Source organism: Tinamus guttatus, unplaced genomic scaffold (genome assembly GCF_059628265.1).
Source record: "Tinamus guttatus ecotype Peru unplaced genomic scaffold, ASM5962826v1 Tinamus_guttatus_pri_ptg000286l, whole genome shotgun sequence".
NCBI classification, from domain to species: domain Eukaryota; kingdom Metazoa; phylum Chordata; class Aves; order Tinamiformes; family Tinamidae; genus Tinamus; species Tinamus guttatus.
The window spans coordinates 1836420-1980598 of record NW_028288820.1 but is presented as its reverse complement, the minus strand read 5'-3'; the positions used below and the strand labels follow the sequence as shown (position 1 = coordinate 1980598).

The following is a 144179-nucleotide window of genomic DNA, read 5'->3' as shown; positions in this document are numbered from 1 at the left end:
ACCGGAGGGACATAACGAAATCTGTCTCAGCACCCCTGGGGGAAGAGCCAAATACCTTTCACATCTGTCAGAGACTATCCGGACATAACATCCAGACTCTGGGGTCTTCAGCATCTTTCCTACCTTCTTTGAGCGTGTGCATAGCACCTAGCTCTGGTAAGCTCTGATCGGTGCTCCTGTGCCTGGGAAGTGATACAGGTCCATTCTTTGTGTTACTTCTTTCTTGGAATGCCTTTACCACACTTTTGAGCATCTCAAAATCCATCAGAAAAATCCACATAGTTATTTTTAATTTAGGTGTTTTCCATCTTCATTCTTTCAGAATTTAGTGTTAAATGTTTGGGTTAGATCTCATTCAAGGAGGGAGTAGGATTATATTTTTCTAAACAGATGTTAGACATGAATATTTGGTTTCCTGAAGTTCCACAGGGTTAATGATTTCTGTACCTCCAAAACCTAAATGTAACTTTTTAAACTGATGTTTTGCAGAGATGACAAAATCCCATTGGTGGCTGTTTAGAGATGCTTTTTGAAAGAGTTAAGTGTTTATATGCTTTTGCTTAAGAACATAGCAGTAATATGTTTGATAACCGAGGGATTCTTTTAATACAGATTTAATCATGATTCAGTAAGTGGAAAAGGGACAACAGTCTCTTCCTTATGCTAACAAGCAATTTGTATTTAGCTTTAGAAAAATAAAGAAACACAACATTGTGCTGGCTTGAAGTCAAGTGGCCCCAAATGGCTTGCTGTTATAGGGCTCAAGAAACTCCACAAAACACTGTGCTTATCATGAGTTTATAGGCAGGTGTCTGATCAGAGACTCTCGGTGTGCATCTCTTGGCACAGTTCAGGAGAGAGCAAAGATGACTTGGAACTGCCAAAAGCAACAGAAGGGGAGACAGGTGTCCCTGCTGTCTGCTCCTAAACTGTGCTAATCTGATGCAAATCTTCAGCTCTGAGAAGTGAAACATGCCAAGGCAGGGAAGAGAGCAAAATCTTTTTTTTTTTTTTTTAATGTCTCTTTAATAATTCATTAAAATGTCATTTTCATCCCTCATTCTGAGACTGGTCCTGGGGAAAGCAATTCCTTTGCAAACCAGGGAATTATATTCTGTCAGCATCTCTAGTAGTTGTGAAATTCAGAATTCAGATTCTCCATCCCTTTCTCCTTAAAAAGTCTTACTCTTGGAGTTCTCTATTGCCCTGTCAAGGGTGTTACTCCAAAGGATCGCAAACAGCCTTACAGACTGTTCACCCTTTACTTCCCCGGTCACAGTGAAGAGTCATAACAATATAACAGTTTCTCAGAAAGATCAGGAAAAGTTTGGTGTAGATTTCTAGTGAGGAGAAAAATATAGCTGATAGGAGCTGATAACAGTAGTAACCCTTATTTCTAACCTCATTAAAGAGGCTGACATAGTAAGTGACAGCTGCTCTCTCCCATCTAAAGACGATGCCTCGACAAGGGGGAGACGCTGATAGCGCCACTTTCAGTGCAGCTACCCACAGTGGTTCTGTGGATGGTCACCACATTGCAGCCACGAAAATCAACAGTGTGGCGTCTCTCCAAGGCGTAAGTAACATAACATAATATTGAGGAAAGGGCAGGGTTTGTTTTGTTTTGCTTTTTTATTAGTGAACATGAGAGGCTAAAAATATCTGAGCAGGTTTCAGAATTGTTGGTTTTCTTGAAACAATTCCTATCCAACAACAACTTCTTCTCAGTGTCTCTTATTTTGCTCTGATAAGTCAACTGTATTGAAAATTTATGTTCTAAGGAGTTCCAGATAAGCCATATAATTTTCATTTCTGAAAGCTTTCAAAATATGTTTTTAGAACAACATAAAGTCTCTGTACTTGTAGTTACAGTGCTGGATGTCGAAAAATATATAGCATTAATGTCACAATTTCTCTTAACAAAAATATTACTGTATTGTAATACTAGATAGAATTTCTTGATTTCAGTGAGGAACTCTGCTTAATAAAGAAAAGGCATAATTTGGCTTCAAACTGTTGAGCAGTAACTCGTAGCCAAATTTTAAAAGCATTCCCACTTAAGATAGGTGATTTTGTCAAAGTGCTCAATTACAGACATTGCTGTGTGCTTCCTATGACCTGATTTTCAAATAAACCTAAGCAATTTTAAATAAATGCATGCAAAATCAAAGGAAATATAATCAAATAGAGAGATGAAGTCAAATGAGAACTGGACATTAGGTCAAATCCTATGGCAAGCTAGTGGTTGTAACTTTACTGTATCACTCAACAGTAACTGTGCCTTCTTTTTTCTAGATACAATGGGTTTTTTAGTCACGTTACATAAAGAAAGGAGTTGCTCCTATAAGCGAACAAGGTCACCTCAGAAGGTGACAAGATGTGGACAGGAAGGAACACATTTGGTTTTGCTATCAAAGTGTTCACCGATAAATCACTATCAACTCACATGCAGTAATAGCACATGGCTCGTCACCATTCTGTCTTATTGTTTGCATCAAAGGAACTTCTGCAAGAACAGGGTGACAGCTGTTGAACTTCAACTTTTACAGTAAGTTACTGCTCTTTTTTTGTTGTTGTTGTAATTCCATAGTACAGTCCACAGTCAGCACTGAGGAAACTCAGCCATCTCTGATAGAAGTCCCTAGGGTTATTTCTGAAAGCGGTATTCACTGCCCTGTGAAGTGTTCAGCCACCCTATGTTGTACAGAATATTTAGGACGTTAACCTTCAAGTGCTTGGTATATAATATGCAGTTACACAGAGGCATAAAACTGTGTGTGTGTCTGTGTATTTACACACGCATTCCTGTAAACAAAGGCACTGTGAAAGGAAAATGGTCTAACATATATCTGCAAGTTAAATTCTTTCACTAAGTGAAAAGTTAACTTCCACAATACAAAGATGTAAACAAAGATACAAAGTCACGAATGGTCCTGTTGTTTATGTTTTCGCATATCTATCAGCAGCATCTAAGAAATTTGCTGTCTTAAAAATCACCGGAAGCATCCAATCTTTGAAGTAACTGCAGTATGAGAGCAGCTGTGCAAGGCTGAAATATGACTTTTTAATTGGAAGAACCCCAAAAAAGCAACTTTTGACATATCTGAATCTAATCAGGAGTCAACTGCTTAACAATCTGTATCTGCCCTTTTTTTGTTGTTGTTGTTCATACAGTAAATTCTTTGGCTCAGCTACAGTCAGAATTACAGGTGCAGTTTTCCATTAAGTTAATGGAAACTATGAAAATACTTTCCAAGGAATTAATTTGGCTACTAAGGTATAATATATCACATTCCAATTAACTCTAAGGTAAAAGATGGACATTTCATAATGACAGGATCGCTTCACTGTAGGGTCCCCTTAGCAGAGCAGAAGCTGGAAACTTTTTGTTGTATATTGTACTTCCTTAAAAGAAGGGAGAAGGGAGAAGCTAGAAGCTTTTGCTAGAAGAAACATCTACTTTCTTTTATATGTCTTATTTGTGAGGGAAATCCCACTTATGTGATCTCGATTTTGTTCTCTAGAGAATAGAAAATAGAGAGTAATGACACTGGAGTCAGTGGAGCCAATGTACCTTTAAACAAATCACAAGAAAGATGGAAAAGGGTTTGCTCATACTAATAAGACTTGAGATTGAGCTTTATAGCCTCACAGCCTAGGTTTCTGCAGGAGGTTTTCCACATCATTTAATGTTCTTAGACTTTTTTTGTCTAAAGCAAATGTAAACATCTGTTGCGTTTATATATTGGGGCACAATATATTTCATTTGCAAGAGCTTAACCCTCAATTTGATCATCTCCTGCGTGCCCACATGGAGAATCTGAGGACCAGGAGAAAGGCTGCTGCCATATGAGAGGTTTTACAAGATCGCAACTGTAACATGCACCGGATCTGCTCCAAGAGCAGGGTTGCATGCACACACGGTAGAGCACATATTGCACTGTGATTTTCCCAAAGTAAGGGCGGGGGGCATTGCCTTTTTTTTTTTTTTTTTTTTTTGGGGGGGGGGGGGTGCTGTTATTCTGCCTTTTCTCACAATTACAAGACCTAACTGTCACTAACATCCCTTTTAAAGGAGCTGCCCTGCCTGCCGCTGAGCGCGGAGCCAGCGGCCGGGCAACCTCCTCCTCCTGCTGCTGCCGCCGCCGTGAGCGCAGCTAAGCGGGGAGGACCCGGCTCCGGGGCAGCCCTGTCCCCGCGCCCCGGCTCCTCGGCGAGGGGCGCGAGCTTGAAGGGCTCCCAGCCCCTTTCGGGCGGCCACGGCTACTGAGCATGACGACGAGCGGCGGGACACACCGGACGGGACACACGGGGAGCGCACAGCGGGAAAAAAAAGGATCCTCCTACCCTGAGGGCTCCCTCACTGACTCTGCTGTGTACCTGCTCTGCTCCTCCACGCTGCGGTTCTCCGGCGCGCGCCACTCGGGCAGCGTGCTGGCGCACAGCACCACCATGGACACGATCACGAAGAGGATGGAGACGGTGGCCAGCACCTGCGCGGCCACGGAGGACGTGGGCTCCTCGAAAGTCCTCCTCATCCTCTCGAGCCACCGGCCGCGCTCGGGCGCGCGGCGGCCCCTGCCCTCGGCGGCCGCCTCGCCGGGCGGCTCCGCGGCCGCGTAGTAGCCGCGCGTCTCGGACATGCGCTCGTCCAGGCGCCGCTGGCAGCAGTAGTCGAGGTGCGAGCCCTCGAGCCCCCAGTAGACGAGCTCGTTGTAGAAGGAGAGCTCGCACATGTGCGGCACGAAGCGCAGGTGGCCGTGGCGCACGTAGAGCATGATGAAGCCGAAGGCCTCGGCGTGCCGGTCGAAGAAGAACTCGTTGCGCTCGCGGTCGTAGTCGTCGCACACCTCCAGCACGTCCTGCTCGGAGCGGCAGCCGTGCAGGCGGCTCACCCGCCGCAGCGGGAAATCCTTGAGCACCTCCCGCGAGAAGGAGTAGCGGGTGCCCCCGACGTTCAACACCACCGAGGGGCCCCTGCCAAAGTTCATGGCGCGGGCGTCGCGGAGGAGGGGACGGGACGGGCTGCCCCGGCTCGGCTCGGCTCGGCTCCGCTTCGCCCCCGGCCGCCCGCCCGCCCTCCCGCGGCTGCGGGGCGCGCTCTCAGCGGCGGCGGGCGGGCATGGCGGGGCCGGGGGCTCCGCTCCGCTCGGTGCCGGCTCCGGCTCCGGCTCCGGCTCCGGCTCCGGCTCGCGGGCGGGCGGGAGGCGGACACGGGACGCGGGACACGCCTCCTCCCCCGCCCGCGCACGTGGCGGAGGGGGCTGCGCCGCTGCCTCCTTCCTCCTCCTCCGCGTCCTCCTCCTGCTCCTCCGCACCCCCCGGGACTCCCCCGGGCGCTGCCGGCAAAACACTTCGCTGCGCCGAAGCGAGCGCTGCCCCCCGGCAGAAGCCCCCGGCGCACGCACGCAGACTTGGGCCAAGTTGTCCACCAAGATAATAATAAAAAGTTCTGTTCGCGCCCCGTCCCCAGCCGAAACTTGGGCGCCTGGGGCAGCGCGCGGGCGGGCGGAGCGGCGGGGACACAGCGCGTCCCCCGCCGCGCTGGCCGCGGGGGTGACACCGCCTTTCCCGGGCGCGGGGATGGCTGGAAGCGCCGGCGGCGCCTTCCGTGCTGCCAGGCACCGGGGTCGCCAGCCCGCACCCCGGGCACTCCCCTCGCGCTCGTCCCCAGCGGGAGCGCGCGGCAGCTGGAGCCCCGGTCCGCTCCCAAGGCTTTGATCCGGGGGGCTGCCCAGGGAGTTCTCCATTTCCACTGCGGCCTCTTCCCTCTTACCCTGCGCGCGACAGTTGTGTTTTCTAGGCTGAGGGGCGTCTGGAGCAGCGTGGGGTAAAATGGCCCGTGACGAGTCCTGCCGTTCCGCGAGGTGCTCCCGCTTGCAAAGCCAGCAGCCACTTTCTCCAGCCGCCCACGAGGAAGGGCAGGTGAGTCCTCCTCTTCAAAACCAGTGCATTGTGTCTCCCAAGGGACGTCCAGGCTAAAACAGCGTTCTACCACCCCCATTCCTCGCTGCTGTAGATATATGTATTTGTTTGTACAGTTTATCTCTCTTGGTGCTGCCATGTTACTTTCTCAGCTGAGGTTTGCAAGGCAGTTAGGTGTATTAAAAAAAAAAACATGGATAATGGTCATATTGTCAAATAGCAGCGGTTGTTCTAAAGGAGAATCTGAATAAGCACTATCATTTTAACCATATGTTTAACCATCCTTCTCAAAAATACCTAGAGAGGTGTAAGAATCGCGTCCACATTATCGCTGAGCAGCGCTCTGCAACATCTCTTGTGCTTACACTATGCATAGTATGTCCACTAGAGGTCACCGTTAGTCATTGTTCTCTGACGATTTGCTAAGAAAAAGCAGAAACCCGAACTCCAATTATAAAATGTAGTAAAGTATGCACATCAATCTGTTGTTGCACAGCGAGGTCACTTCTGATCTCTATCTAGTCATTTTGGTGTCTGTTTTCACATAACCAGAATGATTTTTGCTACCAGCAGCTGCGTGTAGTTAATGTTTCTAGGCAGCCAGTTAATTTTATAATCATCAATCATTACTCTAAACCTTTTCACCTTTCTTTGATGTGTGTGCTTCTGGATTTTATTCTTGCGGGAACAATTATTGAACTGCTTAAAAAAAACCTTTTTTTAAAAAAAAATAACAAAATATAGCTAGAACTCTCACAGTGATAATGAGTAATCCAGGTGCTTCTAGTTTTGTAATTTGTCGTGCTTCCAGTTCCATGCATTTTAACCCCCTTCATAAGTCGTTGTGGGTTTGCAGAGGAAGAAAGGGGAATAATGTGGTCTTAAGACCTGAATTTTCTAACTGAACCACAGAAACACAGAATACTGTTCATTCTAGAAATAGTTTTAGGAGAAAAAGGCTGCATGGTGAAGCAGTATGGAAGAACAGGTAAAGTGTTGGGCATTCAAGGGACAGACTTCAATATGTACCAATTTATGAAGCATTAATATGTAATTCTGCTGCTGCTGCTCTCGTTTCTTTTTAAAATAAAGCAGTGATTCCCATCTTTAGAGTAACATTGTCACACATTGGTAAGCAAAGCTAACCTGACAACATCAATGTTGTTTTCTCTGGGGTCTGGCATGTTCCAGTTTAGTTATTTTGGTTATAATTACCGACCCTCAATAGAGGGGATTTGTTCCAGCTAGCTGGTGTCAATAGCTGTAAACAATGCATTCTCTCACCAGGAACAGTCATTTAGCAGGAACAAAAACTCAGATTTTTAGATGAGGCTTGTAATTTTCCAGTAAATGTTCTGATTTGGGGTATTTTGAGATCAGTCACACCATTGTAGTGATGAAATAGATGTTTTATTGTAAATCTGTGGTAATTAAGATGGTTTCATGGGAATTGCATAGAATTTACAACTGTCAGATCAGTGGTTGTCTTAAATCTGTCCTATTTTCCTGGAGATTTCAGTAAGTGCTAGCTTTTTTTTTAAAATTTTTTTTTCCTCTCTCTCTCTCTGTTAAATTTCAGGAGTGATGATCTTAGGAAATTCGAAGATCAGGGCTGAGTTCCTGAAGGAGCCAGGGCTTTTTAAAAAAGACTTTTTTGAGTGTGTTTTGAAGTTCCAGCTGTGGTGTTTTGAAGGATGGTACCAAGTCAGTAAAACAATTGAGCCAATAAATACCATGTAAATAGATCAATATAAAAATTACTAAATAGTATTCAACCTTTATGCTGGTGGTAGATTTTTGTGGTTTAAAATGAATCTTTAGCAGAACTAAGCTGGCTGGCAATCTAAAACATAATTAAAAAATCTCAAGTAGTCAGCTGAGTTTCTTGTCTCTTGTGGGGATTTTTGGCTCTGGCGATACCTGTTGGGATGTTGATTCAATGGAATTCCTTTCTTTTCCTGGTGTTAAATAGTCTTATATATTCCAGGCAATAGAACTTATTGCCCGGAAGGAGCCTCATGTTTAATAGGCATAATGTAAAAAAGATGTCCTGTATATCAACATCTGTTCTTGTTTGTGTTATACTGTTACATCCTAAGAGTATTTAATGAACTTGAAGTATTTTCTATAGTTTCTAAATCGTCTGGCCCTATGCTGAGGACCCTGCTCTAAGTGCAGCACTATGTTAGCTTAAGAAAAGAGATTGCTTGGATGTTTTATGCAATCAGACTAGTTTATTTTTAATGTTGGGCATTTTTCATAGCCCAGGATCACAGTCTGTTTCTTCTGAAGTCACTACTTGCATGTGTCACTACTGAGTCACCAGAGAGTGTTCAGTGCCTGCTAAATGCAGGAAAATGGCTTTTGGTGGGGTGTCTCCGGTCAGGATTCTTGTTTTCTTGTATGACAGTGATACCTGTGAACCCCAGGCGTGGAGCAGGACACCATAATGCGAGACTTGTACACGCAGATCAAAAAGATTTTCCTGATAAAGGAGAGTGCAGTCTGTTACATGTCAAAATGAGAAGGTTTGGTGGGGTTTTTTCCTTTGTTTTGGGGGGAAGGGTGCTAAACGGTTTGTGTTTGCCAATATCTATCTTTATTATTCAAAGAGGTGATAAAGAATAGAACAAATGCTCCAAAAGGTTTGGCATGCATGAATGGGCTATGGTTTACAGTCATCTTTATTTTAAATCTCAGGAAAAAAAATGGTTCCCACTAGATGTGTTTCCTTTTGTGAGTCTTCTCTGTGCACCAGAGAACTAACTTCAATGTGATTTGTGGGCTGCCTAGAAAACTTTTGAGGAAATGGGCCCATTCCTGCATGTGATTACAAAACAGAGAGTCTAATGATGGATGTAGTTCGGATTGTCAGTGGCACCTGACATAAGAGCACAAGATCCCTTGTCACTGAGGCACTTCTAAAGATCTGAATAATTTTGAATATGAATGTTTCTAAAAGTAGATGAATGACATTTAGTAGGGAGTTGGGTATTCGCATGAGCACAGAGTACAATCTGTAGTTGACATTTATAATTAGACTAGCTTATTTCATGAAACATTAGCGATTTGGGGGATTTGGCTATGTACAAAACTGAATCTGGTTTGATGTCAGGGTTGATGTATCTGTGGGTCAGAATAATAGCTTTTTTTAATGTGGGGTGCAGTTGCCTTCCCTGTCTTCCACTTCTACCGAGACAAAGCCTCATAAGGATTCAGGGACGTGATGCTGGTTTAATTAATACTGTTAATTTTCACTTGTACAGAGAGGGCTCCTAGCTGGGATAAAACAGTTCTGTTTAGCCTGAGCTCTAGGCAGGGAGATACACAGCACAGAGAGAAGGACATTGCTTGCCTGAGGAATGAGTTTAGAAGGAGACTTGCTAATTGGGAAATTCAAAGGCACGAACAGTATCTCACAACAGTGAGGAATACAGGAAAATACCTTCCACCAGCGTGATCCCTTTCTAAATGCCAACCAAAGGAAGGGAAGCCATCTGCAGAGGAGAAGGAAAACGATGCTGTGAGTTGGGAAAGCCACGTGTGGGGGTGAAGCCAAAGGATGCAACTAGATGGGAAGAAACTGAGCCAGATGAATGCATATAAATATTATTTTGTCACAATCTTACTTTTTTTTTTTTTTTGGTAGTGAACATAAAGGATTTTTTGTTGTTGTTTTCCTTGAATGCTTATCAAGGCCATAAGTTCAGTTGCCTAAATGTTCATGTGTTAGTGCCATTGAGGATGCCCCCGGTCTCCAGCTGCTGCTCCAGCTGCACATGAGCCATCTGTCGTATCTGTCCTGGCTGACCTGTAGGTGACTGTAGATGCCTGCCCTTGGCTCACTGATTTGAGCCCTCTGCACCTGCTGGGTATTACTGAAGAACAGGACTGGAGGTTTAGATCACAGGGTGGCCCTTGGGAAGAAGTGACTGGTGAGTCACCAGCGGTGGTTGGGAAGGGACGGTGGGCATCTGGGAGTCTGCAGTCCTGGTGGGTCGGGGTACAGAGAGCTTATGCTAAAGGCAGCAGAGCAAATACGGGCACCTCTGCTGCTCATGCAGACGAAGGGCTACCCCGGGGGCCCTAACTGTGCAGGACTCAACCACAGGCAGCGAGGGTCCAGCTGGTGGAGTTTTACTGGACTTACAGGAAAAAAAATGTTCCAAGGAGAAATTTCTGGAAATACAGGTTAACCTCTCTCTCTCTTTTCCTTTTTTTCTTCTCTCCTTTTCTTAGCAAGAAATAGTAGATTTTTCCATTGTATGTATCTAGGCTCTCAGGGGAAGGAAACTCTCTCTTGCTATTACTGTGCTCCTAGATTTATACCTCAGTGGAAATCAAGTTAGATAAGACCTTTTTTCTTTTTTTTCTTTTAAACCCTGTCACTAGTCCCTTATTTGAGAGATACTAAGCTCTTAAATATTGTTTTTCTCAAATACCGAGTTGATAACAACGGACTACTTATATTAAACAGCAAAAAATGCAAGACTGTGCTTTATATAATAGTTGAATATACAAAATTTAATTACTTTGTTTACATGATGCATATTTTCATTTATAGAAAGAAGCATTTTTTTTTCCTAATTGCATACTTCTTGTCTTCCAGAGGTCCCAGAAAGTCTTCTCAAACACAGGTTTATTAAAATGATCAAGCTGGCTTACATGGATAAATGTTAGCGTAACTATTTAAAATTAAAGATGATGCTCAAATTTATTAAATACTAAAAGCATTTTATAGTCATTCAACTGTATAATACTATACACTGGGGCATTTTGTGTGTTCCTCCCCTTCCTCAGGACCTAGACCTGATGCTGTGGTGCAGCGAGGTATCAAAACCTTTGCATTGTAGGTGCTTCAGGACCATGTGGAGTATAGATCCATTATAGCTACTGTGAGGCCTGTAAAGCCACCTGAGCCTGAGTGAACAGCGTAGGGTGTTAAGTGGCAGTTTTCATTTCTGTGCAGATAAAGATTCACTTTCTGTAAAGTGACTTATTGGACAGTGTTCCTGCTCTTTGTAGAAGAGTTATATTATCCTGGGTTGGATGTATAAAATTGTATAAAGCTTCCCTGTGTGCCTGCATAACCACTGTCCATGTCTGAGCAGAGTAAGTGTTCCCCATATCCTCTGCTCTGCTGCTGGCATTAGCCACTATTTGCTTCCAGGAATGGAAGTTTTTCACCTATACAAGAAAAATTTCCCTCCTAAATCATGCAAGAGACCCGATTATGTTCTGAAAGTGTAAGTGATCATATCATTAGCTCAATTGAACAGCTGGAAATGGCTCTCAACGGTCAGAATTAGTCAGCCTTTCCCTGAAGGTGTAGAAGTTTTTTGCCATGACAGTGTTTTCAACTCTATTTCTCTTCAAGGTGATGGTGTAACAACTGATATCCTGGATAAGATACAAGTACCAAATGTGCCAGCACAGTACAGTAGATTGCAAACGCTCTTCTAAGAGGTGATCAGAGTATCTGAGGATCTGGTTCTTGAGATTAAAACAACTTCAGCAGTAAATATATATATTTTTCCTTAGCACTGTAGAAATATTTCCTTGTGAGAAGTTTTTATGTCGTGTTCCCCTCTGGTATAAATCACCATAGCTTCATTTTACGCAATTACTGATTTCATATTTATATATGTACTCAAATTTTGAACACGTTTGCATATTTCAGCACACCTACAACATCTCCAGCAACTTGGGCTTCCCTTAGCTTCCCCGCTGCCCACTGCAATCAACTGTGGAGTCAAGTTGCTGGGGCTGGAGTGACTTTGCAGCACCTTTGCCCTCAGGTTAGGGCTGGCTCCAGCCTGCGTACAGCGGAATACCAAAGTGTCACAATCTTGATGAGAATACAGATGTTTCCTGGAAATTACCACAGAATGGTTGAGGCTGGAAAGGACCTTTAGAGATCATCTAGTCCAAACCCCCTGCCCAGGCAGGGTCATGGAAAGCAAATTGCCAAAGCCTGTGTCCAGGTGGCTTTTGAGTATCTCCAAGGATGGAGACTGCACAACCTCTCTGGGCAACCTGCTCCAATGCACTGTCACTATCACAGTAAAAAAAATGTGTTTTATCTACTTATTTTTTTTTTACGTTCAGAAGGACCTTCCAGTTTGTGCCCACTGCCTCTCATTCTGTCACTGAGCACTGCTGAAACCTGCTCTTTACATCCTCCCTTCAGATATTTATACACGTTGCTAAGATCCACCCTCCTCAGTCTTCTCTTTTTCCAGGCTAGACTGCTCCAGCTCTCTAATGGCTATTTAACAAATTATTAATATAGTCTATGCAAATTTATACTGATAAAAGTCTTTGTTAAATTTTCAATATACGTATTTCAATTACAAGGGTAAAAACAAAGGGGATCACTCAGATTCTAAATTGGGTTTTCTCTCAATCCACAGTAACTTGTTATTTTGTTGTTGCTTTTGTTGAGCGATTGCAGAAACAAGGCAGGCAACATCAGTAATCTTGAGACTTCAGTCAGAGGAAATTTGTACGTGTCTTCCTGGAGAAGCTTAACATTATTTAATGACACATACTCCACTCGTGTTGCACTTCAGGGAATACAATAATACTGCTCTCTTTCTAAAAAGTGGGAAAATATAGCAATACCATAGGAGCTTGTTTCAGAAGCTTCTCTCCTTAGCAGAAAGTCTTTGCCCATCTACTGCAGCTTTCTTCTCATGTGCCACAGAGGCTGCGTCTTTCTGTTTTGGGGCTTTTTATATAGATAGTGATATTTAGTGGTCTCCTCCTCAAGTCCACAGCATGTGACCTTCTTTAATTTTTCTGAAGAGTATTGATATCTGATAATAAATGCATTTGTTTTTTTCCCTCAGCAGACTTAAATGTACTTTTTTAAACAGTCTGTTTAAACATTTGTGTTGTTGAACAGAGTTCAAACTGGAAACGGACATCCCGGTTTGCAGTGCCTTGTTAGTTTGAGTTCCTTCCTCCTTTCCTCCTACTTCTGAGTGTCCTACTCAAAAAACATTCAAAAAAGGTTCATCTCCCTCTCCAACCCCATGTTTCTTATGCTTCTTTTTAAAAGAGGGCTGTGAGGACTTCCCCACTCAACCTGGGGAGTGTTTGGAAGAGCTGTGGCTACCCAGGCTCTCTGCCTCTCCAGACATTTGAGGTCCTGGGACCCGGACTGGGATTTGAGGTCCTGCTGGGAGGGAGCGGTGCCTTGCGGAGGTGCCCGTCCTTCCTGGCCTGCCCCTGTGCTGAGCTTCCTCCAGCTACGGGTGCGCAAAGTCACTGCGGCCCCGTTCCCAGCAGAGGCCAGGGAGGGGCCAGAACATGGTGCTTTTCCTCTTACTGTTCCACACAATATTTGCAAAATACTCTTTACGGTCTCCTTGTGCCTTAAATTCAATATCTCATCAGCTCAACAGAATGTGCAAAACATTCAGCCACTGCCAAATAAGTAATCAAATTTCTTATTCATACATCTGATCTTAGTTTCTTACATTTCTGGTGTTCCTGGATAAGCAGCTCTTGAAAGCAGAGAGGGAGATAAGCTTGTGGAGCTGTAATTCCAATCCCAGACTTCTCAACAACTTGGTGGGAGGGAACGTGCTCAGGTGGAACAGGATTCTTTCTCTTCGAGCACTGGGGACTTGGGGCTGGCGTTTTGCCAAGCTGAAGTTCCCTCTTTTCAGTCACATATTTGGGGTGGAGAGATAGATGTGCAGTCTTGCTTTCATGGGGTTGTGCCTTCAAAATTCAGCGGTAGACTGAACTTTTTAATGATATAACCAAGTTTCCTCACTTCCCCCTGGAATGGGATTAATCAGGATTAACTCGCACTTATCGATGGAATGGATCTGCAGCAGCAGGGCTGAGAATGAACTATGAGCTAGTATTTCTGAGCCTTTATAGGTTACAATAATACATTTTCACAGCAAGTAATGATAGTCTGTCCAGCAGTCCAATGCCCACTGTATTTAAGTAGTGTTTTAGCATACATATAGTAAATTCGACTGAAAGAAATCTGCAATGCAGAAATTGTGAATGTCTAGGTCAACTGGCTCAGGAGACTGGTATTGCAAGTAACGAATGAATTATTTCTCATTAATAAATTGCTTGGTGCAATTATTTGCAGACATTAGATTCTTTGAGCATTTTGTTGGCATAAAAATTCTTCTCTTAGCCTTGCATGACCGGAGAAATAACTTTGTAGCAAAGAAAAAAAAAAAAGTAAGAATATAGCTCTTGAGTTCCTTCAATCTCCCAGGACAGATTTTATCCTAGCATGAATTTTTATTGCCAGATTGTAAAACTTTGGAATAGAGGCTGGTAATAGAAGTAGTGATGAAGAAAATTTTGGAGTTACGAATGGTGACATGATAGATTCTCTGTGCCCAGAAGTTTTACGCACAAAGGGGATTGCAAGATTGAAATAGTAACATTCTCTTTGCTGTTCAGAACAGCAGGCTTCAACAGAAAGTGACAACCTGGATTTAATACCCTATTCCAGGAAGATCGTGAAGAACTATTGTTCCTTCTGTCCTCTCTCTGTAGGGAAATAATTTTGGTGAGAATATAAGGGAGCTCCTTAGTTAGCCAGGATTTGTAGGAGGCGGCTCATCCCTGAAGAAAACAGTTGCCAGAACGATGCGCTACGTTCAGAAGTGGAGGTTTTGTTTATGGATGAATACAGCAGCAAATACTGCTTTCAGTGCTATACTACCTCAGTTTCTATACTACTTCCATCATGGAAATGTGGAAGTTGGTAGGAAGCAGTTTAGGGGCCTTTTGCCACGCAAGAAGAGGCTGAAACTGTAAGTTGACATTTTTGCTTGCTGCTTTTTTACATTTTGATGCAGATGTAAAAGGCTTTTAGAAATGACTGGTCACCTTTACATCACAATTGTTGTTAAGCAATATATTTCTTTAAGATTTACATGTAGAACTAACACAAACTTCCTATTTTCTTGCTCTATAGATTTTTTTTAATAAGCTTGCTAAAGAGCATTAGTAAAATTTCAGTTAGCTGTAGTAAACTGTAGCATCTCTGACTGTATCCTGTGGAAAGCAACACTAGGCACACACACAAACATATTCTCTTCCCACTTCCTTCCCATCACAAGAGATCACTATAATTCAGTCACTTGTTATTTTCTTTTCCAAACAGAAGAGGTTAGTAACCAAACACAAGATGACTCATGTTCAGAATAAAATATTCATCAAACTACAGTAAATAACCTTCTTCATGCCAAAATGGAGGGCAACTACTAAAGAGGAACCTGCTTAAAATATTCACTAAAAAATGTCATATTCCAAAATGCTTGACTGCCACTGTAGCTAGGGTATTTCTGTTGTGATTCCCCCCTCCTCATCACAGTGTGCTATTTTTGCCTGTTTTCCTGGAGAGGTCTGTGGGAAACCAATGTTAGGAATAATAATTTCAAGATTCGATCTGAACTTATGCAGCACCCTCTGGCACTCCAAGCCCGGCAGGCCTTCTAACAATATTTTATATTATGTATCTTGCAGCTGAATCTCATGAAAGCAGATGGCATTAAGCACCTGCTAGAACTGAGGGCTCCAGTGATGGTTGTGGAAGTTGCCCATTGCTTATTTGCAAACCCAGCCAGTCCTCAGAGGGATATGAGCCTTCCTTTGGGAAGGGGAGCAGGACTTCTGGAAGTGGATCTGAGGAACGTGCAAGAACAGGCTTTTCTGTCTCAGAATGCATGTGATTTACCAGTGTGAGCTCTGTTCATCTCCTCTCTCACGTCTTGTGGGCACTTTACATGCACGGATGTTTGTACTTTGTCCTGATTGTTCCTTGTTATTCTGCTGAATTCAGGAACTAGTTAAGGTGGATATTGGCCTGAAAAAAAATGTATTGCCTAGGTTTCCTAAGGGTAGTCTGTTATTTATTTACCCGTTCATTGTCGGTATTTATTTGTCTAAGAACTGACTTACAAATACCTCAAGGGAAAATAGCTGTGTTCGTATAAATAAGGGCGGTGGTGTAGTAAATAGGGGTTGGTATAATTATATCCACTATATCTTATTTTAGTACTTACAAGAATAAGAAAACTAACATGTTAAACATCCTTTCTTCTTCTATTTTGTGTCTCTCTTTCAGGAGCTTTGGAGTTCTGCCATAAAGCAGAACTTCCATGAAGTGTTTTCAGGGTTGCATTGCAAATCAGCTGGATCAAAGAATCTAGATTATTTCAGAGATTGTACTGTTAAAGACACTTTTTTGGTCATATTCTTTCTGAGCAGCAAAAAAAAATGTGTTTTTCAGTAGCAGTTTTCCTCCCTTCCAATTCCCTCTTTCAGGGTAGTCAGTTGGATAGTCTTGAGGAAGATGGGAGAAGGGAAATGTCTGATTTTGGGCTCTGACTGTTGGTGTAAGCTATATGCCGTACCCTGACATCCCAGTGTAGCTTCGCAAGAAGAAAAGGGGTATTGTGCCTTGCTTTCTTGTTGTTTCAATTGAAATAGAAATGATAAGAACAACTTGTTTGTATGCCCATACAAGGCCCATACCTGAGATCTTTGGTATTCTAGATGACATCGTAGAATATTAGAACTCAAACATTTAGGGCTGTTAATTTCAGGTATCCTGATGTTATGGATTTCTATCTCAAAACAACAACAACAAAAACAAACAAACAGACAAAAAACCCCTGTGACACAAGCTGCAAATGGGTCTAATTGTAGAGGTTAAAAAGTAGTAGAAGTTCATGTGATAAACGGATCTGAAGATTATAGAGCCAAAAACCCCTTCTAGGAAAGCAGGGGCATTTTTTTTAAAAAAAAAAAAGGGCAGTAAGCCTTGCTGAAGAGTTTTACTGAGTATCAGCCTTTTGAAGTGAGGTTGAGTCATTCTGTTGCTTTCTACATGGCACAAACAGCTATTATTTGAGACCTTGCAACCGTGCAGGCTACATGCTGTGATGTATGACCTTGCAAGATGTATGACATAAAATACGTTCCTTGATATATTCCTATTTAAAAAGTATATAAAATCTCCTGTTTCCTTACATACAGTAGAATGTAGAATGGCAGACAATTTTCCTTCTGTCCATTATAGGCTATAAGGAACTGAGTTTTTGAACTGTTTCATTCTTTTTGCCATGCATGACAGCTAGCTATCAAAAAAAAAATCCAGAAAAAACACCAAACAACAGTAATCAGCCCTGCAACTATAGTCTTATGTTCTACAGCCTGTAAAGTTTTGTGTGTCACCACGTAATGCCTGGTGTGATAACCTCCACTATGTCCAATAATTTAGATCTATAAAGGTGCATTTTTGGTTCTTTCCGTTCATCCTGAGAAAATACTTCATGTTCCTCACTGGTTTTAGCTGGGTTATGTGATTATCTATAGATCAAAGACCTGCTTAATGGTGACCATTTACACTTTACAAAATAACAGGGTCAAAATAATTTCTTGTAGTTCTGCTGTTATTCCTCATCAGTGTTCATATTGATTCTGGCAGCCAGTCATCTGGTCAGAAGCCTGTTAACCAGACAGGCAAAATGACCCCCTCTGTGATATTGCCTATTTTTGGAAGTAAAGGTGTGTGTTTATTATGCCACTGCTAAATGTGACCCCGATTCACCCATTTCTGAAGTTCTTATAAGAGAAGAATGAGCTATTCTCATGTCATTTCACTGATTTGCTACCTGAATAAAAGATTTTTTTAAATTAAAAATAAATAATAATAAAAATAGACAACCCTTGAGAATTTTAGGGCAACTGTTTCTATAATGGAAACACAGAACAGTGTTTATAGGCATTGTAAGATACTACGGGATTGAGTGTATATGGGATCAGTCCTGCAATGACTGAATCCCCAGAAAAGCTGAAGGGAACAGATGCTGAGTCCTTGAGTTACATTAATTCTGCTCAGATGAATGTACTGTACTTCACTTAAATATGTGTCATTAGGCACCTTTGACAGCTTTTTAGCAGGTGTTTAGCACAAAAAATAGATCAATTGAGGGGAAATGGGGGGGGGGGGAGATAAAAAGTAAATCCAGTGTGGTGTGCTTAATCTCTATCTGGTATAATTACGTTTAAGCCCAAAATGGCTTCACTGAGGGGTGCTGCAGGTGTGTGCTCCCAAGTGCTGGGATTCTCAGCCTCACTTACATGGAAGAGAGCACAGGGTTGTAACAGTCTCATCTTAGTCCTAATGAAGTCAGCCACGCAGCTCACATTCAGTTGAACAGAAGCAAGACATGAACCTAATTCATCTCTAAATGCAGCAAACAAAACAGGCCGTGAGACTGAGTCCTAAAGCTGCAGGCTTTTTCTCTGTTATGATGTGAGCTACAAAATAAATTGGCAGGTATAACAAAAGCTCTAGATGGCCAAATTTCCTTAAAAAATTACAAAATGCTGTCATTGAGACCATAGGAGGAGGATTAAAAAAAAAAAAAAGCTATGTAAGAGCTCTTGGAGCAGAAGAAATGCATTTCTTTCACTTCTCATCTTCAAAGCAGATTATTAATGGACTAGCTTCTTTCCCTACCTTTCCCAAACTTATGCTATAGTTTCCATTTGTGATTGAGCAGTTTTAATAAAAGCAAATGCAGACAGAACAAGAAGTGAGGTACGTGCAGGTCCAGGTCTGTCTGGCTTTGTACAAAAAGGGAAAAAAAAAAAAAAAAAAGGACGCCTTAACTGAATTATATGATCCCTGGTGAATTATGTGTTAGGTCAAAGCAGTGCCATGTGGTAGGTTATAGCATCTGTATGCGTGGTTGTTCGATATTTATTGAAAAACCATTACCAAATCTTTCTTTCCACCACACAATCAAATAATAACTTGTTGCCAGCATAAGCATTATTTTTCTATACAAAATGATTTAATGGCATTTTTACAACTTTAAGATTGAACATCTAAATCTGTAGACTACTTATAATTCAACAAATAACTTTAAGCTCTTGTTTAAAGCATATTTAATGAAAATAGTTGCATATTTAGTGATGAGTCTCTTGAGATCCAATTCACACAGTCAATAAAAAGTACTTTATTACTGAGTGCCAAGAAAAGATTCTTCTATTTCTTCTATGAGGGGTTTGTTGATTTTTAAACAGATTGATACTGAAAGTTCCATTACAGATTGTACCTAACAAATGTTTCAGTAGATCCAGCTAACATTTCCTATTGCTTACTAAAATAATCATTGAGCTTTGTATTCCTGTAAATAGTCTCATACGGTGTTTTTCATAAAATGAAAATTAGCGAAGGTTTTTGTAAATGTAATCATATCAGTATTGACATACAAATGCTTTTCTTCGCTGCGTTAATAAGTAATAGCACAGAGAATTCTGTTCCTGTTACTAATTATTTAATACGGTTTTGCAATCTATGGTGTGTCTTTGCATTAGTAAAATGTGTATGTACTTATGGCTGCCTGTAAACCAATCTAATCAACGTACAGCCGTAGTAAGTGTACAAGCCAAAAATGAGGCTATAAAGTCTACGCACTATTTTTGAGCCACAGGACAAGTTTGTGAGCTCCTTAAATCCTCTTGCAGTGGTGAACTGCTCTCTTTTAAGTAGGAGTTTAGGCTGGTAAGAAACGATCCCACACAAAGGCCTTTGTATTTATTAACCCTTCGCATGGGTCATGTGCACACACAGCCCTTGTATTCTTTGCAGCAAAACTTTGCTGACAAGGGAGCCCCATTCACTTGGCATGAGCTCGTAGCCCCTCTGCTTAATGTTTCCTTATGCTTTCAGATTGCTCATGCCAAAATGAAACTCCAGGCTTAAGTACTTGGATTGAATTAGGCCTCGAGAATGGGGCCAAAGGATGGGAGAATCTAAATGTCTTTTCCGTTCTGCTGCATCAGCACAGACATGAGTCTTCATAAAAGCACTGTAAGGAGCTTGTATATTGGGTTTTATATTACAGGCACCATAAGGAGCATGTTCTCTATTGTACAAGTAACTTTTCGTCAATGCTTTTGTTGATTTCAATCAAAATGTTCATACCCAATAGGTGAAAAATTATTCCAGCTCCTTATGATTAGCATGTCTATGCATAGCTGATATGCTGGAGGATGAATGTTTATGCAGCTCAACTGGTTTGACAGAATATGAGGTACAGTGCCAAAAATCATTATTTTAAAAATCTGCAATATTTCCCTGTGAAATGGGTCATTCTTAAAACACACATCTCAATGCGTTTTACTGTATATCTCTGACTTGCAAGTTTGATCTTCAAGGCAGTAATTTAGTGGGAAGGTTTGTCTGGCGCTAGTTTCTTCTGTAAGTCTGTGTTTGTTGGGTGTTTTTGTTTGCTTGTGTTTGTTGGGTGTTTTTGTTTGCTTGTCTTCTGAAATTTCTGGACCGGACCCCTTTGAATTTAAGTTTAAAATGCTTAACTTCTCTACGATAAGGTTTTTAGAGCTTTTTGAGTCCTTTATCTTAGTTTCTGCAGTAGCAGAAGAGTGTTGGTGGGGAGGAGTTTTTGTGTCTGATAAAAGAATCTTTCAGAATTTGTCCAAAAATCTCGGAACTCACATGAACAGCTATAGTTCTGCCAGTGGCTGACAAGAGTTTTCAGTCTCTGAAAGGCTAGATGGAATTAAAAATAAAAACTTGGGGCTAAAATTCTCTGACACGTTATCATCCCCTTAGTCCAACCACTTTCCCATGGAAGCAGGAAGCCTTGAGAGCTGCCGTTAACGAGAAGTGAATCATTCTGTATTAGCCCTTATGAAAAATCTGTACATCATCACTGCATTTCTAAATGAATAGGAACCCAGTATTGCACCAGACAGCTTAATGGATATTTACTATGTATGATTTAAAATCATGAGATTGAAGGTGCTCCAGGTGTCCCTGCTGGAGCAGGGGGGTTGGACTAGATGGTCTCTAGAGGTCCCTTCCAACCTCAACCATCCTGGGACTCTGAGAGATAAGTTCCCCACTGCCCTCTCCCCGCCGCTTTCCTCCTCATCCCCCCAAAAAACAAAGGGAGGTCTGGACCTATTTTAGCCTAGGTCACTTTCCTGATCCGTTTCCCTTTGACTCTATAAATGAGCAAGAAGTCTTTTCTCAACTCAAGGGAAGCACAGACATCAGAAGGAACCTAGAAGCTGCTTGGGCTGGCACAACCACAAAAAAAGATGTTACCAAATGTGATTCTTTGGTAATCTGCTTCTCTAGCAGGAATAATCTGTTTTGCAGCATTGATTTCAGTTGCCAGAAAAATGTGGTTTCTTTCAAACAACACAGGTAATTTTATTGTATATAGCTAAAAAGACCATTTATCAGATGAAGGCAAAGGTCTTATCTGAATCTTGCTCAATAACGGCATGGGTGGAAGAAGAGGTATTTTATATTTTGCATTATAGTTAGTTTAGCAATATGAAGATGTTTGCTTCATCTCTTAGCATTCCCTGTACTGAGCCAGCACACAAAACAAGCTCCCTCCAAGCCTTTGCGCCCACCGCAGCAGAGCGGCTCTGCAGCTCGGCTCACGGGCAGCGCCGGCTGCGCCCGCTGCCCTCCGCGCTTTGCGGTGCCGTCGCGGCGTGCACAGTCCGCAGCTGCAGCAGCGGGAATAACCAGGCGCCGGGATTCGTATGGAGGGCTATAAACTACGTTATTAGGCCTCCCAAGCACGCCTTCATCAGGCGACTGTAAATAAAGCTCCGTGGGCTTTGCCTTAGTCTGTAGGGTGTGAACCTGCAGAGGCAGCCAGGAACCACGAGGTTTCCTGGGCTGCTGCCGCTCGTGTTCTTTATCTTCAGCAGCAATCTGCCTTCGACACAGACTGCGCGAGGACCGTTTCCACTGACACCCACTGCTTGCTAGGCGAAGGTACGTGGTTGGACTGGGCACGTGGGGAATTCCTCCAGTGGCGGAGTGCAGGTGGGAGCTAAGAAGAGGAGCCTGGAGGCGTTCGGCTTGCTTGATGATGACTGCAACAAGCCGACTGTTTGAATTGCCTGCTTTCTGGCCTTCAAAGTATAATTTCTGTTTTATTTACCAAACAATAAACCACGAGAATGAAAAAAACACACTCTTCAACGTCTAGCTGTTTTTATTTGGTCCTGCCAAAGTAGTGCTGTTGTGCTTCTGGCAATAACCAATACCCTGGGACAGAGCTGTGCCATTTCTCGGGTAGCTTCTGCAAACCTTTTCAGATGCCACAGGTTTACTTGTCAGGAGACAAGGCAGAGGAAGATCTCACATTCTTCTTTCGATTCATGAAGTGGCTGCTGTTTATCAAAGAAGTCTAAGTCACTGAGGACTTCACGTATAAACTTCACACATTTTTTAACCTGCTTGTTTGACACAAAAGAGTAACCCAGAGCCCTGAAAGGTATATTGCTTATATTGATCTAATAGTCACAGATTCCCTTAAAGAGGGAAGGGAGAATATGATCATCTGAAACATGAGTGAAGCTCATTCTCCTGAAAATCATCATGTTTCTGCCTTAGTGACACTACGTTTTCCTTCAGCTCAGGGCTAAGTGAAACATCAACTTGAAGATACTCAAGATACACACACAAAAGCCCTAAGCATGAAGCAAATGATACATCAACATCATCCGCGCAAGAAACGTGACGTATAAAAAAGGCATTTCTCTTCAAAGGAAGCATCACCAAGCGGGATCGAGCCGTCGATACAGCACACATCTGTGTTGCTTGTGTGCCATGTAACAAACTTCAGGGGAAAACGGCTCCGCGCTGCATTAATGGCGATGCACCTGGAGCACCCCTCGGCTCTGAGGATCTGCGCTTCCCTCAGCACCGGCCCATGCTGCTGGCGCTGCGTTTCTCCTCGCAGACCCTTTCCCCGGCCTGACCTCGGGCGCGAAGCCCAGGGCACCTTGGTGACGCCGGGGTGACTGGTGTCCCCGGAGCCTCGCGCTCCTCAGCTCATCCCCGCGTTTAACGGGCAATAGTAGTAACAATAACGGGGGTAGCCCAGGCGCCAGCAGGTGCTGGGGCGCCCGTGTGCCACAGACTCGGCCGGCGGGGACCGGCCGCCCATAGCGGCGCCGGGCCGGGCTCGCGGCGGCGGCGAGGCCGCGGCGGCGCCAAGGTGAGTGCGCGGGGCGGCCCCGCGGCGCCGGCCCGGCCCTGCGCGCTGAGCCCTCCCCCGGCCGCGGCCGGTGAGCGCGGGGGAGGGGGGGCCCGTTTAACCCCCTCGCCGCCGGGCGCCTCCGCGAATGGCCGGAGCGGCGGCGGCCCCGTGAGGCGCCGCGGGCTGCGCCGGGCGGGCGGGGAGCGGCGCGGGGCCCAGGGGAGGCGCGGGGCGGCGGGCGCGGCGCGGGGGGGCAGCGGCAGCCGCTCCCGTCCGGCCCGGCCCGGCCCGGCCCAGGCGGCGGCAGGAGGAGGAGGAGGAGGAGGGCGCGGAGCGCAGACATGGCGGCCAACATGTACCGAGTGGGAGGTATGTGCGGCCGGCGGGGCCCGCGCGGCCGGGGCGCGGGGCCGTCCCCTGCCCTCTCCCCGGGCTCTCGGCTTCCCTGTCCCCCCCGCGGGGCGGCCGGGCTGCCTGGGGCCGCGGGCGAGCGCGCCGGTTCCCCCGCCGGCCGCGGCGAGGCCGCCGCGCAGGGGGAGGAGGAGGAGGAGAGGAGGAAGGGGGCAGCGACGCCGCTGCCTCCCCCCTGGGCCGGGCCAGCGGGGCCCGTGGCGGCGCCCGGCCCGGCCGCGGCCCGGCGGGGAGCGGGGACGCCCGCCGCGGAGCCCCGTCCCGCCGCCCCCGGGGCCGTGAACATGGCTGCGCCGCGGCCCCAGGTGCGGGAGCGCCCGGCGGCCCCTCGCGGCCTGGTCCCCGCGCGGCCGGGCTCGCGCGCGGAGGGAGGCGCGCGCGGGTCCGGGCGTCCCGCGGGAGCCCCGGCCCGGAGACACAACTCGCGAGGAAAGCTCGCGGCGGTGATTCGTGTCCGGCACCGAGTGAGGTGCCGCCGGCGCCTGTCAGCTTCGAGGCGTACAAAGAAACCCCACGCTGACAAAAGCATCTTCTTCTAAATGAACCATATTTAAACTAATTCAGGACCTTTCCTCCTTTCTTTTTTCTTTTTGTTTTATTGCAGATTATGTATATTTTGAAAATTCCTCCAGCAATCCATATCTCATCAGGCGAATTGAAGAGCTTAACAAGGTACATAAGTGTCTGTTTAACCTTTGTTAATAGTCAGTGCACTTTTCACAAACTTGAGAACTCTCTCCATCCCGCGAGGTTTCCATCAGTAGAGTCCTTTGGAAGTTTGGTGCTTTCTGAAGGTCTGTTATGTGGCTTCTCTGCACCCAGTTACTGAGTTGCTGTGTGCATTCAGTTATTGAATTCCCGCTTTGTGAAACACTATAATCCTGCCCTGTTATCTAAGGGAAACACCCAGCTGATCATTCCAGGTGGTCAGGAGTAAAAAATCCCTAGGCCAAATAAACAATGCTGGGAATGCTCGGGAGAGTAATGACTTTAATTCTGTATATGGCAATGATGATGGTGTGAATCCATCTGGAATGATAGTGATCCTGTAACGTGCCTGCTTTTGTTCAAGGCTATAAGTGTATATGTGTGTGTTTTATATATATATATATGTATGTGTGTGTGTACATGTATACACACAGAGTAGGTATCAATGAGAATTTGCAATGGTCAAGTAATAGGATCCCAAGCTTCTGTTGTGGTTTATTGCACTTATTGGCAGCTTTGAATGAAGGCCAGGGACTTAAATTAAATAGTCTGTATTCTCTGTCTTAATCCTGAGTGTATTTTTACTGAGCTGTTGCTTTTCAAAGTGTCATTTTGAGGAAAACGTGGTTATTTCTTACTTCTTGTGCTCCTAAGCATGTTTTTGAAAAAATAAATCAGCATTTTTTTTAACTGTTCCAGATAGTGGCCCATTTATCAGCAAACTATGTCAAAAGCAAACAGTCAAAATCGCTGTTGTCATGTGAAGGATCGTGATTTTTTGTGTTTAGAAAATAAATTAGGAATTGATGCACTGTGAAAATTTTCTTCTTAGTAATGGAGCATAAAACTACCCTAGCAATGATCCATGTTCTTTGTTAGCCCTATCCAATACTGCCTTCATTCCTCTACTGTTTGTACAGGGCAAATCAGTTTGGACTTTTATTGGCAAAGAATATTTTTTATTTACAGCAATTAAAGTGATTCCAATGATGTTCTAAATGTTTATTATCTTCAAGCTGTATTGCCGTAATTTAATCTTGCTTGTGGATGGTGGAGCAGAGTCATATATTGATTTTTGAGAGAGGTTTCCAGGATATAGTCCAGATACCCTAATTGTGAATTATGTGCTATTCATTTGTTAAAGGCATTGAGCAAACATGGAGATGTTATGCAAATACTTGAAATGCTTTGGTTTTCAAATAATGAAATGCTTTGGTTGTCCATCTACTGGACATAAAAGTTTTTTTTTTTTCTTTTTTTAATTAAGAAACTCATTTTAAACAATGCTTTATGATACCACATTTTGAGTTGTAAATATAATAAATAATTTGAGGTATATAAATAACTTTATAATATTTAGCACAAGAAAGAGGAATCACTTTAAAATATTAGTAGGTTTCTAACATTTTGTCGTTTTCAAAAGGTAGATCTCTAATAAGACTCATACAAAGAGTTGTGAAGTAAGTAACTTCTATCTTGTGGGCTGATATGAATTTTCAAATAAATGTTACATTAAATATGGTTTCAAAAGTTGGCATGGTAGTTTGATGTGCATTTCTGTCTAAAACTGAGTTACAAGAAAATGTATGCAAGAGTAATGTTTCTTAAGGATTCTTATATTGATGCTACATTTGCAAGTAAGAATGATATATAAAATTCTTAGAAATAAATCTTTTTAATAAATGTAGTTCTGTGAACTGAGATTGATACTGGCATCCAACAGGAAGCTCCTCCTTTTTGGGTAACTACAGATTTCAACATTACCACTCTCATGAGAATACTAATAGGAAAAAATGGTCTAGAACGTGTAATTGTTACTGCTCAGCTGGGCAAGGCTGGATTCTGACTTAATTTGCCTTTCTTTTCCAGACTGCAAATGGAAACGTGGAAGCAAAAGTGGTGTGTTTTTACCGGCGAAGAGATATTTCCAACAGTCTTATAATGCTTGCAGATAAACATGCTAGTAAGTAGATTGTGTAGAACTTTCTTGGTCTTTCTATCGCGGCCTGCTCAGATTCTGCAGTTACTTGAAACTGTTTTCCTTTGGCATGAAGCAATATGTTTTATATCGGGTATTAATTAATGCCCAGTTAGATGGCTAGCATTATCTGATGCTGGCCATTTTCCTAGTATTTGCTTTGGAAACTTAAGTTAAACTGTATGAAAGTGATTGAAAGTCTCAATTCAAATATAGTTGTGTTTTTTTTTGGTCTGGAAGATACAGTTATTTTCTCTTTTTTATATTAAAAATAAATCCTTCATGTAAGTAAACTTAAACTTTGGAGCATTCACGAGGATTGGATTTTACTTTTTTGGCTTAGACATAAGTATGTGTGTAAAAGTAGTATTGAAAAGGCTGAAGTGTGTTGCAGGAGAGTGAAAAACATTTGGAGATTTGTTGGTAAAGATCATGTGCGTTAATGGGACATGTAGATATTCTTGAGTAATTGACTCAAGAAAAGACCAGCATCGTCTTTCAGAAAAGCAGCAAAATGGTGGTAACGGGAGAAAAAAAAAAAAAAACACTCCTGTTTTTTACCACACGCTGTTTCTAGTAGCAGCCATTCAGTCAACAACTGAAATAGCCCGCTTTTCCATACCTCTACAATTACAAATTCTGAAGATGAAAGCCAGAATCAAAAAGAATTTGAGTTATTTACAAATACTGCACCTAACATTTGTAAATAACTGAAGAGTTACAATGTTAACATCTTCTAAGTCTCTTAAAACATACTGTTAAAGAATGCAGTTCGGTTATAAATGATACCTTAGTTTTCAACATTAATATGTGAATATGTGTTAGAAGTCTCCAAATATTTTTGTAATATATCAGTATGGATATCTTTAAAAATACTACCCACTGCCACATTTTGTGTGCAGATACATGATGGAGTAATTATACTCTTAGGAAAGCATGTTAGAGTTTGTTTAAGGTCAAATTCTGCTTATTGTCCCTTTTCTGCTAAAAGTATCTCTAGAGAAGAGAAATGGCCAGGTTTGGGTTTTTGTTATATTTTTTCATTGACATAGAGAAGCTGAAGTGATTTGAGTAGGTGGTGTATAGACTGATAGTTCTGTAAAGAAGCACTAGATCTGCATTTAAAGCAGGTAGAAATACCATACAGACAATGTCATCGTTTCTAATTCTCTTCATTATGCTGTTCTCTAAGCTTAACTGTGCAAGAAGTAGTTCAGTGCTAGCGTTATCTTGGTTTACCTTTTCAAAGGGATCATTTATTTAAAGTGTTTTTTGTAATGCAGTTGGATATGCTTGAAGTTTTTTCTGTCTACCTGTTTGATAGTATTCAGTCCCCACAGTCATTATATTCTTTGAGTGCTTCAGTGTGAAATACACAGAAACATGAATGTTCTAGTGAGTTTCACTAGCTTGTTTATTTGTTTTCTAGCATGGCAAGGGCAAGGGAGGAATGGAAAGGATAATAATTTTGTGGGAAATGTATTTTTTTATTATTTGTTTTTTAAAAGATGGGAATATTAGTCCTGCAGGCATAGTTTTTCAGAAAAAGCAAGGAAGATTTTTCCATTTCCCATGTGAGCTTGCTTAGGTTGTCAGCACTTTGATGCAAAGGACTTGTTGACGCTCCAGTTCTCTCTCAACATGGCACGCTCACTGTTTGGTGTCAGTAGAATCACCATAGAATTTTCCATCAGTACTGAAATGTTCTTTTTTTTTGTTTTTGCTTTTTCTTCTCCCTTTTCCTGTTAAGATGGTAAAGACATAATTTCTGGTTGGTTCAACAAGCATCCTTAGAGTGCTCCTGTGCTGAGGAGGCCATAGGCTTGTAACTCATCAGTCTCATGGATTAGGTGTCTCTGTGGGCAGCATCTTCTCTGTAGGTAGTGTTTTCCCTCTGGCTAATCTGTGAGAAATCTATACAGTGGAAGTGACTTTGTGGGTACCCGTCCAGTTCCAAGGGGCAGCACGCAGGGAGAGGTTGCCGTGCTGAATCTTCTGTGCAGCTCATGCAGCGGATGTATTTAAATGACAAATCAATTTAAATGTTTTGATTCTGGAATACCAGAGAGTTCTGTTTAAAAATACAATGTATGTAAACAAAACATTTGGATGTTTACAAGTTGAAGGGTTAGGGAATATTTTGTGTAGCTAAACGTGTTGAAACTGCAGCATTTCTACCTGTTCTACCATTATAAAGGGAATACCAGAAGACAAGAACTTCTTAGAGAATGTAAATTCTAGCTCAGTGAGTGATTGTTCCAGTGTATGTGTTCAGTTTCTAAGTGTTCAGCTTGAACATTTTGAAAAGGAAAAATTAATATTCCTAACAATGTTCTCCTCTTCCTTGTAGAGAAAACTATCCTGGCTAATGTACTTCTCAAAAATTTGGCGGGGAGGGACAGGGAGGAATTTGTTTTTTGTGACATTTACATTTCTAAAATTTTAATTTTATGATGTAGATATTGGTCCCTTTTAATAAAAAAAAATCATCTAATGCAAAAATATTCTGGAACTTTATTTCAGAACAAATTTTCAATAACTCTTGAAAATAGTTTCAAAAACAATTTTAAAGTACATTTGGGACAAAAGGAATAAGCCAAATCTGTGATAGTCTTACAGATAGCATGTGTAAGTATCCTGCTGCTTTGAAGAAGTTTTCAAAAAAGGTTCAAGATACATATTATTTAAAAATAATCAAGTTTTTCTTGAGGCAGACAAAAAATCCCTTAATTTGAGTATCTGATGCTAATCTACAAGGAATTGGTCCTTCCTCTGATTTTTATCTGGCGTTCCTGGTAATTTTGGTTATGTCTGGATAGTTAACACAACATTTTTATTTGTCTACCAGTATCGTGTCAGTGTAGGTCTGGAAAGAGTTATTTTAGCTAACTGCAGCTGCTGAAATCCAGGGGATCTTTGAACGACCCCCAAAGATAGAACTTTCCCCCACTTCCATTTCTGCTACTCTACAGCAGTGTGCGATAAGACCAAATAAAGGATCAAAACAGAATACTGGCCAAAACCAGCTCCCTGTGAGCACCCTGGGCGCAGGGTGCGGGTCGAGGAGTTGACTCCTTCCTGCACGTCGCAGGGTGAGGCTCGTTTTATGGAGACAAGGAGGGAGCGGTGGCAAGGAGGGAACAGGCAGTAGGGAGTTCCTGCAGCAGAGGACTGAAATACCTAGGGAATGAACGGGAGGTGCGGGACAAACGCAGCGTGTTAAGACGGGACGAGCAAGCACGTGGGTGGCGACGGGTATTTCCTAGTGAAATACCCTGATGTGGCAAGTGGGGAGAGAAGTCATCAGGTGTACCCGGGTCTGTAAAATCTGTCAGTTCTTTAAGATCTGACTGAGTTGATGTAAATGGTTAATGATTAAAATCTGCCAATTTTAATAGCTGGGAAGGGGGCTACGCTAGCTTCATACCCCCGTTAATTTTGTGTTCCAGTGGTGGACTGAATTCCTGTATTTCTTGCTTTTGTAGTGGATCCGGGCATTGTTACTGTCCTGAAGCTGCCCAGGGTGGCCTGAGCGCACGAGGACGTTTTTCTACAGTTCCTTATCCTTCAAATTCTTTTGTCTAGTGACGTGCCGTTGTGTAATACATCGCTTGAAGTTATTCTTCCATTGCTATTCCTCAAACAGTTTTTTTCTAGGCAGCCTCCTGAGGTGGGTATAAAGAAAAAACCTTTGTGCCATCAGGCACCTTGTCCTTGGATTTGCTGAGCGCCCACCTTGACTCAGGTGTGCAGCACTCCTGGCTGCGCTGCCCAGGATTTTTCTGGGAACATGTGATGTGTGGCAAAGTCCTCGCACGAGGATTTTTTTTTTTTTTTTTTGATGAACATAATGGTGCTTTTGTGAATGACCAAAGAGTGTAAAAATGATCTGACACATCTTCATATCAGTAAGTGTGAGAACAACTGTAAAGCTGAGATATTCTAGAAGACAAAAGTGTTAGTCAAAAATGTGTGCTGTTTTTTTTCCCCCTTTATGCTCTTTGTGGAGATGACTTGCTGTCTTTACTTTTTGTAGCTATATTTTTACTTTAGTGACATTTTTCTACCCTTTGGCACCTGAACAGTCATGTTGCATGTCTCTGCTATGCAAGGTGGTTTGTCTCTTACAGAACAAAACTTCGCACGAAGTACAGGAGGGCCCTAAGAGCAAAGGAAAACTCCTGCTAGTGATTTCTGTCAAACATTCGGAGTCCATACTCAGTTCTGACCTTGAGTCTGATGCTGATGTGTCATTTTCATTAAAAAAAAAAATCTTTGTACACTTCAGATTTGCTAACTGTAAAATAATGCTCTTATGAAACCTTCTCTCCAAGGTTGATGAAAAATAATTTAATAGAGCTATATATTTTTATAACTCCCGTTATAACCCATTAAAAGATCCAAGCGCTTCGTAATTAGCTTCAAAAATAATTTTATTTATTTTTGTAGTAGACAGTTATTTCTGTAACATGCAAAGATGCTTCACATTTGTGGAAAAAATGGCAAAATTATTTTGCTGTTGTATTGGCATTGTGCATCAGCCTTATGACGAGTGCCAACCATTCCAGGTGCATCCAAGAGACTGCAGTCATTAATATTTCACCTGATATTTATTTGGAAGCATTTTGTTTAAGCTGAACAGCAGTGCAGCATGTAGCGTAGGAGATAGCAAGAAAATGAACTTAATTTGAGAGATACTGTTTGCCTTATCATGCAAATGGCTTATAATGCTCCCCGAAATATACAAAACAGAAATGCAAATTGCTTTCACATTTGTCACCAGATTTCTGAATATAAGGTTGCTGTGGTGTTGTAGTCGTCTTAATATTCAGTTCCAGGTAAGGCACAGGAGGAAGTTTGTTTCTGCTTTCTTCAACAAGTCAAGAAATATAATTGGAAAATTTTTCAAGCTGTTTTTTCTCAAAGGATGCAAAACTAAAACAAGAATAAGGAAACTTGTATATTCAAACTATAAGAAAAAAAGTGTGTGCGCACATACCCTTGGTCTGGAGGCTGAGTCAAGGTCTCCAAAGTAAAATGCCTAGAATGCCTCTTGTTTTTCAGGGTTGTTCTTACTTCTCAGTCACGTACTTAATTTGATGTAATTCTAAACACTAGTAATCCAGGGTTAGAATCATAGAATGCTTAAGGTTGGAAGGGACCTCTAGAGATCATCTAGTCCAACCCACCTGCACACGCAGGGTCACCTAGAGCACGTGGCACAGGACTGCATCCAAGCGGGTTTTGAAGATCTCCACAGAAGGAGACTCCACAACCTCTCTGGGCAGCCTGTTCCAGGGCTCTGTCACCCTCACTGTTAAGAAATTTTTCCTTAAGTTCCTGTGGAACTTTTGGTGCTTCAGTTTGTGACATTACCTCTAGTTCTGTCGGTGGCCACCAGTGAAAAGAGGCCAGCACCATCCTCCTCACTGCCTCCCTTGAGGTACTCATAGACACTGATTAGATCCCCTCTCAGCCTTCCCTTCTCCAGGCTGAACAGGCCCAGCTCCCTCAGCCTCTCCTCATAGGGCAGATGTTCCAGGCCCCTGATCATCCTTGTGGCCCTGCGCTGGACTCTCTCCAGCAGTTCCACATTCCTCTTGTACTGTGGAGCCCAGAACTGGACACAATACTCCAGATGTGGAGTGTTATTGTGTTCTTTTGGCTAGTCGGAGGATAATGGTCTCTCTTTTTTCTTCCCCCCGTCCCCCCCCCACTTTTTCAGTGTAAAATTTCATGCATGTCAAATTAAAAAGCTGTTATTCAGAAAGGAAATATGTTTCCTTTCTAAGTATACGTATTTCATATATATATACATACGTATATGTCTTTTCGTATCTTAAATCCTTCTTCCAAAAATATTTTTAAATGAAGGACTTTTCCTGTTAATTCATTATCTTCGAGTGGAGGTTTTATTGGGAACCTTAAGATTGTCTTCTTTGACCCATTAGTTCCCTTAAGACTTTTAATTAGATGCCATTCGTCTAATGAAAGTCAGAAGCAAACATTTATTCTTGCATCAAATATCCATTTTATCTGTCTTAAATATTAAAATAGTTTGTAGTTTTATTTTGAGAAATGCTTATTTGGGAAACTGTTGTATCCTCAGCACAACTAAGTTGCTTTCTAGGGGAAATGGACATTGCCACCTGCTCCAGGTGCGCAGAGAGCCCGAGAGTCCTTAGTTCAGTTTCTCTCTCAGCAGGTGCTCTTGCCAATGAAAAAAGAATCATTGTATCTCTGCTCTTGATACAAATAAAACAGAAATAAACCATTCGAGTCTTAATTATGTTCCCATCTGTGCAAGAAACTAAATCCTTAGAGCTCAAGAGGTGGAGCATGTCAGCTCTTCTAGGGAAGCATGGATTTATTTTTATTTTTATTTTTTTCTCCGTTTAGTGCTCTGCTGAAACCTCTTCATTAGGGCCGCGTTCATGTTTCAGCTGCACTGGCCAGGAAGGCTTCCGTTGTTCCTGGCATCAAGAAAAGAGTCTGTTGCTGTTGCCTTGTGATGATGCATAGAGCTTTTCTGGATGTTAGGTAGCAGGGGAGGGAGCTACCAAGTGGGATGACAGAGCTGGGAACCAAGGATAGGAAAATCTCTTGGAGGGTTTATAAGGAAGAGGAAGGTTTGGCTGCTAGGTGTGCCCCAGGAGTGGGCGAGCAGACTTGTGTAACTGGTTCAGTGAGATGCTACTTTCTTAATTTCAAGTCTTCTGTAAATATAAGATGATGTTTGTAGCTTAGCAGTTTTTTTTTGTTGTTGTTTTTCTTGTGAGTACCAAAGAATTAAGAGAGAATTATTTTTGACCTCACATTTCTGCCTTGCTGTCTTTGAAGAAAAGCCCAGGCTTTCAGAAGTTTGTTTGTGAGCAAACCATCAGAAGACTTTTACGTTGGCTTTGAAGATGGGGCGAAGATCGAAGACAAAAGCAAACTTGGCAAACCAGGAGCACTTTGGAGCATGAGCTCCAATGGCTGTCTTGCTTGAGAACGAACTTTTACATATTTTACTTGGTTTACATTTCTCTATAATACCTATTTTTTTTTTTTTTAATAGCAAATTCGGCTGTGCTACAGTATTCGCTTCTGTGTATGCTGAAGTCAGTGATAGGGGTAGGATGCACCTTAACACAGATAAAGGCTGATAGAGAGAACGTTCGTTAATCAGAAGCAGCAGAGCTTTTATGCTAAGGCATTTTTTATGTTAGTTTGCTTAGCACTTTCACTGACAAATAAGCTAGAGCAATGAATGATTTTTTTTTTTTTTTTTTTTTTTGTGGGAAGAGATGCCCTTTTTGGTCTCCTCAACCAGAAGAACATGAATTTGTCCTTCCTTTACCCCAGAGAATGACTTCAGTTATAATTTGTTTGGGGGCGGGGGGAAATCAGAACTTGCTGAAATAGAACAAGCCGTGTCTAAAACCGTGTCCTTGTCGCCAAGGAGAGGCTTGTCCCAAGGCTCCCAATTATCTTTTTTTGAGGGCGCTTTGGGTAGTCTCGTAAATTATGAGTTTTGTTCATTTACTTTTATGCAGCAACTGCATATTGCCGTTTCTCTCTCTCTCTCTCTCTCTCTCTCTTTTTTTTTTTTTTTTTTTTTAAACTTCTCCGAATGGTGAAAGCAGTAGAGGCAGTAATGAGAAGCCTTTCCTGACAGTATCAGAGTCTTCGTTTTGTGAGTGACACTTTATAATGAGTGGTTAACTGTAGCGCACGTTGTCTCATTAACCAGTTTCCTGTCAGCACTAAGTGTCTCGTGGAAGTATTAACTGCTGCGGCCAGAGCCGCTTCCTGCGGGGCAGGACCCCTCGCCAGAGTGGGAATGTTACTGACACCTTCTCCTCACCGTCGGAATGGCTTCCCGTCTAAGGTCATGATCATAGCAAGTCTTTGCTCTGGTGGCAGACTTACATAAATGCGTTTTTCTATTCACCTGAGGATTTGTGGTTTGTGCTTGGGTATGTAGGAATTTGCACATAGGGAAATGTTTTGTCCATTTTGTGCAATTGCATCTGAATTTGAACAGAACTAGTAGCCTCATCTATTGATTTGGTAATTGCTAGTGTCTTGCCGAAATGAATAGGATATTTCATGCCTCTGAGATACCATGATTTTGTACTTTATTTATTTATTTATTTATTCTTAGCTCATAAACTGAAGTGAATTTTCCCATCCTTTCCTCAGTACACCCACACCATACGAAATCACCTGAGGCGTAAATTTTAGTCCACAAAAGCATTGCTCAGTTTTGCCTATCTGTAAAACGCTCCTTAGAGATGCACTTTATACCTTCAAAGAGTTCTCTGCTACGCTCGAATCAATAGCTTATATTACTTAGGCGGCTGAATGACACACACTCTCTAGTTAAATAGGCCTTCCTGCTGTTACATGTACACAGGGTAGGTAAATGCAGAGAGCGTGGGCCAGGCCTCAGAGTTTAAAGGCTTCCAAGCAGTAATTCCTGTAGATGTCCATATAGCAGACGGTGGGATGAAGCAGGCAGTAGTTGCCCCCGTGTGTCTGTAGCTTCAGAGTGTGAGAGAGGCAGAGCTTATTTGCTCGGCGAAAATGGATGTAGGGCTTCCTACCCACGCTGACCCATGTGGTGCTGCAGAAAAGTAGGAACAGCAGATTGGAGTCATACGTAAAGTGCTGCTGTGGTTTGTTCGTACAAATATATATATATATACATACACGTGTGTGTGTGTGGAATATGACATGCCCAGGTGCAAAGGGAGCAGTAGAGTGGCTGGCTGAAATGGCTGTGCTCTTTGGAGACATAATTTGCCTGTTTGTTCAATACGTTGTTTTTTCCCCTCTCAGCTGATGCACATAACTATCTATGTGGGAGGAATCTTTGTAGGGTAAAGAGCCTTCTGATCCTGCAACGTGCTATCCAAGTGCTTCTGCAAGGATGCTGGCAGATGTGTTTTGTACTGATGCAGCACATCACACCCCTAGGCAAACAGGTTTAACTAGAAAAAAAATATCAGTTTTGCCAGTTAAACCCTGCATAATTACATTCCTAAAAGATTTTGGAGAGCTATGTAACTCATTGTGACTGTCACTGAATCCTAAACTTGCTTGCAGATTTAGGATGATATTTTTCTCTGCAGATTGCATAGGGCATAATGTATGCATGTGTTCAGAGGTTATGTAAACACGTATATTTTCTGCTCCTGTGATCTGTTAAGCATCTATCAAGAAACAGCACAGCTGAATTAAGCATCTTCCCATTTCCATATGACAAGTGATGGACTTGTTTTCATTTGTTTGTGCTTGCATGAAAGATTATGGCAGCGATAGACAGTGCTGAATCTCATGTCTTGGTTTGGTTCCCTGTAATAAAACTGCAGGCAGGTAACCTGTGTAGAAATTGTTAGTGTTGGCAGGGTGTGTGACCTGTAGCCCTGTCCTTCATGGCATCCTTTTAGGCTGGATGCTTTGACCAGGGCTTCTGTCGTGAGTGAAATCCTGAGTGTTGCTCTCAGTGGGGCTTCAAGAGGGCAAGATCTCTACCAAGCATCAGAAAAGAAAAAGTCTGATAGAAGGACAGATTTTATATTTATTTAGACCTTCAAAGGGTGTCTAGCTTCATATGTTCTCATACTGCTGTTTCCTTTTATTTTTATTTCTTTTTATCATAAAAGGAAAAAGTGTCAGCATCAAGTACTGAATATTTAATATATAAGAAGGGAATAATGGTGTTTTTGATATTTTTCTTGGGACTCTAACAAAAATGTTATATTTAAATATATCATATACAAAACAAAATACTAAAAGTAGAAGAACTTTATTACGCTTACCTTAATTAAGTCAAAAATAGTATATATTTTAAAGGTTTGACTGGTTAATATGATGTAATGTTTATTCCTACACCGATTTTTCTCTGCCGTCTCAATTAGTGCTTTAAATTATCTTGATGATTTAGGTGATCTATATTCGTACCACTTTATAATTTTCTCAGTGCATGTGTCTACCTCCCATTAATTGGAATCTGGAGATCAATGCACACACAATGCAGAAAGAGCATTATCCGGGAAGTAAATCCCTCGTAAGCACCCCTGAAGATGGAAAATTCCCTAACTTTAGAGTCTTACACAGACATTCAGACTAGCTGAACTCCTTTTGTCGTTGTTTGTGAACCCCTCAGGGTCTATAATCCAAAAAGCTTTCTTACCGTGCTGGAACTGAGTAGATGTTATCTTGGATTTTTCACTCCAAAATCCTGGGCAGAGTGCTCTAATGTGTCTTACAAATCCTTTACCTGTGCTGAACAAAATCACCTTGTCTTTCATTTTTTGCCATTCTTCTTCTCCTTCCTCCTCACAAAATTAAGCAAAATTCAGCTGGTGAAGATAAATCCCGTGTGCTTTCTAAGCAGAATCATGTGCCACCCTGAGTGGAAAGTGTTTGCACAATCTGTACCTTTTCTTATCTGCCAGTAAATTTTCCAGAGTTGTTTACCTTCTACTGAGGATGTGAACTATGTATTAGAAAAGCAGTTTAGGTCTCTCAAATTCTGATTTTCGTTATTATACAGCAGAAGAAAATGCCAGGGTAGATATTAAGTGTGAACTCTGGGTTCTTGCTGAGGACATGAGATTTTTGAGGTTCTTAATTCTGTAGTTGATTCGTACAATGCCTTTTTATTAAGGAATGGCAACCGTACTACTTTTCAGCTTCCTAGCTCAAAAAGAAGCTTAAAAAGCTTAAGGGAAAGATTGTTTAAAACAAGATGTGAGTAGGAAATCTGTAAAGAAATAGTGAAAATCCAGGTGATGGGAAAGTTGTTAGTAGAACTGGTCTCATGAAAATGGAAACCAGGTCTGGTAATTCCGAAAAGCTGGCGCGTGTCCCTCGGGAACAAGTGGCCCCTGCAGGGTGTTTTCTGCTCTGCAGGAGGGAGTTTTCTCCGGGCTGCTCGGGCTCCCATCTGCCTGGCATGATGGCAGGTGACCTTCGTGTTTCTGGCACGAGACACCAGGTGCCCCAACTCCTGCTTTGGCAGCAAAGGGCCCCCGTGTCTGTGAGTGTGTTTGGAGGTGGGGGGAAAGCTTTTCACTTTCCTTCCTAACCCTAAATAGATATACCCTTACAAAAAGTACTGATCAGCTTCTGATTGAGCTTGATACCAGTGATTAAATGTTGAATCTCTGTTTCGGCATACCCTGCATGTCGCTGTTCTTGTGCTTCTACAGGATCCTCTTGTTTTGTAGTAGTGTCATAAACTAGTTTGCAGTGATAACTAATAAGAATAGAAACCTAGTGTGCTTGCTGCTGTATTGATTCGTAAACCATTTTATTTGTTAGGTTTCATTTATTACTGTAGCATAGTAATTCTTCCCTGCTTTTTATTCACAAGCTTCTTGCTCTCAAAAGCCTCCAAGACTAATTATCCCCCCCAAAACCCTCTATCATAGTGGGGAGGGGAGAGTTTCCTGGTAATGAAAAGTAAGGTAGCTTTCGTTGACTATTTTTGCCACAGGCTTGTGATAAACGCAATAGTTACCATGTTGGTTATAACTTACTGTTGTTTTGGAATCATGTTGCCATTATATTGTAACACACTACTTAGATGTACACACACACACACAAATCTCTTTGGCATGACTTTCAAAATGATGCTCCATTACTGGGGGGTTGGTTTGACAGCCCCCAGTGGCTGTTGAGTGCAGTTATTCCTGTGGTTCGTCACCTCTCTTAAAACAGTGGCGATGATGACCTGGGTAACTGCGTAAGAAAAACGTGGCCAAGCTCTGAGAGGCCGTGTGTCTATCACCACTGCGTGGAAGGAGTTAAATGTACAAGTGTTTGCTGTCAGCACAGCCTGTCAGTCTTTTTATTCTACCTGCAGAATTGCTCAGATTCACATATTAGATAGTTATGTACTATCTGAATGACCCGTAATACTGTGGAAGTTATGCTTCAGATTTCTAATCCTACCTGACAGGAACAGCAAATATAAAATTGATTTAACGTGTTCTGACAGCAGTCTGAATATCGCACTGACAGACACGGTGTAAGTAAAGCTAATTAATTCAGCTTTGGTAAACACTTTCTCAGTAAAAGTGACAGCATAACTATGTGCAGTCTAGCTCATAAAGTTGATTAAACTGCTTTACTACAGCACCAGGAGGTTAAATATCAGAACTAAGTTAGTATAACACACCATGTGGTCCAGAAACCTCATGCAGGCTAAGCAAATTGGCCAACTGTTCACCTAAGAGAGCTCTTTATTTTCAGCCTGAATAGAATGGTTCATACAGGCTCCACGTTTCTCTTCAGTCCTCATTTTGGCAATAAATAGATTTTCTCCCTCTTCCTGCAGTCTGTACTTACCATACTTACTGCTGTAGCATCCAACTGACAAATGCTTATTTGATGCTTCTGCCACGACGAGCCAAGCTGAAGAGACGGCTGCGCGTCAGTTTATTCTTTGATCTCTGTGGCCGTCCTGCTGCTGTTCGGTGTGCTCAGCCTGGCACAACCTGCTGGTAAAAGTAGCTTGCAGAGCCGGCACGTACCGGCTGCGAGCTGTGCACGGGAGGAAAAGGTGAGCGGGAAAGAAAGAAGTTGCGAAGCGGTGCTGAAAGTAGCCATGTCCTGAACTGAGGCTTCCCTGATCTAGTTTAAAGTTATTTTAACAACTTTGTAAAACTGTTGTGGCTCTGCAGATTGTGATCGAGGTTTAAGTATCTCTCTCCTAGCTTGTGCAGTCTAGATGCAGCTGGATTGAGATGCAAGTTTCAAAAATGGGAGCAGTTAAATTTAAGAGGTAGGGAATTAATGCACCCTCATCAGCTTTCCTGCTGATATAATTCAGCATCAGTCCTTGCTGCTGCTGAAAGGAGTGGTCCCGTTTATTTTTTTCCCCTGTTGTCTTTCCAGTTGTCTCTTATTTTTGTTCCCTCCTTTGTGTCTTTGCGTCCCTTCTGTGCGAAAACGCACCCAGGAGTTAGGCCAAGGAATTGAGCTGGATGGGTGGGCAACTAGGCAGAGAAAACTGCTCCTGTGGCCTGGCTAGAAAGGTAGTGGTTAGTAGTGGGTCGTACCCAGCCTGGAGGAGGGATCCATGCTGTGATCTGTTGTAATCAATGCCCTGGAGCACAGAGCGCAGCAAGAAGCACAAAGAAGAGAGTAAAGATGGAGCCAAGCTCTGCGCAGCGGCGGGTAGCAGGAGGACGAGAGGCCACGGGCGTGAGTTGAAGCAGAGGGTGTTTAACGTAGATGCAGGGAGGAAGGTTCCATTGTGCATGCAGTGACTGGAGAGGCTGTGCAGTCCCTGCCCCTGAAGATCTTTCAGGAGCCAACTGGATAAAGCCCTGAGCGAGCAACCTGTTCTGAGCAGGCAGCAGAGCTGCCCTGGGGAGTCGTTTGTAGTGGAGACCTCCGGAGGTCGTCACCCGTCTGAATTGCTCTCCGTTTCTGTGATCCTGGGGAAACAACAGGCAGTGGTTGGTTCAGCCAGCCACTAGTTGCAATTATCACTGTGAACAACGCGGTGGCAATACAGGGGGGAACCTTCTCCCTTCTGTTTAAGATTCCCTTTGGTGCTTAAACTAAGTCTTGCCCTCTGTTGCAGTGGGTGAGGCGTGCACCTGGTTGGTTCCTAGGCCTTGGATATAGTTGAGTAATATACGTGGGGACATTAACATAGCTACTGGCTGATGTTTAACCATAGAGTGGCTAAAGGCACATTTAGGCTGTTGTAATTGTCCTTCACTTTTGTTTTTTAGTTATTTTTCAAGCCGTAAAGTGGATTCATTAGGGTTCTAGTGACTCGTGTTCAGTTGATTTTGACTTTTGTTTTTAGAAACAAGCAGTTCTTTGCAGTAGCAAGCTTAACTCGCCACAGAACTATAAATAACCCCATGTACAAAGACGAGGTGGTGCGGACGGTTGTTCTCCTTTCTCCTCAAGGTCCTCATGGCTCTCTGACAAGAGTTTTGCAGAGGAGAGGAGGAGGAAGAGGGTAGGTCTGTAGCACCAGCAGTGAAAGCATGGGGAGAGTGCCCTGGTTCTCAGGGAGAAAGTAAACGTTTGCAATTGCTGATTAGAAAACTGATGCATATTAGATAAATCTTGGAGCTTTAGGAGCTCATAGGAGTTCTCTGCTTTTACTCTCCAGGATTTTTCTTTTAAATAATGAAATATTTCTTACAGAAGAAGAAAAGCGCTACAAAACAGAATATTCTTAAACTTCAGCCAAGTAGCCTGAGGGATTATGTCAGTTTTGGAATCCGATGCTTTTCATTTTTGTGCTTGTATGGCAAACTTGAGCATATTTTAAGTTGTACAGCTTTGAAATGAATTTTATTCTCTCTCTGATCTTGAATAATGAGGCCTATGAATGTCATCACTGTATTCCTCTATTGAAAATATTTGTTCACACTGAGCCATTGCTTTCTTTCACTAAGTACAGAAAATGTACTTAGCCTAGCCTTTCCAAGCTTTGTAATTTCCTATGGTTTGCTTCTGTTTCACTCCTTTGGCACAAATAATGACAATTAAGATTTCATACATGTTTCAAATATGACGCAAAAAACGTACTTCTAAAAGTATGGACGTCCTTCTTGTGTTTTTTCTTAATAGACTTTTAGGGCCTGATCTAGGCCAAAACTTGGATCAAAGTCACCTATTTACAGGTTTCTTCTGATGGAGTCTTTTTTTTGTTTGTTTTGCTTTGTTTTTTAGTTTTTGGGGTTTTTTGTTTTAATCACTGTGAAGCAGGCTTGATCTTTAGTTTTCTAGCTTTATGCCCTACAGTACTTACTTCCAAAACTGGGTTTTGTATTCCTAAGGCAAACTCTTTCTAGTACTGCCGCATACTAATGCTGTTGTTAGTTTTGCTTTATAGTGGTAAAGGAGCAAATTTAAGTTATCCTGTGATAAGAGTGGAACCAAGCTGTGTCTGACCGTGTTGTCCTTCCTCCTACCTATGTTGGATAGCAGTGCTATGTCAGGCAGTTATACCAAAAACGTGTATGTGTTGCATTCCTAGAAACTTAAAATAAAGTTATGTTGTTGCATTTTGTGTTTAGGCTTGGGATGTTGTAAGAGATGCTTGTTTGTTTGTTTGTTTCTAATTTCAGCTTCAGACTTTTAAATCGTGATTTTTTTTTTTTTGGATACAAGTACAATAAGTACAGTAAATATAAAAGAAAAATTTATTTTCTTTTTAGTTCTTGCTCTGAGGAGGCTCTTTGACACTTGAGCTGTTTTAGCCTCAGCAGTAAGATTCTTGATGCTGCTTTAGGAGGGCACAGACTCGACAAATGTCTCATGCCTAGTATCTGCAGTCAGAGGTCTTGGATACTTCAGGCTGTCTAAAATGGCCCTGGACACCTGTGTTTTGGTGCCTAGATTGCTTTCCAAATGCCTGTTTCTTGTCAGCTGTTTTCAGATGGTTATACAAGCTTATAGTACAAGATTATTTTGTGTTTTGATATTTTAAAGTCCTGTTTTATCTGCACATGTTGTTAGGATCTAGTAAGGTGTAGTACTTGAAGGCTGTAGGGTTTGCAGTTTCCTTGGGCAGTGCTTTGGCAGCGCGTTGTTGTTGATCAGTTCCAGTTTCATGGGAAGTACAGGGCCACCAGCAGAGAGCAAGGGTGTCTGTTCTGGGCAGAGGTCTGCTTTAGACCAAGCAGTAGGTCTACCCAGAGAAAAGAGGTGAAAAAAGATGGGAAAAAAGGAGAAAAAAAAATAGTAGTTTTTGCCAGGGTTCATGTTACAGTTGTTTGAAAGACATCAAGTATAACTCAATAGGCAAGGATCATACCTTGGTAAAGCGTGTAAGTAGAATGCACAGAACTTTGAAATGCTTTATATTCTATTAAGTTATATAAACTAAACTCATCCTTTCTTTAAAATGCTAAGGGAGGTTGCTAAGGGGAGGGGGGAATGTCAACTGAAATGGCTGCAGCGGTGTTATGTAACAGAGCTAATTTCAACCTACACTCTGCTTCTTTGCAGAAGAAGTTGAAGAAGAGTCTGAAACCACAATTGAGGTTGACTTGACTGATAAACAGAAGCATCAGTTGAAGCACAGGGAGCTGTTCCTTTCTCGCCAGTATGAGTCTCTTCCTGCAACACACATCAGGTAAGAAGTAAATACCGTTCATGTGTGCGTTCTGCTGAGGCGTGCTGCCTGTCAGAAGCTCACCCGTTAGCACACACTGCCTTTATCTTGTGGAAGGATGTGGCAGACCCCAGCTGAGAAGTGCCAGTTGTTCCCCTGAATTGCTTCCACTGCCTTCTGGTACTCGATGCTTGCACGCTGCAACGGGCAGGGTTCTCCAGCAGAGCTCTGACTTGCTGTTAGAGCCTCAGCTGATCACAGGGTATCAAGTCACTGCCACTTCGGAAGAGCTGTTTCTTTTGTTTTGCTTTTGTCGATGCTGTTTTTACAATTTTGTCTACCCTGGGAAATTGCAGACAGGTTCAGAAAGGAGGCAGTGACTCTGTGTTTGAGTTTGAAATCTGGGGCTGTGGGCATTTACAGATAAAATTATCCCAACTTACTTCAGTAATGGTGAAGAAGTCATGATAGACTTTGGCTACATATTGTGAAAGCATTTTGCATACTATGTCCTTGAAAGCATGATTTTAATTCTGAAGTTTGTTAAAACTTTAACCAAGGGATTCAAATTTGGCATGCTCTCATGTGTAGGCTGTTTTTTTTTTTTTTTTTTTTTTCTTTATATAGATTTCAATTGCCCTAATGCTAAAGCTGAAAGAGGCTTGCTGAAACCACAGAAGGTTTTGGTGATTTTAGTTCTGTAAATGATGTAAGCACTCATGTAGTTTCTCACCGAGTAGTCAAGCAAACTCTGCTTTTTCTGGGAAATGTTTCCAAAAATGGAGGCGAAAGGTAAGAAAAAACATGGTGACAAGTAGAGGGGGAGTGCAGTAAGTGTAAAACAGCAGCTCTTTTAGGTTGGTATTCTGAAGGAATTTGTTTCCTCAATGCATCCAGTTTGCTTCAGCCATTTTTAGACCATAGCCTAGAAGCTGTGAAAAAAAGAAATGCTTTATCTGCTCCTGTAGGAGAAATACTCTGTGTGTGTGTGTGTTTTCTTTCTCTCATCGGCAAAAGTCTTTTATTACTTTTCTACTGCCAACACAAAAACTAGAATTTAGAGGATTTTTATTAATTTCTTCTGCCTGTTTGAATTCGTTCTCTGGCTTTGAGAAAGCCATTTAACTGTCAGCTTCCTCAGCTTCCACAGCTATAGCATAGAGTTAATAAACACTCAGTTTCTTCTCCTCACTTTGATATTTAGGTATTGAAGTGAGGTATTATCATCAGATGTTCTCTGGGTAGAGACAAGGTAATGTAGAAGCATTATAAGTGTCTTGTAACCTCCCAGCTCAGGCAGTAAACGCAATAGTCGTTCCCCAGTAAGCACTTCACGAGGGATCCAGAAAAGCACGTGGGGAGTTCACAGTACACGTAGCACCACAGCAGACACACACACACCGTGATGACTCGTAGCAGCTCCTCGAAACAGGTGAGTGCTGTAGTGCTCTGCTGGCACATGTTACCAAGACCCTAACCAGAGCATTCCGTAACACGTCCTGTGTGATCTAATGAGAGGCATGAGTAAGTTTTTTTTTTTTTTTTTTTTTTTTTTAAATAAATACCAGGAAGGAAAGTAGATTGCAAAATGTTCTTTAATCAGTTCAATAACTTGTTTGCTGCACTGGAATGTGCAGGTTCTGTAATTCTTCGTGTTTTCATAACTTCTCTTAGTTATTTTGTACTGTAAAGAAGGAGATGTTGAGAACATAGGGTTGTACCTTTCTACCAACAGCACTCTGGAAAAAAGATTTTTAAAAAATTGTAAAATAATGCTTTTTTGTTGGGACATCCAGAGGTCACCTACTGCAAATCCCATACAAGGCAGGGCCATCATAGATCAGGTTGTCCAGGACCTTGCCCATTCGAAATTTGAACATGTAGATGGAGATTCTCCAGTCTCTATGAATGTCTGTTCCAGTGTTTAACCACCATCACCACTATCATCATGGTGCTTTTCCCCCCCGGCTATGACCAGACATTCTCTTGGTAGGAACTTGATATCCATTGCTTCTTACCTTTCCGGTGTGCTTCTCCAAAACCAGCTTGCCTCTGTCTGGTTTGTATACCTTTTCCTCAAGTAGCTGAAGACAGCAGTAAGATATTTTTCTCCCCCCTTAGGCATCTTATCTTTGGGATGAACAAACCTGGTTCCACAATGTTGAGCCCCAGTATCAGCACCTGGGGGATACATCTGGTAATCAGCTTGATGTCCACACTGGACTTGGTACCACATGTTACAGTCCTTTGAGCTTGGGGGCTCTAGCTGGTTTACTAACAACCCTTCTCATCTATTTAACCAATCCATGTGTAATCAATATGGTTAAAGGGCACTTTGGGATGTTCTAACGAAGGCCTTGCTAAAGTGAAGGTAAACAACATTCACTGCTGTCCATGACTCACCAGGCCAATCTTCTCCTTAGAGAAGACCAGCAGATTAGTTGGGCACAGTTGGTGCTGGGTTGACTCCTCCTTGTCACCATGTCCTTCATTTTAGATCCTTAGGTGACAGAAGCCTGAGTAGCTCTGTGGGATTTCTTAATTCCCACTGCCTGTGATTTTGGCATCGAGATGGGAAAGGTGTGCAGGAGAAAAGAAACAATATGCAACGGAATAGAGTGGAGAATGGAGATAAATGCTCTCAGGAATAAGGAGATAAAATCTCAGTCCTTTTGGAGGAAGCAAGAGGAGAACCTGAAAGTGATTTTTAAGAGCATGGAGGAGCCTGAACCATCTACAGTTGTTTTGACAGCTGAAGATCTTACACTTTTACCGACCTCTTCAGCCAAGAGAAGAAACTACCTCAATTTGTTTGCTTTCTGCTTGCTTTTTAAGGAGATGAAATAATTTTACCTTGTATGGTATATTGCAATTTACTTTTTACCAATAGACCCCTTAACTGCTTTTGTTTTATCTTTCTTCTTCTCTTAGCTTTACTTTTTTTAGCTTTTCTTAACGAGAAATATATCAGCCCTCCAAAAAATAAAACTTGTGACTGGAATTGCTTTTATTCCAATTCGTAATTGTAAACGCAGTAATGCATAATTTATACACATGCATTAGGTGTCACTTCTCTTAGTTGCAGTGCCTTACTGTTAGATTTCTGCAATGTGTAAGCTTAATTCTGAAGCTCTTTGGTTTCTGACATTGGCTTTGGGATAAGTTAGATGCAATTTGATTGCTTTTGAATTATTGAAATGCAACTTCATTCTTTGCTCTCATTCTCTTTCTCACTGTTTTTGTGTGTGTTGAGTATTTATGGGGATAAAAAGGGCTTCTATAGATTTCTGATATCATGTTGACTTTTTAATCAGTTGATCCAGTTATTTTGTTTGGATTTTTTTTTAAAGAATAAAATGTAGAACTTTGGGAGGCTAAATAGTTCTCCCTTTCTTACAGCAGGGTAAAAATCATCTTGAATAAATAAAAAATGAAATCTAGCAAATTTCTTACTGTTCAGCAATTTTTTAGGTAAGTTCAAGCATTTGAATACAAGTTTTTAAAAGTCTTTCCTGGGGGCTCAAGAATACTGATAGGGGTTTGGCAAATAAAAACAAGACATGCCTGATTTTTCGGTTGTTTGTTTGTTTTCTACTTCTAATTTTTGTGCTTGAATTTAAGTGGACTTTGAGTGAGGCATCCATGCATGCTCGAAAAGTTCTCAAGTGATGGAATATTTACCATATCTTTTTGCAGTGTTGTCAGTTGCTGGTAGCGCTTGTACCAGTCTTTTATGGGTGCATGAAACATGCAATTCCGGTCAAATAGTAGCCTGTTTTTTTGTTTTGTTTCCCGGAGGTTGTGTTTTCACTGAGCACATGGTGCTTTATCTTGGGCACAATTTCAAGATGCTGAAGTTCTTGCTGAGCGTCGATTCTGGACTCTATGACTGTGTAGTTAATACATTATATCAATGCATTATGTATATATCAGTGCATTATGCAGATAATGTCCATTATTCTGATTATGAAAATTACTATCATAAACCTGTACTTAAACACCTAAGTTGTGCTATTGGGCGAACTAAGTGTCCCCTATGTTTGTTAGGGGATTATATTTGTTGCTTGGAATAAGCATCAAGTCAGGTTTTTAAATATTTTTAATATTTTCGCAGCTGCAATTCAGAAAATTCTGATTTCTGAATTCTGATTCAGAGAACTGAAATCTTCAGTTCTCGGTAACTTTCATACACCCCTTTCTTTATAAACCTGCATTAAGATGCTCTTGGCTTGCTTTATGAATTCCTTTCCAGCAAAGAAAGGACTTCAGGAGCCTTTTGCAAACATTATAATTACCTAAGTTGTTGTTGTGGGGTTTTTTTTATTTGTTTTGTTTTGTCTTTTTTAAGAACTGACTAGTAGTACTGGGAAGTTGAACGTTTTCACAGAATGACTATGCATGTGCGGTATGGAAAAACTTTCAAATAGAGCATGAGAATTTTTTTTAGAGTAATGGAATTTGACTCAAGTCTGCAATTTTTTTGATTAAATTGTGACTAGACGACAGCGCGTAGAGTTGTAGAAAGCTGTAATCTTAGGTATACGTGAAAAGTTACAAATACTGGATGTGAGCAGTATCAGCAGGTCAGTTTGAAGTCAATGAGAATTGAGTGCATGATTACTCCAAGACAGAATTTCCCCTTAAACATTATTAATTTTGTACACGGATACGGAAATCAGCAGTCCAGTTCTACTGAAGGTTCTGATTGTTCAAACTGAAAGTTGCATGCGGCATAAAAAAGAGCCTGGACTGTCCGTATATATGTGTGTGTGTGTGTGTTTTGTTTTATAAGCTTAGATGCCAGGCATTTACTAATTAATTCAGCTGTACATGAATCAATTTTCTGTGCATTCTGGTTTTAATCTTCTTTGAGCAAACATATGTTAATTAGATAATCCCCAGTTCATTGATCTGTCTTTTGGCCACAGATGTACATCGTATACCTCACATCTGTGGCAATATTGGGAGATGGAGATTATTTTGATGGAGACACAGACACCAGTAGTGTACAGCTATCCAGCCTGATTTTTTTTTTTTTTTTTTATGCTTGAGGCTGATCCTAAGGTCTGGCACATGAAGAAAGGCCTGCACTGTATTGATTCATATTTAACTTCTGGGCATTGGCTGAAGAAAAAAATCAAATTCTAGGGGTCTGTTACAGGTTTACATCACTGTAACAACCTGTTTATGCCTCTTGTATTTTCTTGTTTTTAGTATTGTGCAATAGTGTGCCTTGCAAACTGTAAATACTTCTGCAATCTGGAGAACTTGAAATTTGCTGTAAAACATCTGTTATGTGTCTGTAAGCATCATACCATGTCCCTAAAGTTGTGCCTAAAAGTAGGATGCAGCAGGGCTGCTGTTGGCTTCTCATATGCGAGGAGCCGGTTTCGTGTAGTCAGCGGAGGCCAGTTCGTGGGCTGTGGTTTGTGATCATCGCTGCAATTTAGCCTGCTTGGAAAGGGTGAAGACTTGGCTCAAAGTGGTTGAGTTATTGGAAATCTTCAAAACATTTTCCCGTTCAAGACATAGCTCAATATTTTTTAACTTACGATGGCTTTCTTCTCTTGTGCTCAGCACCTGCACTGTTTCCTCTTCCTTTCACCTTATGGCAAATAGGACAATCGTTTCTCCTGAGTTGTGTTTGTGCAAAAAACGTTATTGCCCTCCTTCGTTTTGTATCTTGAGTATAATCTTCAGCTGTCATTGAAATAATAGCATACATTAACATCAAAATTTCCTCACAAACACTTTTCCTAATATTATTTCTCTTTCTCCTTTTTTTTTCCCTCTAATTTTATGGTATATCCTTGTAGTTTTTGTTTGACTACCTCCTGGCCCAAGAGATCCTCATTAAAATAAGATTTGCATGTCGTGGGCTGTCTTACTCATCTGGTGAAAATAGTTGAAGAAGTAGCATGCACAGATAGCAAAACAGGAATGGAAGAGGCCCTTCCACTCCTAGAAGTAGGAGTTATGCTGAATCAAGCAAGAACTTCAGAAGATGAAAATAGTTACTGTGGATCAGTGGCTTTTTTTTTTTTCTAACTTTAAAGATCAATGTTTTCATTAGTTTTTTGAATTTTGGGAAATGTTTAACTGAAGTAATTTCATTATTGATTTTTTAAGAGGGAAAAAAAAAAGAAAAAGACAATACCTGGACAGTTCAAATAAGAGTTGTCTCTTTTTTTTTTTTTTTTTCCAGCTACCTATTAAATGCATATTCTGGAGAATTTGGTGCTTTGCTCAACATTCTTTAACAAGGCTGTATCTAACTCTTGTCATAACACTGTTTGTATAGTGTCTTTGATACAGCATTTCTTCATATAACTTAAATTCTTGTTCTGGTTATATTCGTGTTGTGTCTTCATTGAAATGAATTAATAAAGACTCTTTTCTCATATGTCTAACTGTTCTGAATGCTAGTCACTATCATGGTCTTGTTTGAATTATTTTCCTTCATGTTTTCCATTCCTGTGCTGGAGCTCACTCGGACATAGCTTTTTTTTTTTATCTTCAATCTTCAAAGACTTATTAGGCTCTATCTCCTCATCATCATTTGTATGAAATTTGTTTCATTCATTTTCTAGGTTGCAGAAGCTGATAACTTGTCACTTTTAATCTTGGCACCTTTAATCTTGACTAAATAGTTTAGCAAATGATTTTTTTTTTAAGACAGTAGTGTCTTATGTATATTATCAATGCTCGTGACCCCAGCCATGATATGACTGTATAAAGACATAAGCGATAAAATGGAAATTCTTTGATGCAGTAGGCATATGATGAGGTTAGATTTCTCTGTTGAAGAACTAACATGAAATTTGGAAAATTACTAGCCTGAAGGGGTAACGTTAGTTACTACACAGCCCTAGCAGTTTTGCTAAAATTGATTTACAGTGTCTCAATAATGAATTGGTTGAATTTCTTTGTCTTTCCATGAATATTCTTTAGGAGAATACCTAGCAATGATATTGAAAGAACAGCCCTGCAATAATTAAAGTTGAACAGATGTCAGGGTTTTGTACGGTCTATAATAAATCTTTAGGAGGCAATGCTCTGGAGTTACAGAAGGGAGAAAGGAATCCAAAGAAGTGATCGAGGTACAGGGAAGCCTTCCGAAATGTCTCCTGCCGAAAGGCTCTCGTCGGCCAGCACACGTTGTGCTCAGAGTTTCCATTTCATCTTTCCATGGTTTCGGTGGGAGTGCGGTTCTCCCGACACACACGGAAAGGAAGAGAAAATGAGGAGGTTCTGGGCTGCAGGTTAGCGCGGGGCTTATCCCCATTTCCCGTGCTGTGCAGTGACAACATTAATTAACGGGACATGAGCTGCCTGTGTTTGCTTAGTGATCAGCAGTTAACAACGGGCGGCTAATGCTTGCTGCTAAGCTGAACAGTCAGCGTTCACTGAAATGGGTGAGGGCTCTGAGCAAGAGCCCTTTGGGTGAGATCATCTTTAAAATCCAGGAGGTCTTTGCCAACAGTTTGTCTTTCTAATGTCTGCTTGTATCCTGGTCCGTTATAAATGGCAGAATGAAGGTTGGTGTAGGTCCCGTTTTTGTACGGCGCTGGAGCCTCGTGGTAAATACTGAATAAATTGCCAGAACAGGTTTAGGTGTATGAAGTGCCAAGTCATGTCTGAAAGGAAGAATACATGTCAATAAAATGGTAATTCAGTTGAAAATGATAGTGTTCAAATGCCAGTTGTTAATGAGGTGGTTCAGCACATTTAATGCTTAACATCCTTATCTAGCTACTCCGTGTTCTTCTAAAATACCATATATTGACAATAAATCCACAGATTACTTGCAGGGAAGTCAGAGGCAGAGGGATCTGAGGCTGAAGGGGTACTGGGAGATGAAGAGGATCAGAAAAAAAAGAGAAAAGAGAGAGAGGATTGTGGGGTCAGATTCCCATTGCATTACCTTCATGCGTTATGCCTGGGCAGGTCCATATGATTTCTAAAAAAGAGGAAACTTCCTGCTGGTAGCATTTGTGGAAATGTTGTAGTTAGTGTTATAGCATGGCTGTGACAGAAACGGATGGAATCTCATGGTTAATTAGGAGAAATATTTCCATGCAGCAGAAAAGTACTTTGAATTTCTGGTGCATTGATAAAAACTCATACAGTTTTTAGTTTTGGTCCTCTGTTTTCAAACTAGAGACTGACGGACTGATGAAATTTGGATTTGTAAGGTGATATGAAGGGAAAAAAGACCTGTTCTATGAGACAGTGACTTGAAAAGCTGGGCTTGCTTAACCTAGTAGTATAAAGACAAGCAGCTGGGCAGTACTAGCAGGACTAGCAACAGGGACAGGCAACCTACTTCAGTGATGATTAGGTGGGATTAATAACCCATAGAAGCTCCTTTCAGTCCAGTGCTCATATAGTGAAAATCCTAATTAAAAAATCCACACCCAAAAATATACACATACATATACACGTACACATACAATGGCCAAAAATAAATGAATATAAAATCCTCTGATCCCAGCCATTAGCAGAAACATGCCTTTACTTGGCTGGGCAATGTCTTTCAGGTGTGGTAGCTTTTCTTACGTGTAGATACTGCGTGTTCTGCCGCTCTCTAAAAACTTCCCAGCCTGGAACTCACGCTCTGATTTCCCTGGGTGATCAGCAGCCTTCAGCTGCTCTTGTCCTTTGGCCTTGGCTTTCTCCTTGCAGCAGTTTCTGCCTCGGATCCCTTCGGGAAGTTGTGCCTGAGGTCCCCCTGAGCAGGCTTTGAGTTCAAGGCTGAGCGCCCCAGAACTTTGCACAGCCCATTGCAGAAGGCTGTTCCAGGCAACCTTCTGGTTTTGCTTTCTTCTCTGATAGTGGGTAGACAGTTTCCTGTGCCCTTAGCGCTGTTGTCAGCAGAATTCCCCAGTGGTATAACCCAGGGGAAGTCATTTGCTCCGTCAGCAGGCACATTCGGTCTATTATTATTTAGCAAAGAGGAAATATTTATTTTAAACGTGATTATGGAAGGCCTCTATTTTTTTATGTGATTTATTTCTCATTATTAATAGATGTTTCTCTTGCAACACTATTTACCATTTGGATTCTCTAAGATAAATCAGCAATATTGTTTTTCTTTCCATATTTTTTTTTGTAATGTTGTTTTGAGGTTTAAAATAAATCCATACCATTATCTGGCCTTAAAAGTTTTTCTCTTCTCATATTAGTCTACAATGTATTCTGTTTCTGTGGCAGCAACTGGGTTTTACTCTACTTGTTCTTTAGTATATTATTAGTAGTTTAATAATAGATTGGAGAGTTGGGTTAACTTTAGTTTTCTCAGTGATTGCTTTTATTTCTTTTCACGTGCATGTTGTCAGACTTGCTTGCCAGGAGGGTTCCTACTGTCTTATGGGAATGCTAATTCTAGGTGCTCTCTATCACTTTGCTGCCTTCTTCTGAAGTAGTGAGGCTGGGGGTCGGAGCACGTGTTACATGTGTATGTGCATGATGCCTGTGTGCGTTGGATACAGGAATGGTGATAATTACTGTTTATTAGTTCTTTAGGTTTATAGGGAGACTCAAATTACTCAGTGTCTGATTTGAGGTAATGTTTGCTTTGTGCTGCCCTAAGAGAAGCTACATTTGCATGACCTCTCAGTAGAACTTGCCCTGTGAATTTTCTGTCTGAATATTCCTGCAGATTCCAGAACCTTTCAATAACCCTGACTTCCCACTAGGCCTCAGGAGCTTCCTTTGGAACCTTGGGAAGCCATTTTTGCATCCTTGTTTTGAGAAATGTTAGTTACCTGTGTAACATTTTGTGTATGTTTTTCTTTTTAATCTACTTCAAAATTGATTTTAGACTTTAAAAATCTTTAGACTTTAGGCTTTAAAAAGCCAGAAAAAAAAAAGATGGAGAATTGGAAAAGTCACACCAATCACGCACATCTCCTCCTTGCTAGTGATTCTGTTACGTCAGGTGAAGAGAAAGTTTATTTGAAGCTTTAGTGGATTTTTCTTTTTTTCCATCTGTAGTCTAGGAGATAGTTTCATTCATCCAGGCCTTTGACCTGGGAGAGATTGTATAAATCAATGCTGGAGCAGTAGCTCCCAGCCCTTCTTGTAACTTTCTCAGTAATGGTGATGGAAGCTCATTGCGTTCGTCTACGTAGATGGGCCTGTGTTGGGAATGCCAGTGATATTGGTGCTTATCTTGCCAGTGCTCATGACTTCCCCTGCCAGCCTGTGCTTTGGAAAGGTGTCACCTGCCAAAAGTAAAACAAAGCCCTCAAGCTAAGGTCGTGCTGATGGTGACCAGTGGGATCAGGATAAGATTCATGAGAGCAGCCAGGTGCTTAGAGTTTGCTAACTCGTCATAAAGTTCAAGATTTGTTCTGTGTTGGGTTTTACCAAGTCCTTTGAAAAGCAGAACGTCAGAGTTCCACAGAAAATGGGATCCGCCCTGTGAATGTTGTATCCAGGTTTTCCTCGGATGTTATTTACCTTTCTGCTTTTGCACATGATATAATATCCAATATTCCATTAGATTCTCTTCTAATTAATTGCATTTTTGTTTCAGAGTATTAATAAATATTGTTTGCCATGATACCTCTTTTTCCTTTATAGCTTCTGTTTTTCCTCTCAAACATTCTTTCCCAGTACTTCAGAATTTGTATGTGTTTGAGTGCTGTTCATTTTGGTGCTTTATTGTCAATTTTTGTTTTAAAACATGGTGAAATGCATTCTATATTTTTAACATAAAAGTTTATCTGTATTATGTTCTTGTAACTAACTTTTCTGATTAGCTTTTTCAGGAAAAAAAAAACAGTTTTACAAAGGTAACCGTTTGCTCTTATGTCTGTGTACAGGGGAAAATGCAGTGTTGCGCTTCTGAATGAAACAGAGTCTGTGTTGTCGTATCTGGAGAAAGAGGTAATACTTGTTTCAATGTTGGGATGGAGTTATGTTCCGATTTTTACAGAACTCTTTTTACTAAATAATATCTTGGGAGTATTTTTTCAAATGTACAAGTTGTTGAAAACACTAATTTTGAAAGTATTGTGGAATAAAATCCATATTAAATGACACTTGTGTTATGGTTCTATTCTGCATATTATTCCACATGGAGAAAAACCAAGTCTGCAAAGTAATTCCTGTGGTATCTTAAAAGAAAAATATGTCAAATGTTTTCACCTAGTGGATGTTGTAGGGGGAATCCACACAGCCCTGTGCTGTGGAAAGGTGTTCTGGTAAGAAGAGCTTTCCAGTCAATGGACAGAGAGCGAAACACTCCTCTAGAGCGCAACTTAGCATAGGAATTTAGTTTTGGGAGCTTTGATCTGGTGTGTGAAAAGTATCTCTTCCTTCATTTATTGTGGAGGGAAAGAAGCTTAGCCTCGCTAGAGGGAAGAACAAAACAAAAAGTAAAAAGCCCCAGGAAGCTAGTACGTATTGCAAGAGACCTTTAAAAATAAATACATTTTTTCTTGGGATTTTAACAGAGCATCAGGCAGGCAGGGCATTTTGGCTGAAGTTAGCATGTCTTTATTTTCATATTCATACACTAACCTGCATATTATTTAGGTGACCTATAACGTATCTCGTAAAGTGCTTACCCTGCTTCTGCTGACAGTGCCAGAGATGCAGATGCTGTTGTGTGAGCCTTCTGCAGACACTGGCAGTGTCTTATGCTGTTTGAGACTAGCTGATGCAAACCAGGTGGGGTTTGGGAAAGGAATCATGTTTAATTCAGAAAAGTAGTCACCATTATTGCTCAAATTCCCCAATACGTTGCTATATATAGATTTCTTCACTGCACCATGGTTAGCTTCTGAGAAATGGAAGAAGCTTCTATCAGCCTTTTAAAAGAAAGGACTGATATTTCATGATTTTTCTTCTTTTCCCTGACCTCTACCATCAAGAAAGACATAGGAGGCATGAGGGGGACTGCTTTAGTGATTTGCAAATGGAAGAATGTATATATTTACAAAAAATAAATAAAAAAAAATCATTATGTTGTTGCAAATGTGTCTTCTTTTTTAGGATACTTTTTTTTATTCCTTGGTATATGATCCATCACTGAAAACACTCTTAGCAGACAAGGGAGAAATCAGAGTGGGGCCGAGATACCAAGCAGATGTGCCAGACATGCTTGCAGAAGGTAAATATTTGTGGAAAATCTGCTCTCTTGCATTATTGCTTATGCTGAAACTCTGAAATACACTAGTCTGCCTAAAGGCAGAGAAAGCCAAGTAGTAGGTCTTGGGAAATTGAAACTACCGGTGGATACTCTGGAGAAGCAAAGAAAGGCTGCGCGGAGTAGCTGCAAGCGTCCTTTTAAAGCTCCTGCCTAAAACAGTCCAGCCATTCTGCATCGGTTTATCTAACTAGTGCTATAGCCTAGCCAGGTCCTTCATGTAGGCCTCGTGGAAAGAAAACGTTGGGGACTGATCCATTTTCTAGAGTAATTTTACAATAACAAAGCAAGTGGGGGGCAGGAAAAAAAAGGCATTTCCCTTTCTCTCCTGTTACATAAGTAGCCACTCTGTGCAGAATGCATATTTTTGTGTCTTTGTATTTTTACATATATTCTTAGGTACGGGCTTCCCTCAGAGCATTGTGTTTGCTTTGTTACAGGAATGAGATGCATATTTCAAGCACTGGTATCGTTTTAAAAATCATCAGTCTTTATTTTTTATTTTTCAATATAGCACAGCTACCTTTGCCTTCGTCTTATGCTACATAGTAACTTTCATTTTTTAAACAAAGTTTCAAATACAATATTTATTTAATTTGGATCGACTGCCAGAGGTCTGAGCAGCTGTGTTTTGCAATGTATTTGCAGTGATAATATTTGCTAAGTAAATTTTATAATGAACAATTTCTGCAGTGCAGTTTAAACTCTACTCGAGTACTAATAAAAGAAAAGGTTTTCATGAGAAATCCTTATGCATAAAAATTGTTTTTAGGAATCTCGGCAGCTTTTTCTGTAGTAAAAAAATGTTACAGTTCTGAATGCCACAAATAACACATTTTCATAACCTTAGATGGGATATTTTGCTTTGAGTGTGGGCATTTTTGTCAGCTATACTGTCCATCTCCTCAAAAAATATTCTTTAATATTCTTTGTAGAAAGCTTATTTAATGAGCTGCATAAAAGAAGAATGATTCAATTTCCAGGAAGTGTCAGATTATTTTATTATAGATGCAATTCAGTAGATTACATGTATTATTATCTTGACTTTTTTTTTTTAATAAAATGAAATGAACTGTAGGAAGACTCTTACAGATTTAATTATAGGCAGTGCAGCCTTATTTAAAAACATGGCTGGAATATGATACACTGCTTTTCTTGCTATAAAATGTGTCTATCCAGTCTGGAAAAAAAAATGCTGGGGAACTAAATAATTATGTACATGTTCATATTCTGAAGAGGAATATTTCCTAGAAAGTTAAACGAAAATGATTGTTTCCGTATGCACATCAAATAACCAGGAAATGCTACCATGTTTCCAGAATAGTTTGTGGAATCCTTGGGCTTTTCAGGGTGAGCTGGGTGCGTCTGCCAGCTGAAAAGCCTTTTCCTACTGCATTCTGCTACGTGGCTCACTAAAGCGAGGGTTTAATTGGAATCATAAATCTTTACCCGCAAAGTAAATGTTACTCCCATGGAAATTTTACTTACAGTTTATGTTTTTTTTTTTTCCCCCCTAAAATGTGTCCATATGTTTTAGAATTTATTAAATTTTCTATAGCTTAACTTCCTGAGTTAAATACTTTCTTCCATTAAATGAGTGGAAGAATTTTGTTTTACGGATAGGATTTCACTGTGTGTTACTGCATGTTGTACTTTTTTTCACACCCTGTTAATCCCAGGAGTGTCAGCCAGCAGTAGGTAGCAATAGTCCCTCTGTTACAAAGGCTCAGAAACATGATGTAGCCCACAAACCAAAAATGAGGTATTTCAGAGACGTTCTTTTGTCATTTAGTTGGATTAGTCAGTACTTATTTCCAGGCACCAGTCAAAATAGTTTGGTTTGAAGAGGATGAAATGATCTAAATTGCAGTATTGGCTGGTTGTTACCTAATTATTCCTGTAGCCTTTTGACCTCCAAAGAACAGAAAAGGGTGATTCAGCTGTGACTGTGTGTGTATGATTAGAGTAAAATAGAGCTGTTTTGAAAACATGCAATTCTGTGCAGGTTACTGAATCTTGAAATAAATATTCCAGGCTATATTTTTTAAAGTGGCTAATGATTTATATGCTCAAGTTTTGCTGCTATAACTAATTTTATGACTAAAAAAATGACATTCAAAACCTCACAACAATCTCCAAAAAAGAGATTTTAGAACACTTGGAGAACTTATGTCAAATGTTTACATAGGGAAGAAGTTTACCTTTCTTTTAAGTTGCTAGTAAATATAGAATACATCTAAATACTGTGTCCCCCCTTCCCTCCCCCACTGAAAAAAAGAGAAAATTCTAAGATGCTCAGTCTTTTTTTTTTTTTTTCTTTTTACTGTTACTGGCTTATAAATCCACTTGAAATGAGTGAAAGCGTGCTAATTCAGATGAGCTTTCTGAAGGCTAGTCACAAAATGGCTGATAAATGAAAAAGTTCTTTGAGCTGTGAAAGCCCTTACACATCTTTAAAAATCAAATTATTTCAGTATAAATATACTGATGGATTTGAGTAGGCTTCTAGGCTAAAAATTCAAATTGCGTGCCTTTCTGCTATGCTGTGATAACTTACCTTCTGTCTGAATAGACTGCTTTAATTTTTAGCATTTTATTCAAGCACAATATGCCCTTTTTTGAGGATGTTTGAAAACATGCATTAGTAAGGGGGGGGAAAAAAAGCCAATTTTGAGGACCTTCACTTGTGCCTGTTGTTTACTATAGACTTTGTACAGCAACACAGAGCCCATGGGGATTGTAACTTTGGCTGTTGGGTTTCCGGTACAGGATGGGGTTGTAAATCTGGATGTTCAGCTAGAGCAGGGCAGGATCAGATTTGTGGAAATACTCACTTGACGTCAACGTGAATAGTATTTCCCAATAGAAAACATGAAAGGCTGCTGTAGGATTTGGATATATTTGTCCTCCAGGCTGTGCAAATAAGATAAAATTAAGACATTACAGGAGAAGTGTAGTATAGTTTGTGCATGAATAACTTAAGTGCAGCTTGTCTTAGATTTGTGTATTTTCATATAGATTTCCTGTCCCTGCTTACCGTTAGAACAGTTTTTTCTCTGCCAAGATCTCTTCATCTCTCACATCCCTTTCCCCCTGTTGCTCATTTTGTGTGGATTATCTGAGAGCGTAAGCTAGCAAATTTACTGTTTGAGAGGCAGTATTTTTAAAGGAAAATAAGACAGTGTCATGTTTGTAACAAATAGCTGCCTGCTAGTAGCAAGAATTCTGTCCACTGTGGGTCAGGTGATGGCAAAGAGGATGTAATTAAAAACTGACAGTGCACAAAAGATGATGGTGTTAGGTAGAAGCTAATGCATCTCTGACACCCCTTAAAGCTTGTGCTTAATGCACGTCAGCAGAATAAATCCTCTATACCCTTATAGTAAATGAATATAAACAGAATCTAAATCTGATTGAAAATGTCCTTTTTTCTACATTCCTTTTGTTTATTTAGCTAGATTAAAATATTACATATTTATTTAAGATCACATCTTTGGAGAAAGAACGAATCAAACTTATTTCAGCAAGTCTCATGAGTTTTGCTGAGCATCTTTGAGAGTAAAACTGCTCTCAAAGTCAGACGGTTTAGGAATGTTGTTCCTGTTGTGGGTGCTCTTCCTCCTGCACCATGCCAGGTGCTCCAAAGCACCAGTTCTTCTGGACTCTAGTTTGAAGATGCACGTGTTTGGAGCATCATTTATTTCAGGCCTCCACGTCCATCTCTGGAATGCTGGACCAGGCTGCCTGCGCTGCGGGTGTTTGTAAGAGCTGCTGTATATTGGGTTTGGTGCATCTAGCTGTTGTATTTGATCAGTGGTATCAAGATTGTCACCATTTCCCCTCTTCTTCCTCTAGCTTTCCACTATTCTCTTTACCAGTTAGGAAGTGTATCCCTACAGGCTTTAGGCATCTGCTGCAAACAGCCCATTTACATGCTGTGAAATTGATACAAGGCGGGAAATAAGTTGCATAAAATGTTAGTTCTTTGACAGAGAACTTAAGGAATTGGGACACAGATATCTGAAAGGCGGCATTTTTTTTATATATATGTGCCACTAGTAAGTTCAAGTGTTAAATATACCTTAGGGGTATATTTAAATCACGATTATCACTGTTAGGTGAAAAGTCAGGCTTTTATGCACTGTGCTGAATACATTCACACTGCTGTCATATTAACTCACGCTAATTGTATTTAGTCCTGTTTTATAGCCAGGGAAAGAGAAGAATGAGGAAGATCAGGCAAGTTGCTCCCAGGCAACAGATCAATTTCAGATAGGGAAAGAACAAAGTCCTAAGTCTATCTCCTAACTTCATCTACTTAAAACCAAATGTTTAAAAATTCCAGCATTTTGACCAATATTTCCCAGCAGCAGAACCCTTAATGATATGTTACATGGCTGGCTAGAAAGCAGAGAAGTACTTAAGTACCAACATAGTTTAGGAACATGGTTTATAAAATAATATTTAAGGATAAGATGAAGCTTAAAAGATTCTCTGTGGGATTTTTAATACATTGAAAAGTTTCATATGCCTGTGCTAGTCTTTCTACCCTATGAAAGTTGTTGTGGGTCTAATTGTAGTTGTCATGCAATAAAATGCATGACAGCTTAGCTCTACAAACACAGCAAAGTGTTATTATAGATAGGGAAGCCAAGTGTTTAAAAGAGCCTCATTGGCCAAAGCAGTAATTTCTCAAGTAATGGCTTGCTTTAATTTCTGCATGGTGTTGTGAATCAGATGCAAAGCCTGGGACAGAGCCAGCAAAGGTCGTTAATTGTTCCCATCTCTGTCAAAGCTGTATGGAAATTTCTGAAGCAAGCAGAAGTTTCTAAATAAACCTAATAAAGAACATTGTCATGGCTGTCTTCTGTTCATCTTTGTTATGTAAATGTGTGGAACTAATTGTGATTCTTTTGTTGTTAAAAAAAAAAATAAAAGGGTATGTACATTTTTTTACAAGAAAATTAATAAAATTATAAAAGATAACAAAAATTAATAGTTGTCTCATAATTTTAAGAAAATATGAAGAACAAGAGTGGTTGTGGGGGAAAATATGTTAATTTTGTTTTGTTTAGCAATAATGGATAAAACTTGTACAACAGGATTTGATAGGACAGTGATTTTTTTTTTAAGATGGTTTAAAATGCTTAAATATGAAATCAGCATTTTCAAGAAACTTAGTTCACAAATGTAAAAACAACTATAATAGAGACCGTTATAGTATTTATCCACATGAGAGATGTTGTCCTTTTACTTGTGCTTACTCAGTTTTCTTGAACCTTGTTGAAAACCTAGTAGACATCCAGTACACTCTCAGCTTGAGCTTCTTTGTGTATATACTGCCTAATTTCTCTGAAGAACTCTGGTAGGTATGTGATATTTGGTTTATAAAAGCTTATTTATAAGATTCATAACAGATTATAAATGTCTGTGGACTGCTGCAGCACATGCAGTTTTTGCAAAGTTTTTGCATCCCTACTGCAGTCATGACTCTAGCCCAGCACTGCTTATTTCTTGTATCAGGATTTAAACGGGCTCTGCTGTGGTGCTTGTTCTGGAATCACAGGCTCTAAACAGACAAAGCAGCAGCCTGTAGGATATTGTTTGAAGCTTATTTTTTCTTAATAAGTATAAAGACAAACCGCTTTCAGAGTATTCGTGTAAAATCCAGAGGCCCTCTTGCACATCTGAAACTATCTGGAGAGAGCCTAGGAGTAGCACTTGCTGTGCAATCAATTCCATTTTTTGAAGGCAAGATATTTTAGAATTAATGGAGCTCAAATAGCTGAGCACTTAATAGGAGGAAGGGTAGCAGTTAGGGGAATTTAAGCTGTAAATTTTAGATGATGTCCAAGGAGCTCGTATCCAAGACCTTTAGAGCATGTCTCCGCTTTGAAAAAGAACAAAATAATTGTTTTGTGAGCAGTTACTAAAGTCTTCTCTATTTTCTGCTTCTTACTAAAATTCAGCTGTTCTTATAAGAGCCTGTTAGCTTCCTACAGCTTCTCTGATTTATTAGAATGTCAAATTTGGATTTTAAACCTGTTAATGTTCCAACCTATTGAAATTCCTTGAGGTTAAGACTAAAAATGCTACCAACAGAGGCATGTACAAAATTCACTTACATACTCTTTGGGTTTTTGAAGCTGTAAAAGTTCAGGATGCTTATGAGCTTGAGATATAGCTTTTTTTCTGATATCTGGATGTGTTCCATAAAAACTAAAATCTAGTTTCATTAAATAAGTGAAAAGTCTGTTTTAGGTTAATAGAACCCAGTGATCTCTGATTTCCAGTGAAGGGGTCTGTTCAGTTTTTTATCATACACAGTGTTTCCATTTATTTGAAGGACCTCTGCTGTATTTGAAAATTACTCAAATTAGCCAGACAACTACAAGAGTTGTTTAAAGTACCGGCTTGATTCCCTTGTCAAACACATCTATGCTAGATTATCGTTATTAGTTTTAATGTAGTGGGAGTGATTTTATTCTGTTATGAAATGAAAAGAATCAGGCCTTTTGAATTAGGTCATATGAAATTATTTTAAAATATTAAGTGTAAAAATATTTAAGTATTAAAAATTGGAGATCCATGACATTTTTAAAGAAATCTGAAGGTAGATATGATGTCATAAGCAATGACAAGACAAACCTAAATCATTCAGGTATTGCATCTTCTTGTTCTGTCTGTGTTTATAAAATAGGTCCCATCATCTGTGCTAAGTCATCAGTTTCATGCCATCCTTAGGATAAGAGAGTTTGGCATATTAATACAGCAAGTAGTCCATAGAGAATAGAATCCAGTGATAAACTGGCCAACAAAATGTTTGCTCTTCTCCACACTCAGTGTTTTGCAAAGAGTAAATGCTTTGCTTCTTCAATGGGCTTGGGAGAAATGCTCCGTGTTGATGATTTTGAGGGTACGTGGTTCTGAAATAGTTAATGCTGCTTTGCGAATGAGCCAAATTGAGACTTCCAAGATAAACTAGTGGGCGTAAAGTCCTGGGTGCCTGTGCTTAGTTACATGGGCAGGCAGCAAAGAAAGACTGGCTTTATCTGTGCACACATGGAGGGAGAGCAGGGGCACTGTTCTAGGCTCTTCCGTGAACAGCAAAGCTCAGCGTCTGATGCCAGAATCACCTTCAGGAGCAACTATACAGGCTAATATTTATGCCTAACTTGCATTTGCTTCAGTAAGATGCTCATGAATCTTTAATTAAAAAAAAAAAAAAAAAGCTTTACCATCTTCAGTGTGAAAGACAATGAGGCTTCAAGGTTTACTTCAAAAGTAAAGGATTTTTTTTTCAGAAAAATACATGAGAATTTCAAAATGTCAGTTAGAATAGGCCACTAGAAGCAGGGAGAACTTTGAGGATCACTGGCGCAAAATGCGGTAATGAGTAATAATTTCTATTTATGCTAGCTCAGCTAAATTCTCAAGTGGAATTCTTTGTTACATTCTGGACATTGGGTGGACATCAAAAATTTTCTCTAAGATCTCCTAATGAGGGAGCTTCTCCTTAAGGATTAACAAACTTGTCTTGCTCTGATCTGAACGGTTTTTTTTCTTTGTCATTCAAGTAGTTAACGTAAACTTTTTGTAATTAACTGTCGAATACACAATTGGCATAAATAGTAAAATACTCTTTACAATGTTGATTATGTCAAATTTCAATAGGCTTCTAATACGCTTTATGGCAGGTTTGCCCATCCCTCTTCTAGTGTGCTAAGTTAGTGATTCACCTGCTGAGCAGTTAAATGTGCACATGTGAAATTTAACAGTTTTACTGTAAATTAAACTCCCAAAGCACAGGTTAAATGGCCTGTGTCTGTTTTTGGTGAATACTTAATTTGCTTTTGCCTAACACTGCAGATAGAAGGGAAATCTAATTTCGGATTGCAGCTATATATGCTACAGAAGCTCTATTAAATATTGGGAAACTGCATTACAAAACATAGCATGCTTTGAAGTCTTTAGATAATGTAAAGCAAAACAACATTATCTCTTGATCATAGATATATATTTTTTTCCAGTCAGAATCTTTTAGATTACTCATAGTCATTAGCCAAAAAAAAAAAAAAAAAAAAAAGTGTTTAATTCAGTACTTCCGTGGATTGACTTGGTTCTTTTTGTTCTTCTCTCTGCAAACTTAGTAATAGACATTTCTGAGGTGGACTCCTCTCAGTCTCTCATTCACGGCTTTAATGCTGACAGTGGAGTGATAAATTGGAGTTAGAAGTTGTGCTGTTAATCTGCAACTTACAAAAAAGTGTTTAACGGTTTGCAGGGAGTTGTCCTGGTGGTTCTGTTTTGGGGTTGCTGAGGTCCCGCTTTTCCCTCTTGTCCCCTCTCTCCCGAATGCCCTGAGGTTTGCCTTGTGCTTTAAGTTAGTTGGAGTTGTTGACTTCGTGCCAGGAGCCATGATTTCCTGCCGCCTTTAGCTGCTTAAGGAGACCGAAGCGTTGATAGTGGTTCTGTGCTTTTTGTTACGAACGTCCTGTCACTCAGTAACTTGAGGGACAAAGGTTAAAGTAGCCAGATTGTTGTTCATCTTTCGGTTGTAATGCAAAACTGTCTTTGCTACCTTCTTCGTGGGGAAGGTTAAGACCCCCTTATTAATAATAGCTCTACCACCTTGCCCAGGGTGGTTCAAGTCCCAAGTAAGGTCTGTCTGATAGTGCTAGGAAGGATGCACTTACTTGCTCTGCATCAACACTATGTGCACTTATTGCCCAACGTAATGTGCTGCAGCGAGCGCTCCCAAAGCAGCTACATCCCAGGGTTTAATTGACTTTGCAGTATTTTTCTACATCAGTAACTTTGCCCAGGTGGACCATTGTGAGTTCAGCTCTTTTTGTTTCCTTTCCTGTTTTACAGTAATCACTTTTAAAATACGGATTTTCTTTTAAGCTGCTCAGCAGAAGATTGAAAACAAATGTCAGATGCGAATGAAATGTGTTTTTACTCTTGAATAATTCAAAAATGCGTTTCATCTTTAAAGCAAAAATCCTCCTGTGAATTTTTCATTTGTTTAACTTTATGCAAAAGCATAGCCCTATTTAGAATAGTACAGTCAAAGGGATTTCTCATACTGCTAACATTAAGTTTATGTCAAAAAAACCCAAAACTTTCAGGACCACTTTTCATTTAAAATTAGTTTTTCTTTTTTTTTTTTTTTTTCTTTTTACATGAAATGTTGGTCTGTTGTGGTATCACACTTCCCAAAACAAGTGTTTAAAATATTGTTAATGTCCATATACAGTACGGTACTATTAATATCTATTGACAGTATCATTTTTCTCTGTGATTCCCTGGAAACCATATTATCTCATATATTCTAAACCGTTTTTCCAAATTCTTGATGTAAGTCTCTGTATTCAGATTGGAGCACATGGCAATCAGAAATGCATGACCAAGGAAAACAGAAATGAAATGTTTATTACGAAATACATACTGTTTTTTTTTCCCTTAGGTGATATAACTGTTTAAATATGTATTAATTTAAATGAAAAATACATTTTAATTGCCACAAAAATATAAAAGTTATATTAAGTATCATTATTGATACAGAACATGTATAGCATATATATATGCTATATAGCATATAATGTAGTGACACAATGTTAAATATCCACAAAAAATAACGACTAAAATGGGGATAGAGAGGAATCTTGGTGCAAGCCAGACCATTCTGGGTTATTCAGAAGTCACAGGAGGGTAAGAAACAAACTCCAGAATAAAGAAGTTCAGGTATCTTTTCATTACTTGATTGCCTCTCCTTAAAGGTGACCTTGTAATTTTATACGCTGCAGGTGTCCAGGTCAGAGCTTTTAGAAGTATTGTAGAAAAACTGGAGTGAGAGGACTGGTTGCTGTTGCAGTTCTTTGAACGGGAGGACGGGCTGCTGTTGCAGTTCTTTGGTGCCAGGGATTCCACCTCCATGTAGTCCCGTAGCAGACCCACGGCGCCAGGAGTGGCGGTCGCTGAGGCGCTCCCGGCCTGTCCTCCGAGCTGCGGAGGTTCCCCCGGGCTGGCCCCGCTCCTGCCGGGGCCTTTCCTGCAGCTCCGCACGTCCGCGCGCAGTCAGTCCTCGATGCAGCAGCACGGAGAACGTGATGGTTTTGTAGGGCTCTCCAACCGCATGGCGCCTGTTTGCTTCCTGTTTATTTCTAGGAATTTGGAACACGATGATCATATCCAGTTGATTTGTGCAGGACTGAGCGTGTATGGAGCTCTGAGGTCTTTGGAGTTGGCGGCAGTCTGATTTGAAGGGTTTTCCAGGGAGAAATGGCTCTCCTGGAGCTAAGGAGAGTAGGATGTGATTGAACTAGACGTGCTTTATTGGCTTGGAAAATGTTCAGCAGCTGTTTAAGAAGCCTGCTGTGGAAAAATGATGGGCTTGTATCGCCTGAAATCTTTTGCTTGCACTCCACAGTTTTTATACAATCTTTATCTGTTGCCGGTAGTCTTTAAAAATGTGTTATATTACTATATTGAATTTTACTGTAAGACTTGCATAAATATGCAAGCCATTAACTGAACTGAATGTCTCTTGTCAGACAAAGTAAGGGCAGAGGAATTGCTCTGTATTTGAAAGGTAGGCAGATCATTTTCCTTTTCACTTACAGTTTTAAAATAATCTAAGCTTTCTCCTGTTACTTTAGCCGGAGTACTTACTTATTTGTGCATAATGTCTTTTTTTTTTTTTTTTTTCTTTTTGTCTCTTCAGAGTCAAGGGTTAATTTTGGAATTTTTCCAGAATGATTTTGATTATTAGTAATGGTGGTAATCATCCAAAAAAGTCAAATAAAAACAAATAATAAAAATTATATGTCTGCAAAGGACTTAGGCTGAGAAAAGTTCTGATTTCTGTTGCTTAAGATCAGCAGTAAGCCAGCTGCCTACTATAAATTTGGTTTATGAAGAGCTGAACTCATTAAGTGTCAGCAGATAAAGAATATATATCTGAAAGATGTTTTTCTTCCTATTCATCATGCAAGACTCTTCATCCCAGTGGAAATAATAATAATAATAAAATATATAATAAAGTAATAATAAGCTTTAAACCTGCATTTTCAGGCAAGGGTTTTAGCCTCAGGTGACCCATAGTCAGTTGTTTGCAAAAAGCTGTGTGATATTTTGTAATAAGTAACTGCTGTATAAGAATATACGTATATATTACAATAGAGGCACCCACAGTGTTTTAGAGGGTAACTAGTGAATTGCTCATTTGAGGAGAAAGTTCAGATTTTAATTTAGGTAGACAAGTTTAATGTCTGGAAAATTGTTTACAGGTAGACAGCAAGAGAAAATGTCATACTGTGTTTATTTTCTGTAGGATAAAGTATGTGAAGATGGCGTGTGAATGTCTATGGCGTCTAATTTTAGGGATTAGTTACCTGTTTTTGCACTATTATAAAGCACATGGAGCTGTGTGTGAAAAATACGTTTAGGTTCAGAATAATCACGGTTGCAGATTTTATGTTCCATATGATGAAGGAACCTGTAGCTGGTACCTCCTCCTTGTATGTCATGAAAGGCAGATTCACTCAAAAAGTTGAGCAATGCAGGTGCTCAGGGGGAAAAAAAGGGGGAGGAGAGGATTTGAAAAATAGTGCAAATGAAAATGCCAAATGAACAAGCGCCCTTCTGGTGCTCTTTCAGTCAGATACCTCATCAACAGTCTTTGTTTAAAAAAAAAATTCAATTGGCATTGATTTCCCTGAAAAAATATCGTTTGAAAATTAATTTTAGAGATTTTTATATTTTGTTTTATTAAACATTCAGATTTTATTTTCTTAAAAGGACAAATATTGGAGCATTGTGGTGTATCTAGAAAGTGAAAGGGCTGCAGTCTAGGAATGGATGATACTGCAAGCTATTTTTGTCGTAAGAAGAACGTAGAATCATGCTGGATCCGAATGCGTCGTACTGATCTGCAGCAGGTGTAGTCTAAAAGTCTGATGAGATCTCTGAATTTCTTTATTTCATCTTAAGCTCTGTCTTAAGACTCAGCTTAAGTTGCATTTATTCTACTGTGAAATTTTTCTTGGAACTGTTTTGTGGAGGGGACTTGTGTTTTCCCTGTTCAAAATGACTAATCGAAAGACAGAACAACAGCAAGGAGATTGTTTTTTAAGATGATGTTGTTTTGCATTTAACAAAAAGAGAATGAAGGCACAAAATGATTGATGGAGCGAACGCGAGCTGTGTTTCTGGCCATCTACTAGTGTTTTCCAGTAAAATAAATCTTCAGGGTTAGATTTGCTATAATGAAGTTAGAAGCAGTGCTTGAAATAAATTGGATTCGCTGGCATGTCACACCAGCCATCCCAAAGGTAGCCAAGTGCTTCTCCGAAGCCAAAGGAGGTGATTGATATGTTGCTGTTGGCAGCACTTTCTTACACCCACAAGAAAGAAATTGAGAACCTTCTCCAATGCAGCACTGAGAATGTTTGCAGTGGAGCTCCCTCCTGCTATTTGCATCCTAAAAGCAGCTCCAGCTGCATGGATCCTACTGGTCGAGGAATTACCTGTTTGGTTTGAGGTTTTGTCTATTTGTATAAGTTTTATACATTCAAAAATGTAAAAGGTAGATGTAGATGTGTTAACAGGGAGAACGTGCCTTGAAGGGGACAGCTTTTGGAAAATTGTGGATTTTTTAGTAATTACTATTATTTGGAAAGGCCTATGTAATTTTTTATTTTATCTTCTGTTTTATATTTCTATGCTGATCTCTTCAGGACGTGTAGATGAAGTAAATCATATTTTTATTCTTGAAACTATCTTTTAAAAGATTTTTTTCTTCAGCACCTGACTGCCTCCATGATTTGATCTGTTTGGTTCCTTTTCTCCATGCTTAGTTATGTGACAATATCTGATCTAAGCAGCAAACCAGGGATGAAGCACATTTCTTAAGTACAGCTTGGCAAAGAGTATTGTCTGGAAACATCTCTATAACTGTTGTAGCAATAGTTAATGATTATTTATTATATTGCAAATATATTGCAAATATTGCGTTGGGTTGTTTTAGCGTAGATACTTCTGTTTGTATTGCTATCCCTCTCTACTGCCATTATAAAATATAGTTTGGCAATTATTTGAGATAATTATTTTTATCAAAAGATTAAAAAAAAACCTATTTTGTAGTAACAAATGTTTAAGTACATGTAATTGAAGAAAAAAGGGCTAGTATTGCAAATTTTTTCGTCTTACTACAAGCTTATTCAGGAGAGAGCTGAATACTGGAGCTGGGTTTCTGTGATATTTTCCTTTCTGTGAGAAGCTTGCCCCATATGAGCATTGCACTGTATGCTCCTCAGTTACAATTTTCAGGATAAGATATCCATCCTGAAACAGTAAAGTAACTTAAAAAGATATTTAAAAACTATGTATTAACAGATTGAAATGGTGTTCTTAGGCTATTTATAAAATGTAGAACATCACCCACAAAGCATGTGTCACAGATGGAAAAAATGAATTTATTGACAAGTGTGTAGTTCATTGAATAAGTTTATAGACATAAGATTCTACCCAAATGTGCTAGAAATTAACAGTTTGTGTCTCGTGTTTTATGTGAATTAGTTTAAAGGAACCATAAAATGACATGAAGCAGGCAAATCTTATTACCTGTGTATCAAAATAAAATCATTTGCCTTGTTTTTCTTTCTTTTTTTTTCTTGAGAGTGTGCTTGTTATTATTTTTTTTCCCAGAAATGTTAGCCAGACAGCATGCTACAATTATAACTTGTGTTTTGAGGATAAATATACACCACGTTTTCATTCTCTTCCAGAATGAATGTGCTGGCGAAGCTTGTGATGTATAACCAGATTTCAAAAGAGCCAGTAATTCATTTGCAATCTGCTGCTTGTCTCTTAAATGTACAGGTTACTTCGTGCCTCCATGCTACTATGCGTGTTTAGACTGGCTGTTGTCATTAAGCCATAAGAAATAACATGTGGACCAAATGATTTTTTGTATACACAGAGAAATACCCACGCAGCTTAGCTTTGCAAAGGAAGTGGAACGGCTGTGTTTGGGAACAGATTTTTGCTTTTGCAATAGCTCATAAAAGCCAGAGTTAAGTGGGCCAGCTAAACACTTGCATTTGTCACACATTCACTGGAGGAAGAACATGGTCCTTTTTTTTTTTAAATACAAAAAAAAAAAAAAAGAGGAGAGAACAATTCTGTAGCTTTGCCCTTGTCATGTGTTGCGGTCCCAAATATTGAGTAGGAGAGCAATTTAAAACACCCCTGTTTGTCATGTGCATGTACCCAAATTGCTCTCCTTTAGGCAATTTCAGTTTGGAATTGATTATATAGCGTATAGTAACTTTCTTGTGCTGTCGCCTTAGAAATCATTTTGTAATAAATATAACTGGTTTCTCTTTTATATATATAAATAGACATATAATATATATTACATATATAAATCATATTTATACTGATTTTTATAGAATGGTTAATTTTAACAATGTAGATAATATAGTTGATGAGAGAAAGAGTTTAATAATTAAATTAGGGAATTGTTTCATAATCATTTCTCTTTTGAGGCCTATTCAAAATATAAATTGGATAGCATTTAATTGCTAAAGCTAGTTAAGTGTAAAACTCATTTTAATATGGCTTAAGTGAAACAGTAACATTGATGTAATCGAGAAGCAATTTAAAAACCCACTTTTTTTTTTAGGCTTGTACCTTCACGTTTTATTGAAGTTGTTTGATCCTATTCCTCCTAAGAGTACCTCCTTTTAACAAATTAAAATTTACTTTTAAGGAAAGATACTTGTTTTACTGATGCTGCAGTAGGGAATTTAAACGGATAACTGCTGTATTATTAACTACTCGTGTTTCTTTGTATGTATATATCTATATAAATAAATGTACAATGTCTCGTTTAAACACAGTGTAAGAAGTACATAGAGAAAAACATTGTGAGTAATAAGTATTTTGTCCCATCTACCTTTTGACAGGAGAATTAGATGACAGAGAACAGGCAAAGCTGGAAGTAAAAGTATGGGATCCAGATAGCCCCCTAACTGACCGTCAGATTGACCAGTTTTTAGTTGTAGCACGGTAAGATTAAAATCCTCTAATAAAAAAATTTCCTTTTCCTTTTTCTACTGACTATTTATTCCCTTATATTTCATATATATTCTGTTTTTATTCCTTTAGCAATGCAAGTTGTAATGCATAGGGGGGTGTATTGTGTAGTAGATTGTTTCCTCTCCCACCCCAACTTCCAGAGACTTTCAGAGCAAGAACAAGGGCACGTCACTTCTCATGTTCACTGTGTCAGAAGTTCAGAGCACCTGACGTGAGCATCACGAAGCACAGCACTGAACAAGCAGGGGCTTAGAAGTGCTCTGCAACAGCATCATTTTGCAATCGCTCTGTTCTTCATGTCATGTTTACATTATCCAGCAGTAAAAATCTTGGGTGTTTTTCAACTTTAATATCCTGCTAGTAGCATATACTTAATTTTAAATGTGTATTTTCTTCTTTTTAAGCATCAAATAGCATGAGACTCCATTAAGGAAAGATTAGATATTGACTTTAAGATGCTGTTGCTGATGCCAATTTAAGGTGGTCATCTTTTTAACACCATTTCCAACTCATAATGGACAGAAACATTAATGTGATAATAAGGAAAACAAAGAAAGATTTCCTATATATAGAAGCCACCAAAATCCACCTAACTGAAATTATTTTGCTTAGGTACTTTACCTCTGAAATAAGACGTAGTTCTAGTTCATTAGAGGAAAATCGTGAGTTTGCAAGGTGGTGTATGCCCAGAGGCACATGCACCCGGAGGTAGTTTGTTCTAAGCAAGTTTGTTGAGAGTATACCCACTGTTTATGTTGTATTTCCAAAAGAGAAAAGCAGTGCATGAAAGTGAACAGATTGAAGACAGATGCACTCAAATTACAAAGGACCTTTGTGTCACCTGGCTTGCTAAGAGTGCAAGGTAGAAGAGGGGTAAGGGCTTTAGCAGCCTGGATCCAGCACTTTCACGTCTGACGTGGTGCTGGAGTGCTCTCGCTACCTGTGCGAACAGCAACACATTCATGTTCCTCAGCGTAAGTGGAACTTGCTGTATTTGTGCCCGCTGCCTCTTGTCCTTCCTCAGGCTGCCACTGAGAAAGTTGGCTCCATCTTTACTTTCTCCCTTCAGACTGATGCTGAAGAGATCCCCCCTGAGCCTTCTCCAAAATGAGCAGTCCCAGCTCCCCCAGCCTCTCCTCATATGAGAGGTGCTTCGGTCCGTCATCATCTCAGTGACCCTGGGCTGCCAGTGAGTCTGTGTCTCGTACTGGGGGGCCCAGACCTGGACCCAGCGCTCCAGGTGCGACCTCCCAGGGGCTGAGCGGGCGAGAAGGATCCTGTCCCCCAGCCTGTGGCATCGTTCTTCCTCACGCAGCCTGGGGAGCTCTTGCCCTTCCTGCACCAAGGGCCTCCCGGCTACCCTGCACCCGGCTTCACCACCAGGCCCAGGCCCCTCAGGACCTTCTGGCAAAGCTGCTCTCCAGCCTGTCTGCCCACAGCCCCTGCTTTAGCTTCCCCAGTGCACGCGCTGTACTTCCCTTTATTGAATGTCATTGTCAGGGTTGGTTAGTAAACCCGTGGGGATTCATCATCCTTTCCCAGCTGAAAAATTGTCTCTTTCGTATATGTTCATCTGGGAACTGTTCTCTGCTACTGGCCATCCCCTGGTGGTGTCCTCTCTGTATTTTATTGTATTAATGGCAAATTTTCAGATGGAGACCAAAACCATAACAAGTGTGGATGCAATGTAGGCTTATACAGTAACTAAAAATGTTCTTCTGTTCGTTTTTCCATTTTTCTTCTGGTAATCTCTTTATATATATATATATATATATATATATATTTCCTATTTACTAAGTACTGAGCTCAGGTTTTCACTATACTGTCTATAGGAAATCCTATGTTTTCTTACAGAATAAGCATAAGTAATTTATCACTTTGTGTGTGTACACACAGCTGAGTATTTTCTCAGTGTTAACATTGAACTTCCCTTGCTGCTCTGTCACCCAAGAGTATGGTGCAATTCTTTGTGATTAATTTTAATATGCTTTAGATTTTATTTCCCTGAGTTTTTGGTGGGATTCACCTGGTATTTTTCTGAAAGATTTTCACTTGTTTGGTTTTTAATCTTTTTTCCCCTCTTTTTCTATGTTTTTTTTTCTTTCTTTCTTAAGAGTCCAGTTTTTCTATTTGCCATATAAGTGTGGTTGTAGCTCATCTTGGACATATGAAAAAGTCAGATTTTGCAGCACAAGGACCCCACAGTAATAGCTTTAATATTTTTTTCTTCAAATAGATCCTGTCAGGAAATTACTTTCTCAAAATTCGTCTCAGATTTCTTGTAGAAATGTTTCAAAAATGACAGTATTTTTTGTAGGAGCTGTTTGTGCGTAGTACTACTTTTTATACAGGCATTTTCTCTCTCTCTCTCTCTTTTTTTTTTTTTTTTCCTTTAAAGTGCCGTTGTTCACTATTGCTTTGTGCACAGAGAAACAGGGAAGAAATTTTAATAATTTCAAGAAGTATTATCTGACATAGTACCACATTGCCAAATTTCCTGTCATATGAGTTGATAACTTACGCTCTTTTTTTTGTCTTGGACATCCCTGCAAATCCTCACACCATCATATTCTCGCTCAAATGGCTAAGTCTTAATACAGGTTGTATTTAGATCCTGCCAGCTCTTTCTGTATAATACCTTCAAAATTCCTCATCCAGTATGGCCACAGCCACAACTTTCATCCAGGTTATCATTATTTTATTTCCCAATTGCTTCGTTTCTTTGGTTTCATTGCCTTTTCGGATCTATTTAAGGTATTGCTGTGAATTTTTTTCTTGTTTCTGAGGTTTTCATCATGCCCCCGTGTTCTTGGCCTGCTTCCCTTCAGTAACAAGATACTGATCCCACCTCCAGCTGCCAGCGCTGCTAACCGCGACCACCCCCTCTTCTCACGTTCCCCCATGCTGTAAACACTGTAAAACTCTAAACTAAACCCCTATTACTCCCTTCAATGCAGGGCAGTGTCCCAGTGTATGTTTTTAAATGCATGTTACAGATTGGAGTTAACAGAAGTTTGAAGCAGTGTATCAGTGCTATAAAGTGTATGATCTAAAGCTTTGTTGGAATCCAGGGCTCTGAGGCACAATAAAATAATGATAAGTGGAGTATTTGACACATGTGTTCTTATCATCTTAATAAGTCCACATTTGTTTCCTGAAGCTTGTAAAACCATTGGCAGTTATACAAAATACAGTAATAAAATCAGTTGAATGGTGCCCATAACTTGCATCGTTCTGGAACGTGGCTGCGCAAGGAATGCCTCTGCGGGCCAGGCCTCTGAAGCTGTTCTGGATCAGTGCTCCAAAAGTGAACCGGTTCATCCCTAGAAAGTTCACTACCAGGTTTTGGGGCTTGTTCGTTTGTTTGTTTTTCCATGTAAGTATTGCTGAGTTTTACAGAACTTGTGGATTTATTCCATAGTCTTTGTTTCTGGTACCAGGCTATTTTGTTTTGCTCTACATTTGTCAGCTATAATAGCTGTAATAAGGCCTGGAGAGAACTTTCTTCATTCAAATGTTTAAGATAATTAAAATAAGATTACAATTACCTAAGCAAGATAACACGGGATCATTTTGTCTAGCTGTTAGAGCTCTTATACCTGTTTGCTTTCAGAATCTGTGCAAAGAATGATCTCCGTTGATACCAGCAACTGGTTTTCATTCTTGTCCATCCCACTGCCACCTGTGTAATTTGCTTTCTGCAAGCTTTTTGGCCCAGGTCAGCTTGCCTAGCTTGTTTTGGGTGGTGTGGGAGGTGGTTGTTCCTGTTTGAAGTTACCTTGAAGTTTCAAATACTTCTAATTACTTATTGACTAACTGATCGGTTACTAGTCTGCTGAACGCAGGTTTTTAAATTATTATTACATTAATTTATTATTGTTACGTTTAATTAAACATAGTTCTATTTAAGTATTTTTAGTTGTTCTTTGGATTCCATCAATTTATGGAACATTAAAGAGTCCATCTTCCAAAACAAAAAAACAACAGCAAGAAAGAGTAGTTAAGATCTTACTGTTCAGTCTGTTTTGCATGAGCAGCCTGGAAAGTTTTTTAATTTAAATTTACCAGCAGGTAGGTGAAGACAGTCATGCACTTTCTGGAAATGGGCATTGATTTTTATTTTTAAAGTTTTAAAAATGGTCATTGCTCTGTACCTTTGGATTAAAAAGAATAATAAGAGCAAAAAATCACAAATGAAATGTTTACGAGCTTTATATAGGTGTGCACCTCATACCTCTATTTTTAATTAAAATATAACATTAAAATGGTTTTACTACTAAAATTAGCATTTAAATTTGGAATTTTAATCATATTGGCTGGATTATACAGCGCACCTAGTGATCACTGTTAAGATTTGGGACTAGGTTACCATTTAAGAGCGAAGTGCTCTAAGATTCCTGTGCTTTTGTGGGCTGTCTGAAAAACCCAGTGTCCAAAAGCTGACCTGGCGATCGAGTTGCTTTCGAGACGGGGCCTCAGATTCTCCACCCCTTTAAAGTGACACACTGCCTGTATTTTGTAGTGTTTTTTACCTTTTTGGTCTCACGTAACCCCACCATTCCCAAACAGTCTTTAAGGAGCAGTTGTGGTCCTTTTCTGCTCAAGTATAGCCTTGGTAGTGATGTCAGCTAGCACATCAGTTCTTACTTCTGTATCCCTTATCCAAAGTAAATCCAGCTTTACATTATGCCTTGATATTGCCTTACGAACCAGCCTAATTCACATCTGCCTAGAAAGTCTGAAGGCAACTTGACATGAGCTATCTGTGAGGACATATTATTTGCAAATTCTACAATATACTCTGATTTTTACTTTAGAAGTATGGTCAGCATGCCATACTGACCAAATTATGCAAAAGGAAATATTAACCAGAAAGTTTAGCAGCAGAAGGCAGATATAGTCGTGCTGTGTGTTGCTTTCCTGGTTAGAGCAGTAGAGACAGGAGGGTTACAGGAAAGACTGTTCAGTTACAACCTTCTTCGATGCCAACATGTTTAAAGGGATTGACTGATGATCAGGAAAGAGGGTCACAATACAGCCTTATCCTTAGGACTGGTTTGTGGACACACGTGGTTTTATGTGCTGCCAAACTTTATTTTTAATCACATAGTTGTTCAGATTTTTGTATATTTGTATTTCTGTGAAGAAGTAAAGGTTGTGGAATATAGCTTATTTTTCTACAGCCTTCAGAAATGTAAATGGATAATATCTAGAGTGTGAATCACTGCTGCTTAATCTTAACTCTGTCTTAAAGTTTTTGGCAGACAGTTTGAATTATTAAACATTTTGAGATGTAAGGTAAAATGGTTAAAACAGTTAAGTATTACTCATTTCTTTATGATCAAAAATACACCTTACCAAGTAAAACTCCTGATGAACCTTACATTATTTTATCACTGAGTATAGAAGCGATGGTGTGCAGTGACATGATGCTTCTAGCATGTCGCTCTGTGTAAGTGACAGTCCGAATTGGCACAATTCCACACTGATACCGTGCGTGGAGAGTAATTGCTGCGCCAAGCTTCACTCCTTTGTCAAAAACCTTGCAGTGGTGTTAAATATTAGCTGGTGTAACTAGGTTCTTGAATTTAGAGGGACTTGCACCATGTCGTAACTGCAACAAACATTTTCCGAGCAAAGTTTGCAAACTAGAACAGTTACTATCATGCTCATCCTCCATCCTTATGCCTTGTCTTTTGTTGCTGTAATTATTTTTGAAGTCTCATAAATGCCATGTACAATCTATTAACCAAACAAAAAAATGCAACAAAATGTAAAATTCTGAGAAAAACTGGTACATTTCAATAAGATTTGACTGCTTTTTATTGAGTAGATTGAGAGACTTATTTAGTTTATTAAAACTTGAGACAAAAATACAGTTTTGCAGGTAGTAATACTAAGGTCAGCATGCATTAATTGCCTTACCAGCACAAGTAGTAGATGGGAACTACGGAGGTGAATCAAATGTTAGTAATTTCCTAACTTATTTACCTGTAATTTCAATAATGAAGTCAGCTGAGGATCATAGAAGTCCCTTTTTGTTTTTCCTAATCATATTTTAATTTGTTAAACAGCATTTAGACTTTTATATTTAAGAAATAGTAATTAAAGTTAGAAAACACAGACTGGGGTCTGACTTCTCAATAAATTCAAAATTGGCACATAAGAATTCTGGGGGCATCTTTTGTTTTCATGCTTTTTCAAGCAAGTGGCTTGTTAAGCTGGGTATTTTTCCTCTGGGGAGGGATGCTCGATGGTTCGTTTTTAATAAATCATCCTTAATTAGCGAAGATCTGAAACCTTGGAATTATGATAAGTGCCTTTTATTTCAAAAGGACGCTTTTAAAGACACAACAGAGTCTGTTGATTTAAAAACAAAACAAAAGAAAGAGGTTAACCCTTCCTGTGCCTTTGCTGTGTGCCGTGTCTCCGCTGCAGCGCGGTTGGGACCTTTGCTCGAGCACTGGACTGCAGTAGCTCCGTCAGGCAACCCAGTTTACACATGAGTGCGGCTGCTGCTTCCCGAGACATCACACTGGTGAGTGGCTTGTTAAAAATTATCCTGCAAAGCTTTTTCTTCTTTTTTTTCCCCTCCATCTAGGAATTCAATAAAATCTACTACTCCTCAATCTCTGTTCTCCAGAGGACTGCTTTTCCCTGGTTACCTGCTTGCAAGACATCTGTTTGTATAGTAGATAATCCTTTGGGTTTTTATAAGGCTGTTAATGCTGCCCTTTGGGATCACGCTGTAAATCGATTGACTTCAACAGAAATACTTGTATAATATCCTCAAATGTGACAATTCTCACAGTAGCAATGTGGATAATATATGTTGTATAAAGTTTCATTCAATATAATTGATCAATAGTGTGATTTAAAGTGTATTTAAAGCGTATAACACTGAGCATTCTCTAGATAATATCATATTATAAATATTTGTGAGTCTGTAAATTTTGTGAAGAGTATGAGCCATCAGACTTCATAAGCAACCTTTAGAAGAGTACTTTGCTTAGGATGTCCTTAGGATGTTGAACTACTAATTATATTAGTATCTTCTAGAGACAGTTAAAATATGTGTGTGTGTGTGTGTGTGTGTGTGTATATATATATATAAAAATATATAGAAGTTACAGAGCAAAGGAGAGGCCAGGAAAATTAGCAAGAGCAAAGTCTTAGTGTTGGTTAGAATCAAATTTGATTTTGCTTTACCAGAGAAAGGAGTTTATTATTTTAAGTGTTCTATACAAAATTACGTAATAGTGAAGAGTCATGTGGAGCTGTTATTCATCAAATATTACAAGTATTCATCAAATATTACAAATATTGCGAGTTTTGCAACTAGGGGGTGTTCGGTGAAGCTAACAAATCAGATTAAAATCAGTAAGATACCACTTTACTTGGTGGGTAGAGAACCGAGTGGAATTCTGGAATACAGTGCTGTAAGGACTGGCAATACCAGCAGGTTAAAAAGGAGGTTAAAAACGTTGCGGGCAGAAGCTGCCGTCAGCCGTTCCCACGTCCCAAGGGCTGCGGTTGCTGCGGAGTGAGGTGGAACCAACGCCGGGATGTGCTGAGACTTGCATGTCCTCTCCCAGGATCACCTCCCGGCGCAGCTGTCGGAGGCAGGACATTTGCCTAGAATCGCTGCTCTGACCCGCTAGGGCAGTTTTTGTAATTTAGGTGAAATATGTTCATTGGTATGATGAGAAAAATACTTAACTTCTGGCACTTTAGAGAGCGCTTCTGGGCTATTAAACAGGAAACTGACTCACAGGAACTGACAGCAGCCTGGACAGCTGTAGTGTGATAAAGAAAGTGGCAAGTGTAATGTTTTCAGTAGTGCTCGAGATAGTATTTTACATTCAAAATATGCTTTTTCTGTTTCGCACTCCGTGATATGACCTTAGTGACATGATTCCATTCACATTAAATATTTTATACTTTTTTTTCCCATCTAAATAGTTCTGCAGTTTCACATTTTTCATTTTATTTAAATTTCATTAGATTGAGAATTTCTAATAATACCCATAGAATGCATGTCTTTCTTATAGTATTCAGTGATTAATATAATAGATTTATCCTTATAGCGATTTCTTTTTGTTTGAAAGTATGTGTGCAGTGCTGCTAATAAAGGGATACATTTAGTGCTTGAGTGCCATATAAATGTTTCTGCCTTGCAAATGATCCATTAAGTTCCATTACACTTAATGAAAGGCATATCTTAAAATGAGGCACCAGAGGAGCCATCCCAGGTTTAATTATTGCGTCTGTTCTTTCTCATTTTCCTGCCCCCTCAGCTTTTTAAAGCCTTTCTCTTTTGCTCCTTGGAAATGTACTCCGTTCTAAGTTAAGAAAAGACATATTTGTCTTCATAGTAGTTCTTCTTTCAGGTACTTGTTAATTGGGAGTGTATTTTGAGCAGCACTTAGTACAGAAATTTGCAGTAATGCTTTGGAGGTGCTGTAACACCAAGAACAGTGGTGGTTCAGGTAGGTGACTGTAAACAGACTAATACAAAAAAGTGAACGGGATATAAACATGGGTAAATTGAAAGTGAATGTTCACACTAAGCCTAAGCAAGGAGGTTACTATGAGATTTCCTTATCCCAGAGATATGAGACAAGACAGGAAGCTCTCGAGTCGCCTAGAATATCCTCCTGAAGGACGTGAAGCTGCGTGGGCTTCCTCCTTAGACGGTGGAGGTGGCCGTAACGTCTCGAAGCAGCGCAGGATTTCATGCTCTTTTCCTCTTACCGTGGTGAAGATTTGTGAGATGTAGAGCTTCCTGAAACACGTTTCTCATCTTCTCAGGCCCAATGGCCCATTTTATAAGGAAGCTGGGGAAGAAAGACCTGGAAAGACTTACTGGGACGGGATTGTTGCTGTCAACCTCCTTACGGAACAGGGGGCTCGTTCGGAAGAGCCTGTGCTATTCTGCACGACGGAAGGCAGTTTTATTCCCTGGTGTCTCTTGAAAATAAACAATATAAACAGTCCGTTGAGTTTTATATAGCAAAACTTTCTAATGAATTGCGTAAGACTTCATTATAGGTAGTCCCTGCTGCAAACATGTTTAAAATATTATAGCATGCAGGCTGCTGAAATGGTGGCTTGTTTCTGAACCACATGCTCCAGTTGTTTGCAGGGTACCCTGTCACTCCCTGTCTCCCCAGATCCAGGCTGCCTTCCCACCTGCTTAGGCTCCCAGTTAAGTTCCCCCTGCCAGCCTGGCTAATCCCTTCCCGCTGGCACTTGCTCCGGGCAAGCTCTCCTAGGGAAGGATCATTCTCCAGGATCCGCTTTGGAGCTCTGACAGCTCCTCCCAGCTGCTCCTCATGCACCACCAGCAGTTTCTTGTGGTCCTCAGGTACTTGGGAAAAGCCAATAAGCAGGATATGCTCCAGGACTTTTCATCTTGGGCTCCAGTCCTGTCTTCAGGCTGCCCTGGCTTTTGCTAGCAGAGTTTATGTGCTGCAGTGTGGGGATCCAAAAGTGGGGGCTGACAAAGCTGCAGAAAGCAAAGATGGTTACTGCAGGAGCTTGTCCGTGATCTTCTGTTGCAGGCAGCCCAGTGAAGGCAGGATCGTTGCTTCTGTGTGTCTCTCTTTGTGTAACAAAAGAGGACTTATGAAAGTTGATGTTTATTATAGATGCCAAAATGAATGTAGAGCAAGAGCATAATCCTGATTTATTTGCTTCTGCTCATGATTTTAAGAAAATTGGTTATCAGTGATATTCAGAATAGACCTGAATTTAACAGCTGCTTGGAAAGTGCTCAGTCTTTGCCATTTTTCCATAAACGGTGAGGTTTAAACCATGGTAATGCATATGCTGTAAGTGTTTGATCTTTAGGCCTGGCTTACACACAGACTGGCAGATAAGTAATAAATCAGTAATTTATTTTATGTTCCCTAATCTGAAGATTATGTATTTTAGGCATCATTACATAGTATCTGCATATTAGAGTTTCTCTTTAAGAATGGTTCTGTCTCAAGGCTTATCAATCTATCTTGAACCCCATGTGAAACGCCCCGTTGTAGGATCAAGGCAACATTACTTCTTGCAGATGAAACAGGTCAGATCCTGTCCCTGGTAGCTCTCCAAGAAGGGTATCAAAGGCTGAAGAAAGACCTTAGCCACAGGAGGCTACTGTAGGAGGTACTCATAGGAGATAGCAGTAGATGAAGAGAATGTATCATTTGTGATGCATTTATACTCAGAAGCTCAACTGGAACCGCTCTCCAAGTGCTATAGTGACACACTATAGGTGCGGGACCCTTCCCACCCTGACAGGTTTGGCCACACGGGTCAGAGCCTGATGTTTCGTGGCTGTGTGTTTTGCAGACGGATTGTGGTTCATGCTTCTGACATCTCCTTCAGCACAACAGGTTGAGGGTCTCTAATAGGGGCTTTTCTAAGGAGCAGGAAGCTTCTTAGATGTTGCTCATCTTCCCTGCGGGTGGTGTTAGCTACTTACTTGTCACATTCCCCGTCATTTGCTGGTGATGGGAGTGTTCAGAGATGGCTCTAAACAGGGGGAGTGAAGAATGCTGTCACCTGCCTGTTTGCCGATTTTTTTTTAATTAAAAAAAAAAAAAAACAGAAACTTTGTTAGTCATCTGCAGAAGCAGTGTTTGGCAGGGGCAAAACCCTTGTTTGTTTTTTAGCGTGATGATAGTCAAAAGAGTAAATAAGAGTAAATGATGATTTCCTTCCCCAACAATGAAAATAGGCATGCATCTAGGTGCTCAGTATTTAGCTACTGTTTAGAACTGCTGGTAATTGAAAATGTCTCCTCAGCCTGTCATCAGACAGTGTGCCATTTACTTGAAACCTACCCACAAAAGTTTCTCTACAAATATTTGCTAGTAATTTGCAGGAACTAATTAACTGTTGTCATTTTAGATAAACATTTTATTAAATTACTTTCTTTGCTAATTTAAGTAATAGAAAAATATAGATTTTCCTTACATTTCATTACAGCAAATGCATCACATCAGCATAGATTCTAAATGTAGCATTAGCTAAACCTTATTGCACGGCATACAGCAAATAACACATTGCATTTGCACAGATTGAAACTGGCTGCTCTCTGATTCAGCAAGTTTTCTGACTGTGCCCTTCCCTGTGCTAGTTTCACGCGATGGACACCTTGCACAAGCACAACTACGACCTGAGCAGCGCCATCAGCGTCCTCGTGCCGCTCGGGGGGCCTGTTCTGTGCCGAGATGAAATGGAAGAGTGGTCAGCATCAGAGGCGAGTTTATTTGAAGAAGCACTGGAGAAGTACGGGAAGGACTTCAATGACATTCGACAAGACTTTGTGAGTACTGGGCTGGAGGGCTTTGGAGCTATGGGAGTTTTGGATGCATGAGCATAAGAGTGCTCTGTATGTTTGAAAGAGGAGAAATCAATGCATTTCATATATGCAACTAACATATATATGCCCCTGCGTATATATATGTGTATATATATATATGTATATGTATATGTATCCACACATATATACAAACATAAATATAATTCAGATGAAAGTGAATATTTTTTCTTGTCCAGTGCCATTTTTCAGAAAGATGTTGGCAGAAGATAATCAGGTGATAGGGTGCCTAGTATCCTAAATTCGTAGAAGATTCTGAAATTCCAGGAACTTTTCAGAACTTTTCCGTGAGCTCCATTGATATTCATTATCAGTTCCACAGCTTGCTCCCTTGAGTGCTTTTGGAAACTCTGGGGTTTCCTTCTATGATTAGGAGAGACAAATCCATATTCAGATAGCTTTCAAAGTGCACTACAGGGAGTTCATTTGTTATTAAGGCACTTCTGAAAAGTAAAGGAGATGTTTTCCAATATCTTCTAACCATACTGGGTTTGATACTGAAGTATCAGACTTTACAAAGCTTTAATTTGCTGAAATCTAATGTGAAGTAATGAAATGAAATCAAATTTTAATCACCTATTCCTGGGATTTTCAGCAGTTTGTTGGTGAATTTGTTACGTGTTTTCTGCAGAGTCTTCGTTTCTCTTAATGAAATAGACTTAGAGTGTACAGGTTTTTGTGAAGATTTTTTTTGCTTCCCTCTGAAAGTTCAGCTCCTTTGCAGATTGCAGTCCATGTTGTATTAGCGTTAGCACTGGGTGGTGGTGTTCAGTCTTTGAGAGGAAAATCACACTGATTGAGAAGCTGCGTGATACAGGTACCTGATGTAGGGCTGTGGAAGTCCTTCCAAAAAGGCACGTGGGACACTGGGAAGAAGTTTAGCACTGAGGGTTGGTGATAGATGTCTTTGCTTTTGTAATTCTGAAATGCAACAGACATAACTGAGTCAAGGTGGGAAGGGAAGGCTATTGTTTTTCTGAAGAACTGACATTTTTAACAGGTGTGATACCTGTGTGTTTCATTGTGATATTCCTAAAGGAGAATATGTATGCATAAAGGTGACAATTGCTTCATGGATAGCTCTGCTTTAGATCAGGAAAATATCAGTGTATGCGTGTATTTTATATATTCCCACTTGTTATGGGCCGTTGTAAAGGTATAGACCTTTAAGAATAGACATGTAGTTAAAACTAATCATTTAAAATAACTCTTTTGAGATTTGGATCATGCGTATGTGAACAAGTTCCCGCAAGGTGAGGTGGGTGTGAATTTATAGCACTTAAGCTACAATTATCTGTGAGAATACTTTTATGCTGTAGCAAATGCAATGTGTTCTACTTTTCCCTGACTAGTCACTGTAAAGCAAGTTACCTTTATATTTATTGTAAAAGCAGCCAGTGAGCTAGTAGCATATCTGTTAACTTGGTTAACTGTCTGCTTGCCTTTAGTTTCATCATTAAGCACTCTTTGGATGCATATCTTTTGAGTAAGAGATAAAAACACGTTGGCGTCAGAGCTGAAGTTTGAGTCTAAGCAGGCAGCGCGATGGTGCCAGAGCACAGGCAGGTTTTTGGGCTGGATGGCAGAAGGTGATTGGTAGCAATATGCTAAAGCAGCAGACCTGGGTAACCCCTACTCGAGCCATTATGGTACAAGGACTGCGCTTTCAAAATGATCCCGGGCTCGCAGGATGCGCGAACAGCGGTCACAGCCCGCTCATCACGGCTCCCTGCAGGGCAGGCTCATCTCCTTTTCCAGCAACTGACAATAACTGGCACTGTTTGACGTTCAAAGTGCAACTCGAGCGCTGAGGTATAAACATTAAATATTAGTAAGCAAGATAATTACCATAAATTAAATGGTGTAAAGGAGTTTACCTTTTTTAATAGACAGGAGAGGCTTGCCTATTATCAAATTACAGTCCAGCCTTTGAACATTCATTTTCATCTGCTGTTGACTCATCAACTGCTATAGGAACTCATTTACTGAGGTGAGAACCTATGTAAATTCTAATGAACCTTAACTTTTAAAGTTAATTGAATTGACTTGAGTTACTTTACATTCCAGGGTAATAGAATGGGAAGAGAATGAACATTTTTTGCACTCTAAAGGAATCTGTTTTCCTCATTCTTAGGGACAGTTGTTGTGGTCTCTTCTGTATTGCTTGTTAAATTGTTAGTTTTTCATTATCACTGTTTTTCACAGATTTCTAGCTTTCACATAGCAGATATGCCAGGAAGGACCTTGGGAATTGGACTCAAGCCACTTAAGTAACGCAGGAACAAGATTCCAACTTCACAAAACTATGGAAACATGCTTTAAAGTTAATTTATGTACATTTTTAAATGCTTTTAAATCCTAAGTTTTTCATACTGGACTGACCTGAGTGATCCATTTTTACCCTGCAGAAATTATTGAAATTGAAAATTGTTGCTTTGTGTTTTTGTATGGCAGATACCTTGTTGTTAGCTTCCTCCTACAAAATGCCATGACATGATTACCATGTCCTTTGTATTCCTTTCAGCTGTTAAACAGAATTTGATACTGAGAGTACATCATTCTGTGGCTGTTTACAGCTTCTGTGGCCATTAAGGACAACCTCTGGAAAATTCCTGTGCCTCTACAGGGTTTTATCATTTAGGAGTGTAGGTAAACACTTAGGATATTCATAGTCAGCGTGTCAAAACAAAATTTCTGAGTTGTGGATCAAACTCTAAAAGGATGAGGGTTGAGGGATGAGGGTCAAAACACCTTAAATTTCTGTTATTGACTGCAATTGCCTACTGAGTGTTAGTGCTGCCACAATCAAAATTAACTTTAAGAAACTATTAAGACAAGTATTTTCTGGAGATACTGCCAGTACATTCATGGTATTAATGTATTAATAGGAAGTTTATGCATTTGCTAAGTTGCTGTTTGGTGTGGTTAAGTTAGATTAAATGCACATGGACAAAGCTACTCTGATTTAGACCAGAGTTTTGCCCACTGTGGTGCTTTACCTCAGAAGTGAACAGGTGATCCTGGATGTTCATCCCAGCTCCTCAAAGGCAGAGGTCGAAGAAAATCTCAGTTCCACCGAGTCTCTGCCAAACAAGCAGGAGCAGCCCGTGGGCTCCCGCGTGCGAGGAGAGGCGGCTCCTCCTTCCGTTGCCTTAAGGAGCTTCCATAAAGGCTCAGGAGCCTGCCCAAGCTTGGGGCACGCAGAAAGCCCCAGCGCGGGCTCAGCAGGGTTTCCACGTCTCTAGATTTCTGGGACTTTCCAGCTTTACCTCTGGAAAGCAAAAAAATACTGGTGTTCATGCATGATTCTGTAAAATACTGGATTTGAAATAGTGACATGTTTTCAGGCTGTGAAGAAAAATTGCGTGAATTCTGCAGGAAAATAAGTAATTTAAATGGCTGAGATAATCGTGCAATGGACTAGGTAATTCTATAACAATTACAAATGGCTGCTTAATGGTTCGTTTTCTCCCCTACACTTAGGCTTACACGTCTTTAGTTTTCCGATGAAAAGCTGCACAGAAACTTGCAAACCAGATTGTTATAGTTGTAGTAGTAATAATAATAATAAAAAAAAGATCAGAAAGTTTCTGGAAGATCAGCTGTGTTATATGAGCCTTGCAGTTTTTATGGGACTTGAAGAACTTGTGAATTAAGTGCTGTGACTAATGTATTTTTAAGCGTAAAATTATCATGAGACTCCAACAGATTCCTGTCAAGATGATTTATTTTAGTCGTGAATGTTGTTCTCCATCTGATACGTTTTATAATAGATATGCTTTCTGTGTTTCCAATTACGTGAGTTATCATTTAGTTTAAGCATAAGATTTACATATCCAAATCCAAACAATAATTACTGCATACAATATCGCTTTAATCTTGCATTTTTGTTATCCATAAAGAAGGTTTCTGTATTTTTAGAAGTATTTTTATATGTATATTTATCTTAACATAGGATATTCTAATAGATATATATGATATTCTTATATATATATATATATGAATATATCACTTTCCAATATTTGTATATCATATATATGATTTTTTATATATATTTAATAAGATGTGGACATTGCAATTTCATGGAACCCTTTTAATTTGTATTGAATATTTTTCAGCTCCCTTGGAAGTCGCTGACTAGCATCATTGAATATTATTACATGTGGAAAACCACTGACAGATATGTGCAGCAGGTAATTTAATATTTATTTCAACATGAACAAGACTGCCATATTCTTAAAAATGAGGGAGCAAAAACCAGTTAATACATAAAAATTTGTGTGTGGTCATCTTCAAGACATGATGTTGGAGGCCTACGTTAATACTCTTGGCTATAGACCAATAGATCTGTGTGTCCACAGGATACATTGCCAAATCCTCGGGTGCCTGGAGTTCACCTGGCTGCAAAGAGCCTTTCCTATTGTATGCTGATGTATAGCAACACAATTCCAGTTTCTTCATATGGATAGGAAGGAGCTGGGTTGAAGAGCAAATGCATTAAGCTTTTAAACTGTACGTAGAATTGAAGGAAAGGAGACATATATTCTGTTAAAGATAGTTCCTAGTGTTATGAGCCTTTTCTTGGTAGTCCATGATAAGAAGTTAACTTGGTTTTATTGGGATTTGAAAGCGGAAGTCGAGACCATGGTGCGCGCAGTGGAGGTGGTGTCGTTCCCAGCGAGCGTTCAGCTGCTCGGGTCCCCGGGCAGCAAAACCGCGGGGGTACGGGAAGCAGGGTTAAGCAAAACCTGAGTATTAGTGCTTGTTACGTGTTGTACTCTGTGTTGTAATGCTCCATGATTTAGATCTCAAAAGCTTTTTAAATATTCAAAAAAATCCTCCGTTGCCCTTATGATTTGACTTTTAAGTTGGTGTCTACTTACTGCATTGCAGTTAGTACAGAATGACAGGATGTTTAAAGTAGACATTACATTTCTGTGATTTCAGCTGTGTCTGATTTTTTACAATTATTTTTGCAATTACTATGTATTTAGTTGCAGTTTATGCAGCGGAGAAGGGTGATTGCTTCAAATCCTTCTGTTTTGTTCTTTGTTTTGTTTGGGTTTTTTTCAAGGAGTGTCTGCGTCTCGTTGGGTTATAAAAAGTCTTGTGCAGTGTAGTAGAGTCTTAGTTATGACGAGAACTTTTTAGTGCTGAAGTAAAACAAATAGAAAATAGTTCTGCTGTGTATTAAAGAATGTATTTTCAGTATGTCTCCATTCATTTAACTTTTTTAACACTTCCTTGGCACGATTACTCTCTATTTCAGGAAGGCATTGCCAGCAGGCATTTGCTGTGCACTTTGTCAGCTCTTCAGAGTTGCCCTTAAGAGAGCAATGGAGGATCTGGAAAGATCAGAGACTGAAAGCCTTGCAGTAAAGATAAAATTGAACTGAAAATTGACTTCTGTCAACCTGCTGAGGTTGCTCAGAGACTGATCTCTGTTTTCCTTTGCTTCGTTTGTTTTTATTTTTTCCCTGAAATACTTGCCCTAGAGCAGTTGGCAAAAGATACTGAGATGGAATTTTTTTTTCTGTCCTCCTCCAGGGTTCCATTACGACTCTGTAGCCACAGCAGGCAGTGGCTGGCATTCTGTTGGGTTAGTGTCCCTCTACAGAATTAGATATTTAACTTCAGATACAAAAAGATCATCCAGAAATACTGCAAAGTTCCTTATGGTTATCCGGAACTCGAATACTCTTACAAGCATAAATGTCTATTTGTTGGCTATCCTTAAGTAAACCTGTAATATCTTAATTCCTAACATACCATTAAACCCTAAATACTGTTGAGATGTTATTTCAGGGTGAGTCGATAGTCAAAATACTATAGGCAGAATTAATTCATTTATCTCCTTCTTATAATCCCTCCTGCCAAGAAATCCAACAGGTCAGAATTTTGTTCTGCCATTGTTTAGTTTGTTCTGGAATGGCAAAAATAATACAGTTCAGTAAAGATAGTATCTGTGATTTTTTTTTTTTTTTTTATACTAGAACAAGCTGTGATGATTGAATGCATGCTGGGAGAAAATATGTTCAGTAGAAGAGTGGCAGTTTCAGAGTCATTCTTCTCTAAATGTCATGCCTGAGAAGTAGGACAGCTTGAGAGAACAGGAAAAGAAAATATTGATGTACATCCTTGAATCTTATTCATACACAAAATGCAGTCTTTGTATTTTAAATCAATGTGATTTAATATTAAAACTTTCTATTTAATTACTCCTTATTTTGTCATGTGTATTGGCTGCATATAGGATAGATTTCAGTGCCATAACTGTCCCTATATGGTACTCTTGCTTGGTGGTTAAAGGCCATGTTTTAATGGGGATGGAGATGCTGCTGCCTCGCCCTCAGAGCGTATGGCCCCTTGAAGTCAAGGTGTAGGGAAGTTGTAAGGAGAAACTGAAAGGAAATGTATTTTTCTTTTCTGTCTGTACCGAACCTATCTAGCAAAACTAATTCTGATTTTCAGTATTGATTTTTGGCAATCTGTCACTTTTCATGACCGCTAACTTGTGTAGCTTTGTGCTTAAAAGTAGAGTTCAGTGCAAAAATCTTTTAGGAAGGTTTTTCAGCAGAAAAAGGAGAATACGTGCAAGCAGAGGATTCATTGTGCAAAACTATTACAAGGTCATTCATTAGGCTAGAGAACAGCTAACTTCAAAGTCTTGTATTGCCACAGTATATTACATTTGTTTTCTTACATTTGTATATTACATTGTTTTCTGTAGAAAACATTACATACATAGGGAAATGCTTGTTTCTTTGGATATTTGTCAGTGGATAATCAGGACAGATCTCTAGTAAAGAGATACCATTCCATTTTCAAGGGCAGTTGAGCAAAAGCAGTGCAGGCCAAACGAAAAGCTGAGATAATATTTAGTTTGACCTCTTCTATAATACAGTCTATAAGACTTCCTTGAAATAGTTGGTGTTTAAAATTAGATGTATCCTTTCAAAAAACATCATTTCTCCTGGTAAAATTGTTTCAGTGAGTAATTATGCTTACTGTTGCAAAGTGGAGTTTTGTTTCTTGTCTCAGTTGGTCTAGCTTCTACCTCCAGCCTTTCCCCATGGTACTGAGGAGCTTTTTTACTACCAGATTTAATCTCTGCATAATTATTTCTCGTTTTTTTTCTCTGAACGTTTCAGATTAGCCAGTTTTCGTTCTTCAGATTCCTGTAGACTGAGGTTTCATGTCAGAAAGTGCAGTTATTGCTGATGGTTTTATTTCTGCATCCTCGCTTCTCTTCCTGTACCTTTCCCTAAAAGTGGATTGATCCGGGTGAATTCAAGCAGTGACTTTTTCTGTTGCTTTTATAGAGCAATGTTAAGTATAGCTTTAGTGCGTAAAAATACAGCTTATACTAAAATAGTACTATGTGATTATTTTGCACCAGAAAGTATATGATTCATTTTAACAAATAGAGGAGGAAAGGCGTTGCTAAAATTGTATTCCATAGAGCCCCTATGCCAGTATTAAAGGTATGCTAAAAGGTAGTTAATGTGTATACTTGCCTCTCAGTGCTGCCAGCAGGGCCTCCATACAGCTTTCTGCAAGTGCCTCTGAATTTTGACACTGCTTCAAGGCTACTTACCTGATTTCTTTTAGCTTATTGTGGGTTTTTGTTGTTGTTGTTTTGCACTGGGCACAAGGGTGTAAGTGAGATTTGTTCTTTTTCTTTGTACACAGTTTCTTCTGTGTCTCAGTGCAATGCAGATTATCTGCTAAATTATAGCCTCACCTGTTTGTTCAATTTGAACATCAAATATATGTATAGCTGGGCATAATATGAAGAGGGTAAAATAAATAAATAAATCAAGTTGTGGGTGGCAGCCTTGGCCCGAAGCTCTTGGGTAGGAGCCGCTCGTTGTTGCGGCCCGTTGTGCGGGAGCGCCGAGGAAGCGCTCGCGGCGGGCGGGCGCTTGGCGAGCGAGGCTTGGCCCGTGCCCGGCGGACGGGTGCTTAGCAAGCGAGGCTTGGCCTTGGCCCGTGCCGTCCTCGTTCCTCGCGGCGCAGGCCGCCCCGTGGCCGCAGGTCTGCAGGGGCCCGGCGAGGTGGAGCGGCGCCGCGGGCGCGCGCTGTGAGGCGGCAGGGCGCTGCCGCAGCTCGGGGCGCACGAGGCGCCGCGGCGGGAGCGGCGGGAAGCCTCCCTCGCCCCACGGCAATGGGGTTCTGGTGGCAAGGGCTGCTGGAATCCTCCTCGGAGACACACTGGAAAAGCAGTCCGTATACCTGACACGTGTGTTGGCGGATGGCACGCGGGCAGCTTCCTCAGGTGGAAAGGAGCAGTAGTTTCCATGAGGAAGCGGCTCGGCCTTTTCAGCTGTTAAACTTATTAACCTAGTAACTCATCTCAGATGCCTCAGAGGCAGAGACTGATGCTTCTCTCAACATGGAAAATACCTTCCTGGGTTCAGGATCTTGCAAAGATTGGGTACCAAAGCTAGGAGGAGAGCAGAGGAGGGAATTGGCTGCTGTAGGAGAAACGGAGGTGTGAGAATTAAACACATGCTGAAGAAAGAGGGAATCTTGAGAAGTGGAGGGATACTGTTGACTTATTGCGGGATATCAGTGTCCTTCTTAAAATTTATTTTTGCCTTTATTAAAATTGAGCTTATTCAACCCCTTTCCTCCCTTTTTTGAAGTGAACAGAAATAAGGTCTTGGCAGAAACAGCAGGGAAATTGCCTTTTTGTTTTGGTTTGTTTTGTTTGATCTACTAGGTAGAGGAAAGGAGACGTGCGAACTCAGTACTTCTTGTGCCAGTGCTGAAAAACATATTGTTGTACCGACTTGTGTCCTCTCAAGGGTTTCCCCTGTTTTTGTTTGGTTGTTTTGGGGAGGGAAGGGCTTGGTACTCAGAAAAAAAACTTAAGTTTGGTTTATGCTGAATCCAGTTTAGGTGAGGGAACCACAAGGTCTTTATGGAATATTCTCGTTATTCTTTTTGGTTGCAAGTGTACTCAGAATATATCAAGGGTGACACTTTTGTGTATGATAGACCTGTAAGATCACCCCAAATTGCGTTATTTTAAACACAAATAAAAATATTAAGTGCAAACCAAAACATGAAGTAAGTCATAATTTAGTAAACTCACAGGATTTCTTGGTAGTAAAATAGCTTTCTTGCTACTGCTGTGTTCCCGAGCTAGAGTTTAAATGGCATCTAAGAAACACAATGTTTATTTCTTTCTAACATTCAGTAGACTTGAATATTCTCATTCCTTACATTGCTCAGAAAAACCTAGCCTTGAGCTTTGCTGAACACAAAGTATTGAATTACTAGACTCATTGTGTGCACATTCACAAATTATTTTTAAAGTGCATTTTATATTTACTTTTATTTATAAATTTATAAATATTTATATTTTATATATTTTCCTACAAGGGTTAACCCCAATGTCATGTATGTCTGTGATATGAATTGTAATAGTTGTTTTTTACAGGTTTGTCATCATCCTCTGAGGGCTGTAAGCTTTGCTACAGAAAGACAATATACTTTAATTTCAAATGAATAATAAAAATAGGAAACTCCAGTTTCTCGTGGTTTTTGTCTTGAATTGTACATTTGTTTTGAAGACTCTTGTGGAATCACAGTATAAAATAAAAACAATTAAGACGTATTGTGTGTATCTTTATGAATTTACATGATTGAAATAATGAAATATTTTAATGTGTTAATTTTTCAACTAGAAACGTCTGAAAGCAGCTGAAGCAGAAAGTAAATTGAAACAAGTATACATCCCCACCTAGTGAGTATAACAAGTCATTTGTGTGAATAATGTACAGGTAGAATTGAATCAGTGTCATGCAGTTTCATGCATGATAGTCTCTTAGTTTTTAATACTTTCTCTGTACTTGTTGTATACCAAATATAATTGGAAGATGTGAAAACTCTTGCCTTAAGTGGAACATTTGTACTTGACTTAGCGTTTTGTCTTTGACCTCCTAACTGCCTGTTTGGGAATGATGAGAGGTGCTGCGGAGGCTGATCAGGTACTTCAGGGGTTATGCGAACTGCTCGTGGCCTTGTCATTTAAAAAGCAATTTTTCTTTCTGTAGTAATCATTTCAGAATCTCTGTAGCACAAACATTAGTGTAAATGCAACATTTTGAGATAGAAACAGTTGTTAGGGTAGTTACATAAAATGAAATCAGATACTTTCCTATTTCAGTTACAGCTGTATCTTGTCAATGCTGTTTGCTATTAAATTAGAGACAAGAGATGCTTTGGTGATGAATTAAATGTAGCAAGCAGCTCAAAATCTTTCATCTTTGCACAGACCGTACTAATTAGATCTGGTTACTTTTGAGGAATTATTATCTCAACTGAGTTCTGCCTCTACTTTTGTTAACATGTAGTTTATAAAAACAAGATATAATCTGTTTGTTATATATTCATAATTTCCTCAAGATAATGAGAACAGAAGGGATTACATATGGCATGCTTTTAAACTCTTTATGGGCATAATCTCTGTACATTTATGTGGATTGCCTGTTGATATGAGTGTTCATACAGCAGGAGTCTAGAATATGATAGGAAATGATTTGAAAATTCAGTGTTACCTTTTTGATGCCCTCTATAAATTGCATACAGTGGAGCTTCATTTCTGCATTTCATACCAACTTTTGTCTCCTAAACAAATTTAACAATAGAAATAGCAAATTTTTAATCTCATCTTTGAAGAAAAAAGTCTCTAATGTCTCCAGTCTCTATGAAATGGCATCTTTTAGAAAAGTTAACACTTAATGAGAGTGGATTTTGGATAATCTTCAGCATCATAGACTTGAATTTTCATCAATGCTGAAAAGAGTAGTAAGAGTGTTCCAAAACCCTCTAAGGAAACTAGCTGCTTAGTGAAGACTGGGGCTCTGGAAGGTACTCATTCTTTGTATAATGCTCTCTCTAATTTTCTTCTAATATTAAATCAATGTCTGTCAACACATCATTCCTGTCTCACAGTAGAGACTAGTTGTGTTACACCATGAACTCTGTTATGGAATACAGATTTTTTTTTTCCTTGCTTTTCTTTGTTACGGTCTGTTGCCCCTGGATCAAGATAAAATCCATAGTCAACAGTAACAGAGTAGGAATTATTAAATATTTGATAATTGTGCAGTCTGAGGCACTTGTGGACGAGAGGATTGTTACTGCTCCTTCTCAAGATCACATTCTTACATTTGAAATCTGAGTAGGGGTGATTATAAACTAGAGATGAATACCTTTTCAACCTCCGTCATAAAATATTATTTCCTATAAAAGCAAAGTTCTGTCCTCAGTAACTGGAGGCCCTTTCAACTCTCAGTTTTTTTGGAGGTAACTAAGCAACAGATCCTAAGGAGGAGATCCTAAGGCTTAACCTTCTGTTTGATTTCTTCTCTTGTACCTTGAGCCTGAGGGACCTCTCTGAGTGCCTTGGGAAGGTACTTGATAAAGAGTATCTGAAAATTGTCAAAGTGTCTCACTGCATGAAGTGGAAAGGGAGGATAGAGACAAACAGGCTGAGCTGCTTGCGTTTGGAGCAGAGACGTGATACAGCAAAGGTTTTGCTTACACCATGCAGGAATAGTGAAGAAACAGGGCTAAGTGTACAGATGTTTGGGGTGTGTGTTTTAATTAGTCATTTTAATATTGTATGTATGTTTGTATTTAAGAAAAATGGTGTTAGAAACTGGCATGCACAGCCTTGCAATGTATTTTACCTCTCTGAGCAAAGCTCACAATAACACCGAGCAAATTGGAGCTTTGGAAATAATATGCTTAAGCTATTTTGCAGCGTGTTCGTTGTCTCAGAAGTAAAGTCCCACTCCACTGAAGCAGCAGTAGATTAATAAATACAATAACATCATAAAAAAATCAAGCCTGCTCAGAACAAAATTATTTTAGAGTATGAGCTGAGTAGAATATCCTGATACACGATCATCTGGGTGAGCTTTAACACGGCTCTAGGGCATTCGCTGCAGCTAGTGCAGAGGGTTCAGGGTTATTTTTATGCTTGACTCGGAGACTTGTTTTTGCATAGTCTGCTGAGCAACTCATGCCATGTAATAACTTTTGCTCTTGTGTTTTCTGGAGCAAGATTTGGTTTTCCTCATTCAATTTGAGTATTGAATCAACTCTTTATATAACTGTCTTAGTGCACTGAAAATCCTAGAGAAGCTTAGTAATTAGTCTTGCAGTTTAGAGTATTTTGTATGGATTTTGCCACCATGCATCAGAATTCCAGAACTAAATTGTTCTTGTTGATTAACATGCTAAGAAAATCATTTCTGAAAGGTGACTTTTTACTTTATTTAAAGCAATAAACCAAATCCCAATCAAATATCCAGCAACAATGGGAAACCTGCCGCAGTGAATGGAGCAATGGGAGCCTCTTATCAGGCACAGGCCTCACTAATAGGTCGGGCTTGTGAAAGTTGCTATAGTAAGTAAATCTTTTTAACTTTCTGTGGCATTTTTTCTTTTCTTTTTTTTTCTTTTTTTTAATAATTTGTGTGTCATTTTCTAGCCATTAGGACTTCTGCTAATCTTAATATATGTTTAAAACAACAACAATAACAACAAAGCTTTATTTCTGTACTGCAAATAAATGAAAGCTAATTTTATTGGATTGCATGTAACTGTAAGTTAAGTGGAGGGCGCATAGAGGGCTTTTTTTATTATTTACAGATTTTTACAAGGATTGTCTTCTGTGTCAAGTTCCCCATCTTTTGCTTTTTAAATTCTTATTTTCATTGTATCAAGTGAATTAAATTTATGAATTTATCCTTATAATGCTCCTGCAGAATGCCATGTGTTGCAGTATTTGGATTTACTATTTTGAATGTACTATGCGTCAATGTAGTATCCTGTTTTCTTCTCCCTAGCTCCACAGTCTCACCAGTGGTATTCTTGGGGCCCCCCTAATATGCAGTGTAGATTGTGTGCATCTTGCTGGATTTATTGGAAGAAATACGGTGGCCTAAAAATGCCCACACAGACAGATGAAGATAAACTGTCCACCCAACCTACAGAGGTAGGATCATGGAGATGAACTTTTCCTGAAGCAAACTTTGGCACTTTCTCAAGAGTGCTGTGTTTTCAGCATTTAGTGGGATGCTTTTTGTTGGTGTGTTACAACTGGTGAATATTTCTCTCTTTAAGTAGAACTGAGCAGTTTAGAGCTCCTGCCATGTCTTTATTTGGCCAGGTCTTCATTAGGCAAATGTCCTTTTCCTGCATTTTCAGTGAGAGATGTCATCTTATTTGTCAAATGTCCTGTTAACTGTAAAGTGCTAACAGGACTATACTATATGCAATCTAGAATGGCATTGAATTTCCACTCACAATAGAGCTCATTTTTTTGTTATGGAACTTCTTATATAAACCCTAGTTTTCGCATGGTATTGATGTATATCGTTTTAGTAACCTTGTGAATTTACCCCAATATGGGTGTTTTTTTTAAATGCTGAAATAGGGAAATAGCGCTCTCATGTTTATTCTCTTGATTTGCAGAGAAAGAATACCCTGTGTTTAATAATAATAATAATAAGCGTTTAATAATGTTTTGTATATGTTTATCTCAGCTGATGTGTTACGATTTTCGTTTGCCTTGTTTTTGCAGGAGTCCCACGTTAGAACTCACATGTCGCGCCAGGCCACGCAGGGAACCCCAGTTCGTAACACTGGCAGCCCCAAGTCGGCCGTGAAGACCCGCCAGGCTTTCTTTCTGCACACAACGTGTTGGACAAAACTTGCTCGCCAGGTCTGCAAAAACACCCTCCGGCTGCGGCAGGCAGCACGACGTCCTTTTGTCCCTATTAACTGTGCTGCCATTAAGGCAGAATGTAAGATGTTTTTTTAATTCTTAGTTCTGTGTGCTGTGCTTCCCACCCATTTTTGTCTTTTTAATTTTATTTTCTTTTACAATAAACATTTCTTGTCTATACCCTTTTGCTTTTCATTTTTTCATTTGTCTAGCATATCACCAACACATTCAGATAAAGTGTTGCCCTGAGCAGGTTTGAGGCTATTTTCAGAAGAGAAGATATTTGAAAAGAGGTGAAAGGTGAAACATTTAAAATGAATTTAAAAGGGCTATCCATTACCTTATGGATATCAACAAATTGTTATCAAAAAATAAATGTGGGGGTAAATCAATGTTATGACATATATGCTTCCTGCTATTTAGTGTGAAAGAGGTTTGCCTTTATGTTGTTAGTTCTTTTGCTTAGCAGAAAGTGTAGTCTGTATCATCTTACTTCTTCTCAGTGGTGGTGTTCAAAGAATAAGATGCAGTACTGCAGGTGCAGGAGGATGTCAGTCTGTCGTGCAACACGGTCACTTACTATTGTTCAGTTCAGGTGCTGGTGATGGCATGTTTATTATTTCATCATGATTGCATTTTTTGTCCATTTCAGTTGAAAATTTAGCTTTAAATATAATTCTGTAGTAAGATTTAAAAAAAAAAAACTATAAAGAACTGAAGAATTCACTATTAGTATTATAGATGGTTATGAGATTTTCCCTCATGTTCTTTAGTACTAGCCCTTCTGTAAGGCAATCTCTTCAACTTCTACAGACATCCAGAATTGGTAAATAGTTCTGGTCATTGTCCTTCTCGTATTTTTTCCGTTGTCCCTTTGGGTGTTTTCTTTCCTCTTTGGAAGCTGTTTAAGTCAGGAGCACTTTTCAGGAGATCAGTGGATTGAAAACAGTCTGAAAGGAAACAAACAATTTGTCCACTATGTGAGTAAAATAGATCTTTTCATGTGCTTTGATGGAAAAAAAGTGTGTGAAGCCTGGACTAGATTTACATTTATCCTTAATACACTACAGCATTTGAAATATTCATGAACTAGTAGAATAGCAATTATTTTCTAAGAGGAAAAGAGTGTTCCTTTTAATTTATGTAGTTGGCACTGATTTCTACTACACCATGGAGGAAAATTAATTCTGGAATTAGGCTCACTGTAACCTTGAATCTTTTTATCCCCATCCCTATTTGTTCTTACTGGGTCTGGTTATTCAATTTGAAAAAAGATGAAGCTTTTGTTTAAGGGAAAAACAAAACGCAACTATTAATCATCATTATAGGACAAATGTTACACACAGTTCAACTTCGAATACCAGAAAATGAAAGCTAAGCTTTTCAATAGGGAGTAGTCATTCTTGTGTCACACTGATAGTGTCATAAATGCTTCATCTCTGTTCCTTTGACTGCAAAGATGTCACAACAGGTTAATATCAAGACGAGAAAGGTGTTATGTTGTGGTTTTGTTTTGTTTTGTTTTCTGTAGCCTCTGTCTTCTGTTACTGTTTTTACTTCCAGGAAAATTTGGACCTCTCAGTTTTGTCTGCTTGAATGCTGTTGTTTCCTGGAGTATTAAGCATTCATGCTGCAGATCTAAACTAGATTTAAAAAAAAAACTGTTTGTTTCTTTTTAAACACATATTTCAAACTATTTTATAATAGTGACAAATAGATGATACATAATTTTGTTCATGTTTCTCAGTGTGTGCACACACATGCAAACATACACACACACTCATATATGTATATATATATTCCATTTCTGACTGTGTCTCCATATGTTCTCCACATTGTTCTTAACCTGAGTGCAATTTTTCATTTTTACATTTCTGCTTTAGTAAATCCTGTTAGGTAAGTTTATAAAATATAATTTTCTGGTTTGCTTATCTTAATTCTGGTGACATGGACCTTAAGATTGCTCTGCAGATTTTAATTTTATGATAAAATAGACTCTCTTCTCTTGAGTCTTTGAATCATTTCTTAAAGATAATTTGATTGCAGTTGTTTTTACAGGAGATATTTAATTAATATAATTAATAGTAATGATTTTATATGCTGAAGACTATAGAGATAAGCAGTTACAATACTGAATCAGTGTTTACGGTGATGTTTGAGCAGTTAGAATCACGCTGTGATGGCAGCCTGGCCAAAATGGCAAGGTGACTCATCTGGTGTGACATAAGATGGACAGGGCATTTTGTTTATGTAGTTGTTTTTCTACACTGATATGATAGACTTTTTAGCATATGATGGCTTTTTAGATACTTTTCAAGGCTCGCCTGAATGCATGTACCTGTACAGAACCAGTACTTGGACACAGAGCTGTGTTTCACAGCGGTATTGCAGCCGGTACACTGCTATCACACATTCAGAAACCTTCAGGAAATTTAGAGAAGGATGGGAGGGCACCTACACCAGCAGCATACCAGGTTTTATGTCTTGGTAGTGTTATGCAGTTCACTGAAGGGCCAGGCTGTAAATGAAACTGCTTCCCACATCTGAAGAAGGAAAGCTGAACAAGCCAGGCAGAACTTGCAGTAAAAATAAATTGATTTTTTCCATTCCACCTTGCAGATAATTTCTCACTCAGCTTTTGAGAACACCAGTCTCAGGCATCTGGAGAAACCAGATTTCAGATGGAGTGTTTGATTTGATTCTTGTAATTCCATCCACATCATCTCCCTCCGCATCCATTGGCAGAAAACAAGGTGCCAGTGTATGTCCTTCACTTCTTTAGTCGGTGCAGGGAATGGGATTGTGATGATCAGTAAACCAGTTAGCATGAGCTCCTGACAGATGCCAGCAGGAGCTAACGGAGAGGAAGCGTTCCCATCTCAGTCCCATTTAGGGATGGCTGACAATGCTGCAATAGCATGGTGCGTCCTGCTGGAAGCATGGTCCACCTTGGAGATGTCACATTGTGTTCTGCTGAAGGCAAAGGCTTCTGTTGGCTGTTGACAATAAACTCGACTGATGGGCTGTCGAGAGTAGTATGAATTGGTGGTTTGTTTCAGGAGGAGGAAATGCCCATGCTCTAAATCAGGAAAGTTACCTCATTTTTACCTTAAATACACTTGACGTGATTTCCAGAAAATTAAGCAAAACTACCCTGCTTATGCAAGTTGTCTTAATTAGAGGAAAGTTGTCATTCTTCTCCAGCTAGGCACTGACAAGATTGTGTCTGTCTCCAGCTTACAAGCATGTTGATATATGCATAGCAGCACATCTGTGAACCTTATTACTTCAAAGGAAGTTCATAAGGCAGACTTTTTTTTATGGTTTTATTTGCACATAGCCATATCAATATTTTCATTATAGTAGTTTATACCTAGATAACAGCAAAAATTATACAGCAGAGCAAGTTCATTAGAATCTTGTCAGGGATGTGGTGGCATGTCAAAGAGAAACAACTCCCAAGTGGAAGTCTGTGAGCTAAGAGAGCGAATAGAAAATGTAGTAGATTTATCTAGTAAAAATCTGGTAGGAAAAAAAAAAAAAAACACTTTAGCTAGATGAGAAAATCTCTTGCAATCTACAAGAACAAGCCATTTTAGTTCTCTGCCAAAAATGAGGATCACTGTTTCGAACAATCTCAAACTTCTGTTGTCTAAAACATCCTATGGAAATGACTTTCCCAGGGTAATGATGTGTGTTTGACAAGAGAGAATTAACTTCTGCTTTCTGACATTTTCATTTGGCACCCTCTAATTTTGATGGTTTGAGAAGTAGTGATTCAATAGTGATGCTTTGAGAACCAGTGGTCCCTGTCACCTTCTCCACAGTATCTGCGTTTTGAAAGCCCTCCACGATACCCACATCTGTCATCATTTTTCTTGGCTGAGAAGGCGGTTAGTTCAAAACCTTCTCATAGAGAAGCTGTGTCATACTGTGGTTCTTAATGTTGTTTCCTGTAGTTATTTTGCTTATGCTATATCCATGTTATATCCAGTTGTGCTGTTCTGACTGATGTGCGCTTCAAGACATAGTTTCCCCATAAGCTCTAGAGCGAAGCACGTGAAGGTTTTCTATTTTGGTGGTTCTTCCCATCCTGTTGGCTGTTCTGATAGGAAATGTGCTGAATATTTTGAGTGACCGTTCGAGTATTGCCTTGATACTTTTAGAAACTGTTGACGTTAACTCCATGAATTCCTTCCTGCATGGTGATAATTGAGAAATCATCGTTATGTATATTATAGTCATTTTACCCCTGAAGAATTAGTTTGCATTTATTCCTTGATCTTGCTGAGATCCTTCACAATCAGTTCTAGTTTTGATTATGCTCAGTGATTTTTTGCCTCATCAGGTTTTATTAACTCACTGATCATCTCTTTTCCTGATTATCTTAAAGTTGAACAGCACAGATCCTTTTGGGATTGTATGGAAAATTGCTGTCTTACCTTTTAATGAGATACTAATCCCTAAAAAAAAACCCATTACCTTTTGCCCCATAAGAGCTGGAAAGCAGCAGTTTTGGATCACACAGTTTGTCAAAAGCTACTTGAAATGCCAAGCTGGGTGCAATCAGTCCAGATAGATGCACGCATATATGAGTTAATTCCTTCACCAAATCCTCCCAGACCTGTGACACTTGGGATAACAGACTCAGTCCTGCAGGTGGGAAGGTAGAGAAGTAAGGAAGAGGAGGAAGGAAGTGGAAACCTTTAGAGGTTTCTAGTCTGAGCCCTCCACACCCTTCCCCTGCACAGAGCTCAGGGCCTCTCATCCTGATGAGCTTTGTGCATCTCTATGGAAGGAGGTGCCACCACCTCTCTGGGTGCCTGTTCTAGTGTTTGGTCACCCTCATGCACCTGTTTCTGGTGTCCCTCATCCCGTCTCTGCTTCCCTCTGAGAAGGGTCTGGGTCCGAAGGGTCTTCTCTACGTTCCCCATCAGGTGGTTGGAGGCAGCAATAAGGTGTCCCCTTGGCTTTCAGGGTTGAGCAGACGCAGCTCCCCCAGGCTCTCCGTGCACGCTGTGTGCTGCAGCCCGTGACCAGCTTGGAGACCCTGCAGTAACTGGACCTGCTTCAGCACGTGCAGGTCTCTGTTGTACCGGAGAGCCTGGGCACAGTGCCCAGATGTCGCACGAGGGCTGAGGAGAGGAGATCACCTACCCCGACCTGCCAGCTCTGCCCTTGCAGACACAGCCTCGCGAGTGCCTGGCCTGCTTATAACAAGGGCACGCGCGCCCGTGTTCACCCATGTGAACACCACACGCTTGCTGGGTTTGCCTTCTGCAGAATCCGTGTTGCTTATTCCACATTTTCATATTTAACCTGAATGCCTTTATTAATAGTTCAACCATTTTGCCATGATACAGATCACGCTTGCTCAGGAATGTTACTGTTTGCCATGGTTTTGTTCCCTTGCACGGAGACCGACGTAAGCAGCAGGTTGAACAGCTGCAGTGTACGAGTTTCTGTACGGGTGAATTTCAGCTAGTCCTGGTGCCTTGTTTTTATTCACTTACCAGTTTGTTCTGAATTATTTCCTACGGACAGCTTCACATGAGGAACTTCTCATACTTTCCTCGTAAAGGCATTCTGGAGGAGAGCTAGTTTAAGATCCTCCATAGAGGATACTGATACAGCAAGTTCATTCAGCTTTTCTGCCGTATCTTTTATCTTTTTTTTTTGTACTTTCTTCACACCTTGATGATCTCTCCTTCTCCAGGCACTAGCATGCTTCCTGCTTTTGTGTGTGGGAAAAATGTGCTATCAAATATTATGCCCTAAAGCATGAATCAAAGGAATTCTGGCATTCTTTTGTTGTGGGTATGCATTTAACTTGGCAGTTTTGACTAGCTGCCTGCATTGTTAATATTTTTAGTGTTTATTTAAAAGTCCATGTTTAATTTCAGGAGTTTGCTGGAGAATAATATTGAGACTTGTTTTTCCCATGATTTTCTAACTAAATTTTATTCTGTGTTCTTTTATTCTGATTTTATTTAGTGTAAATACACACTAAAGAATGATGCACCATTTAACTTCATGTTTTTCTGTGGTGCATAGTGATGCTCATCTTTAATCCACTCTCATGAGAAGTATGATGAAGGATACCATTGATATTTTTATGAGAATGTCTTGCTTTAGAAAACCCGTTTTTGGTGAGTGTGTGTTTCCAGAGTATGGAAATTGTGCTCTTTCCAGTGTGCGTTTCAGTCATCATATTAATATCTCACCACGATTCAGCGCTGGGTGGTTCTCCTCCACAGTGAAGATGGGTAGTTGCAGGTTTCTCACCATTTCGTAGTGGTTGCTTTGCTTTTCCCAGACTATACATTACTCTGCATAGTGTCAAGTGCTGCGTTTTACACAAGGAGACAGTGGAGACACCTTTTTATACTCTTTCATTTAAGTACTCTAAGAGTTGAGGAGTATCAAAAATATTCCAGGCCCTAGGTTCAATGCATTTTGTATCATTATTTACATTAAGATAAAACAACAAAAAAGGTGTCTTGTATCCATAGCATTAGAGTCCGAGAGCCATTGGCTTTCCCAGATACCAGCTAGGATTTTTGCTAAAAGCTTATCAGTATCATGTAGATACTGAATATATCTTAATAACTAAACTAAGCTATGCATTGTCTACATTTATGATTTTCAGGAAAAAGATAAATACTGAAAATAAATGAAACATTTATTTCAGTCATTGCTTTGGTAACATGGCTTTTTTTTTTTCACAAATCTGTATGGAATATACAAAATGATTGTGGATCTTGTGAATTTTATGTTCTGTTTTGTTTTTGTTAGATACAAGCTCTTCTGTGTAGTTTCTTATCCACTTCCAGTGCATATGTGCTCATTTGTTTGTGCTGGGATTAACTAAATAGGAACTTTTTGGTAAAAACAAAACACAAGGTGGACACGAAGTGGAATTGTCGTATTATAATCTAATTGTAATATCTAGCTCCTATAAAGGTTATTGGAAAGTGCCAACCTGTGTATGATAGAGAAAGAAACATGTATACATGCGAATAAATACATGATAAATAAATGGGAATTCTAGATAGACAAATTAAAAATACTTTTGCAATTCTATAGTAAACAAAATACCAGTGTTCAAGGGATACTGAAATCCCATATTAGGTTTATTCCTGTGCTTTTGGAAAACAGATGACCCAGTCATTCCAAGTAATTTTAAAAAAGGTAGTTTAGTTCTAGTAGTCTTGAAACTACTTAATAAAAAATTTAATTATGGGAGGAGATTTTGCCCTAGATTGATTTGACTCTGATGTTTGCACATGAGCTGCTTGTTAAGAACATGTTTCCTGTGTTTGGGGGTTTTAAAAAGACTCTGGTTGTATATTCTGAGTGCCTATAAAGGTGCAAAATCACACTTGTAGTTTCAATTCAGGTAGTTACTGAGGTGGTTTTCAAGTACATTTTCCTGTACTTTGCAAAAAGCTTTCTTAGACTTTTGAGAGCTATCATATTTGGCTAAAACTGACCATTTTTTTTTAAGTTTTTGCAAAGACTGTTTTGTGTATTTTATATATAGTGTGTAAGTATAGGTAGGAGCAGTGCAAGCTTTGTATTTATAGTACACCAAGTCATAAATATGTGTATTTGCTTTCCGCAAGAAACTATCCTAAAACTAACACGTGAACTGTTTAATTTACTTAGATGGTTTTAAGAGTCAAATAAGCAAGGAAGTAAAAAAACTCATGATAAAGCAAAGCTGCTTTTCCATTTTGTTTTTGGCCTATACTAACTAGTTCTGTAATAGACTTTTTTGATAAATAGTAGAGAAGCTTTGAATCCCATTATTATCCATGGCAAAGCAAGTTGAATTGTATACTTCATTTTATCTTATAGGAAGTGTCTTAAAAATACCAGAGCAGTCTGAGTTGAGTACTCAGTTATACCTCAGTTATCCACCATCACCACGGAGATACTATTTTAGTTCCTGTATGAAATTACTGATCGTTACATTCAAATTTTTACTTGATTGTCCAATATAAATGTATTTAATTCACTAAGTGTAGAAATACTACTAACAACACAAAGTTTTATATAATAATGATGAACCCATAATGTAAGTGCAAAATTGACAATGATACCTAACTGAGGACAGGATTTCACCATAAGCTTTTTGTATCCAAGTCATAAGAAAAACATATCAGAATGGGAACGTGCTTAGCTGTAGGTGTATGGGGTTTTTTCAAGATTCAAATTGCCACAACCAGCCACTGTCCTTTTACTTAAGGATTTTACTTAGGGATTCAGTGCTCTATTTTACTTAAGATTTCTGTAGTCCCAATTTTAGAATTCTTCTTGGCACTGTAATTCCCCACCTAGAGCCTGGCAACCTTGTAGAAAAAAATGAAGAATTCCATGTAAATCCTTGTCAACAGAGCTGCTTTTATTTTAACACTCATGTTTTCATCCATTTCATTTGCATAGTTGACTATTTCCAAAAATATTTGGTTGATACAAAATGTAATCAAAATTGTAATATGATATAAATTAACTTTTAACAGTGAATCATAATTTTGATTATTTTGATTGCTTTTGCATAAATGAGAATACAGCCTGCCTCTAAAATCTGTATCATTATTAGCATTGATGAAAAAGAAACTATGCTAAAAAGAAAAAAAAAACAGTCAAGAATTTTATGGTAAGAATGTAAGTAAGAAACTGGTAGGTGCATCCTTATTATATTTGTAGTGGTATTATATTTGAACTGAGCTTTACTCTTTGAAATTCTCAGATGCAGATCGGCACTGTGAAGTTGCTGGAAATCCGCTGAAGATCAAAAGCACCAGAAAACCACTGTCATGTATCATTGGGTATTTAGGTGGGTATCTGTCCTTGGAGAAAAATTAAGCAAATCAATTTTCACTATTTAGTGATCTTTAAAAATCTTACATGCACAGGATGAAAGATTTATACTCTTATTAACAAGAAAACTATTAAGGTATATTAATAAAAATTCTGGTGGTCTACTGTAATTGGTTGCAGAACTGCATGATTGATATTGCAGATTGGAGGCAGAAAGCCTTCTTCTGATCCTTGGTTAAAATGACAGATTGCAACCTGATGTACTTGAGAATGTGCAAAAGAGTCTGCTAGTGCACAAAAAAAAAAAAAAAAGACACTCTAAAGAGCTGATATTCTGTGTACTCAGTTCTACTCTACATCTGTACTCCTGGAATCCACTTGTAATACTCCCGTGCACTTAAAAGGAACAGAGCTCTGCCAAACTGAATGCTGATGTTCTTTTAATTTGATGGTGTAGTTCAAAAAGATGTATTGAAATTCTGTACTGAGATCACAGCTAAGAGGACAAGAAGCTCGTATGATAGTGGAAGGAAGGACTTAAAGGAAAATTAGTAGCTGTGATTCATTATTAAAGTCCAAAATGGCCCTCTTTGCTAACAACTGCCCCAGACTATCAAGTACTTAAATGATTATGTAAGAGGTGAGGTACCTCAGAGGCTTTCATGAATTTTAAATGAATATAAAAATCAATCCATTGCTCAGAGAAACAGTGAATATTTCTACAGCATATTAATCCCATTTCACAGAAGGATAGCTGAGGTTAGGCTACAGTCCAGGAGTTTTGCTGAAAATTGCAGTCACCAGGAGTTCATTTATACTAGCACAAAGTAAACATATACAATAACAACCTCTTGATTTGCTAAAATAGAGATCATCCTTTAATGTAATGCATCCCATTTAACAAAACCTAAGTTTCAGAAAACTGGATATGGAAGAGTTCATATTTACTCTTGTTGAGCTTTGATTCCTCCTACCCTAAAGTTTAAGGGAAAAAAAAGCAAACAAAAAAAAACTAGTGGTATTTTCCTATAGGTTTTCCAACTGCATGGATTATTTTGGCCACAGGTAGCATGGGAAGGGGCTGGTTTGATTTGCTTGGTGCGGCTGTGGCTGCGAGATAAGGCAGGAGGTGCAGGTCTGGCTGACCGCGCTGGGGACAACAGCTTGTGCATCTTGGAAGAGACCGCGTGTCTTTAGTGCCTCGCTGCTCAGTCTGAGAAGGGCCATCCTGGTGACTCCGGGATGATCCACCTGCAGGCTTGGTGACCGTAAATGGATGAACAGTGTCCATATATTTTTGTGTGCCCTTGGGTGAGGGTTTTGTAAGGTTAACAGTGTTAAAATACACCAGCCACCCGCAGAGTCAGACGAGCATCTGGTTGTGTGGGAAGTGAAGGTATCTCTGTATGGTTTGAAGGAAAATAGTATGTGCTGCAGGGATATGAAGTATACCTGAAGGAGTTGCGGATATGTATATAAATTAGCTGCGTAAAGATTGCTAGGAAATGGCTTTTAGTTTGCTCATCCCAGCATATTACTGTAAATAAGTAATGCTTATCTTGATGTCTACCTTTAAATATCAAGACAGAGCGTGAGCGTGAGGTTTTTGTTTTCTTTTTCAAAACACCTCTCGTGCCATTCCCACAAGGAACACAGTTAATTATGTCACGCAGGGCACTGCCCTTTCCAGCCCTAGCAGTAAGGCGGGCGGATCTCAGCTCCCTCGGGTCATGGTTTCCTCCGTCGCTGTTCTGCTGCTCAGCTGCCCACCCTGAGGCAGATAGAAGGCGGGCCCTGTCCCTCCGAAGAGCGAATCCCCTGGAGTCACCCTAGTCCCCACCGCGCTTGCCCACCCATCCCCCAGGGGAGCCTCGTGCCCTGTGTGGCCTCCTGGTTATGAGGGAACCAGGCGCAGGTTCCCCGCTGAGGTACGCGATGCAGCCGCGCCGCCAGAATTCAGGTCACTCGGGTCACTCCGTGAAACCCTTCGGTCCTTTGTTGGCTTCGGGGATTTTTTGTCTTCTTTTTAACCTTATTGACACTAGTGAAAGTCTTCGGGATTGTTATTCCTGTTAATTACATGAGGCTACAACCTGAGCTCCTAATGTAAATATGCTGGAAGTTTTGTTTCTGCTTCCTGAATTTTTTAATTTTGATTTCAGAAATGAATGCGTGGTGTGAATCTAACCAACTGGTTATTTGTTACATTGCTATAGGGGTAATTTGGGGTTATTCAAGTGCTATTTTTACTTTTCCAAGTTAGCAGAAGCTTTAAGTGACTAGGAAAATTTCAGTGAAGAAAAATACCAGGCAACAGAATAAGGATAGCAGGAATAAAAGAATCCCTAATTCTGTTATTCCACAATAGAATAATACACTGAGATAATCTGATTCATGCAGGAGCTCTAAAATACCTCATTACCTCTCTGAGATGTGATCAAGTGGCTAGTTAGTTAGGAAGGGCTATGGAGCATGGAAATCCTTGAAGCAAGCCTATGGGTAGAGGATGAGAGCAGACGATGTGAAGACCCCAAAGGAAGAGGTTCCCAAAGGACTCATGAGTGCAGAAGGGGTCCTGGCTCTGTCGTTAAGTTCCTCTCCAGCACCTAAAGGGAGCGACTGAGCCTGACTCCCACTGCTTTCCTCTCCTTCATGGAAATCTGAGGATTAGCCCCCCTCTCTGAAGAGAAGTCAAAGGAAAGAAACGCCTCCTTCATTGCTGTTAGCTGTTCCTGAAAATACAAGACTCTCTCTCCCGAACTCTGGGAACAGAAGGGATGTGCGAGTTACTGTCTGTTGACCTAGTGCGGGGATTATTGCGGTTGCTGCTAGAGCTCTTTGGTGAACAAGGTAATATTTATGTGACGTTAGCCCTGAATATTTTTTTTTCTTTCAGAATATTGAAAAAGATTGTGAAAGGAACATTTTAAGTTCCAGATTTCAGTTGCCTTCAGGAAACAGTGCAAACCTTCCTATTGCTTGCTAAGAGAAAACTTTAAACTAAAATTGTGTTCATACCATTAAGCACCCCTCCATTTAGTCAAAGAATAAAATAGACTCATGCTTCCTATGTGAGAATTGGGGGATGCCATGAAATCCTTTAGGCACTTGATGATCTTGGCCCTTTTTTTTATATGAAAAGCTAATGAATACTACGGTCAATAGCAGTAGAAATCTCTGAATTAAACAAGTGGTGGGTAGGTCAGCAACATTTTGTAGGAGTATTATCCTATTCTATTCTTTAATCTAACTCTCCTGAAATATCTTGGAGGAGGATATTTGTATTTTAAAAGTGTGATTGCAGGCACTGACCAAGCTATTGATTAGCAGTTAAGCAAAGTCTTCCCAAATATGAAGACTGTTGGGGTTATCTCTTCCTGATATATTGTTCCCAGCATGTAGTCTGGCCAAATCATTGCGGTGATCCTAGCCCTTTCCACTTACTGGATATTGATGATACTACTCAACTCCTCTTTCTATTTATGCCACTATTATAAAGGTTATAATGACCATAATGCTCTGTTTGGCCGCAAACTCCTCTGCAACCAGGTACGTGCTCTGAAGTGCACTGGACAAATGAGTTTAACTGCCTTTTATTTGGCTTTCTGGCCCTAGCTCTAGAATAATCCTGCTATGTAGAGCCTGGGGCATTTGAAACTCTGTAGTGATGATTCCATGTTAGTCTGTCAGCACACGAGAAGGCCAATGCACTTTTCACAGAATCACAAAAGGTTGGAAGGGACCTCTAGAGATCATCTAGTCCAACCCCCCTGCTCCAGCAGGGACACCTAGACCACGTGGCACAGGGTGGCATCCAGGCGGGTTTGGAAGATCTCCAGAGGAGACTCCACAACCTCTCTGGGCAGTCTGTTCCAGGGCTCTGTCACCCCCCACAAGAAATAAGTTCTTCCTCACATGGAGGTGGAACTTCTTATGTTTCAATTTGTACCCATTATCTCTTGTCCTGTCGCTGGCCACCACCGAGAAGAGTTTGGCCCCGTCCTCTTTACATTCTCCCCGCAGGTATTTGTACATGTTGGTAGGATCCCCTCCAAGTCTTCTCTTCTCCAGGCTAAACAGGCCCAGCTCGCTTAGTCTTTCTTCATAGGATAGATGTTGAAGTCCCTTAATCCCTTAATCACCTTCGTGGCCCTACGCTGGACCCTCTCTAGAAGCTCAATGTGTCTCTTGTACTGGGGAGCCCAGAACTGTACCCAGTGCTCCAGATGTGGCCTCACCAGAGCTGAGTAGAGGGGGAGGATCACCTCCCTCGACCTGCTGGCAACACTCCTGATGCAGGCCAGGATCCCATTGGCCTTCTTGGCCTCCAGGGCACATTGCTGGCTCCTGATTTATTCATTTATTTATTTTGGGGGGTGTTCCTGTCTCGAAACTGCTACTCTGCTGCACTGGAGTGGTTTCAGCTTCACACCCCTGCTCTAGCCCGCTCCCCAGCCATTGTTCTCATGACATATATTTAGGGAGATCACTTAAAGCTTGTGATTATGATAGAGAATATTAAATAAACTTAGGTATTAAGTTGATTTTGCTACAATAAAATGCTTTTATCTGCTTGCCTAAGGTCTGTAAGCCCCAATACAAAACTCCAAAGCCTAGGAAAATGTTAATGCAGAACTCATTCGCATCGATTTGCTGAGGTATTGCCTCTTCACCTGTGAAATTTGTACACACCCACGCTGTAACAGTCAACTCAGGCAATTCAAAGTGAAATAAACTTTTCAGATTTGCAAGGGCCATAGCTACAGAGGCTCATGTTTGAATTGTTAAATTGTTTTTCAGGATTCTGTAGTGCACTTCTGCTGAAGAAACTGATTTTTATTTCAGTGGAAATGAAGTAGAAATGAATGGAAAATATTAACTTTTTAAAAAATCAAATATGCGTGTCTCTTTTCTTTCATTTTACACAGAGGTTCATCCTGCAGTGAAACCTAATGTAATCAGGTCAACACCAAGCCTTCAAAGTCCAAGTGCAAAACGACTGCTTGCACCATCTAATCACTCTTCACTAAGTATATTGGGAAAAAGAAACTACACTCATCATAATGGCCTTGATGGTATGTAAAGAATTACAAAATTACAGAATTACAGAACTCCTTTCTGCAGAATGATGAAGTGTTGTTGCCTTTCTGTGAGGAATATGCTCTTTCAGAAATTACATTAAATAAGGGGGTGTAGGCCTCTAAGAAACAAATGCAGCACAAAATAATGCCATAAATCTAATACTATAAAAAGTATATCTAGAGCTAGTGCATTTCCTACTGTGATTTTTTTTAAACCCACTGAAAAGTGTAGAACTACTTCATTCACAGTTCTACTGTGATTACAGTTCAGAGATGCATGTTGTAATGACAGAAATGTAAGATATGATTAGTACATTCATAGCATGGATTCTTAAAGCCATGAATGGCGGTGCATATTCATTGAATATGGCTATATTAAGATCATCTCTTTTGAAAACTATTTTTTGCTGTTTTTTGACTAATCTTCCATCTCAGTAAGAAGAAAAAAAAAAAAGAGGAGTTTGATAGAGGGGAGAGATGCAGTCTGTGTTTTCTTTTGACTCATCACATTGCACTTTTATTTGAGGAAATATTTTGCAAGGATACTGTGACCTTGTGAAGACCTGTGAATTATACTATGCTAAATTACTTCACACACAGTTAAATAGCAAAATACTTGACCTACTGGTTTACAATCAATCTCTGTGCTAGTATATGAATTCAATACATGGCTTAAACCAGATTCTCCAAGCTGTCATCGGTAATAAAGGGAAAGTTGCTGTTGGCATCTTGCATCCCCAGGTAGGTGTTACAGATTTGATAAAAAAAAAAAAAAAAAAAAAAAGATATTGCTTACAGGAGCCAGGACTGATCAAAGGCAGGAGCTCCTTAGAAAGAGGCCATCTCTATATTTATGCCATTTGCAGAGGAGGGAGTGAAAGGGAGTGTTGCAGAGATATGGGGCAGGCTCCGTGCATGCTCCAGAGGTGGATGTTCTACCTGGTACTCACCCCCGTGTTAATGTGGACTGAGGGAAGGTCAAGTATAAAGCTGCCTCCGAAATGAGGGAAATTTTGGAGTAATTATGAAGTTTCTCAAATTGTCTGTATTTTGTACACTGGAAAGCGATGGAATATCACAATTTTTTTTTGGCATTATCTCCAGAAAGAAAGGTTTTTTTAACTGTAAGTGTGAACAATTTTACCCTATGTGCAAATAAGAAGAGAATCTAGCAGGATTTCATCAGTATGCACCAGAAAGAAATGCACTGCATTCCCTGAAGGATCTTTTGGGCAATTTCAGCCTCTGTAGGAATCACCTTATTTGTTCAGTGTGGTTGTTAAGACTATGCCTTGAATTAGGGTCTGAAATAGACTCCTCAAGACATGAACTTCACAGAAGAGATGACTGTTTTAATGTTTCACAAAATAGATGTGGAAATGAGGGGAACTTTCAGCGAACTAGTAGAAATAGTCTTCAAAATACAGGAAGGAAAAAAAATGAAAAAATAGTGACTTTCCCCATAATTATCATGCTTTTCTGTCATTGTTAACATTATTTGTAGCTTACAGTGAAAATATTTCCTGTATTTTTAATAGTACCTTTAAATCACTCTGTATTTTGACCAAAAATGGTTACTCGATATAGCCAGAAGAGAGGATCATGTGGAGCTTTGTGCAGGATGCAAGCGGGCATTATGAGCAGACAGATCACATGTGTGGAGACAGAACCTCTTCCTTGGCCAAGATGAGGGGCACCTGACTTTTATTTGGGTAAAAGATGATGCCATTAATAGCTTCAGCCTTGAGCACAGAGCATTTCACAGGCCTGAATTTCCACTGTGAGCTTTCAATGTGAAGCTCTGTATTGATGGTCTGTGAGTTAATGTGTGCAATGATGAATCCAGGCTTTTTTCCCCCCCTCTAATGTTGGCCATTAGACTAGATCTGTTTGATCTTTGAGGGATGAATGACTTCCATCTGGAAATAAATATGATATTATTTTCCTGGAAAGTTATAGCAATAATTTCAGACTAAGCTTATTTATTATAATGATGTCTGCATAAGAAAGAGTGTGTAGAAATTACTAAAATTTTTGCTCTATTAGTAAAATATTCTGTCAACAGTTTATAAACTAGTCAGGAGTCACACTGATTAGTTTGCATATATCAGCTAATTGTGTTAAGGAAATTTGTAAAAAATAACATCTGATCTGAAAATAATATTCTGCTCTGGAAGTAGTTGCTTTCATAAACAGTTATTTCTACTGCTTTTTTTTTTTTTTTGGTGAAAACATAACTTTAAGGAAAGTATATAGCTCAGATAACTGAAATCTGGAAGATGTATTTTAGTAGTATAAAGATGTCTATTTTGATTCTTGGCCTACCTCACCTCTTTAATTAAAAACCTGGGAAGTGTAGCTCATGCAAACTGCAAGATAATTCCTGGAATATTGTCTACCATACAAAGCAATAATGGAATTTCAAAAGAACAGTTTCAAAGAGAGACTGAACTTTTGGAAAAACTGCCTAGAAATAATTCCCTAAGCAGTGCCATGTGAAACTTGATAAACTGAGTAGCTATGATAGCCTTTCTCTTCCGTGCTGCTAGATTTCCTACCACTTTGTAGTATGTGGGGAGAGATCAATGATGAGAGAAATTAATCATAGCGTCATTGAGTGAAGTTGTTTCTAACACTTGGGTGTTTTTTCTTTAACGTCCCCGTTAAAGAAGCGCAGGAGGTGAAGGGCAGAGCCGTTGGGACCCCGGCAGACGTGCTCTCCGTGAGCGGTGTTTCCCCACTGTTAAATGAGTCAGTATGGGTCTGATCTTCTGAAACTCTTGTTTTTATTAGACAACTCCATTGGACCAAGGCAAGCAGAAGCGTAAGAAATATCTAGCTTTTAATGCTGCTGGCCAAAGCTTATCCTTTTGATGAGAATCTTTGAGTTTTGATGGCAGATTGATTTCCCATAGAACAAATTGCACTACTGTCTTCTGCCACATGCCAATATTACCAATAATTTTTATTTCAGCTACATGCTGGCTATAGTCGCTTTCATCTCAATATCCATTTTTCTGTATTGGCACAGTACTTGTTGTCTTCCCCCTTGATATTTTTTCTCTTTATTTTTCCATTGCTTAATCCTCCTCCCATGGAAAAATAAAATGCCGAAGAAAACCAGGTTCTCAAAACCGATCTAACCAGTAGTGGTGATAGTCAGCCACACAGGTCCCCTGTTACTTTTGACTTTAAAATATTTCTTTTTAATGGGTGCTAATTAACTTCCTCTTTGGTTATTGGTAAATGTAAAATACTTGTTTGGGCTGTAATCTATACAACTACTTTTCAAGTCAAAACAGCAACTGAGTGACCAGAGCAACTTGGGAAATGGTGGTTTCTGTGTAATTGCACTCAGAGCAGTGTGTCATTTGTGCAGGGAAAGGTTCCTCTCCCCACATCCCCTCCCTGTTTTTTATGTTACTATAAATATACTAAAAAGCTTCTTTGTTACCAAAATACTATTGGTTGTTCCTGGTTTTATTGCACTGTACCAATTAGGAGCACCCAGAAAGCCTACTGTGAAGATGATACATTCTGTCTTTCAACTCATGCTTTGATGAAATGAGCAAACAGAAATGAGCCCAGTGGGCTTACATTAGACCTTATCTCTGGCTTGTTTCATAATCTTAATGTTATTGACATAAAAATGTCTGTATGTTCAGTTTGGCTTTTTTTTTTTTTCCAATACTATTAGAAAATTGTTTTAAAGAAGCCACAGAAATGTGTTTGTTTAAGATATACAATAATGTAGCTCATTCAAGTAAACAGCACTTAGTCTTGTGTAAATATATATTTGGATTGGTATATTTAAAGGCAGTCTTATTAAATAGGTAAGTTGAGAGCTTTATTTTGACTGAATTTGTTATTAGTAAAGTAATAAGTAGTGGCTCAGAAACAGCACAGTGTAATATGGCACTGCTACTTCTGTGCGTTTCTATGAGTGGTGAAAGATTATGACAAACATTATTAGTATTTGGCTTAATGCTTTTAAAGAATATTGTGCTTAATTAAGGTGATGGTTGGCATTTCTTGAAGAAGCTTCTCTTGGCTCAAATCTTGATTTTCCCACTGCAGCGCAAGCATCCCCGTTCTGAACAGTGGATGTGCCTCCAGCAAAAGTCTGGTGCAACTCATAGGGAAGCCTGAGGTTTCTAACTACTACTGCCTGATCTTTGGGAATGCTAAGGAGCAGCTTTATTCCTTTCCTTTGGAAAACAGTGGGTTTTGTGCCACAGTCTCTTGCTGCTGACAGATCTGAGAGCATCAGTCAGCGATGGCCTAGAGACGCCGTTCCAGCCGTGTGCGTGCGCCCTCAGTGAGGCTGCGACCTGAACAAAATACAGCCACACTGCCCCAAGCTCCCCTGCTTCATTGTGCACTGTAACTGCTCTTCTGGGACGTGGGTGTTTGCTGAAGACAGGCTGTTAGCCAAGGCCATCGCCCTCCTCATAGTTTTCTACGTATGAGCAGGGGAGTATGTTGTAGCTGTTTACATCCTTTCTGGAAAAGGAAGACTTTCTATGGATGATCTTAAAAAAGTGTCTTTCCTCCTGTTTTCAAATAATGGTAAATCACGCATCTTGTTTTATGGTTGAATGAGAAATGCCAGGAAGCTTTTTTCCATCTGGGAAAAATTACAATATTTCACAGAGTTTTCTTGTTATATGCATAGAGATGCTTTTAACTGCTCTGAGAAACTGAGTTTGCAGCCTGCTGAACATACTTGAGTCAACACAAGATTATTTAAGCGATTCTCAGTAGTGAAGACAGTCTCTTTCAAAAGTGGAAGAGCTGTCTTCTGAAAATCACGGCATGGCAGAATGCCTCATTTATCCTGTTTTATGACTGGAGTGGATGACGAGAGGATTTAGGGATGCCTGTGGAGTATTTTGTAGAAATCTTGAATCCAATCTTCTACTTTACAATGTCTGAAATTATTCTGAACAACTGCTTTTACCCACAAGTTTCTTAACTGCGAGCAACAGTGCACCCAAGTAGTGCAGTTCCTTGTCAAGCTGTTTTTTTGGTAGGATGGCTAATGGTAATTTTCTATGTGATAACTGGAAAGATAAGTAAAGGTATTTCTCATGAACAGAATCTCTGTTTATTGGCAGGCCTTTCCTTACTTTTACACGCATCAGAGCTAAAATATCCAGAGGAGGTCCAGGATATTTATGTTGCTAATGAGGTACAGAAATCATTCTGTGTCTGATGATACCGTTTTTGTGGCCTGGGATAGAAATAGGAGAACCAGTTGTTCATAGTAAAGATACTTTCGAACCAAAAATCCTGGTGCCTATTTTCTCTTCCCCTTTCTGGACTTTTAATACTGCATCTCAGACTGAGATGTCCTGATTCCTTCAACAGGAATTTTCAACAGTTAAGTTTCAGTTCCTCAGGGAATCAAATATTCATGTCTTTAGCCGTATCTTAAGAACGAGACAGCAATTTTTGGTTCATTTGCCTAGAAACCAGCACATCTCTAAGCAATTGGCAAACCAACAAAGACACAAAAAAATTTAGCTCCTCTCTTAGATGCTGTTTTGATCAGTCTCTCTTTTTCTCTCTCTGCTTATAAGTATTAGTATTGGCTGCTGAGGAGATGAGCAAGGAAGAAAGGCTTTTGTATGTGGTTCCTGCTATTTCTGTTAGGGATTCGAGATTCTTCCTTGCCAAACCCATGAAAATATAAGCAATCTGATTGATAAGCAGTGAGGCTAGAGGCTTTCCTGCCCAAAATTTTCTAGAAACAGGAGAAAACAAAACAAAACAACAATTCTAGTAAGTGCTTTATTGTAATTCATTTCATGTAATCCTATTTCAGATATATTAGAAGGAAGAGGGTTTCACTTTAGGACTGAATTTCTCAGAAGAGGGAGCTGTCTCTGCTCAAAAATACCAGATCACCTTATCACAATATTATATTTCCTTAGAGGTAGAGACCTTCTCCTGCCATGGCCAGTGTGAGATGCATAGCAAGAAACATCTTATACCCTGTTAATTATTAAATAAGACTTTAGTTTTACCTTATTTCCCTTATATGTTACTAAACTATATACCTAAATTAGTTCCTATAGGCCTTGTTTTACATACCAAAGATGGTATGTACTGAGAGGTAGTGAGACATGATAAAAAAGTGAATCTATCTTTGATATTTATTTAGTGCTGAATCTTAAAGTGTGATTAATGCTGAATTGTGTAACATGTTTCCTAGGAGTGAGAAACAAAACCTGCGTATCACTGTTCTTAGCTGGTTTCTTCACTGAACATTACTATGGAAAAGTATATTCTGACTTTGATCTTTGGCAAAATGTTTTGAAATATTTTGCTTAAGATTTGCTTTCCTGGAATGCGCCTGCTTCCCTCACCCTGAAGAGATTATCACGAAAATCTTTTTACTTTCATTTCTTTTAAGTTGAAGTTGCGTAAGAGCAGCCATTTACCTGCATTTTCAGTGTCAAATTGGAAGCAAGGGCAGGATGTTCACTTGTTTTTGCAGATGTGCAAAGATGATGCTGGACACAATGAACTAATGACAACTTCTAGGCCAAGATTATGTACTGGGAAATTTATGTAATCCTTAATTACCCCAAGGTATTACTGCTGACACTGGCTGTCATGTAGATCTAAGATGCCTCAGGAACATGGCAATTCTGTATCTCATGAGCTACATCTCATCTCTGCATTTCTTAAGCTTTTTTTCTTCTGTTTAAATTTTTGCATGATAAACTAATGCTTTTCCCTTCAGTTCGTTTACACTGAGATGATGATTTCTCCATCTCCAGTGATATAAGTGGTGTTATGACTTCATGCAAAAAAAAAAAATCCTTGAGAAAGAAAATCTTTTAGTGTGTGTCCTTTTAAATAAGATCAAAAACAACTTCACCATTGTGAGAAAGAGAGAAGTCTTTTTTTTTTTTTTTTTGAATTTCGTAGTAGAATGATGGTGTCTTAAAACCAAGAACCTTATTTACATTCTTGCAGTGATAAAAATGCAGTCATCATCTGCCTATGTTGAATTCACATTGTAGTTACCCCATGGGTGCTAGTGATTCCTTGATTACAAACAGAAGAGCAGTCTGTTGCGTATCTGAAGATGGCTGAAAATGCAGAGCAGTCTTTCAGTAGGTAGAGGTGAGCAGTGTGTGTGTTTGTTCATTCGTTTGGATGAAGTTGGACATGGGGGGACTTGGGGCAAGAACAATTCTGTAAATGGGCATTTCCTTTAGTTTCCTGGGAGAAACAGCTGTTCCTGAGCATTCCCTGAGCATCACTGTGCTGTGTGTGATGGCTTTTAATACAGATAGTGATGGCTTTTTTCTGCCAAAGGCAGACACAATTTCCATATGACTGCGGCTTTCAGGTTTCTTCTGAAATAGGAGTCATTTCACAGGATGAAAGTATACGTGCTAGCAATTGAATTGTGTGTGTTTTTTTGTTTTGGCTTTACTTTTGTTCCCTTTCTTTAAAAAATGTATCTGTGGATTCGGGGCACATTCCACCTGCATCTGATTCAGAAAGCCACAAAATTAGAATTGCATTCATGCTTTGATCCACCGCTCCGAATGTCCTAAGTTGCCTCTGCTTTGCTGTACTGGAGGAATGAGTGCTTATGGAAGGAAAATAGGCAATATCGCTGCATTCACAAGGGTAACTTGCTTCTGGTCACAAAACTGGTGGACAGAGGACAAGGGACGAGGTGGTAGAATAGGGAGAGCAAGGTGTCCTCTGCACCTCGCAGAGGTGACAGAGACGGGGCTTTGGGGTGAACCCGCTCCTGTTTGTGGTGCCAAATCAAAATGTTTCTCTCTCTTTTTTTTTTTTTTTGAGTACAGGTAATATGTAGGCATGAAATTACAGCAAGGCTGTCTTTTATAATTGCCAAAATAAATCAGCTCTTAAAACAGTAAACAGCAAGATGAGCACTGTAATCAAATTATTATTCAGAGCGTGCTGAAGATAACCAGAACCTAATTCCAGGAATCACTACTTTCCCCTGGTATTATTTTAAAGAATTAAAGCTGCAGAAAGTGAATATTGTGTGTTGGGTAACAGGATTAGTAGCGTATTACCTCATGAATTACATGTTCTGGCTTCGACATCTGGAGGTCGTTCTTAAAGTGCTTCTTTGTGTGATTACTGTCAACTGATTATTTTTTTTCCGAGCTACGATTGCAGAGAAGTCTCTCTTAACTATTTCACTGCGTAATGTAATATAGGAGACACCTTCAACAACTACTTAAGCACTGCAGCTGGGAAGGTCCAGTGTCTGGGGAAATGCTTGGAGATAAGTTTGCATGGTTTGGTGCTTTTTTGCTTTTCCTGTCTGTAACCTGTTTCTCTCCTGTTTCTTGGGGGAACTAAGGGTCCTTCCCAAGTAAATTGAAACTCATTCTTAATATTATTTATTTTTTATTTATTTTCAATAATACTTTTGGAGTAACACTTAAGGTCACATGTTCCATTGCTACAAACTGATAGGAAAAAGTAATTCGTATTTCTCAAAAATGCACAACCTAAGTTGAACAGCAATAATGAAAGTGCCTTCCTTTCTTGGCTTGTTTCATTAGTTAGTCTTTCCTGGGTAAGAAGGTCTTTGAGAGACTTATCCACCATGATGACCTGGAAATGTTACTAGGATGAAGCACCTCTCTTGCATGCATGTCTTTGATTTCATATGTCTAAATGACCTTATCTTCAAGCTCATTTATTCTGGAAGGTTTAGAAAAGAGCAGCTTTCACCAGTAATATATCTAGTGATTCTGTTCATAGAGAAGAGAAAGGTGAATGAAAGATGAAGTTTTCCTATCAACAGAACAGCTAATAAACTGATGCAAATAAAGCAAACACACAAAAACCTGGGAAAGGATTTAAACTTTATTAAGGAGGTGGATTCTTTCCTAGTTTGAAGAACTCTTCAGGAAAGAAAAAGCACACCAGTGGGGAGTAATATGCTAAGCTGAAATAGTTCTGTAGGTGGCACCATCCCTTAACAGGGGGGGTCTTTGTGATTTAGCCTTAAATGGTTTTACAGTTTGAAGTTTTATAGTCTCCTAGTGCCCGTCAGTAGGAGGAAACAATTTATTGGTCAGTGTAGTCTGTAAAGCAATTTTTTAATGAGAAGGAATTTCAGTATAGAACTTACTTTGTTCTTATGATGTCCAAGAAACATCTCCTAGAAAGAGCATACGAGAATATTAGGTGGTTTCTGACATTGATGCATCCAAGATACCAAGCTTCTACACATTTTGGCACAGTACTGAAGCTGCATTTGTGGTAATTTACATCAGATTACCAAAACCTCATTAGTGATATTGTTTAACCATTTGTGTCTCGAGTAATCTACGTCACGGACACAAGTCACATAAATTCACCAGGTCATTCTAAACCTTGGCAGATGGAAACTGAAAATCCAAGGCATTGCTCTGCTCTGTGGGTTCTGCAGAACTCCCAGATACCTCTTGCAGCTGTTTGTATTTTCATGAATGTGTCTCCAGGCTTTCTCGGAAACATTCAAGCCCTGAATGTTACTTGACTGGGACGTCAAGACAGTAAATAAAGTTATAATAACAAAAATTACTTTAAAGATATAAACTGAACAGACAGTGGTGTTCTTCCCTCTACTATGCTGTTCTTTTATTTGATAACTGAGTAAAATTGAAATACCTTCGGTATCAGGAAGCAGGTAGTATGGTATTACAGGAAACATGCTATTATATCACCAGCTTCTGTCTTGCCTGGATGAATTATATTTATGGGGAAAATGAGGGCCTGAAAAGCTCACAACTAAAAGATCAGTGGCTGTAGGTAAGTTTTCATGTTATAGGGCCTTTCTCAGTGGGACCTTATTGATACTTGTTTTGATTTCTGATGAGATTTTATTAAGAAGGAAGACTTTTGAAAGAATACATGTAAACTAGATAGGGGAGTCATTGTTGAATGGGGCACTGAAGTTTCTAAATAGGTCGGGGCAATTAAAATGGCTCGTATTTGTTTCTGTCCCTGGTTGAACCCTACCTTGGGACCTGTAGGGGTGGCTCATCGAAATGCTGTAGAATAGAAGAGGAAGTGCCACAAGGACCCGATTGGTAGCGTGGTCACCATCTTTCAGGCAGGGATGTGCAGCTTTTCTGCCTCATGTCTTTTTAGCCTCTTCAATACAGTCCTTCAGTTAAAAACAAATGCAGAACACTTTTTATGCAAGTGATGCCAGTTGGGAGCCCAGTAAGGATCACTGTCTGGGACTGGGGCAAGGATAAACTATTAGGAATTACTGTACAGTTGCAGAATGGAGAATTTGCTGATTCAGCTCTTGCAGAACTGTATAGTTTTGGTAGGAATGCATGTAGCGTTCTTACACGACTCTTTCTTAAGACCTTTGCTGATGTTATTTTGCCAATATTTCCAAATGGGTCTGTGAGATTGACAGAACCATCTTACATTCTATGGACCAGCAACAAATTATCTTACTTTTTTTTTTTTTTTAAAAAAAAAAAAAGTTAAGAGAATGTTGGTTTAATTAAATTATACTGCTTCAAAAACAAAGAGCACAGCTGCAATGTGACAAATGTACTGTGCTAAAGCTAGAGGGGAATCTTCATCTGTCCTTGAAATTAAGATCAAATTTCTAATTTAATTTAAACTGCAGGATGAAATCTATGGTAGCTATTGGCCTGGATATGATTTCTCTGCAGCTTTATATAAGTATATAAATTCAGTTGACTGACTCTTGATTTCGGTCCTTATAGAGAGTAATATAGCTCAAATTTCTGAATAAAAGATTACTATGTCAATTAAAAAATTAGAATCCATTTCAGAATTTCCTGAAAAGCTTTTTCTAGTTTCAGGCAGTTTTTTCAAATGAGAACCATGCTGGAAGTATGCCAATATTGTTTGTACTTTTTTCAGAAGAGCTAATCATTATCCATGTTAAATGATGCCACCTGTTAAAAGCAGAATGATAAAAACCCCTTCTTGAAGCATGAAATATGAATTAATTCCATCTCTGTGTTTCAGAAATATTTCTGCAGAAGAGGATAATTAAGCAGAGAAAATGAGTGCATTTAAGAGTATACTATGTCTGGCTCATATTTTCAGGATCACTGATGATTCTCATGTTCATTTCATGAGGAATCTGTCCCATCTGTGCAGTTCTGATCCATTCCTTGTTGTAGCTGAGCACTAACATCTTATCCTGGAGACTGAGCATAAGAAAATAGGGCTTTGAAGGAGATGGACAATACTCTAATGCACTGTCACTCTTTTGTTTTTCAGAATCCTCCAGCCATACCACAAGAACAATAATGGTGAGTACAGAGGAGTTACAAGTACAGGTCTATCTATGCAGCTGAGATTTGCTTTGGAAAAAAAGTGCACAGTGTAGTATTCAAGACTGCTGGCACGCTTTCTTGTACAATATGGAGAGATAAAATGAGTCTGTCTGCCACCACATTTCATGGAAAACTTTGGGGAAAAGAATGTGAGACTGAATAACTTAAGAAATGACAGTGCTGTGGGTTTGAGCACAATAACATCCACTTACAGTTACAGTTCAGTATATTTTTGTTTAAATAATTTTAGTTATTATGTTCATAATATCTCTTGCATTTTATATTTGTCACATGTTTCAGAGCACAATTCAGAACATCTGCTGGGTAATTACTTGTGTCACAGTCCTGTAAGGCTGGTTTCTGAATTTACCTGGAGTTTAATAACTTGAGTTTTAGAAGCAGAGAAATATTAAAAGATAATCACATTTTTGAAAATGTATCTAAAACCTTCCATGCAAAAATATGCCATAGTTTTAGAGTCTATCTTGGGTTTTTTATAGGGTGAGAAACTGCAACACTTTCTGTTTCAAACTGGCATTAGAAGCTGGGTAACAGCCAAAAAATATTCACATAAAGAAAATTCTCTGACTAGGAATGATTTGTGCCCATCTTGTGGGGATTCGCCCTGCCTACGCTCCCTATTAAGTGTCCCACCAAAATATGGCTAAACTTTAGAGAGATAAGAAAAAGGATTTTTAAATAACTTGAGGTTTTTGAGGCTCTTCAGTCGTCAGCCCAGAACACCCTGCTGACAACCCTGGGGCAGGTTGCCTGGGCTCATGCTCTGCAGTCAATGTCCTTGCCTTTAAATCAATACAAGTACAATTAAGAACAAATATGCTGTGAAGATGCTGTGAAGATGTCCTGTCCTCTCTGCAATCAAAACATAGCTGGGTGTGTAATGGAACATTTCTTACTCATCTGTGCGTAGGGAGAACACCTTCCCATCAAGAAAGCCAGAAAATACATATTATTCAATGCATTAGAAATAATATGAGAATATGCAGTACAGTAAAGTGCAGGCATCTTAAAGTGATATTGTTGAAATACATTTTTGAATGAATACTGCAATAAGTAAGCAATTATTTTAAAATAAATTCCACTTTTTTTCTGACTGATTATGGTATCTGTGAAAGCTGATATAAAGTTAGTCTTTAGTCATATAGAATGAGAGCAGCAAATCTGTACACTGCCTCAGCTGCTTTGTGGTGAAAAAGCTTTTGTCTCCAGAACAAAGCAATTGAAATGCTTTCACGTTACATTTATAGGTGGTGAAATAACATAAGTAAGACATTATACCTTTGGAGAAAAGGCCAAGTTTAAGATTTATGTTTAAATCAGAGTCAGTGAGGAAAACAGTCTAACAGTCTGCTTTGCTTTGGAAAAAGAAGTGCTATTCTTTTTTTCCTGAGAACATTATATTTATTTTTACCTTTATTTTTTTTAATCTCCAAGTAATTCTGCTTTTGTATTTAAATATGACAGTGATGGCTCTCTTCTTTTAGTTTCCTGTTCATAAGAAATCATAAGCGAGGCGTGTGTCTGTGTATATTAGTGTGTGTTGGGGTAGGTGGGGAGGGGGGCAGTCTTCGAAATTTTGAGGATAAAATAGATTTCCTGTTATTCTGCAGATAAACATCTGAGTTACTCTTTCATTACTTACTGGTACAAGGATTGCCAATAAATATTTACTGCAAAATGCTGCCTTTAAAGACATGGTTTATCCAGCAGTTATAAAGCTTGTGTAGCCTTCATAAAATGACAGAACCTAGAAACATTGTAGTGTTTAAGCAATGATGCCTTGGGAAGTCAACAGTATTTTAGTTTTTGCATGTGCAGAGAAGTATTTGACTCGAATTTTCGTCGTGATAACTGCCCTGTGTATTTTGTGCTGAACTGAACAGGTCAGTATGGTTTGAGGCACGGAGCAGTGGTGATTCGCCCCTGGTGTGTGGGATCCTGATCCTAGCCGTTTAGGGGCAAGTCAAAATTAAAACATGGTCCCTAACGCTGGAGAAAAAAGATCTTGTTTTCCCTTATCTTTAAGTGCAATAGAATTAATTTATTCAAATAACTTAAAAGCACTGAGGCAAAAGGGGAGGGGAAAAAAGGAAAACTAATCCTTATGATGCAATGGGAATGAACTGATATTGTAACCCTTACACTATTTTATATAATGTTATATCTTGCCTGAAATAATGAGTTCTGTTCTAATAAAAGCAGAGAAAACAGAAGTTCAGAACTAATAATGACATCCATCTCTGCCAAGGGAAAAGGTATTATAACAACTTTTTCTTCCATGAGGCTCAGCTGTTTTTCAGAATTTGTGCCATAGGAAATGCACTGTACCTCGTGTGTTTCCTGAGCGTGTTTTGCCAGTGATCACATATATCTTGAATAAAGGAAACATTCAGTTGTGTATTAGAAAGGAACCTGGAAAAAGAATAAAGCCATCGTATTTGAGAACTTAAACCCATTTTGGACTGGGGAAGCACAGGAAAAAAAAATTCCTTTGGAGACTTGAATGTTCTTCTATAATATATAGTACTGTCCATCACTAAGCAAAAGTAAATCTAATGGCAGTCCTATAAAATCTGATCTGATTTCCATTCATATATTTTTAAAAATATTATCCACACCAGGAGCTCATCAGCTGAAGGCCTGTACGAGTTTCTAATTCAATCCAAAGAATGTATTTTATCATGAAGTTACTCTAAATAACAGCTGAGTTGCTTCTGTTAGTCTGCCCTTTCCTTTTGCCTCCCCACCAAAACAAACACACAAAAAAACAAACCATCAAAACCAAACTGCAATTTAGGCACTTAAGGAAAACATGGAAAAAAATAAGCAAATGCTTAAAGGACTGTAGTGGAAGATTTATGTTCCCAACTATGTGCAGCAGCAACTGATTTCACCATAAACCTTATTTGTCTGTGAGATAAAGGAAGATGATTTAAGTCTAAGAAAGTTCTCTCTGACTCATTCAAATTTGACGTCTTGTCACCCTTTCTATTGTTGCATGTGTTTTTGCATCAAGTCTAAGGAGTCATAGTGGAATGTTCAGGTATTTGCTCAGTTTTTTTTCAGTTAAAATACTGAACACTAACATTTTTTCCTTCAATGTTTAAAATTTATCCTGCTGGAAGGGAGCAAGTGGTCTGGATTTAGGGTATCTTGAAAGTTGCAACATAATGTGAATAGAATGCTTGGAATATGAGTGTAAGAATTTATGGGGAGAAAGAAGGCTCTTCTGTTTTTGGCTGTTATATTTTCCTCATATGATTTGAGAGATCAGTTTTGACTTCTCTTCTGCTATTTTTGTGTGTGTGACCAGCCTTTCCTAAGTTTTTCTCTACTTTGAGGCTACTCATGTGACTGTGCAGAACTGTGCCAATTTTGTGAGCTTTTAAACATGCTATCCCTAATGGATAATACTTTGTATTTTTTTCACCAAGAATAATACTTCTCCCTAATAAAATGTGATGATGAATGCATGGTAGATAAAGTAAGCAGAACTACACTACCCATACTATATGCTACCTTATAGCATGTCCGTTTGGATCAAACAGTGTTATTTATAAATCCTGGTAGTAATTGTCCATTATGTCCATTTTGTTTTGTATCAAACAAAACTCTTATTTCCAATATTAATATATTCTTGGCTAGGTATTCTTCCAAAATGCAACCTATAGGCCACAAAGAAAATGATGTTTTTACTCTCTACACTTACGCCTATGAGAAAGTAGCCTCTCTCTTTAGATCCAAGTACTTAGTGTCTTGTTGTACAATTATTCCAGGTTAAGGTTTAGTGGGAATTAATGCATCATTTCATGTTTAATACTACCTGTATTAAAATAAAGGCAGCAGTACTGCAGTCCTCTCTCATATATGATGACTTGTGAGTGAACTTAAGAAACATAGTGACATCAAGGTAATATAAACATTTGTTATCCTCCTTCCGTCTAAGTTAGCAGCAGGACCAGCCCATTTGTCTTATACTGGTTTGGGTTGTTTTTATTAAAACACGAAGTCAGAGAGACCGAGAACCCCAGAAGTGAGAGCTGTGGATTTTTTTGTAATTACTGTTTTTTTTGAATGATTTTATGTAGGCTGCCCTTAACAGCAGAATTGGTTGACAGATTTATGCTCAATCTCAGGTAAATATTTCTCCCGTTTTTTGTTATGATTTCAGCATGCTGCTCCCCACGTTCATATGACCAACGGTAAGGCCTTGCAAGCCAGTGCAAGTGCCTTTAAGGCAAGCACGATTCCAGTGATCAAGAGACAGAGGCAAAACTGGCTCGATGCTTCAGATGATGGTTTCTTTATAGCTACAGAAGAGACCAGGTAAGCAAAATGGAAGCTAAGCAGAGATAAGGCTTCACTGTGTGTTTTTGATCCATTATTTGAATACAGCTTTTGTCATAATTACTTGAAATTGTATTGCAATGAAGAGCAACGGTGCATCAAAATATACACACAAATTTGCATCTCTAGTACTAATATTATCAGCTTTACACCAGCAACCCTTGTCTAGTTAGGGCATCTATCTGTGGAAAAGTTTAGAGCTTTTTAATTGTTGCTAATTGTAGATCTTATTCAATGAAATTTTAAGGTCTCTCCGATCATTCAACAAAACCTAAATGAATCTGCAGCACAGGCTCCCACTCTAAAACTTTCAGAATTTAAGCTTCCATATATGCAGTGGACAATAAAGTACAGCCGATAGCATCTCTTCCAGGATATACTTCTTTTATTAAAAAAAAAAAAGAAAAAAAAAAGAAAAAAAAAAGAGATAGTCTCTCTCATTTTGTTATTTAGAGATTAACTGGTAGAATTTAATGGACTCTTGTTTTTCCCAAAAGAGTTTGATACCCCCAGAAGAGTCACTGGCTTTATGGAGGCCACTGTTTTCCTTTCTTCGTCTGTTCAAACCTGGTCATTCCCCTGATTAAAAAATCTGACTAAGACAGGCTGTTCTTGTAACCTGTGGTTATGAGGTTACAAATGGCACATTATTTAAAACCCTTCGTAATCTTGCTTAACTTAAAGCAAGAGGATTATTATGACAAGTAGCACCAGGCTGCTCTTCAATTGTGTGATTATTTCCCAAGCCTGGAAAGGTTGGTCATTGAATAGAAATGTCCATAGTAAAATGAGGGAAGAGGAGTAGTGTAAGCCAATATGCACATTTCCTTGGTTAATTCTCTATTTATTTCAGTTTATGGTAAATGCTGTTAGGGAAGTTAAAACACTAGAATGTGACAATTTGGTGGATATTTCAAGACCAAATAAATATGGCCCTCTTTTATTTTTAAATGAGCAATTCAAATATTCAAAGAAATCAGAGAAATTGCTGAGAGGATGTGCTGATAGGATTAGACTTATGCATCACATCTAGCCCAGGTTACCAGTAGTCACTATTTTGAGAATTGTTTGATAGCCTCTATACAAAGAGTAGTAATATCAAATTAATCCCTCATGGCTCTTCTATCTAAAAGTGAGGCTGCTAACCTAAGCCACTGGTTTAAAAATCAATAATTTTGAGGGTTTTTTTATAGAATATAGAGAGGTGCCTGTCAAAGGTTGAGATGAGCCCAAGATGTCTCTCTCCTGACTGATCTCAGAGGTAGCTTCAATGACTGGTTTAGATGTTTTTATTTTGAACTGTTGTGAGATGAATTTTTTCTCTTTGAAAATATTCATGCTTGGCAGCCTTGTCAGTGCCCGATCTCACAAATCCCCTGTGCCCACCTCCACGGCTGTGGTCACCATTCCCAGACAGGGTGGAGGTGCGGCAGCAAGGCAAGAACTTGCACTGGCTCCATCTCTACTCCAAATCTTTAAAAATTTAATGACTGACTTGAAATGCCTTTGTGCCTTAAGGCACTAGACCTCGATGACAGCCCTTCATGAAAGGTGATCGTTATAAAACGGACACCTGTGCCCATGCTGAAGAAGTGCCACGGGGCACGCTCAGGGACGAACAACCCTAGTTAGGCTGGCCCTCAGTCTGGCAGGAGCTAACACTGTAATTCCATGCAAGTTCAGTTCTTCCTTTTGGGATAGCAGCACAGAAGGAGTAATAGTGCCCAATTCTTACCTGTCTTCAAAACAGCAACTTTTTATCCCTTGAAAGACCATTTCACCCAAGATCTGATCCTTCCCTCTCCCAGGTCTTTTACTTTTTTCCCATCCCAGTTGATTCCTTCCCAACCTCAGGGTCACTTTCTCCTTTCATACGTTTTACTTTGAGCCTTTGCTTCCCTCCACTCATATTCCAAGATTTTCTCTCTCCTGTCAGCTCTCACTTGCCTCCCACCGTCACAGTTGAAGTGGAAAGCACTACCCCCATAATGGTTTGGCTGTTAGGACATGGTGACAGCTGAATGGGGGAAACAGGAAGCAATAGGCTAATGCATTAGTCCCTTATGTGCCTTTAATGACAGAAGTCAACCTGTCCCTTATAGAAGCACACACAGGCACATATAGCCGTGCATGGCCATGGCAGGTTTGACTGCAGCATGACAGAAGCAGGAAGAGATATCTGAGGAGAAAGGGGCTTTGAGGAAACAACACAAATTTATCCTCTCCTGCTATAACTAGACAAGAAATTGTGGCCAGTTTGTAGCCATTAGGTGTTTCAATATGTGCTGAACGCGCAGCACAGGAATAATCATCCCATTCAAGTCAAGGCAGTAACTTGCGCTTTAAGCCACATGTTTACAGATTGTGCTGCATTAGGATCCTATCTGTTTTATAATACATATTTACTCATTAAAAATACATATTAAAAAAAAGCTAATTGCTAACAGCCTACAAAAGGAAAAATATTGGCATTTTTGTTTGTACAGTGAATTAAAGTTTGTGATGCATAGTTCTACAAAATATGAGAAAGGGAGTCTAGAGGATAAATTCTGTCAGTTGTTTACCTAAAAAATCATGCTGCGTTAGTTGGTTGATACTATCTGAGAAAATAATGAGATATGGCTGACAAACTACATGCACTGCTAGGCTATTTCATGCTAGCCAACCTATCTCTTTTCCTCTCCCGAGTCTACATTTTATTACCTATCAGTAGCTGAGAATGTGTATTTGTGCCTATTGTCCTATTTTAGAAGAGATTTAAAAAAATTATTATCTTCCCTGGAATGCACTTTATTAAGTCGTAATGTGCGTCCTCACACATTTAAAAGCTGCTTAACCTGTAAGCAGGTTCCCCCCTGTGGTGCATGAGCGCTCGCACCCCGGCGGCCATGTCAGCACAGCTGCCCTTAGCGCTCCCTGGGCTGCAGGCCCAGAGGCCTCCAGGTGCCCGGCCAGCACAGAGCTGGGTCCCTGGTGGCCCCTGGCCAGCTCGGCGACGGGCAGAGCCACCTTGTGCCTGCCCGTGTATGGATCTACACGTGGGTCATTCCTGAACGCCCCTCGCCACGCTCAGGAAGCGGCAGCCGCGCGAGTCCTGCTCCCTTGGGCCGCAGGGCCTGCGCGGGGCCTGGTCTGCACCACGAGAACAGGCGGCGCTTCAGGCGACGCTTCGGTTGACATTACACCATAATGTGGTGTTAAACTCTGCTGCTTTTAACGTTTTTGTGTAGTTCTCTTTTCTCACCCTTTTTGAATGAAATTCAAATCCTTATTGTGAAATAGCTTGCTCAATATTTTATTCCAAAGTGCAAAATCTGTTTACATAATTCATTGCGAAATCACTCTTTAAAGAGCCTTACATTTATTACTACTTGTCAAGGGAGTCTCCTTTTATATATATATATATATATATATATATGTATGTATTTATGAGATGCTCAGATTTTCCTAGCACTATGCGTATGATATGTATAATCAACAAAATGTCTCAAAACTCTAAAAGGATTTTGTTCAGGGGCATTATACTAAATCACTTTTGCTACAACCCTTCTTGGGCTTTATTCCTCCTTTGTTGAATAGGTATAGTGCTTATTCTGTTGTAGACTCCATTGGAAGTTAGTGCTGGAATGACTGCATTATGTGACTCTTCATACCGTATTACCATTTTGGGACTTACTAATGGTGTAAATAGGACAGTTCCTATTACGATACCCAGCTGTTTAATAAAAATGTAATATATCAGCTTAATATCTGTTGAATTATATGGGGCATAATTATAATCTGTGAAGAAAATTATAATAATATAGTTGTTGGTTATCATGGAAAATGTGTCTGCTGCTTAAAACTTTACTTCCCAATTCTAGGTATGCTATGGGCATACATTTCCTATATATGTGTTCCATCCATAAAAGCAAATCTGTGCGTGATCATATTTGTTTAGGGGCATCTAGACATTGTGTGGAAAATTACATTTTCTTCAGCATTTGCGTTATAAGAAATATATGAAAATGATTGGCTGAATGAGTTATAGCAGCAGAATCCATATGCTTTCCCTTCATGGGCCAAAAAGCATATTTGCATGTAGAACTACTGTTGAATGACTCGATGCTTGTTTCCTTTCAGTGCTGAAGCAGTTAGAAACCTTCTCACGGTAAGTGCAACCCCATTGGGAATGAGTTAACTACAACTGTTAAAATTAGAACATGATCTTCAGTTGTTAACAGCAGACTTTGCTTCCTTTTTGCTGATAATTTACTTGAGAGGCATCCCTGAGGCAGTATTATATAGGCAATTTTCCTATTCTTCACATAATGTTCTTTCTCCCAAATAAAAAGCTTCCCTTGGTTTGCTGATATACTGTATAAGGATTTCACAATTGCAGTGATACAACTCGTTTTTACTTATGCATGTGAGCAAAAGCACAAAAAGATTAAAACCAAAGTTGCATGTTGAGAAACGGAGAGGATGCAAGGCTGATGCACAACTTTAGCAAAATGTTGAGTCTTGCTTTGCCACGTGTGGTCGGGTTCCCTTGCAGAGCCGGGAGAGACCAATTGCAAAGCTGACACTAGTGCCTAAGGGCTGTACCAGGGCAAAGCCTAACGTGCACCTTTAAAAGTCAGGCAAAGCCAAATCACGTAAGTGGTGCCCATATTGTCTATACGCTGCCACTGTCCCTTCTCCCTCCCACACGTGTTTTAGTCTATGCTTAAAAGAGGTCAGCTCCAGTGTTTGAGTTACCTCGTGTGGCTTGTTGCTGGGATAAAGAAAAAAGCCAAGGAGTAAGGCCCCAGTGCTTAGGGCCCATATTATAGGGTGTAGATGCAGGTGTAGATCAAAGTCAGAATTCCAGTGCTCATTTATTGCTTCTTCTGCTTCACAAATGCAATTTCATACCACAGAAATCCTCATCAACATTTTTTTAATGTGTGCTCAACTGAGCACAAAAAATTGTGCACCTGTTTTTAACCTACACTCAGAGATGACCTCTGCTTTTCACAAAAATGAGGCAATTTGATTTGAATTTTGACCCTGTTTTTGAACCATATTTGGACATAGTGCATTTTCATGCCTTATTTGCATGGAATGGTGACCACTAGACCCTGATGCTGCAATGACTTGCATGAAGATGCACGGCTGTGCTCTTGGAGAATCGACTGCGTGCTTGAGAATGCTATACACCGACTACTACCCTCTAATCAAAAAACAAAACAAAAAAGCAATCTCTAATGATGTACTTTTCTGGTTCCTTTACTTCTGCCATATTATATAGTTATATAGTATATATTATATAGTTGTCACACCCCTCAAAAAGTGGGATTATAGAATTACAATGTATCCCTTAGAATTATGTCTAATTCTCATTGATAGGATTATACATATCTCATTCATTGGCTGCAGCTGAGCACAGTTGAGCTCCCAATCATTTCTAGTCACTGTGACAATACTGCAGATTGGAAATTTGAGGAGGAACTCTCCTTGCTTCTGTTTAGGGGCAGTCCCACTTGGCTAACTGGTGTTCAAGATCTTATAAATTCATCAGAGTGAAAATACATAATCTGATGTTGCTGTGGACTGTTATTTTGACCTTATTTGCTCTTTAGCATAGACTACTCTTGAATGCCATGCATTGATCATGCTTTATAAATTGCAGTTCTTCCCTGAGCTTACTGTGATGCAGAACCACAACCAGCAGTACAGAAGCTGCATCATAACCTCTTGTCGTTTGTTCTTCACTGAATAGTTTTCCTGCATAGTTTTCTTTCACTATCATTTATATCTGTTATTCCTCTGTAACACTGATATGATGATGCTAAAGATTTTTTGCTTTTAAAAGCAGGAACATTTCTTGAAAATATAATCAAATTGAGCTGAATGTGCAAGATTTTGCCTTTTACATGTAAAAGAATAGTAGATATATACTTGAAAACAATCCCAGAACAGGAGCATTTCACCTACTCTCATTTAAAACTTTGATAATCAGTTCAGTATAATTTATGCCACTGGTTAGAGCTAGTAGGATTAAAGTGTAGATGATGATACAAATTTTGCTTTTTTTTAGTCTCCAGAACAAATGAAATACAATCTTTTTGGTTTGGAGATATGTATTAACCCTCTTGTAGTTTAAGATGAAGTTTCAGTATGAAGCTACTCACCCTGAAGCTATGTGGTAAGGGAAGCAACATGATAAGCTAGGTAAGCACTTGGAGAATCTCAATCCAATTCTCTGCTCTGTCACAGATTCCTGCGAGAATTCCGGTAGGTCTTTTATGGCCATGTCTCAAAGACCTATTTCCTAATATCAAAATGAGCAAAAATGCTTTTTTTTGAGGATTTGGGGATGATTCTTTATGTGCCTCTGTTGCCTGTCTGAAGGAGCAGATTAGTAATGATTTGTTCTTTTAGAGGGGTATTGTGCACAAAGCAGCTCAGAAGTCTTATAGTGGAGTCTTCTTTTAGAGAGCACTTCTTACCCTTACTGGTATTAAAATCTCAGGGAAATGCAGTCTGCAGGAGTCCAAAAGTTACTCACTGGAGCTGGCTGATTTGTTGGTTGGAGGTGTCCTCACTTAGTAGCAGGTGAAAATGAATTACTTCTCAGCTTCTAACTCACGGCGGTCAGACTGAACCTAGGAGCAGATGGTGGCAAATGACTTAGTTACTGCTCCCTTGAAGGTCACCCAGCTGAATCCTGCACAGCGGTCTGGTAGGAATCTCCTGGCGCAGACTGCTGCGCAGTGTCTGAGGACGCAGTGTCTTGGAGCCTGGATGTGGTTAGTTCACGTGAGCGGGCTACACTTTCAGCAATGTTCCTTGACCGTTTTCAATGATGACTTGTAATTGCAAGAAGTATTTCACATTCAGCAATTGCAGAGGTAGTCAGAGCATCTTGTATCTGGAAAGGGAAATGTAATTTCTGAAATGAGACTATTTGCAAAATTGCATTGCCATGGGAAATTTGCAAAATATGAATTCAGACTTAAATGAGAAACAGTGAAGCACCTGTATAAATACTTAAATTTTCCCAAAACCTCATTCACATTGTTAGACGTTCCAGGTACTGCTCAGCAAAGCTTTTAGATGCATGTCCCACTGAGTTTAGTCAGTCAGAGTATGAAGGAAATTCAGTAATACACTTGATATGTCAAGTGTTAAATTAGGTTATCACACAATTCTTCTTTTAACCAGTTTTCTTATTAGTTGTAGCCAAACTTTGATTTTCCTGCAGTCAGTATAGCTGACCACTTCAAAAGGTTTTCCTTCAGAAGCTGTCTTTTGTGTTTGTGCAAAGGATTTGATGTAGCTGCACCCAATCCTCTTTACTGGATGTTTTACCTAAAGGTCTTAGGGATGAGCAGCGTGTGTAAGCTCGCTACCCAGCTTTTTGCTAAACCCAAATTCCCAGTAGGAATGTGTCAGCTTGTAATTCTTTGTCATCTTTTAATGTTAAAAGCAATTTTGTTTTGAAAAATAAGAAATTTTGACAATAACGAAACATCTGTGTATATGAAGCCAATTTCTCTATTAAAGGGCTTGGGAAACACGTAGAATAACAGTAACAATGTTAACTTATCAGACAAGCATAGTTATCTCTCATCTTTAAATATCAAAAAAGGTAATTCTCTAGATATTTACGGTGTAACACTGGTTTGCCAGTAAAATTAATCTCTTTCTATTATTCCTATGTGGCACAGGAGCTTATCACATTAAGTCTCTGCTATTTATGATTGGAACCCTCAAATGTTGAAAAAATCTATCTTTTTATTTTTCCTTTCTAACATTTCCATACCATGTGAGTAATAATAATTAGTAGAAGCTGGACACAGAAGGGTTAAGACTTATTTTATCGAGAAATATGCAGCAAGTAGGTATGGGAACTAGGGAAGTCCTGTGGTGAACAACACACTGTTGTTGCAATTAAATGACAAAGATGATGATAATACTATATATACTATAGTTACCATAATATATAGTTACTATATAATCATATACAGAAAATATATACTTAAATACTATATATTTTCAGTGATGAAAATGCTGGAAATATAATAGCAGTGAACTTCATAGTCTTAAAACTCGCACAGACCTGAACGCTAACTTTAATTTGCAAGTTGTCCATCTTTTTTGGATTCTTCATTTTTAAATTATAATCGGAGGACTTAACTCTGGGCTAGTCTTGTATTTTAGTGCATACATTTGAACATTCTTTTGTATTTTTTCATCTAAGAGATTTTTAATACATTGAGATTTTTTTTTTTTTGATGCACAGCCCTGTTCCATTAACATAAATGAGGCTGCTAAAAACAAATGGTAGTTGGTCTGTCTTTGGGAAAAGTCTTCCATAAGTAACTGCATATGGATTTTAAATGTAAAATACCAAAGAGAATATAATGTCTGTGACTGTGAAAGCCAATCATATAGATAACTGTCTGTTTTTAGAGATTATTTGGACATTTAAGGCGATGTTGAAGGCTGGTTTCATTATTTGCATTATGGATGACAGCTAAAATATTTACATGACAAAATACAATAGGAGGGTTGTGCTAGTGATAGACCCTCACACCTGGACTTTGGAGATCTTTCATTGCCTCTGTTGTGTGCCGTGATACACTGGACAAGTTATTTAATCTCTGAGAACCTCCAGTGTTTGTCTGTAAATTTGCATAATATTAATGCACTGTACTACTAATACATTATTAATGTATTAATTATGCAAAGTATTACTTACCCCCAATTATCTGCCCCCAAGGATGTCATGCAGTTTTTAATTAAGCAGTCCAGCATAGGCTAAGAACTACTGAAATGAAAAATGCTGTCCATAAGGGTGGAGAACAGCATACGTGTCAGAAAAGGAACTTAAATAGATTTTTACTATTTTAATTATTAAGAAACAAAACTGGTCTTTGAAATGAAGGTGTCAATAGCATTTAGCATATCAACTCACTCTGTGGCATTCCTCTACTGATATCACAGTGCAGATTTTCAGTCCATATTCTGCATAGAAGTTTCTGAATATAAAGTAAATATTAATTATGCAAGAGATGGCTGCTGTGAAGTAGGACCTCTGAGGACAATTTTGTGAGAAAATTTTGTTCTTTATCCCCTTCTGGTAAGAATGCTTGATTTTGATTTTCCATTCTTGCTTAATAGCAATCAGCCAGAATGCCAAGAAGCTCATCCAAAAATACTCTAACAAATATTATTCCAGGAAAAGAATATGCATTATTGATAAAGAGAAAATATGGTCAATTTTCTTCAGCCTCAGGTGATACTATAAGTCATAACATTGTAAACACAGTGTTCAGGCCAAAAATCTCCGATGAAATCAAACATGATAAGACAAGCAACAAGTAATAAAAGACAATAAAAAGCCATAGAAAAGGTTTTCTTTGTTGAAATGATTCTGATAATAAATCTCCTATATTTTAGGATTTCTATGCTTAAGGTTTGTTCTGTTTTAAGTGAGTTATATATAATTGCAAACTTCCTTCTGGCTTTGGGAATGCCCGAATAGTCACCAACACACTTGGCCATTTACACCCAAATTGAAGGACCCACTAGACGTGAAATGCATCCACATGACTGAAACTCACATCAAGTCTCTCTGGATCTTTTTCAGAATGCTGAGACTAGCTGGCTAAAAATTTCTGTCTCCTGAGCTTTAGATAAGCATTTTTAGTGGGAAATGCTAATATTAAAAATGTTCAGCACATTATATCATGCTGATGGGGAGATGGCATTGAGTGCTTGCAACCTGAGGTCAGAAATCAGGAGCTGCATTTTCTGGATCCTTGGATTGTCTGGATCTTTGAATGTTTGGAATAATTGGGCTCTGTCAACTAAGAAGCAAGGTATTTGGGGAATAGTTGAAACAGCTGAATTGTGTTCTGCTGTCAGCCTGTTCTGAAGCATCTTCTCCCCATTTTCTTGCCTGCGTCTGAATGTATACTGCCATGTAGGTAATATTTTCATCTAATAGTGGATGCTATTTAATCAGTATGCAGAAGGACCATTCTTCTGTAAAATAAGGGAATGGTAATTAAATTTACTGGTAAGGTACAGAGTTATGTTGAGTGGGAATTCCCCCATTCTGCTGATTTATTAGTGGGAGTAGAAGAGCTGCTTTAAGATCATCTGACTTTTGTACGCCTGAGCTGTAGAAGGTTTTCTGGCTGTTCGGATTGTTGGCAAATTTGCATTTTGTTTATGTGTGGATGGCAAGGAAACATTAAGCATTTTTTTTTCTTTAATAGAGCAGGGTTCATGTCTTAAAATGTCGGAAAGTCAATGGCAACTAAGAGGCGGCTAATTGAGTTAAGGTGAAAAGCAGTTCTCCCATGGCTCAGGTTACAGGTCTGTCAAAGCCCAAGCCATGGCTCTGTTGTAAGGATATGAATAATTAATTCAGTACCCATTTCTTCTACTTAGTTTGGCTAGGTCTTGTCAATTCTAATAACATCTGCTAAACTGGATGCTGTGGTCAGGTGTTGTGACTCTACAGACAGGCCTTTTTCCCTTCTTCAAGAAAAACTCTCCGCTCTTGTAAAATGTGCCTTAGTGTATGTTGACACACCAGTCATCGCTGTACGGTGAAGTGAGTGGTGTAAAGTGAGATGGTGTCACTGCTGACCAAGTAAAGCTGCACTCCAGGACCAGTGAAAACTCTGGGCTTGTTAATCCATGTTGGGCCCTGCAGTGCCTATCATTCCCACCAACCTATCACAAGTAATCTTTTAATTGTCCCTACCACAAGTCAGAGGAGGATGGAAAGGGCATCTGGTAGAGGAAATGAAGGGAGAAATGCAGCGTGAGATGGATATTAAGGAGAGGGATGAATACGAGCAAGAAATCTCGCCATCAGCTGTGCTTCCTCCCTTTATATACAGCACATCTGAATTGGTAAAGGTGTCTTCTGCAGGAGTAGAGTGATTGCTGGGAAATAGAGATGTGGTTGGTACCTATGAATTGAGGTGAGTGCATTGCAACCCTTGAAGCGATTTGATAAACCAGACTGTGAGACTGGCTGGAGACAGAGCTGAACCCGGAGATCCCTGTGTTAAATGTTCAGCCCTAAGAAGTGACAAGGAATTTTTCTCCTTGCACTCGGGCGAATCTGTGGAGGTTAATGTAGGGATAGATGTGACTTGGACGTATTTGTACTCTGGATTCAGGCCTGCTGGCTTCATTAGTGGGAAGTCTGAAACTGGAAGCAGCAGTGAACTGGGCATAAATATAACTGTTACACAGGCAGTCTCCAGCACCAGCGCCGTTTGGTTATCTGTCTTGTCCGAGCCCTATGCCCACAACAGCACAGCTGTAAGAAAGAGAGTATTATTTGCCCATCCAGTTGGAGCTATGCTGCTTTAGGGACATGAACTAGCAAATGTGCACAGTGGCCCACAGAGTGGGTCTGATTACTGCTAACTCGTGCATAATCCATACAGACCCCTAAGGCTCGGTGAGTGAAGGGAGTGAGAGGTAAGACCATTAAGGTATAATGCAGAGCATCATAATGAATATTTGTGCTTGGGGCCCTTTTATGGAGCCTTGCAGAGAGCTGCAAAACATTGCCAGATGTAAATGCTCAGGTTCTCCTTTCTCCTGAGCATCATTTAAAACATTATCAAATCTGTAATTGCTCAATTTTCCTTTATATTACTCTGTAAATTTAAGCAACGCGCTGTAGGACACTTCAGCCTGTGTGTAGCGCTCCCCTGTTTTGCAGTCCCTTGCTGAAAGCACACAGGTAATTGTCTTTTTGAGCGAATAGTAAGCGAAGAGAAGCATGAAAGTTGCATGGAAACAGGAATGCAAAAAGTATATAAGAATTAGGTATGGCATGGCACATTAGATTCTGATTAAGGCATTAGGATATTAGATTTAGAGTTCTTTCATGTTGCTTTTTGTTTACCAGTTGTTCAAAAGAGCTTACTTAGGAAGTCTGGCTTTATTAACAAAGTAGATGTCCTAAAATAAATAAATAAATAGAACCTATGCTGGTGATTTTTCTGGCAAGTGAGCAAGTCAGTGTTGCACTGCAGCTGACCCCTTACTGTGTAATGCTTGCTGTCTGCAGCAAATAAATTTAAGTAAATTACTCTTGGTGGTAATTGCCAAGCTCACAGATGAACTGTAAGAATAATTTAATTGCTGATTGTTATGATTTAGACCCTATCGTGTGAAGACTGACATAAGAAGCATTATAAATAGATGCTGCCATAGAGGTTAAAAGACAAGTTTTTTAGTTATCAAAATGCAGTTAAGAATAATGCTGAGAATAAATACTTCACCCTTCTCTCTGATCATCCTCAACCACTTCAAAGTGTTAATGAATTATGACATTTTCAGAGAAAAAGTAAGCATGGAAAATCAGTTGGATAAGGTAATTTTTTCAAACACTATGCCAGTTACTTGCAGTAAAGACCCCATTATTCTAGGCACTGTACAAATACAGATGAAGAGATGTTTTCTTACTCCAGGAAGAGTTTGATTTTAGTAGATAAGAAACCAGCAGCTGATAGAAGAAGGCAAGGGATGGCTTATCCCATGTCAAAGCGCAATAGCTGGCAAAGCCAAGGCCAGCAAAATAATAGGAGTCTGTGCTGTAACCCTTGACCTGAGTTTTCCTTGCAGTAAAGAAAAAAAAAATCAAGAAAAATATAATTTACTTTTTTATACAGAGAGGATAGCTATAAACTGTTGCCCTGCAAAACAAAGCCCCAGAGAAGTCCTCAAGGTGCTTTAATGTTTGAAAATGCTCTGCTAAGCTGTTTATGGAGAATGGTTTTGCTTTGTAAGTATCGATGCTACATTTGAAAATAACCATCAGCAAAGGAAAAAGTTTCCTCACTATGAGGGGAAAAATAAGACAGCTCATAAAAGATTTAAGTGACAGGGAATGCCTAGGGAGCACCTCCTGCATCTCCTGGAGGCTGCGGCCTCCCAGCTGCCACCCGCACTACTTTGGCCATGTAACTAACAGTGTCTCTTGGCAACTGCTTTCCAGTAGCCTGATGTTTACCAACACCCTACGGATTTGTTTTGCAAATAAACATCTCGCCAAAGAGCTTATTTTGAAAAGGCTTATTAGTGTTAACCTGCTTTTGCCTTCCAAATAGATTTCTCCTAGTTACTTTAATTTTGAGAACAGCCCGAGACTTTAATGGAATATAAATGAGCAGAGTGTGTGGCTCCTATCAGAGTGTCGAGAAAGAAAATAGCTGTCTAAAATAGCAAGCCAAATGGACAGTTAAATAAAATATAGCATCCTCGCTCCTCATTTCCTCGCAGGTAGAAACGTAGGGAGTGCTGTGAGTCATGCAGCACCTCTCTATTCTGCCGCGTTTCTAAGGATCTGTGCTGAAGGTTCGTCCCAGTTAAATTCTCCTGGAGCAGACTCAGTACTGCACACATTTTTGCCTTTCAGTTTGTTTAAAACACCTGTTGAAATTAGTAGAAAGATCTTCAGCTGGCTAAGATAGGGGCCCCCTCTTGTTCTCTGATCCCTTGGCTGGATACGGAGTAGTTCTGCATAGAAGAAACCTTCGGAGAGAAGAGCTAGAATTGAGACAAATATCCCCCAAGGAAGCATGGTTACTTTTCAATAGTTGTTTTTGGTAAGTTGCCTTGACTCAAACTGATGGCAAGTTTTCCATAAAACTTGGACCAAAATGATAAATGCTGCCTTGCCACATCAGTGTCCCAAGCCTCGCGTTCTTCCAGGGTGGCAGCATTTTGTACACCTGGCAAGCTGAAGTGTCTGCCTACAAATGACAACTCATAGCAGCCTACTTCATCCAAACGTTTATGTTGGGTGGAATTTCAGCCATGGCTCTGTGATGAATCAGTTCTCCCTATGCTTGCTGCCTACCAATGCATATACTTTGCTCCTATCAGCAGCAATTAGGTAATGAGATATTTCCACAGCACTAGGTCTTTGCATATAAGGTTGTTATACGAATGGTGTCAACATGAGGAAGCCTTTGGTGGAAATACCCAAATTATAGCTAGGGCATAAAATAAACTATAATGCACTTCAGCTTAAAATTGTGTTTATAGACAAGTTTGTAATACTTCCTGTGTATGTTTGTAGTGGAAATAGAGCATCAAAAACATATCTGGGCCTTGATATTTTAGGAGAGTCACGGACGTCTCCAAAGTGGGCATGTGAAGGGTTCCCTTTCCCGGGAAAATATTTGCTTCTGTTCATTTTCAGAACAAGGCTTCTAAAATGTCAGTGGTCTTTAACTACAATGGATCTCTCCAACACAAAAATCTTCTCCCATAACATATTACTTCTTACGTAGTGCTGGTATAGATAAAGTCACTGTGGTCCTCACAACTTTGGGGGTATTGCAGAGGTGGCAACGCTGATGCACAGCAGTTTATGTATAGAAGCGGTAACTGATATACCTACTATCAGCAGAGCTATAACAAGTAACATCTTCAACTGTTATTAGAACAGTTTGAACACACGTTCTTTACTAACGATGCCTGAAGGTTGCTTTTCCTTCATTCAAGCTTAAGAATTGCTGCTTTTTCATGCGTCTCATAATTAGAGCGGGGATCTTTGGGTCAGGTTTTACAAATCAGGAATTTTGTTCCCAGCTACTGTATTCCTAGGAAATCTGGACACCACAACAGATTATTTAGGCTTGTGCTTAGCTTCACCAGATGGTTGGTTGCGTGGAGTTCATTTAGCTCCGGCGGAAGGATTGGCTCTGGAATTATTTGCCTGATTACATGTGAGCGTGGCAGGAAGGTCGCAGACGGCAGAACTGTTATTTCTGCCCTGCAGCTGTCCATTTGTGTGCAAAACTTGCAAGGAGAGGCAGGTCTTAAGCAGTGCTTGCTGCTTTTGCACGTTTCCCTATTTCCCTGAAGAGCTGCCCGGGTCTTATTGCCGTCCCTAATTCAAGTATCATGGGGACAAGCAGGATTTTAAGTCTTACTCCTACCTTAGCAGCAGTGCATCTCAAAAAAAAAAAAAAAAACCCACAGTGGGCTTTATATACTAATCACCTATTAAAAGTTTGATTCATTTTCATACCTTTGGTCTCAGGAGGACTAGAAATACAATGCAAAGGCTTTTAAGTACTTTTTTAATTAGCATTTCAAATGAAGTCTTTCCCCATCACATTTCAAGCACTAGTACAAGAATCAAAGGCAGAAGCAGGGGAAAATGTCAATTACTCTTCCATAACAACTGCGAATGATGTTATCATCGCTACAGATATTAAAGCCATTTACTTGCCACCACCAAATAAAAGCTCTACGTAATTAAAACATATGGCTGATATTAACTGAAAAAAGGGACAGGAAATTGAACATTAAGGGTGACTCTGCCCTTGATTCACTCTACTGGGAGGGAGGCAGTGGTGAAGTGTGCTGAGTGAAGGATGGACTGACAGGCTTATCTCTGAATTTCCTGCCTTTCCTCAGTTACTATTGCAACCTTCCTGTCCAAGTGTTACAAAACAAAAAAAGCTGAAGGGTTGTAAAACCTGATTAGAAGCTATTAAAGAGTCTGACTATATTTAGATGCTGAATTCTTCAAAGTAAAGAATCAGCTCCCTTCACCCTCTGTATTTTTGCCATGGAAAGAACAGTTGGGGCTTTTAGTAAAACAGTTGTTCAAATATCACATGTTTAATGAAGTCAGTGGAAATTTCCATTCCTTCTCTCTCTTTTTTTTTTTTTTTTTCTGAAAGGCTATAATGCAGAAAGCTATTTTCTGGAAGCATTTGCCCAATCCCATTTAAATAGAAGTGTCTTTTCAAAGTACACATGAGATTAGTTCTTCTGACAGCCCGCGTAGAGCCACCTTCATCTATACTAAGCGAGGATCTGCCTTCCTTTTTATGGTTTACTTGAGGTAATGTTGGTAACTTCCTCCCCGCCTTTTTTAACCCTTCTTCATGCCAGTTTTGGACCAATACTTAATGAGATTAACTATGCCATTTTACTTCAAGAAATGATTAATGCTGTAGAAATGCTTTACTGTCCTTGCATTCAGTGCCCGTTGCACGCAGTTTTTTTAGTAGGAACTTTCTGACTGTATGTTATGAAGTAGTCATATTAAAAATTCAGAAGGACAAGCTATTATCAGATTCTAAAAAAAACTGTAAGCCATGCACTTTTCTCAAAAGATTAGTGGCCACGTTAATTCTTTAAATAAGTAGAAACTTTGGCAAACCAATATGCCAAAAAGGAATCCAGTCCTGTAAGCATGTGCAGGAATGATCCTCATTAAAATCGGTGAGAGTAACTGCTCTTTTCTGTTAACATGAATTTGCAAAACCTAGCTGCCACGTTATCTTAGAAACACATATTCATACCAGTCAGGTTACATTCCTGTGAACTTATTCTGTTCATAATTTCTTGTTAATCGACTGAAAATCTCTTTAGCCTTAAGTTAAGATGTCCATATAAAACAAGTACCCACATGGTTCTTTGGGTCTCTATAGGATCGCGTTAAAAGCCTAAGCTTAACTTTCTGGAGATTCATTTCCTTCTCTTTTGTTGTGCTTATTATTAAATGTTTCTAAATCCTAGTTTGGCACTCCAGGCCATGAGATGTTGATGAGATCCTGCCTTCAGGTAGCTAAAACAAACTCTTTTCTGCACGTTTTCAATATATTTATCAAAACATTTGCTTCATTACTCCTTTAATCTTTAAATAGGAACACAGAATATTCTCTGTGTTTTTGGTTTCTTGTTTTGTTTTGGATTATGTTTGGTTCTGTAGCCCAGATGATACCAAAAGAATAGGTGCATAGGGTTTCTCAACCTGCAACTAAACAGATATTTGAAAACTGAATATGCAAAATGGCAAAATTCTTAAAAGAGCCTCTACATATTTCAGACTACCCCTATATTTTCAGTGTCACATGCAAACCATTTTTCATTTTCAGAATTAGCAGCCCCAAAAATGAAAGGGACAAGCCTCTTCCCACTGTCTCAGGACCCTGATGCAGATAGATGCATCAACACCCTACGCTTTGCAGTCAGGTCACGTTTTCAGCATGGAAAATTTGAACTATGAAGCCAGGTCTCACTTACTCTTAGAGGCTGTGACTTGCTGTAATTCATTTCCATAAGCTCAGAATCCTCTCTGTAATTGATAAAATTATCTAAAGGAAAATTGGAACTGAGTGTATTAAGCAAATAAAGATTTTATTCAGCAGTATCTAATATTCAGGACTCTGTCCATGATGTTGGTACTTGCCATACTCTATATGTGTCCCTGTGTGCTCCTCTACCCTCGATACACTCAGCATCATGGTTATTGATTTATAACTGTATAGAGACATCCATGGAAATGAAAGGAAGCTTCTTGTTTCAGAATTAATTGTCCGTGGATCTGTAAGATTGCAATAGGAACAGCATGACCATCTGTAGTGAGTATGTTTGATTTTAGACATTTAGGTTATAAATCAAAGTGAACTTAGTACTCCTGAAAGGCACTAGTACAAAGAGCCCAGAGACTCAGGTCATCCGTTATCTGCAGAATTGATACAGTGCAAATAACACCACTGAAAATTGCTACAAGCCCATCGCTTTTATAGAGGTAACTCATTCACTTGGGTGCTAATGCCGCTCAGTCTTCTGTGTTCCTTCCTCCTTGTACTGAAATCACAAGTGAGAATTCCCCATTTGAGCATTCTGGCCCAAGAACTCATATAATTAAATGTTGTTTTCCGAGTATTGTCTAACACCAACTCACCTTTCACTAGGCAGTTATTAGTTACTAGGTGAATGCAACTGTAAGTCACCAGCTGATGGGTAAGGCTCACTTGTTTTCCATGAACTAGCTTTCCTGCCCTGGTAAGAGTAGTTGTTTACATACTGCTATTCTGTTAGAGACTGAGATTTACCTCTCTTGCTGTCTCTCTCTTGTTTCTTTCCCTCTTTCCCTCCACACAGAAAAATTCGTAAGAAGTTCACCAGATTGCAACTGAAAAGAGCTTCCAGAACACCTTGTACTACAATTATTGCGAAGACAAAGTCTCTCATGAACAATAGGCAGGCACAAATAGAGCCTGGAACTATCATGCACTGAAGATTACAGCGACAGCACCATAATTGTGTCCGAATCATGTGTAATTGTGAATGCAGATACAACAGGACCTTCCACAAGTAGATGAAAGACGGAAACACTGCAAGGCCAGACTGTGGCTGGGTTTTGTGTTCTGGGCAGAATCCAACAGCAGCCCTTGTGTCTCCCCATCTCCACAAGGGCTACTTCTGGTTAGCTGGGCTAGCTGATCTCCAGTTGTCCTCCTGTTCTTCCCATCAGCAGTCATTAGAGTTGGCTGGTCAACGAGGGACAGGCACTGGACACACTGGAGTATGGATCCCCCCTCCACATTTGTCTAAGCCTTTTAGCGGGGTGATGCGAAAATATGCAGTTTTCAGGATGATTGTAGTGTTTTTAAAGCAGGATTTAGCCTTAAGGGGCTGCATTTTCAAAATCATCTGCAGACTCTGGGTGTTTTCATTTTTCAGTGTCAGCTTCAGTCACTTTGAATTAGATTTGCTGAAGTGTTGAGCATCGAGCATCTCAAATGAGGACAAGCTCAACAGTTCAGCAACTTAGACCAATTTAGGCAGTGCCCAGAATTAGTGGCCAGTTTTCAATTAATTAATTAGCCATGTTAACTTTGGCTAATATGTCAGAAAGTATTGCGTGTGACAGTGAGTATTCAGGTGGGCTAGTTGCTTATGTAGGAACTGGTCCCATTGTCTGTATATTTGCAACCATCCGTCTGTTTCTTTGGGTATTTTTAGCGTTTCATGAATTCTACTCTGAATAGCGAAAACCAGCAGAATGCCATTCCCAATAAAACATGAAGAAATAGAACTTTTCCTATCAATCAGAAATGCCTCTCCCTAAAACAATTTTACATTTCAGTACATCTGGATGAAAAGGTGTGTCTTGCAGAATGCCTTGACATTCACGATTGTAAGGCTGCAGATGAATACTTGCCATGGAGAGATGATGTGCCTTTTGAAACTATTTGTAGGAAACTGTCAGTCCTGCTGCAGGTGGGAATGACAACAGAGGCAGGTCTTTTTTCTACTCAGGTACTTACAGGTTAACAAACTCTGCCCTACTTTGCAATCAAGAAGCAACCAGCATGTAGTACTGCTTTGTCCACTTGGATATGTTGATTATCTGAGGTGGTTTTTGTCCTTCAATAGATTTGATTTCTGTATGACTTTAAGACGTAGTCAGACATTGAACCCATCATAAGCTGAGACAACCTTCAAGACTGTTTTCCCGATTCTTTATTAGGTAGCTCTAACAGTATTGTATAGATGTCAGCTCTGTGCTTAGAATGACAATGACTCAAGTGGTATCTCATGCCTCTGGGTGGTCCCAAAAGAAGAACTTCTCCCCCATGTGATTTATGTTCTCAGACTGAAATAAGTCTGTGATATCAGCCAATAGCTAGCGGCACTGTCAGTGCAGGGTTTTGAGTTATTGAGACAAGTCACCCAGATGTTTCCTCAAGAGAAAAAAAGCCTCTCTATTTTGCTGAAGGGACTTGCTGATGATTTTCCTGAGTGATGGATCCGGGTCTTGTCCAGTGTCTTTCACCAGCAAGAAGAATGTGAATCTGAAGGAGACATTATGACATGAAGTGCTTTTGGTATCATGAACACCTTAGTGTTTCAAAGATTTGGATTCGTTTGGAGAAGACCTGGGATTCATCTGCTTACAATTCCTTCCAGTAGCTGCCAAAGCGTGCAGTCCCAGCGGCCTCCTCAATCCACAGAATCTGCTTTTTCCTCACAACAAGAGGGCTTTTCAACAGATAATGAGCAGAGACAACCTATTCTTATTAGCAAGAATTGCCTTTACTAACTGCGACATATAGAAATATCTTCTGTATAATAGCTTCCTCACCCATTAATGTAAAGAAAACACGATTATTCAGAAATCCATTTGACTGAAAGTATGAAAAACATGAACAGAAAGAGCTTTGTCTCCCTCCAGCATCACTGAAATCATACACAGAAGACTCATTT

The 144179-nt window shown here is 39.6% G+C and overlaps 2 protein-coding genes across 4 annotated transcripts in view; one reads left to right on the top strand and one right to left on the bottom strand.

Annotated features, from left to right (window-relative positions):
• Window positions 1–5050, bottom strand: part of KCNG3 (potassium voltage-gated channel modifier subfamily G member 3) — a 10019-nt gene extending 4969 nt beyond the window's left edge. Inside the window, exon 1 of one of the 2 annotated variants that reach the window (XM_010227415.2) lies at window positions 4348–5050. In XM_010227415.2, the coding sequence (XP_010225717.2) occupies window positions 4348–4991 (644 nt within the window). In that variant the 5' untranslated portion in view covers window positions 4992–5050. The remainder of the gene's footprint in view (window positions 1–4347) is intronic. The other variant, XM_088527410.1, reaches the window with a different exon arrangement.
• Window positions 5051–23222: 18172 nt separating this feature from the next.
• Window positions 23223–143300, top strand: MTA3 (metastasis associated 1 family member 3). Of its 2 annotated transcripts, XM_088527409.1 has the most exons (20): window positions 23223–23333; window positions 23980–24047; window positions 25953–26046; window positions 42043–42169; window positions 52978–53041; window positions 54152–54269; window positions 69278–69380; window positions 75849–75948; window positions 80545–80733; window positions 84906–84980; window positions 90483–90541; window positions 93090–93214; window positions 93657–93805; window positions 94394–94616; window positions 103293–103379; window positions 108292–108438; window positions 119722–119753; window positions 123970–124124; window positions 128268–128295; window positions 142071–142319. In XM_088527409.1, the coding sequence occupies exons 1-20, from the start codon at window positions 23306–23308 to the stop codon at window positions 142080–142082; spliced, it is 1983 nt and encodes a 660-aa protein (XP_088383535.1). In that variant the 5' UTR covers window positions 23223–23305; the 3' UTR covers window positions 142083–142319. The 2 variants fall into 2 exon arrangements, with proteins under 2 accessions (XP_088383535.1, XP_088383533.1); XM_088527407.1 differs by lacking the exon at window positions 128268–128295 and having other exon boundaries at window positions 142071–143300.
• Window positions 143301–144179: the final 879 nt, after the last annotated feature.

What these genes read in the sequence shown, in the direction of transcription:
- MTA3 (XM_088527407.1), top strand. Translation starts at nt 23,306, where the DNA reads ATGGCGGCCAACATGTACCGAGTGGGAG. An exon ending in CTTCCTGCAACACACATCAG is followed by an intron (nt 42,170 to 52,977) that starts GTAAGAAGTAAA and finishes GTCTGTGTACAG; the next exon opens with GGGAAAATGCAGTGTTGCGC. An exon ending in CAAGTATACATCCCCACCTA is followed by an intron (nt 90,542 to 93,089) that starts GTGAGTATAACA and finishes CTTTATTTAAAG; the next exon opens with CAATAAACCAAATCCCAATC.